This window comes from Lathyrus oleraceus, chromosome 2 (genome assembly GCF_024323335.1).
Source record: "Lathyrus oleraceus cultivar Zhongwan6 chromosome 2, CAAS_Psat_ZW6_1.0, whole genome shotgun sequence".
Lineage (NCBI taxonomy): Eukaryota > Viridiplantae > Streptophyta > Magnoliopsida > Fabales > Fabaceae > Lathyrus > Lathyrus oleraceus.
This window is the reverse complement of record NC_066580.1, coordinates 17,376,405-17,520,583: the sequence shown is the minus strand read 5'-3', so window position 1 is coordinate 17,520,583 and position 144,179 is coordinate 17,376,405.

Here is a 144,179-nt window from a genome sequence, read left to right as displayed (position 1 = left end):
CTTCCAGGTTATGGACATCCACCCATCGTATAGCTGTCTCTTAGGCAGATCATGGATTCACGAAGTAGGCGCCGTGACATCCACCCTACACCAGAAACTGAAATTTGTAAAGAATAAAAAGCTGGTGGTGGTAGGGGGAGAAAAGGCTCTCCTGGTTAGCCATTTGTCTTTCTTCTCATATATATATGCTGAAGATGAAGTTGGAACTCCTTTCCAAGCTTTATCTATTGCTGAGCCTATTGAGAAGAGAACTCCTTCATTTGCTTCCTATAAAGATGCAAAGTTGGCCATTGAGTGAGGTGCAACTGCTGGTTTAGGGAAGATGATTGAGCTAGAAGACAACAAGTCTCGGGCTGGCATAGGTTATTCATCTGGGGTTTTCAACACGCAAGGGCTGTTCAAGAGTGGAGGGTTCATCCACACCAGTCAAGACGAGGAGGCTGCTGCCATTCTAGAAGAGGAAGTAGAGGATTCTGGCAACTTCGTCATCCCTGGGGGAATCTGCAATAATTGGGTCGATGTGGATATTCCAACAGTTATCCATAAGTCGAAGTAATGTTCATTGTGTTTGAAAACCCTCCTCCCATGCCAAAAGGAGGAGTGATGACATTGTTGGCGCATAAATACAATGATATTTTCATTCAATAGATTCATGTTAAATGTTTGTTTTTCCAATTATTTTCCCTTTTTGCTTTTTGCATGAAATTGGTGATCACATAAAACCTAATACATAAAATAAAATCAATCTTTTCATCTGCATAAGGATTTGCCTTGTTTGAATTCTAAAGCTTTTCATATCCAAAATCATTATGCAGGTTGATCAAACCCATTGAACATAATGACCCAACACCATCTCCCAACTTTGAATTCCCTGTATTTGAGGCGGAAGAAGATGATGTTGAAGAGATTCCTGACGAGATCACCCGTCTACTTGAGCATGAAGAGAAGATCATTCAGCCGCATCTTGAGAACCTGGAAACAGTCAACTTGGGAACTGAGGATTGTGTTCGTGAAGTAAAGATTGGGGCACCCCTTGAAGAATCTGTTAAGAAGGGGTTGATTGAATTGCTACGAGAATATGTCGACGTCTTTGCATGGTCGTATGAAGACATGCCATGTCTAGATACTGATATTGTGCAACATTTCTTACCCTTGAAGCCTGAGTGCGTCCCTGTGAAGCAGAAACTCAGAAGAACTCATCCTGATATGGCACTGAAGATCAAAGAGGAGGTTCAGAAGCAAATTGATGCAGGGTTTCTGGTGACTTCTACATATCCTCAATGGGTGGCCAATATTGTGCCCGTGCCTAAGAAAGATGGAAAAGTCCGGATGTGTGTGGACTATAGAGACTTGAATAAAGCTAGTCCGAAAGATGATTTTCCTCTACCACATATTGATATGTTGGTAGACAATACAGCTAAATTCAATGTCTTCTCATTTATGGATGGATTTTCCGGATATAAACAGATCAAGATGGCACCCGAGGATATGGAGAAGACAACATTCATCACACCTTGGGGAACATTCTGTTATCGAGTGATGCCCTTCGGTTTGAAGAACGCCGAAGCCACGTATCAACGAGCTATGACCACCTTGTTTCATGATATGATGCACAAGGAGATCGAGGTTTATGTTGACGATATGATTGCTAAGTCAAGAACGGAAGTTGAACATGTAGAGCACTTGTTGAAGCTTTTTCAGCGTTTGAGGAAGTACAAGCTTCGTCTGAATCCCAATAAGTGTACATTTGGAGTCCGTTCCGGCAAGTTATTGGGCTTTATCGTCAGTGAAAGAGGTATTGAGGTTGATCCTGTAAAGGTTAAAGCAATACAAGAGATGCCTGCGCCCAAAACTGAGAAGCAAGTCCGAGGTTTTCTTGGCCGCTTGAATTACATTTCCAGATTCATATCCCACATGACTGCCACATGTGTGCCAATATTTAAGCTCCTCCGGAAAGACCAGTCCCATGATTGGACCGAGGATTGCCAGAAATCTTTTGACAGTATTAAAGAGTATCTGTCTGAGCCTCCGATTCTGTCTCCGCCCGTGGAAGGAGGACCTTTGATTATGTATCTGACTGTTCTTGAAGACTCAATGGGTTGCGTCCTCGGTCAACAAGAAGAATCAGGGAAGAAAGAGTATGCTATTTACTACTTAAGTAAGAAGTTCACTGATTGTGAGTCTCGATACTCGATGCTTGAGAAGACATGTTATGCTTTGGCTTGGGCTGCTAAGCGCTTACGCCAGTATATGATAAATCATACGACTTGGTTGATATCCAGAATGGATCCAATCAAGTATATCTTTGAGAAGCCTGCTTTAATAAGGAGGATTGCCCGTTGGCAGATGTTGTTATCTGAGTATGATATTGAGTATCGAGCTTAGAAGGCTATTAAAGGTAGTATTTTGGCTGACCACTTGGCACATCAGCCGATTGAGGATTATCAGTCAGTTCAGTATGACTTCCCGGATGAGGAGATTCTGTATTTGAAAATGAAAGATTGCGATGAGCCTACACTCGATGAAGGGCCAGAGCCTGGTTCCAGATGGAGTATGGTGTTTGATGGCGCTGTAAATCAGTATGGAAATGGTATTGGGGCAGTGATTATTACTCCTCAGGGCACACATATCCCTTTTACAGCAAGGCTAACTTTCAAATGCACGAATAATATGGCTAAGTATGAGGCCTGTATTATGGGATTGGAGGAATGTATTGATCTAAGGATCAAGCATCTTGATGTTTATGGTGATTCGGCCCTCGTTGTTAATCAGATTAAGGGTAAATGGGAAACGAATCAGCCTGGTCTCATTCCATATAGGGATTATGCGAGGAGGATTTCGACGTTCTTTACTGAGGTTGACTTCCATCATATTCCTCGAGATGAGAATCGAATGGCAGACGCTCTTGCTACACTTGCTTCAATGATTGTGGTTAAACTTTAGAATGAAGTCCCCAATATCACTATGATGCGCTTGGACAGACCAGCTCATGTGTTTGCGGTAGAAGAGGTGAAAGATGATAAGCCATGGTATTACGACATCAAGTGTTTCCTTCAGAGCCAGGTTTACCCGCCCGGGGCATCTGTGAAAGATAGGAAGACTTTGAGGAGATTATCAAGAAGTTTCTACCTCAATGGCAATGTGCTTTATAAGAGAAATTTTGACATGGTTCTGCTCAGATGCGTGGATAGACACGAAGCAGACCTGTTGATGACTGAGGTCCACGAGGGTTCATTTGGTACTCATTCCAATGGACATGCCATGGCTGGAAAGATGTTGAGAGCAGGCTACTATTGGCTGACAATGGAGTCTGACTGCTGCAAATATGTGAAGAAATGCCATAAGTGTCAGATCTACGCGGATAAAATTCATATTCCTCCGACACTTCTGAATGTGATCTCATCACCTTGGCCTTTCTCCATGTGGGGAATTGACATGATTGGCATGATAGAGCCAAAAGCGTCTAACGGACACAAATTTATTCTCGTAGCAATTGATTACTTCACCAAGTGGGTTGAAGCGGCTTTGTATGCAAATGTAACCAGACAGGTGGTCGTGAAGTTTATCAGGAATCAACTCATATGCCGTTATGGTGTGCCAGATAAGATCATTACTGATAATGGATCTAACTTGAACAACAAAATGATGAAAGAGCTGTGTAGTGAGTTCAAGATCGCGCACCATAATTCTTCTCCTTACAGACCTAAGATGAATGGGGCTGTTGAAGCTGCTAATAAGAATATCAAGAAGATTATCCAGAAGATGGTTGTCACGTATAAGGATTGGCATGAGATGTTGCCATTTGCTTTACATAGATATCACACATCTGTCCGCACTTCAACAGGGGCAACCCCTTTCTCTCTTGTTTATGGCATGAAGGCTGTACTCCCAGTAGAGGTGGAGATCCCATCAATGAGAGTCTTGATGGAAGCCAAGTTGACTGATGCTGAATGGGTTCAAAGTCGTTATGACCAGCTGAATTTGATAGAAGAGAAGAGATTGACCGCCATGTGCCATGGTCAGTTATATCAATAAAGAATGAAGAAAGCCTTTGATAAGAAGGTCAAGCCTCGTGTGTTCCGAGAAGGTGACCTTGTGCTCAAGAAAGTCTTGTCTTTCGCGCCCGATTCCAGGGGCAAGTGGACGCCCAACTATGAAGGTCCATATGTTGTTAAGAGAGCCTTTTCAGGCGGTGCTTTGATACTTACAACTATGGATGGGGAGGATTTCACTCGTCCTGTGAATTCAGATGCAGTCAAGAAATACTTCGCCTAAAAATAAAAACAGAATAGCTCGCTAAGTTGAAAACCGGAAAGGGCGGCTTAGGCAAAAATTAGCGCCTCGGTGGATTGAAAACCCGAAAGGGAGGTCCAGGCAAAAGTTAGAGACATAAAAAATGAATATATGTATCCCGCTAGATTGCGTACCTCGTCTTGGGGCAATCTATGCAAAAATTAGGGATTTGGCAAGTAACTGCATCCTGACAAGACTTTGTTCTACAATTGTCATCCGTCAGAGATTCTTGCTCATTCGTCATCAACCGAAGCTTCAAATACATCGGATTCAGAATTGGTGGAGAAATGGTCATTATGTTCAATGTAGCACTTTTCCAATATATATCACCAATTTCAAACTTGTAAAGATCTATGGAGTCTTGCCATTTGCAGACTACCATTCCATCAAATAAATTTGAGCCTTTTATCCAATTATTTGCACTCTTATTTGATTCTATTCAACGAACGTTTTGCATGCTTTAAATTGAGAAAATATCATTGCTTTGAATAATCGAATTTTTCATAACTTGTTTTTAAACAAAGTGAACATTCACAATGACGAAAGGATACTTAGGAGATCCTCAATGCTCTCCCAAGGATGGTATGATCTCCAACAAGGTAAGACATTCGTTCATATTCCTAGCATGACTGTATCTTCTTCATCCGGAGCCTTTTGTGGTTTTCCCACTAGGAGGAGTGCTTGGTGATATATTCACCACTCTTCCCTTCAGCAGAGTAGCGACCTTTCCTCCTCAGCAGATGCGATCTCTTTGATGAGCACGGTACTTGGTGGTTGATCCCCAGAATCCCTTTACCTCCTCAGATAGATTCCCCAGTAGAGTTGCTTATGTGGCAGATTTTTATCTGTGCAATAGCTCCCGTCCCTAGCTGGAATGACTGATGTTCATCCCCTGCAGGGATCTTGGCTTCCTGGTTTCTCTTGCCCTCATCATATTGGATACTCTCCGATGAACTTGGCTATCTCTCTTGAGATGTAGTGCCGGATGTTTGTGTACTTATTCTTTGGAGCTGTTTGTGTTAGAAATGTTTGTTTGTCAGCATTCATCATACATAAGCCACGCATATGTGCATATAACTTTCAAACATGCAGATATTCATGATTGCATTCTTTGCCATATATCTATGTTTGTTATCTTCTGCTAGTTGGTAATAAATTTCCCAAGCAGATGTCAGTGTCTGATCCCTCAATATAGAGTCAGCCCATTAAGCAGAAAGTGTTTATCTTTCCTTCCGCATTCCCCACTGAGTTATATCCTCGTGGACGACGGTTGTTTTTGCTTCCTCCCAACACATATATTGGGATAGGTTTCCCTATTGAGTTATATCCTCACTAGGACGAGTCTTGTTTCAGTTTGCCTCTTTGGTTTGATCCTAAATTGGCCTCTTGTGACTGTTTCCTGTGTTTCCCCATGGTATAAATGAATAATTGCTCAGCAATCGGTAATCATTCATCTTATCCTCGGCGGAGTCTGTGGTTTTCTACCCTTATACCAGTAGTTGTAAACCCTATTTTCTCCCCTTTGCAGAGTTAACCTTTTGTTCATCCTAATAGATGACGGTTACTCTTCTGTTGTTTTCTACCCAGTATCCAGTAGATGTAATCCCCTCCTTGACGGTTATCATTATCCAATATTCGGTGTTGATATTCCTTTCTTTTTTGGATAATTGCTATGATTAGGCAGTTTATCCCCAATAAGTCATCTTTTATACCGGTTGTCGGTAATGTTTGTTGCTCCCCTTGATTGGTCATCATTATATACCTAGTTTCGGTATCTCGATGCCTTTCTCTCGGTCGATTTATCCTTTATTAACCCAGTAACCGGTTGTGGATAATCTTCCATGCGAGTATATTATCTACGATCTAACGGTAATAGATAATATATCTCATGCACTCTTTGGTCGAAGCCTTTTGTTCTTCCCCAGTTGAGTAAGATTCGTATCCCTGTTTTGGAATCGAATGTCCATCCCATAATCGAGTTTGCTTTTTGCCCTCTTTTCGGATGATGAGTGTTTTGGGAATATTCCCCAATTCACGCTTTGGTTGGCCACCTATTATATGCCCAGTAACCGGCATCCCTGGTGTTTCCCTCCTTCTGCTCCCTATTTTGACTTTTTGTCTCCTGTGGAGTCAGTCTTTCCTGAGTGGAAATATACCTTTTTAGGTCTTCCTCAGATGATTTGGTTGATTGATATCTCTCACCCTTATACCGGTCTTAGATATTCATTCTTCCGGAGCATGTTGTTCTCTCACCCTTATACCGGTGTTCAAATCACACGTCTCTTTGAGCTTATTACCCAGTAACCGGTAATACCTTATCCCGTTGCTTCCCCAGGAGACATCTGTTGGGATCTTCCTCAGTTGAGTCCTTAGTGGACATCCCCACCTGAGTCCGGATTTTTTATCCGAAGTATCCGTTGCGGATAATTTTGATGTATTGGCATATTCCCCAATACATGCATCCTCGAGTCAGCTCGAGTCCTTCCATTGATTTATTTCATGAATTCTCTCCGTGTCTCTCAGCAAGTCTCAAGTCGTGACCTGCTCACGCATTTTTACCCCTTTACTCCCCCAGAGTCTCTGTCTCCCTAGTGAGTGTATTACTCCTTTGGATTTTTAGTTTCTCCGGATTTCTTTTTTTTCTTCTTTTGTGGACGCATATCCCCATAGAGTTTTACCATTTGCATGCATACATCTGCATCATGAGGTCTCTTAGGGATCAAAATTCGTCTCTTTGTTATTATTTAAGCCCATTCTACCCCGTCAAGACGAAGACTTTAACCTTCACTTCTTCGGCTAGAATGACCTTAAATAGGGGCATCTGTAAGACCCTAGTTTTGTCCCTAAGATCCCTCATGGCATCATAACATTGCACTTGCATTGCCTCAAGGATCATTAGCATCTTGGTTCCCTTTGCCTTTGGGTGGGACCTCTTGTTAGTGGTATGAGATCACCAAGCATGCTTGAATTGTATATCATTGCTTTTCTTATTTTGTTTGCTAAACAAAAGCACAAAAATATGTCACTAACATCTTTTGTTTGTAGCTTAAGCAATCACCAGGTCAAGAGCTTCAAGGAGATCCTTGGTACAAAGATATGGCCAAGTGAAGATAATAGCAAGAATGGTAATGGTTCCCAAAGCTTTCATCCCTCAAATATGCCCCCCTAGCATCTCAATTCATCATTTTGATCAAAGCAAGTCAAGGGGTTTGAGGTTGCTTCCCAAAGAAACCCTAATTCATCTGATCATCCATAATGCCTTGCTCTTGAAGCAACCTCAGCCCATGATCAAATACAATCAAGGGAAGTTCTTTAATTCATAATTTCATGCATATTTGAACTTATTTGAGTGGCCTAAATCATCAATTCATCAAGATATGAGTCATGGCCTTGAGAAGTTGATCAGTCAATTCATCTGACTATTTTGAAATGCACTGAGACCTAACTTTTTATGTGTTGGTCAAATGAAGATGGTTCCAAAAGCAAAAATGTTCTTAAGCACAATATTAACAACCTTCATGTTCATCAAAAATTGATTTGAAGCTTGGAAGGTTATCTCCCATTCCAAGACATTATAGGTCATTTTGACTAAAACCCTAATTTTGGGTCAACTTCCCAAGGACATAACTCATTCATTTTTTATGATTTTGAGGTGGGATCAAATGAATTGGAAAGCTTACGATGTCTACTTCAAATGTTATGTTGAACAAAAGTTTAAAATCTCAAAGGAAATACATGTGATAATGCAAGACATTATAGGTCATTTTGGGCCAAATGCATTAAAAGGCAAAAAAGTCCAACTTCAAGTGCCCATAACGTTTTCATCAAAAATCCAAATGATGCAAAATTTAAGTCCATTGTGATTGTCTTGAAACGCTCTACAACTTTGATGTTGGAGGTTTTTCCATATGAGGCTTGAATCATCAAAACATAAGGGCTTGAACATTGGCCAAATTTAAAAACTTTTCCTTTTCATGTTTTGCACCTTGCACTTTAAATTCCAATTTCACCAATTTCCACACTTCAAATGGATTTTTTCCCAACATAACAATTGTTGCTTACATCAAAACCTTTCCAACCATTACTCACATGCCTATGTTTGGATTTTCCAAATGGGACTTTCGAAGAAGGGAACATTTAGGTCCAAATATGGAATTCACATGAAATCTTGATACACAAGCAAATGCCATTCAAATTACACGTCAAATTCAACTTGGTTTGTGTTCAGCGTTCATTTGCATCAGCTTTTGGGCCTCACATGCGCCTGTACAGGCCCATGCATGGAGGACCCCAATTCTCATGCACATGAGTATTGCCTTGCATTGCTTCAAGCTCAGCTATAAATACATGCTCCTCTTCATTCAATTCTCAACCTAATGGCGCCTAAGATGCTGCACAGCTGAATCCATAACCATTACAAAAGAAGCTATTTCACTTTTCTTCAAAATTTTCAGATCCAAAATTCAACTACATCTGGTTGAATCCTTGGATCTAGAGCTTCTAAACCTTCATCCTTCAGCTCATTGATCTTCTGTTTTGGCAAAGCAAGCAAGGAATCGAGCTCAAATCTCCAGAATTCAAGTTTGTTCTCCAATTGGTATTTTCTTCGAAACTCATCATATATTGATCTATTTGCCTGGCCAAAGTGTTTTCTGAAGTCCTCACTTGAGAGGCAAGCTAGTGGTAGCTTCAATTTTGTTTTTCTTTGATCTGCATTTTTCATACCTGAATCTTCCACCTCAGATTTCTTAACCTATAGGAATCTTGAGTGTGATTCAAGGTTACAGGGGTGATGTACATCACCCCAACTTCATTTTGGTATAAGGATCGTGCAAAATGGTGAAGGCTTGAAAACCTGCAAATCTGGCCGGAATTTGGTAGCTCACCGGAGAAGAAGGTGGCTCCGGTGGCCGCCCATTGCCAGTTTGAATCTGGATCGTTGGATCTCATCTCCAGATTCAATCCCAACCTTTAGATGTTATGACTTTTGTTTAATCAGCGTGTGGTTGCATTGACCTAGACTCACCATGAGCGCGCGCTTCAGGACCCTTAGATTGGCCACGTCAATTAATGAACGTGATCCAACGCTTCCTGATTTTCCATTTTTTTTAATTTCTGATTTTATTTTCTTTAATTCCCTTTTATTTCAAAAATTCATAACTCTCTCATTTTTAATCCAAAAATTATGGGACCAATTGCATTAGTCTCCAAATAAATTCTAGTTTCTGATTCTAATTTTTAATATTTTTTATTTTGTCATTTGATATTTTTTGTGAATTTTCTCTTTTCTGGTTATTTTTAATTCATTTTAAATAGTTTTTGATATTCAAAAAATACAAAAATATTTTCCTAACCTATTTGAATGATGATGGATCTATGAAAAATATTCTCATCAATTTTTTAATTGATTTGAGATTTATTTGAGATTTTAGTTCAATTAGGTTATTTTTATTCATTTTTAATTGATTAAAAGTAGTTTTTGACTTTTAAAAATGCTGAAATTTTTTGTCAAACTTTGTTTGACCTTGTTGAACTTGGGATAAATTACTTGGACCTTTCAAGAATGATTTGAAGTAATTTTGAAGTTTGACCTTTCTTTTATTTTTAATTCAAGTTTATTTTAATGCAAAAAAAAATATTATGCTTATTGTTTGATCTCCAATCTTTATCTCACTTCTGATTTCTCATTGTTTGACTTTGACTTTCAATGTCATTTAGTCAATACATATGGATTGGTACATCTTATTTCACTTTATGCATTTTGATCTTTCCATTTTCATTATCCTTTCTTCATCTCCTTCTTACTTCTTCTTCTTTTCTCTTTTTGATCAATGCGTTAAAGGTTGATAAGTTAGCATTGATTAGGGAGACTTAATCTTCTTTGATTCAAATCTAATTCATCTTGATCAAATGATCAAGTGAATGACTTTGCATTAAGGATATGTTGTTTTCTAAATCATGCAAAAGGCTTAAACCAATACAAGATCAATTCTCTTTTCCTTTTTGGCATGGCAAGTTGTTGGAACTTGGTTCACTAATCAAGACTTCTAACTTGTGTTGTTGCCTACATTATTATTGACCGGCCTCAGATAGTTGTGACTTCTACATAAGTCCAATTACGATTGCTTAACATAGCGCTAAATTTGCCTTATGACCTACTAATTACTAACACTAACCATTAACAATTAACATTTACTTTTTGCTCTTTACTTTTATGCAATTTACTATTCTTGCACATTTTATCCATTTGCTTTTCTCTTTGCTCACTTGAGCCCATGTTTATGTTAATGCCATTTGCCTTTTGCTCACTTGAGCATATAATTGTGTATATATTATTGTGCTTGTGCTTTTGTTTTGATTGTTGTGAACCAAATGCAAAGAAATGGACTTAGTTTCTAGGATTTTCCCTATGCAAAGAATGGAGAAATGGACTTAGATCCTAGGACTTTCCTTATGCAAAATTGGAGTAAATGGACCTTAATGAGGAAGATGGATTAGAAGAGCCAAGCCTCTAAACTCACTCTTGTCCATTCTTGATTTGATTCATAAACCCTTTGATGTGTGTGTTCTTGTGTTAGGGGTTCCCCTTTGAGCTTAATTGAAGGACCATTTCCATGTTCATCCAAAGTGAAAGATACAAGACACATTAAGGATCTCTTAAGAGGCTTGTTTGATGATTGCTTACGCTTTTTGTGATTGCTTATTCCAAAGGATGGGAGCTACTTGGATCATCCATATGATCTCAAGTGAGGGACTCCATTGTGGTTTTGTTTATTTATCCCTCACCTTTTTGCTTTACTTAGGACTTTAGCCCTTCTTCTTCTTCCCTCCACTCTAACCCAAGCCAAAACCTTTTGTGCAAACATTTAACCATTGTTTTCAACATTAGAAACCTAAGCCTTATGCTTTTGATTTTCAAACTTTCTTTTCATAACACTTATTTTGAATTGAATCTTTAAGTCAACTTTGACCATTTTGTATATACTTCTAATTGATAAAATATAACCCATTCAAATGTCTTTTTGTGGTTCCAATGGCCACTTCCTTAATCAAATCTTTCATAACCTTTAGCTATTAGGTTTGAGTTATCTTGGTGGTAGATGTAATACTCACCTATATCCTTAGTGATGGACAATGAGTCTTTCATGCTTATTATAGGGTTAACCCCTCACTAGCATGTTGAAGCTATCCTCACATGGTGGATTTGTGGTTTGGTTGAGTTTTCTCCCTTGGATAACAAAAGACCTTAAGGCTTTTGGACCAATCAATTCACCAACTCATTTTGAGATTTTTACCCCGAACTACGAGGTTTTGATCCTAATCTTTTTTTTAAGATGGTACGTAGGCAATGGGTTTATCCATCCAAACACAAAATGTAAATAAACTTGTACATTCTCCTCTCATCTCTTCAATCATGTTTGCACAAAATTTTCACAAAACAACAACCTTTACAACAAGTATGAAAAGGGCTCCCTAGGAGTACCTAGGATGTTTTGGGTGCCTAACACCTTCCCATTACATAACCAACCCCCTTACCCAGATCTTTGTTTCTCTTTTACTAGTTTTTGTTAAAACTTTTAGGTTTTTGTTCGCTTTCTAACCATTCCTTTGGATAAATAGAAGTGCGGTGGCGACTCGACATGTATGATTTACCTTGGATTTAGTCAATATCTCTAATGGTAACGAATACCCCGCTACAGAGTGGGAGAAAATTCAACTTCTTTGCACATGTGATATGAGGCTACATTATAGGTCACTTTTGACCTATACCATTGATCAAGTGATTTTGTCAAACTTCAAAAATGCATAAATTTATAATTTCAAATCGAAATGAAATTAAATTGGTGACCATTTTGAAGGTATTTGATATAGATACAACTTTTATGCAGACACTTTTCTCATTCAAAGCTCCCATAAAAAGTTAAGCAAGGTGGAATATTGAGACATATGGCTTGACACTTAGAAAAATTTCAATATGTCAAATTTTTCCAAACTTCCACCTCAATAATCTTCAAGTTCCAAGCTCCAAATGAAAAAGTGTTCAACATAAAACTTGTTCCTCTTGATCTCACCTTTCCAAAGAGCTAAAATTCATGTATTTTGGATGAGAAATGCATAGGTTGCGCATGGCTTAAACAGGCTGGTATCATGTGTCATGGATCAAACTTCAAACAACAATGCTCAATTGCCTTGTTGTCCAATCTACCTCCAATGAATCTAGACTTCATTATGGACTTTTGAACAATCATTTGATGGGCCTATGCGCGCCCATGCAGCTGCTTACATCACTTTGCCAAAATTGGAAACTTGAAAGGAGTGTGCAATTATCACTTGAATTCTCTATAAATTGAAGCTCAATTACTCAGAATGAACACACACATTACACAAGCTTTGATTCCCCACAGAAAACCCTTCATACTAAGAGGATAAACCTGAGAAATTTTGTTGAATTTGAGCTTGAATCTCCACTGTTTTGGAATTCAATTCTCCAGAAGTCCTTTGATTCTAAGCCATTCCATTACTCTTCTGCAAGCAATTGGAGTGAAGCAAAGCACGATTCAGATCAAGATCTAGCAAGCTCAGATCTCCATTGAAGGTAATTTGCAGAAAATTTGATCTCTTCGATTCTCCTTGTTTCTTGCTCAATTCTCTTAATTATTGTGTTGGTTGAAGTCCTACCAATGTAGGCAAGGTGTTTGAGTTGTTTTAATGTTGAATCGAAGCAACTCATATCATGAACCTCATTTTTCAATTCCACATATCTCTCAATATAGTTGGAATTGGAAGAAATGGAGGTGATATTCGTGCTCAGTGATGTTTTCTCTTTAAAATCATGTCCCTGTTTGAAATTTTGGTGATGGTTGTTGATGACCAGTCCGGCGAAGCTCGCCGGAGAAGACAACCGGAGCTCTGGCTCCGGTGATGATGTGTTTGAGGTCTAGACCGTGTGATCCAACTCCTGTGTTCTAATATTAGCCGTGCATTGTGATTACCAAGTTTACAGCGCAGTGGACTCGTGCATTGATGGAACGTGCACTGTGGATCATCAGATCTGCCACCTCAACTAATGACGGAGGTATGATGGTCCACGTATTTTTGTAATTTCTGATTTTCCCTTTTATTTCATTTTCTTCAATAATTCATATTAAATTCAATATTGATCCAAAAAATATGGGACTTTCACCAAAAAAAATCAAATATTTTTCTCTTTCATATTCTGAATTAAAATTATTTTTTGGATCACTATTAATATTTTTCATGAATTAATTGATTTTTCATTTGTTTTTAATTGTTTAAAAATATTTTTAAGTGTCCAAAAATTATGAAATTTTTTATCCAAGGTCCTTTGATCTTGTTTGACCTATGATAAATCACATGGTCATTTATTTGGTGTTTTGATGTGATTTTAGAATTTGTACAAAACATATTTGAATTTAATGCATTATTTTAATACTTTTAATTGAATAAATGTCATTTTAATTGTGTTGACCATTTGGATTGACTTATTTGAGTTTCTCATTTGTTGTTGGGCCTTGGTCAAGGTTGATTTGACTTTGTCAAGTTAATATTATTGGATTTAGGGGATTGATGGAATGTACATTCCATCTCCCAAAATGAATGAATAATATTAATTTGGTAAAAGTCCTCCTTTGACCAATATGTGATCTCATTCATCCCTTTCCCTCTTCATCTAATTCCTCTTCTTCATCCATTCATTTTCAATTGGCCAATGGCATCTCAAAAGTCCTAATGCTAGTTGATTGAAATATTAACATGAGTATGGATGAGATTAGGCCACACCTTTGCATATTTTTGTGTGTGTGGTATATTTAATGAGCATAGTTCTTAATACTATGTCTCCAACATGCATTAACACCAAAAGTTTATTGCCCGACCTCAAATAGTTGTGACTTCTATATAAGTCCAATTACGATTGCTTAACATAGCGCTAAATTTGTGACATAAAAGGCATAAACATTCTAGTTAGTGAGATTGTAAGTCTCCCCTGTTCCATGGTATTGTGTGGAAACTTGGCCTTCTTTCCTTCCTTTGGAGGATGTTTTGGTTCAAGGATCCATGCTTGTGGTAAGTGGGTTGAGTGTTCTCCAAAGAATGTCTTAACATCAAAAAGCAAAACAAAACTAACTACTAACTTACTAACCATTAACTTTTACTTTCAAGCTTTTACTTTTAATACAATTTATTTTTATTGCTCTATTATCATTTGTCATTGTACATATCATTCCAATTGTTTATTTTTATGTAAGTTTCACTTTGTCCACTTGGACCATATTGTGTGATATGCTTTGTTGCTTTGTTTGTTTGATTGATCTTTGACCATTAATGCACATAATAATAACAAAAGACCTAAAAGACTTTTGAGTGGACTGTTGTTTTGATCTCCCCAATTGGACTTAGAATTTAGGCAACATTCCTTTGCTAATGGACTTGGCCAATGACAATTTGTTGAAGAACCAAGAACTGGCAAGTTTGAATTCATCTGATACATCATTCAAGATCTCTCTAGATTCATCTGCAACATTGATCCTTGTTAAGCTGTTATGTTGAACTTGTGACTTGTGGAATTCATCTACTACATAGGCTATTTTGAAGAAGATCATTGAAGTGGATAAGCTTGGATGAGATCATCTTTATTTGATGCCTTTGCTTTTCAAGATTGATATAATTGTGCATTTGTATGTTGCTTGATTCTAAAAAGTCCAAGGGAATTCTGGGTTTCTATTGACATACTTGTCTATTGGATTGCTCCCATTTGGTCAAATTTTTTCAACTTTAAACTTTTAAATTTCTTGTATCTAGGGTAGTCTCTTCATCTTCTCCCCATTTCTTTAATTTCAAAATCTCTCCCTCCATTTTTAAAATCTTCTTTGTGTGAACTACTTTTGTTCTAAACTTTGACCACTTTTACAAAAAGGTAGAAACTCTGGCCTTATGCCATTGCATTTTCAAAATTATTTTCTTAAATCAAACTTGTAAATAAACTTAACTATACTTGACTTAAACTTTCAAAAAGCCAAAAAGAACTAACTCATCCAAAGCATTTTCAGGCATTTGTGCCTTTCAAACTTAATTTTGTTAAAAAACAACACACTCATTTTGAAATTTATAGCACGAACTACGAGGTTTTGATCCCTCATTTATATGTTGGTACGTAGGCACGAGACCGAAGGTCTTGTCAAACACAAAAAATATAATTAATCAATTCTTTTCTCATCCCCCCATTCTATTTGTTTGTAAACATCACTTTGTACAAAATACATATGCACACAAAAAGGGCTCCCTAGGAGTACCTAGGACACTTTGGGTGCTAACACCTTCTCTCTGTGTAACCAACCCCCTTACCTGTGATCTCTGACTTTTATTAGTTTTTATTTGAAAACTTCTTACTATTTGGGTTTTGTTCGCATTTTTCCCTTTTCCCTTGAAAATAATAAAATCGCGGTGGCGACTCTTGTTAATTGATCCCTTGCTTGTCAATAGCCTGATGATCATGAATTTCCCACTACACCCGTCATGTAGATGAAGATGTAAATGTCATAGTGCCCATTTTCAAGAAGCTATAGAGGTTGGTAATTCAGTACGACAACAGCAACAGTAACAATGTCAGTAATAGATCCGTATCTTCGTTGGTAATACGGTTAGCGAGCCCAGTCCCGCATTCATCTGATAAAGCTGTACCGTATCAGTATAATGCTACAATGATAGAAGGTGGTCAAGAGGTCCCGTTACCTACGACTAGTTCAGTGGTGAGCATTGCTGATGTTACCAAGGTGACCCGTAGTGGTCGTGTGTTTGGGTCGGTATTCCTAAAGGATAAGGAAGAATCAGTTGTTGGAAAGAAGGTGGAAGTGCCTATCGTAGATCCAGTTGGTGCTTCAAGAGGTAAGTATGGTGATCCATCGATTTGAAGGCTAACAATGATGATGAGGTACTTCGGTTAATTAAAAGGAGTGAGTTCAATGTGGTGGAGCAGCTGCTCCAAACCCCCTCAAGAATCTCAGTGTTGTCTCTGCTCATGAATTCTGAAGCGCATAGAGAAGCACTGCCGAGAGTTATGGAACAAGCTTTTGTAGAACATGATGTTACAGTGGATCAATTCGATCATATCATGGCTAACATCACTTCTTGCAATAATCTTAGTTTTTGTGATGAAGAACTCCCTAAGGAGGGAAGAAATTATAATATGGCTTTGCATATTTCTATGAATTGCAAAGAGGATGCTTTGTCAAATGTGCTTGTTGACACCGGGTCGTCATTGAATGTGCTTCCGAATTCAACCCTGTCAAAGCTATCATACCAAGGAACGCCTATGAGGTATAACGGCGTAATCGTCAAAGCTTTTGATGGTTCGCGCAAGACAGTTATTGGTGAAGTGGACCTTCTAGTTAAGATAGGTCCGAGTGATTTTCAAATTAATTTTCAAGTAATGGATATCCACCCGGCCTACAGTTTCTTGTTGGGAAGACCATGGATCCATGAGGCAGGAGTTGTTACCTCCACTTTGTACCAGAAGCTCAAACTTGTGAAGAATGGGAAACTTGTGATTGTCGGTGAAGAGAAGGCGCTGTTGGTTAGCCATTTTCCATCTTTCTCTTACGTTGAAGCTGAGGATGAGGTTGGAACTCCGTTCCAAGCCTTATCTATTGGTGTTGAAAAGAGATTTGGGGCACCTATGTCCTCATTGAAAGATGCCAAGAAGATTGCGGAAGACGACAATGTTGATCAGTGGGGGGCGCATGGTAGAGGTCTCCGACAACAAAGGCAGAGCCGGTTTGGGGTTCCAGAAAGGTTCATCAATTGCAAGGTCTGAAGATATGCAACTTAGCTTCCGTAGCGGAGGGTTCATTCATGGCAATGAACAACACTTAGCTGCTGTGCTAGAGGATGACGAAGAGGAAGACTGCACCAATTTTGTGACGCATGGAAAGGCTTGCAACAATTGGATTGTTGTTGATATTCCTGTTATTTTGCATTGATCTAAGTAATTGCTTTTATATGTTTTTAAAATCCTTCTCCTATGCCTAAGGGAGAAGTGAACATTGTTTGGGCATTTCCAGATTGATCATTAATAAAATTAATCTTATTCATCCACATCTATGATGTTTTATTTTTACTTTTTGCTTTATTCTGAAAATGGTAATCACAAAAACCATAAATAAACAATATAATTGTCCATCTGCATAATATTTGGTCACAAATTCACTTCACTAAAATCAAAATATCAAATTATTATGCAGGTTGGTTCCTAACCCCATTGAATACAATGATCCTTCTCCTTCTCCAAATTTTGAATTCCCCGTGTTTGAGGCCGAGGAGGAAAGTGATGTAGAAGTGAGTAATGAATTATCTCGTCTTCTTGAGCAAGATGAAAAGACCATTCAGCCATTCGAAGAGCAGATTGAGCTAGTCAACTTGGGTTCCGAGGATGATGTGAAGGAAGTCAAGATTGGGTCTCGACTGTGTCCAGATCTCAAGAAGGGGTTGATTGATCTTCTTCGAGAGTATTCAGATGTGTTTGCCTGGTCCTATCAAGACATGCCTAGTTTGGATTCTGAGATTGTGGAGCATAGATTGTCGTTGAAGCCAGAATGCCCGCCAGTCAAGCAGAAGTTGAGAAGAACGCATCATGATATGGCTGTAAAGATCAAAGAGGAAGTGCAGAAACAGATTAATGACGGTTTCCTTGTGACCGCTGAGTATCCGCAATGGGTGGCCAATATTGTGCATGTGCTGAAGAAAGATGGAAAAGTCCGCATGTGTGTTAACTATAGAGATTTGAATAAAGCCAGTCCGAAAGATGATTTCCCTCTGCCACACATTGATATGTTGCTAGACAATACTGCTAAATTCAAAGTCTTTTTGTTTATGGATGGATTTTCCGGATATAATCAGATCAAGATGGCACCCGAAGATATGGAGAAGACCACATTCATTACACCCTAGGGAACATTTTGTTATAGAGTGATTCCTTCCGGTTTAAAGAATGTTGGTGAAACTTACCAAAGAGAAATGACTACTCTTTTTCATGATATGATGCATAAAGAGATTGAAGTATATGTCGATGATATGATTGCTAAATCAATTGATGAAGAGGAATATGTTGAGCATTTGTTGAAGTTATTCCAACGTTTGAGGAAATATAAACTCCGCTTGAATCCCAATAAGTGCACTTTTGGTGTTCGTTCTGGTAAGTTGTTGGGCTTTATTGTCAGTGAGAAGGGTATTGAAGTTGATCCTGCCAAGGTCAAAGCAATACAAGAGATGCCTGCGCCCAAAACTGAGAAGCAAGTCAGAGGTTTTCTCGGTCGCTTGAATCATATTTCCAGATTCATTTCACACATGACTGCCACATGTGCGCCCAAACCTGTTGAAGGAAGACCTTTGATCATGTATTTGACTGTGCTTAAAGATAGTATGGGTTGTGTTCTTGGTCAGCAAGATGAGACTAGAAATAAAGAATTTGCAATATACTACCTCAGTAAGAAGTTCACCGACTGTGAGACTCGGTATTCTATGCTTGAGAAGATTAGTTGCGCATTGGCTTGGGCTGCTAAGCGTCTACGTCAGTATATGTTGAATCATACCACTTGGTTGATATCCAAAATTGATCCGATCAAGTATATATTTGAGAAGCTTGCTTTAACTGGGAGGATTGCTCGTTGGCAGATGTTGTATTTAGAGTATAATATTGAATACCGATCTCAGAAAGCAATCAAAGGTAATATCTTCCCTGACCATTTGGATCACCAACCAATTGAAGATTATCAGTCAGTGCAATATGACTTTCCTGATGAAGAGATTTTGTACTTGAAAATGAAAGATTGTGATGAACCATTGCTTGAAGAAGGGCCAGAACCTGGTTCCCGTTGGGGCATGCTACTTGATGGAGTTGTTAATCAATATGGTAATGGCATTGGGGAAGTGATCATTACTCCTCAAGGCACGTATATACCATTTACAGCTAGATTGACTTTCAAGTGTACAAACAACATGGCAGAATATGAAGCTTGCATTATGGGGCTTGAAGAGACCATGAATCTCATAATCAAGTATCTAGATGTCTTTGGAGATTCAACTTTGGTTGTGAATCCGATCAAAGGTAAATGGGAAACAAATCAACCCGGTTTAATACCATATAGAGATTATGCGAGGAGGATTTCAACTTTCTTTACAAAGGTTGAATTTCATCATATCCCTCGAGATGAAAACCGAATGGCAGATGCTCTCGCAACGTTGGCATCAATGATTATGGTAAAGTATTGGATTGAAGTTCCCAATTTGTCTGTGATGCGTCTTGATAAGCCAACTCATGTGTTTGCTGTTGAAGAGATCAAAGACGAAAAGTCGTGGTATTACGACATCAAGTGTTTCCTCCAAAGTCAGATTTACCCGCCTGGGGCATCTTTGAAAGATAAGAAGACTTTGAGAAGACTAGCCAGTAATTTCTACTTGAATGGTGATATACTGTACAAGAGAAACTTCGACATGGTTTTGCTCAGATGCGTGGATAGACACGAAGCAGACTTGTTGATGACTTAAGTGCATGAAGGTTCCTTTGGTACTCATTCCAATGGACATGCGATGGCAAAGAAGATGTTGCGAGCAGGTTACTATTGGCTGACAATGGAATCTGACTGTTGCAAATTTTTGAAGAAATGCCACAAGTGTCAAATTTATGCTGATAAGATTCATGTTCCCCCAACACTATTGAATGTTATTTCTTCCCCATGGTCCTTCTCCATGTGGGGAATTGATATGATTGAGATGATTGAACCCAAAGCTTCGAATGGACATCATTTCATTTTGGTGGCAATTGACTACTTCACAAAATGGGTTGAAGTGGCATCGTATGCAAATGTAACCAAGCAAGTTGTTGTGAGGTTTATCAAGAACCAGATCATATGTCGTTATGGTGTGCCAAGTAATATCATTACTGATAATGGGTCGAACTTGAATAATAATATGGTGGAAGCTCTTTCCAAAGACTTCAGGATTGCACACCATAATTCTTATCCATGCATACCTAAGATGAATGAGGCTGTTGAAGCTGCGAACAAGAACATTAAGAAGATTATTCAGAAGATGGTTGTCACATACAAGGATTGGCATGAGATGCTCCCATTTGCTTTGCATGGGTATCGTACATCCGTCCGCACTTTAATAGGGGCAACCCCTTTCTCTCTTGTATATGGTATGGAAGCAGTGCTCCCTGTAGAGGTTGAGATTCCTTCATTGCGTGTGCTCATGGAAGCCAAGTTGACTGAGGCTGAATGGTGTCAGACTAGGTTTGACCAGTTGAATTTGATTGAAGAGAATAGATTGACTGCCATATGTCATGGTCAGTTATATCAGTAGAGAATGAAGAAAGCTTTTGATAAGAAGGTCAAATCTCGTGTGTTCAGAGAAGGTGACCTTGTGCTCAAGAAGATTTTATCGTTCAAACCAGATTCTAGGGGAAAATAGACTCCCAATTATGAAGGCCCATATGTTGTTAAAAGAGCCTTTTCAGGCGGTGCTTTGATTCTTACAACTATGGATGGTGAAGAGTTCTCTCATCCTGTGAACGCAGATGCAGTCAAGAAATACTTCGCCTAAAAAAAAGAAAAGAATAACTCGCTAAGTTGAAAACCCGAAAGGGCGGCTTAGACAAAAATGAGCGTCTCGGTGGGTTGAAAACCCAAAAGGGCGATCCAGGCAAATATTAGAGACATAAAAACAGAAGAATTTCCCGATAAGTTGAGTACCCCACCTTGGGGCAACTTATGCAAAAATTAGGGATTATGGCAAGTAACTGTATTCAGCTGATCTTCAAATTTTGGAGAACTTTGAGCACAAGGGTTGATGGCAATTCATCATCCCAGTAGCGGTCAAGAGCACAGTGGATATCAAAGGATTGGTAGAAGGATTAGTGGTCATTTGTATTCAATGTAACCCTTTCCCATGTAAATTACCATTTTCAACTTTGTAAAAATCTATGGAATCTTGTCATTAACAGACTACCATCCCATTAAATAAAGTTGAACTTTTATCCAATTGTTTATACTCTTATTTACTTCAGCCAATAGTTAAAATTTTATTATGATCATTTTGAAAATTTAAATTTTTTTATCAAAAACATTTTTTCTCAAAAAACATATAAAAGCAAGAATTTTTCAAAGCAATTAAAAAAAAGAAGTATCAACAGCACTTCATGAGCAACGAGTCCTTAAGTGCGAAACATCATAGGTTCTCCAAGCAGTTAACCCTTCGGGTATCCCTAGTTGTTTGTCTTGTTCTGGTCCCCCTGCGGAGTGTTAGTTCCCTAGCGGAGTTCCGATCCTTTTTCCCAGCTAAGTTGGTTGATTCAGTACCTTGCGGTGTGTTATTTCCTCGGCAGTGTTTCTGTATCCCCGACGGGGTTGATCTTCAGCAGAGTAAGATCTTTTCCCTAGTGGATCACATTGGTTTCCCCACCAGTCGCCATCCGACTCGCTCCCAGTCAAAATTTCCTCCTGGTTTCTGAGCAGCTATTTGTGTTTATCTTCTGCATGGTTGTCTCCCATTTGATATGGTGTTGGCCTAAAATTCCTTGCAGACTCGATAACTTCTCCTCTCCTTAGTAGGTCTCCTCCCTCGGCTAGATCTGAGCCTCTGGTTTGTGATTTCTCTATTCTCCAGCAGTTGTCTCCCTCTTTTTGTGGATTAACGGGGGATTGTACCGATGATTCAAATTCTTTGCGACACCTTTGTATCCTTTGTGATCGTTTTGTCAGCATAATCATCATATACATATACATTCATATAATTTCATAATTGCATATTGGCACCATCATATTTGTTTGATTTGTCGATTTGAGATTCTCATTCTCTGTACGGCGGTACTTTATCCCCATACAAATTTCAGTGTCTGTCCTCCCTCAATTGTAGAGCGTCAGCCCCTTAGGCAGAAAGACTTTAACCTTTATCCTCTTCCCCACTGATTTGTTTCCTCGTGGATGGTTATTACTTCAGTTTCCTTCCCAGTTGATTATCTGGATGCAATCACTCCCCTTGAGTTATGTCCTCAATGGGTTGAGTCTTGATTGACTGTTTCTTTCTAGCTCTTACCTAGATAGATGCTTTGAGTCTCCTAAGAGCCTATTGCCCAGTAACTGGTAATATTCTTCTTAGTTTGCAGTTTGTTACTTCTTGCCCAATACCCGACAAAAGTACCCCTGTCTTTCTTCTCAATAGAGTCCCTAGTGGATCTATTCCCCAGGAAGTATATCCTTGATATGCTCACCCTAACCAGTGACATATATCTTTCTCTCCCCTGCCTGAGTTTATCCTTGATATGTTCATCCTAACCGATGACGGATATTCTCACCTTTGGTATTCTACCCAGTAAAAGGTAGTTGTAATCCCTATTCTTGTTTCCCAGAGAGTTAATCCTTGATATATTCATCCTAACCGATGACAGGTTTCCTTCTCTTTGCGGTCTTCTACCCAGTAACCAGTAGTTGTAAATCCTACTTTTGACCCTCCGCAAAGTTTATCCTTGATATGTTCACTTTAACCAGTGACAGATTCTCTTTTTTGGTATTCTATCCAATAATTGATAGATGTAATTCCTATTTTCTCCCCTCTTAGAGTCTATCCTTGATATGTTCATCTTAACCGGTGACGGGTGTTCTCTTTGATGGTCTTCTATCTAGCATTCGATAGATGTAATTCCTACTTTTTGTTTAGTTGGTTTATCCTTGATATGTTCATCTTAATCGATGATGGATATCCTCCTTGACATTTTCCAGGCAAGTCTATCCTTGATATGTTCATATTAACCGATGACAGATTTTCTTCCCTGTTGAGTTTATCCTTGATATGTTCATCCTAATCGATGACGAATACTCTCGCCCTTGGTCTTCTGCCCAGTAACTAGTAGTTGTAAATCCTATTTTCTGCAGTTCTCCCTAGCAAGGCTATTTTTCCCCAGTAACCGGTAATGAATATTCCCTTCTGTTGGTTCCCAGCGAGTCATCTTTGTTATGTTCATCCTAACCGGTGGCGGATGTTCTCTCTGTCAGATCTTTATTATCTCCTCACGCAGTAACAGGTAGTAGATAATAGATTTCTGCTCCTCCTGTGTTGAAGTTTATTGCTTCCCCAGTTGAGTTAAGTGTATGTTTTTCCTTAGTGAAATCGCTTTTCCCTACATGATTCAAGTATTTCAGTTTTATCCTGACTTACTCTTGTCCCCTGGAGATGTTGTTGTTTCCCTGGCTGAGTCTTTCCATGTTTGTATGGAATTCCTCAAGTCCACCAGTAGTTTTAAGTCGTATCCTGGCCTGTGCATAACTCCTTTATCCCCCAGAGTCTCTGTCTCCCTAGTGAGTTTTCCTTAGGGAATGCATTATACTCATGCGGACTTTCGGTCTCCCTAATTTCTTTTCCTTTGTGGCCATATTTCCCCATAGAGCATTAACTTTTTCTTTCATATCATTTGCATCATGAGGTCTCTTAGGGACCAAAATTTGTTTCTATATGTTGTTATTTAAGCCCATTCTACTGAGTCGACATGAAGATTTTAATCTGCGCCTCCTCAGTTAGAATATCCTTAAATAGGGGCAGCTGTAAGACCCCAATTTTGACCCTAAGATCCCTCATGCAATTTCATCATAAGCATTAGCATTGAGATCATACATTGGCATCCTCCTTACCCCTCTTTCATTGGGTTTATTTTGGGAGAGATCACCAAGCACTATGTGATTGTATCATACTTGTATATTATCATTTTACTAACCGAAATACAAAAATATGTCTTTGCATTTGCCTAACTCTTTTGTAGGTAGGGCATGATCACCATTGATCTATCAAGTTCATATCTAGGGTTTAGGACCCTCATGAAAAAGATCACAACCATGAATTTATCCAAGAATGGTTATGAGCATCATATAAGAGTTCCATTGATTACTACATGTTATATTGATCAAGCATTCTTCAAGAGTTTGAGGGTGATTTGTCTTGGAAACCCTAGTTTGATTGGGTATCTTGAGTAACGTCTCCAACAAGATATCTTGCCATTTGATCAAATTTCTCAAGGGACACTTCAAAATTCATCATCTTATGCATATATGATCTACCATGAGCCAAGGAAGTCCAAATAATTGAAGGTTAGCAAGTTGGTTGATGGTGGTTGGCCAAATGAATTCATCTAATCAAAACTGGGTCTCCCTAGATCCCATCTCCTACAATTTTCACCATATGAAAATGATTCCAAGAGTAATGTTACTCTAAATGACATTCCAAACAACTTTCATGTTGAGACCTAGAGCTATTTTTGCTTGGAAAATCACTTTCTCTGTTGAAACATTATAGGTCATTTTTTCTAAACCCTAATTTGAAAGTCAACTTCCCAAGGCCATAACTTGCTCAATTTTTATGATATGAAATATTTCCAAGTTGCACAATCAAATTAAATATGTCTACTTAAACTTTGACGTTTGGAGTTAGAGCTAATTCAACTTTTATGAGCATGTGATATGAAGTTACATTATAGGTCACTTTTGACTTATACCATTGACCAAGTGATTTTTTCAAACTTCAAAAATGCATAACTCTATCATCCCAAATCCAAATGACATGAAATTGGTAACCATTTTTAATTTCTTTTAATGATATACAAGTTTTGATGAAGACACTTTTCTCATATGAAGCTCACATAAAAAGTTAAGAAAGGTGGAATATTGAGATATCTGGCTTGACACTTAGAATTTCTTTTGATATGTTGAAATTTCCAAACTTCCACCTCAAAATTCATCATGATACAAGCTTCAAATGGAAAAGTGTTGAACATGAAAGTTGTTCCTCCTGATCTAATCTTTCCAAAAAATCCAATTTCATCCATTTTGGACAAGGTTTGAATGGGCTGCACATGGCTTGAACATTGCATCATCATTTGGCAAAAATCAAACTTCAAGCTTCCATGTACAATTGCCTAGCACTCCAATTTGATTTCAGACTTGTTCAAACTCAATTATGGATCAAATGGAATGATCTCATGGGCCTGTACACGCCCATGTACACATGCATCACGCATTACCAATTTTGGAAACTCATTTGGAAGGCGCAAGTATCACAGGATTCAGCTATAAATAAAGCTCCATATGCTCAGAATTGAGGACCCCTTCGCGCTAGCTTTGATCCCAAACACCAAACCCTTCCATTTGAGAGGATAATCCTAAGAATTTACTTTGGAAATTGAGTTGTAATATCACTTCTTTTGAGATTCAAAACTCCAGGGATCCAAGACCTTTTGTGCATTCTAATCTACTTCTGCAAGCATACTGAGCAATATCAAGCATGAGCCAAAGCAAGAACAATTGAATCCAGACCTGCATTGAAGGTATTTTCCAGAAAATTTCATCTCTTCGATTCTCTCTCAATTTCACTCAATTCTCTTGGATCTTTGGTTGTCTGAAGTTCTACCAATGTAGGCAAGAAGATTGAGTTGCTTCGAGGTCAAATCGAAGCAACTCAGTTGACACACCTCAAAATTCAACTCCTCATATCTTTTTATATATGTGGAGTTAGTTAAAATTGAGGTCAGATTCGTGCTCTACGCCATTTTTTCTTTCAGATCATGTCCTCCTTTTTCATTTTCTTGATGATGATGAGTGAACTAGTCCGGCCAGGGTCACCGGAGAAGATGACCGGCCTTTGGACACCGGTGATGCGTTGGAAGTGTGAAATTCTGGTATAGTCAAAGTTCAGATGTTCTATACGAAGTCATGACATCTGATCCAACATTGTTACTAATACAGCAAGACAGTTCTAACAATTAAAATCCAGTACTGATATGCACTCAGTCACAGATGTCAAGACATCTGATAATATACCATCATGGAAATAAGAACATCCAGTTTTGTCCATCTAGTGCACACCCTCAGTAGAGATCAAACATAGCCCTTATGTTTATTGATCCTGCCCAGTTCTAAGCATGATGTCTCAACATTGTTTTGAACATCATCTGTCACAACATTACAGATGGATAAACTGTAACAGACTAACCAGTCTATCAGTAACAGCAGTCAATAATGAATGTCATAACATTCTGTTTTGCAATCAGACTGCAGACTATGTGTTAGGTCTGTTATTCCCTTCATAAACAGACTAAAACCAGACTGAGTTATAACATACAAAATATAGTGTGCAGAAGGTAAAAACACCAGTAATTGTTAACCCAGTTCGGTACAACATTACCTACTCTGGGGGCATACCAAGCTAGGAAGAAGATCCACTATTAGCAGTATTAATTCAGAGTTAAACTCCCCCGTTTACAACTCCTCACTTAATCCCTACCCAGTGCAATCTATACCTAGGCACTCCTAGATAGAAACCTCCAGTTTCCATTCCTATCATTACAAGTCCCATGTAATGTTTAAACAACTTGAACTTGCTTCACAGCTTCGTTCAAGAACATAATCTCTCTTGCCTACAGGCTTTGAGTTACAAATAATCTCATGCTTTCAAGCACTAAGAAACACCTGGTAACCTTCCCACATGCTGGGAGGTTTACCTCACACACACCTCTAATTTTTACATTGTTTGAGGCTTACAAAACCTAGGTTACAATCTACTATTTATAACCTAATCACCCAACTGGATTTGGGCCTTCATAAATCACAGCAAATCTTCTCCTTTGCTGTTACAGAGTTGGCAGAAATCTTCTGCTCCAATCAAGGTCTTCAATCAATCTTTTATTTCCTAAAATATTACATTATTTAGAAACTGTATATTCAACAAATCTTCTGATTGAATTTCTGCTAGGCATGGACATCTTAAAAACCCTACATCTATTTTCCAATCAAATCTTTTTATAACAGCTGTATAGATCTCCTTGGAAAATAAGTAAATCTGGTTGAAATCCCTGATAGAATGCGCCAGCTAGCCATATCTTCAATCAACCACTGATTGCCATTAATTGTGCAATCACAAAACACCAGACATTCATATTGAATGTTCTGTGTACAGGATGTCATGACATCGGGTCTGACATCTGGAAAAATCCTGCATAATCCAGTTTCCTTTTATAGCAGGTACAGCCATATCAGTTACCATGACAATGAGTATGTCAACTGAAACAATCCTGCAACATATGTCTTCCATATAAGCTCCAGGAGGTACAACCAATATCAGAAGCCTTGTCAATGTATGTGGCATTCTGAAACAATCCTGCTTGCATATGTTCTTCAACTCCAGCAGGTACATCCAATATCAGAAGCCTTGTCAATGTATGTGGCATTCTGAAACAATCCTGCTTGCATATGTTCTTCAACTCCAGCAGGTACATAGGATATCTCATGTTAAGACATCACACAAGACATCTTGTGAACACTCTTTGTTTTACCAAAATTGCTGCCAACTCTTAGAATCAACAAAGTGTTCAGAGCCATTGATCTGGTTCAAATTATTTTAATCTCACGCGTTGGTTCTGATTATCATTCCTATGGCGCATTGATTTAAGTCCACAGTGGAAAGCGCGTTGAGGACCACTTGATATGCCACCTCAATTAATGAGGGAGATCAAGTGGTCCACGTTTTTTTGTTATTTTCTGATTTTCTTTTACTCCTTTTATTTTCATTAATTCATATTAATTTTAATATTGATCCAAAAAATATGAGAGTTTCACCAAAAAAATTCAAATAATTTCCTCTTTCATATTCTAAATTAAAATTATTTTTTGGATCATTATTAATATTTTTCATGATTTAATTGATTTTGCATTTGTTTTTAATTGTTTAAAAATACTTTTAAGTCTTTAAAAATTCTGAATTTTTTTCTCCAAGGTCCTTTGACCTTGTTTGACCTATGATAAATCTCATGGCCATTTCTTTGGTGTTTGATGAGGTTTTAGGAATTTAACAAACCACATTTAATTTAAATGCCTTATTTTAATATTTTTAATTTGAATAAATGCCAAATAATTTTGTTGACCAATTGTGATGACTTGTTGGAGTTTGACTCTTGTTGTTGGGCCTTGGTCAAGGTTGATTTAACTTTGTCAAGTTAATATCATTGGATTTAGGGGATTGATGGAATGTACATTCCATCTTCCAAAATGAATGGATGATATTAATTTGGTAAAAGTCCTCCTTTGATCAATTTGAGTTTTGATCCATTCCCCCCCCCCCCCTTCATCTCATTCCCCTTCTTTATGCATTCATCTCATTTGGCCTATGATATCTCAAAGTCCTAAAGCTAGTTAATTGAAAAATTAACATAAGCATGGATGAGATTAGGTCACTTCTTTTGCATATTTATTTTTGTGTGTGGTATGTTTCATGAGCATAATCCATTATACTATGTCTCTAATATGCATTAACACCAAAATTCTATTGCCCGACCTCAAATAGTTGTGACTTCTACATAAGTCCAATTACGATTGCTTAACATAACGCTAAATTTGTGACACAAAAGGCATAACATTCTAGTTGATGAGATTGTAAGTCTCCCCTCTTTTATGGTATTGTGTGGAAACTTGGCCTTTTTCCTTCCTTTGGAAGATGTCTTGGCTCAAGGATCCATGCTTGTGATAAGTGGGTTGAGTGTTCTCCAAAGAATGTCTTAAAATGAAAAGCAAAAGCAAAACAATACTAACTTCTAACTCATTAACAACTAAATTCTAATTTCAAGCCATTCATTTTAATGTCATTTAATTATTGCCTTTATTCATTTGCCATTGTTCATATCATTCTAATTGTTTATGTTAATGCAATTTTCACTTTGTCCACTTGGACCATATTGTGTGATATATCTTGTTTGTGTACACTTTGTTTGTTTGTGTGGTCTTTGACCATTAATGTACATAATAACAACAAAAACCCTAAAAAAAGTTTTGTGTGGACGGTTGGCTTGATCTTGGAAAAATGGACTTAGAACATAGGCAACATTCCTATGCTAAAGGACTTGGCCAATGCCAACTTATTGAGAAACCAAGTGCTTGCAATTTGAAACTTCATCTGATACATCATTCAAGACCCCTATAAGTTCATTTGCAACATGATCATTGTGAAGCTGTTATTTTGAACCTATGACTTGTGGAATTCATCTGCTACATGGGCTAATCTTGAAGAAGATCATGGAATGGCTAAAGCTTGGATGTGGTTATCTTTATTTGATGCCTTTGCTCTTCAAGATAATATAATTGTACATTTATGTGTTGCTTGATTCTAAATGTCCAAGGGAATTCTGGGTTTTCTATTGACATTCTTGTCTATTGGATTACTACCCATTTGGTCAGATCTTTTCAACTCTTAACTTTTAATTTTGTGCATAGGATTAGTCCCTTAATCTTCTCCCCATTTCTTTAATTTCAAAATATCTCCCTCCGTTTCCAAAATCTTCTTTGATTGAACTTATTTTTGTTCAAAACTTTGACCACTTTGCAAAAAGATAGAAACTTTGGCCTCATGCCATTGCATTTTCAAACTTCTTTTATTAAATCAAATTTATAAATAAACTTAACTATACTCGACTTAAACTTTCAAAAATCCAAAAAGAACTAACTCATTCAAACCATTTTTTGGCCTTTGTGCCTTTCAAACTTAATTTTTGTTAAAAGCAATGCACCAACCTTGAAATTTGTATCACGAACTACGAGGTTTTGATCCCTCATATTTATGTTGGTACGTAGGTACAAGACCGGAGGTCTTGCCAAACACAAAAAATATAATTAATGAATTCTTTTCTCATCCCTCCATTCTATTTGTTTGTAAACATCATTTTGTACCAAATACATATGCACATAAAAATGGCTCCCTAGGAGTACCTAGGACACTTTGGGTGCTAACACCTTTCCTCTGTGTAACCAACCCCCTTACCTGTAATCTCTGACATTTTATTAGTTTTGATTTGAAAACTTCTTTCTTTTGGGTTTTGTTCATACTTTTTCCCTTTTCCCTTGGAAACAATAAAAGCGCGGTGGCGACTCTTGTTATTTGATCTCTAACTTATCCATAACTTGATGATCATGAATTTACCGCTACACTATGCTCATGAAACATACCACACGCAAAAAAGAATATGCAAAAGAAGTGGCCTAATCTCATCCATAATTATGTTGATTTTACAATCAACTAGCCTTAGGTCTTTGAGATATCATAGGCCAAATAAGATGAATGCATAAAGAGTGGAGATGAGATGAAGAGGGAGGGGAATGGATCAAAACTCAAATTGGTCAAAGGAGGACTTTTACCAAATTAATATCATCCATTCATTTTGGGAGATGGAATGTACATTCAATCAATCCCCTAAATCCAATGATATTAACTTGACAAAGCCAAATCAATCTTGACCAAGGCCCAACAACAAGAGTCAAACTTATACAAGTCATCACAATAGGTCAACACAATTAATTGGAATTTATTCAAATTAAAAATACTAAAATAATATATTTAAATTAAATATGGTTTGTCAAATTCCTAAAACCTCATCAAAACACCAAAGAAATGGCCATGAGATTTGTCATAGGTCAAACAAGGTCAAAGGACCTTGGAGAAAAAATTTCAGAATTTTAAAAGACTTAAAAGTATTTTTAAACAATTAAAAACAAACACAAAATCAATTAAGTCATGAAAAATATTAATAATGATCCAAAAAATAATTTTAATTCAAAATATAAAAGAGGAAATTATTTGATTTTTTTTGGTGAAACTGTCATATTTTTTGGATAAATATGAAAATTAATATGAATTAATGAAAATAAGCTAATTAAAATAAAAATCAGAAAATAGCAAAAAACGTGGACCACTTGATCTCCCTCATTAATTGAGGTGGCAGATCAAGTGGATCAGCACGCGCGTTCAATGGTGCACTGCAGTCAATGCAGCATAGGCTTGGTATTTAAAAGCAACGCACGAGATTAAAACATTTCAAACTCATCTAATGGCTCTGAACACTTCCAGCTCATCGCCGGAGCCAAAGGCCGGTCATCTTCTCCGATAACCCCGACCGGACTGGTTCAGTCATCACCACATCATAAAGGACAAAAGAGGACATGATCTGAAAGATAAAATGGTGTAGATCACGAATATCACCTCAATTTTAACTAACTCCAAATATATATATAGAGAGAGAGATATGGAGTTGAATTTTGAGGTGCATCAACTGAGTTGCTTCGATTTGACCTCTAAGCAAATCAATCTTCTTGCCTACATTGGTATGACTTCAGACAACCAAAGATCCAAGAGAATTGGTGAGAATTGAGTGAGAATCAAAGAGATGAAGTTTTCTGAAAATTACCTTCAATGTTGTGCAGAACTTGATGTTGCTTGCTTCAAACACGATCTGATCACACTTGAGAAGCTTGCAGGAAGTGATTAGCAAGGGTGCAAGGCTTTGGATCCTGGAGTTTTTGAATCTCCAACAATTGAAATTCAAACTCAATTTTAAAATTGAAAATTCTCAGGTTTTCCTTTAGAATGAGAGGGTTTGAATTGGGGGGCAAAGTTGGCGCGCAAGGTGTGTTTGAATTATGCTCAGAGGTCATGTATTTATAGCATGAGGGAGTGTTATTTGCACACTTAAAATTTTATCCAAATTTAGCAATGTGAATAGCACAAGTGCATGGGCATGTACAGGCTCATGAGGCAATGCATTAAGGTCCAAAATCAATCATGTTGAAGTCTGAATGAAGCTTGAATGGCAGGGCAAGGTGAAATAAAGTTTGTACATTTGGTTTCCTCCAATGATGCAACTCTTTTAAAGCCATGCACAGCCCTATAAAACCTCATCCAAAATGCATGAACTATGGTTATTTGGAAAGCTTGGATCAAGGGGAATAAGTTTGATGTTCAACACTTTTTCATTTGGAGCTTGGATCATGGTGAATTTTGAGGTGGAAGTTTGGAAATTTCAACATGTTGAAAAAATTTCTAAGTGTCAAGCCATATATCTCAATATTACACCTTACTTAACTTTTTATGTGAGCTTAAAATGAGAAAAGTGTCTTCATCAAAATTGTATCTCTTTCAAAGACCTTCAAAAAGGTCACCAATTTCATGTCATTTGTGAAATTCTGGTATCAGATATGAGATGTCAAAGGTAATGTCACGACACTAATATCTGAATAATACAAACATGATAAAGATAAAGAATAGTAATGCAAGAGAAGCAAGGAATTGTTAACCCAGTTCGGTGCAACTCACCTACGTTTGGGGGCTACCAAGCCAGGAAGGAAATCCACTAAATAGAATTAGTTCAAAGACTCTCAGTAAACTACACAAGTTACAATCTTTTTCACCTAATCTCTACCCGTGTGACTTCTACCTAAGAACTCTTAGATATGAGATCCCACTCACTCCCCCTCAATCACACCAGTGATATTAAACAAGAATTACTTATGAAAAGAAAACACTATTCAAAGACACCCACTTGATCTTACTTAGCAGCTTCAATCAAGTAGACACACACTCATGCTTAAAAGCTTAGAGTGACAAATTACAACTCAAAAATTAGACCAATTCAATCATCTATGGATGAATTGAATGGCTTACAAGTCATACGACCACACAAGACTTAAACCATTATTCTCTCAATATTTCGCTCTGTATTTCTTGTGTATCAAATCAGGTTTCCCATGTCCTTTTTGTAGAAGCTTTCAGCTGGGCTTGAACATCATAAAACCCTAAAACTATTTTCCATTCAAATCTTCTTATGACAGTTGGTTAGATCTCTTTGAAAAATAATTTAAATCACGTTGTAATCATTGCTTGATTGCGTTTGTAATTAACTCATCAATCAAACATAGATTGCCATTAAAAGAGCAATCACATAACACATAACATTCAGACTGACTGTTTTGTGTACAAATGTCATGACATCGGGTCTGACATCCTGGAACAGTCCTGCATAATACCATTTTAAATATCCAGCAGGTACATTATATCAGATGTCATGACATCGTGTATGACATCCTGAAACAATCCTGCATAATTATATTTTAAACCACCAGCAGGTACAAGATATCTTATGTTAAGACATCACATGTAACATCTTGTGAACACTCTTTGTTTTACCAAAATTGCTGCCAGCACTTAGAACCAACAAACTCCCCCTTTGGTAAATTTTGGCTAAAACATATATCAATCCAGTTTGTTCACAAGAAAAACACATCAGCAGTTAAACAACATAACTTCATTTAAGCAGCAGCAGAAGCAAACATAATTACTAACTATAATAGCAACTAGTAAAACACACAAATGCACAAGGGTACTTCTTCTCCCCCTAAGTCTGTACAACACAGACACTACTTTAGCAATAACAACACCTGTAATAACAGCAACAACAACAATCAGAATATCCTTCTGACATCTTCTTTAACATCACCTGTGCACCACAACAGCAGCAACAATCAGAATATCCTTCTGTCATCTCCTTTAACATCACCTGTGCACCACAGAGCATGCACAGAACATCAAACATCTCCTTTAACATCTCAGAACAGAACATCATTCTGTCTCCCATCAAACATCTCCTTCAACATCATCAGTTGTTCATCTGTTTAGCCTAGCTGTCTTCATCAGCACATACATACTAACTGCAGTTCTCCACATACTTCTCCACACAGCTCCAGAGATGTTATAACATATAAAATGTTAAAACATAAATGTTAGGAGATACAAACCATAATTATACACAGCTGCAATAGCTGAGATAATTAGAAATCCATGGAACTCATAAAGAGCCCAAATATTACATCAAGGCATCAGTAAGGACAGCCAAAAATTACAAACATTAACCACAAAATAAACAAATTATCCAGCATCCAAAACAGCCAAACCAACAGGGGGACCAATCTTCATAAAAGCACACAGCACACACAGTCTTCATAACAGGGGGACCATTACAACTCAGTCTGAGGAAGTAGCATCTTCTTCACCTTCAAATTCAGAACTGCCACTAGATTGATCTTGAGAATTGGACCTATCACTCGAGGTATGGGCATCGGACTCCTTGGTTTCACCAACCTTATCCATCTATTCCTTCTCTAATCTACTAATGAGAACCTCTAAAGTCTCTTTCCTTGCCTTGGCAACCCTAATCCCAGTTTCCAGCTCATTACAGGTTTCCTTGCTATTTTTCTCAGAAATATCCTCTGGGATATGAACCCCAAACTCCTTTGATTGCTATAGATTCTCATGAATACAAATCCCCAGTTTCCCTCTTAAACATTCAAACTGATTAGCATCCAAAGCTTTTGTGAATATGTCAGCTAATTGCATTTCAGTAGTAACATGCTCCAATGCTATGATTTTCTCTTCCACAAGTTCTCTAATGAAGTGATGACGGATATCAATATGCTTTGTCCTACTGTGCTTAATAGGATTTTTGGAAATATTTATAGCACTCAGGTTGTCACAGTACAATGTCATGACATCTTGTGTGACATTGTATTCAGTCAACATTTGTTTCATCCAAACCAGTTGAGAACAACTACTCCCAGCTGCTATGTATTCAGCTTCAGTAGTGGATAGGGACACACAATTTTGTTTCTTGCTAAACCATGATATCAGATTGTTCCCCAAGAAGAAGCATCCTCTTGATGTGCTTTTCCTATCATCAACACTTCCAGCCCAGTCAGCATCATAGTAACCAGTTAGCATAGATCCAGATCCATGAGTATATAACATCCCATAGTCACTGGTGCCATTGACATATTTCAGTATTCTCTTCACTTGGTTTATGTGATTGACTTTTGGTTCAACTTGATATCTAGCACAAACACCTACAGCAAATGCAATGTCAGGTCTGCTTGCTATGAGATATAGCAGACTACCTATCATGCTTCTGTATAGACTTTGATCTACACTGACACCATTTTCATCTTTGGAGATTTTCACATGTGTAGGAGCAGGTGTCCTTTTATGACTTGCATTCTCCATGCCAAAATTCTTAACAATGTTCTTGGCATACTTGCTTTGAGATAGAAAGATAGAATCTTCCATCTGTTTGACTTGTAGCAAGAAAGTAGGCCAACTCTCCAACAAGGCTCATCTCAAACTCAGACTGCATTTGTCTAACAAAATGTTCAACCATCTGATCTGACATCCCACCAAACACAATGTCATCTACATATATTTGTGCCACCATGAGCTTCCCTCCTTCATTCTTCACAAATAGGGTTTTGCCAATACCTCCTTTCCTGTATCCATTGTTAGTGAGGAACACTCTGAGTCTCTCATACCAAGCCCTAGGAGCTTGCTTCAACCCATAAAGGGCTTTCTTCAATCTGTACACATGCTTTGGAAGATTTGGATCTGTAAATCCTTTAGATTGTTCAACATATACTTCCTCATTTAAGTAGTCATTCAAGAAGGCACTTTTTACATCCATTTGGAACAGTTTGAATTTCAGAATACATGCCACTCCAAGCAATAATCTAATGGACTCAAGGCGAGCTACAGGAGCAAAAGTTTCATCAAAGTCCACTCCTTCAACTTGATTATATCCTTGTGCTACTAATCTTGATTTGTTTTTAGTAACAACCCCTTGTTCATCAGATTTATTCTTATATACCCACTTTGTACCTATGATATTTACTCCTTCAGGTCTAGGAACCAGTTCCCATACTTCATTCCTCTTGAATTGACCTAACTCCTCCTGCATGGCATTGATCCAGAACTCATCAGTCAAGGCTTCCTTGACATTCCTAGGTTCAATCTTTGACACAAAGCAGCCATGTGAGATCACTTCCCTTGATCTCGTAGTGACCCCTTTATTTGGATCTCCTATAATGAGATCTTTGGGATGATCCTTCTGAACTCTGATGGAGGGTCCCTTGTTGATTTTTTCATCTTCGGGTTCAACTTAAGGATGTTCACTTTCCTTATTTTTGTCTGAGAAGTCAGCTGGGGAATCATTCAGAGATGTCTCGACATCGTCTATGACATCAGTCTGTTGGTCATCAACCACAACATTAATAGATTCCATCATTACATTAGTTCTGGAATTAAAGACTTTGTAAGCTCTGCTGTTTGTTGAGTAGCCCAGAAATATTCCCTCATCACTTTTGGGATCCATCTTCCTTCTTTGTTCACGATCAGTCAAGATATAGCATTTACTACCAAATACATGGAAGTATTTGACTATAGGTCTTCTTCCTTTCCAGACTTCATATAGGGTTGTAGGAGTCCCTTTCTTCAATAGTCATAGTTAGATCCATCCAAAATTGGTGGCCTGTGAACATATCCTCGACCTCTCTCCATGGTACCAGAAAGTATCGTCCCTAGATCTTACCCAGAACCAGAGCAGGATGCCTGCTCTGATACCAATTGAAATTCTGGTATCAGATATGACATGTCGAAGGTAATGTCACAACACTAATATCTGAATAATACAAACAGGATAAAGATAAAGAATAGTAATGCAAGAGACATAAGCAATTGTTAACCCAGTTCGGTGCAACTCACCTACGTCTGGGGGCTACCAAGTGTAGCACCTCGAATTTGCCCCCCCTCATTCATGCATTCATTTTAGGTCATTTAACATTTCATATTGCATTTCAACATGTTCAAATGGGGTCTATTCATCATTCAACACGTTACTCTTGAAGGGACAAAGGTCTAGTGCACAGATTACAAAATTTGGCAAGATGACTTGAACTGTCATGCTCGCTAGGCGAGCAGAGTGGGTCGCCTAGCGAGGCTCAACTGTCATGCTCGCTAGGCGAGCAATCCCTTCGCTAGGCGAAGCCTACGCATTTTTGAAAAAAAATATATCAGAAAAATCTTGGACTTGGACCTCTCATTTGAGCCCACAAAGCCACGAAAATCAGTATAAATTCTAAAAAGATTCAGTAGAAAAAGGATACTAGAAAAAGGGAGAAGAATTGGTGAAAGCTGAAGACACTCTGAAGTTTCCTTGGAACAAAACCCTAGAGAAGAGCTAACAGAATTCAGAGCAACCTCCAGAGACTGAAGGGAACTCATCTGCAAAGAATCAATCCCATCCCATAGAAACCCTAAGATCACTTTGCAAACGGCTTTGGGCAATTCGATTTCATCCGATCTCTCCAATCAGGTTTGCCCTATTCCCATTACTTTACGCCTTCAATTTGAAATTTCTAAATGTATGAGGCATTTGGGCTTAAATGCGCATGAATGTGTAAAATAATGCCTTGAATGTTTAATCACTTCGTTTCTGAGATGGATACCATAGGGTTTGGGATTATGGAAATCGGACTGTTATCAAGGAAGAATCCAAAACCCGCAGGCACTCGCTAGCACCTCGCTAGGCGAGCATGTAGCGAAGCTTCGCTAGCACCTCGCTAAGCGAAGCAGTAGCGAGCGTGACAGTAATTGATTTTTTTCTGTTTGCTCTAATCTGTTTTGCATCTGTCATGGCATGTTTTCTCCCGATTCCATCCTGTTACTCTAACCTGTTTGTTGAGTTTTTGTGAGGGCCCACATGACTCTTGAAGAGATAGTTTGCTTGGTATTCCACTTTATTTGTGGGATACCATTTGGAGATTTATTCTGATTGCTTTGCTGACTTGTTTTCTTTGATGGTGCTAGCCTGAGAGATCTCTGGTTTTCTTATTTCTTTAGTTACTGTTACTTCGGACCTTTGTCCGTGTGGTAGATCTCTTGATCCCTTTTACATCTTTCTAGCAATTTACCGCTTTCTTAGCTGGAAGACCTCGATAGGAGGCAATGTTTTTGTGTGTTTACTTTTGTACCCAAAGACCTCCAAGAAGAGGCACCAATGCTAAAGACCTCCATGAAGAGGCAATTGACGGATAAAAGGGATTAGTAGTCAATCCCCCGTTACTCAGTGTGTCTTTCTTTATGCTCGCACTACGTGTCGATGCTTCAGAACAAAAGCCCAAGATCTTTTATCCAGTCAATCAGTGGCGAGGGTTCCACCTTTCTGAATCCCCGCTTTTTGTCATGAGCTCACCCTGTCCAGGGTTAAGAGCTATGAGGTCTTATCCTCATTACCCTTTTGATCTGCTCACCCTGACGTTCAATGTCAGTGGTTAAGAGCCCATTTGATTACCTTTCCATGGCTTGTTTGTCGAGGTTGATATGACCCCTCTTGACTAAAGCCCTACCCACGGATGTTTGAGCCCCCTTGTTGGCGTGTTTACTTTATGCATGTTTGTTTTGTATGGTGTGATCGTCTCCCCATAGGATTGCTAGGCTTCGTATAGTCTCTCGTTTGCATGTCAATTAAGGTAGCACGGTTCCTTCGTCTAGAACTTCCTTTTTACATAAGCATTCCTAAAACACAAACAAACTCATTGATTTTTCTTCTCCTAAGAACACGTTAACTCCTTCTACTACAGGTGAGTAAGTCTCCAAAGGTCGAGCATCCGGTAGATTGTGTAGTAACGTCATTCATCACAAAAAACAAACACATAGGTTTGCCGAGCTACGGTGCTCTGATTCTCAATCCTTCTTGAGATATGTATGCAGCAGGGTAGGGCTTGTGCGAGCAATAACTCTTTCTTTTCCCTACTTTGATTTTCTCTCTTTTGCATCGCATATAGGACTTTTTATACACACACTTTAGACATAAATAGCAAACGTGGATCCTGTGGAGTACCACAGACGTGAAGGGGTGCGATAACCTTCCCTTCACGTAACCGGCCCCCTTACTCAGTTTTCTTTGGTTCGAGACTTTGTTTTATCCGTTCCCTCTTGGTTATGCAGTACTACCTTTCCCTCCTCTTGGGATAAAAGTACATAGCTGAAGACTCTATTCTTTTTCCGCGCCACTCCTTTTCGCGTTTGTACCTGGATTCGGGAAATCCTGGGGAGCGACAGCTGGCGACTCTGATGGGGACTCATTTTCCCTAGTGGGCCTTTCCTAGCGTTTGTTTGTCTATTGTCTATTGTGTGTTATTTATTTATTGCTTTGCATACTTATCTGCTTGCATTGCATCCTATGTACGCTTTATTGTTTCATGCATACTGTGCTGGCTGTGTATCTGTTTTGCTGTTGGATGGGAGTCACAAGAGGTAAAAGGCCCAATACACAGGCTATGAGTGAACTTTATGACACCTAGGAATAGAGTGATTCATGGGAAGCGGGTCGTATTGCGCCACTTAGCGGAACATGGTATCACGAGCAGTTCAGATTCTGATGGGGTATTATCGTTGCATACACATGGTATGCATATGGTGATATTCTTGAAAGGATTGTTTATCCTGCGTTTCTCTTGACCTTACCCTGGCCTAGATTACACCCGTGAGTGGGGCGGGAATGAATCATTTATAGGTACTGATGGTGACTTGTTCTGATGATGACTTGTTCTGTTGGTGACCGTGTCCTGTTGGTGACTTTTGTTTGGTTCTTGTTGGTGACCGTTGGTTCTGAAGTCTGGGTTCTAAGTTGATGACCATGTTCTATGGTTCCCGGTTCCGAATTCATGCTGAAGTTCTGATCCTGTGCCTTGTGATACACAGCCAACCATCCATTGTTTCATCATTTTGCATCATAGCATGTTTATTTTCAAAAAAAATAATGCATAGAAAAGAAAAAAATTTAAAACGCATATGCATATCATTTTTCAATCAGCCTTTTCAATCATCAGAGCAGGGTTTCCAGGATCAGAAAGGGTCGTGTACTTTCACTAGTGCTGGATTGATGAATCACGGGGATGTCTTTGCAACAGGCAATGAAAACGGTGATAGTGATTGTGATATGGATAATTGGGTGCGCCCGTGTGCTCCAGGGGAGAAGATCAACAACTAGACTGCTGAAGAAATAGTCCAAGTTACTCTTCAGACAGAGTAATTTTCTTTTGTTTTTCATTTTGCATGAAAGCCCTACGCTCTGCCCAAGGCGTAGTGGTTCATTGTAGGGCCACATCATGTTTTGAATTTTCAATGATTATCATCAATAAAGGACGTTTTGCAATCAAATTTGTGCTCACTGTCTTTCTGTTTTTATTACTTTCATTTTCAAAACCATAAAAATGGCAATGTTTTTTTGTTTTTTGTGACTTTCTTGAACTCTTTTCTAAAATAAAGCATGAAACATCATTCGTGCAGAATTGATCTTGCGGATTCCATTAAAAACAGTTCTGTTATGGCTCAGTATGACTTCGATAATCCCATTTACCAAGCCGAAGAGGAGAGTGAAGAAGATTGTGAACTCCCCAAAGAGTTGGCCAGACTATTGAAACAGGAGGAAAGGGTCATTCAACCTCATCAGGAAGAGTCGGAAGTCATTAACCTTGGTACTGAGGACGCAAAGAAGGAGATCAAGATAGGGGCCGCTTTAGAGGAAAAGGTCAAGAGAGGGCTGATTGAAATGCTGCAGGAATATGTGGATGTATTCGCATGGTCGTATCAAGATATGCCTGGTTTGGATACAGATATTGTGGTGCACAGGCTACCTCTCAGAGAAGATTGTCCTTCGGTAAAGTAGAAGCTTCGCAGAACTAGTCCTGATATGGCTGTCAAGATCAAAGAGGAGGTTTAGAAACAGTTGGATGCAGGTTTTCTAGCAGTTACCAATTACCCCCCTTGGGTGGCCAACATCGTACCCGTGCCGAAGAAGGATAGTAAAGTCAGGATGTGTGTCGATTACCGAGATTTAAACAGAGCCAGTCCGAAAGATGACTTCCCATTACCTCACATTGATGTATTGATCAATAACACTGCTCAGTCCTCGGTTTTCTCTTTCATGGATGGATTTTCTGGCTATAATCAGATCAAGATGGCGCCAGAAGACATGGAGAAGACGACATTCATTACACCTTGGGGCACGTTCTGTTATAAGGTAATGCCATTCGGGTTGAAGAACGCCGGTGCTACCTACCAAAGAGCTATGACGACTCTCTTTCATGACATGATGCACAAAGAAATTGAAGTGTACGTGGATGATATGATTGCGAAGTCTCAGACAGAAGAAGAGCACTTGGTAAACTTGCAAAAGTTTGAAAGATTGAGAAAGTTCAAACTGAGGCTGAATCCAAACCAGTGTACATTTAGAGTGAGATCTGGAAAGCTGTTAGGTTTCATTGTCAGTGAGAAAGGGATTGAGGTTGATCCAGCGAAAGTAAAAGCTATTCAAGAAATGCCTGAACCAAGAACGGAAGAGCAGGTTCGTGGGTTTTTAGGGAGGCTGAACTACATTGCACGGTTCATATCTCACCTAACAGCTACCTGCGAACCGATATTTAAATTGCTAAGAAAAGATCAAGCAATCAAGTGGAACAATGATTGTCAAAAAGCTTTTGATAAGATAAAAGAATATTTGCAGAAACCTCCAATTCTTATACCTCCGGTTCTTGGGAGGCCCCTGATAATGTACCTTTCAGTAACAGAGAATTCGATGGGGGTGTGTATTGGGACAGCATGACGAGTCTGGTCGAAAAGAGCATGCAATATACTACCTTAGCAAAAAGTTTACCGACTATGAAACAAGATATTCGCTGCTCGAGAAAACTTGTTGCGCTTTGGCATGGGCTGCTCGCCGACTAAGACAGTATATGTTGAACCATACTACCTTGTTGATTTCTAAGATGGACCCAGTAAAGTATATCTTTGAAAAGCCGGCTCTTACCGGACGAGTGGCTCGTTGGCAGATGATTTTGACAGAGTATGATATCCAGTACACGTCGCAAAAAGCCATCAAGGGTAGTATTCTGTCTGATTACCTTGCTGAGCAACCAATTGATGACTATCAGCCGATGATGTTTGAATTCCCCGATGAAGATATCATGTATTTAAAGATGAAAGATTGTGAAGAGCCTCTTGTCGAGGAAGGACCGGATCCCGATGACAAGTGGACACTGATGTTTGATGGGGCAGTAAATGTGAATGGAAATGGTGTTGGGGCAGTACTCATTAATCCTAAAGGTGCACACATACCTTTTTCCGCCAGATTGACTTTTGAAGTAACCAACAACGAAGCTGAGTACGAGGCCTGTATCATGGGGATTGAGGAAGCCATCGATCTAAGGATTAAAACTATGGACATTTATGGAGATTTTGCTCTAGTGATTAACCAAGTCAATGGAGATTGGAATACTCATCAGTCGCATTTGATTCCTTATAGAGATTACACCAGAAGGATCCTGACTTTCTTTAAGACAGTAAAGTTGTATCATGTACCCCGAGATGAAAATCAAATGGCTGATGCCTTAGCCACATTGTCTTCCATGATTAAAGTCCATTGGAAGAATCATGTGCCACACGTTGCTGTGAATCGACTCGAGAGGCCTGCGTTTGTGTTTGTAGCCGAGTCTGTTATTGATGAGAAGCCGTGGTTTTATGATATTAAGAATGACAAGAAGACACTAAGAAGGCTAGCTGGAAGCTTTTACTTGAACAAGGATGAGGTGTTGTACAAGAGGAACTTTGACATGGTTCTGCTCAGATGCGTGGTTAGACACGGAGCAGACATGTTAATGCAGGAAGTGCACGAGGGATCTTTCGGTACCCATGCTGGTGGTCATGCAATGGCCAAGAAGTTGTTAAGAGCCGGTTATTACCGGATAACCATGGAATCTGATTGTTTCAAATACGCTCGGAAATGCCACAAATGTCAGATCTATGCAGATAAAGTGCATGTACCACCAAACGCTCTGAATATTATGAATTCTCCTTGGCCATTTGCGATGTGGGGCATCGATATGATTGGAAAGATTGAACCTAATGCTTCTAATGGACACCGCTTCATCCTAGTCACGATTGATTACTTTACCAAGTGGGTGGAAGCAGCTTCCTGTGCCAATGTTACCAGACAAGTGGTTGCTCGATTCATTAAGAAAGAAATTATCTGTCGTTATGGGGTTCCTAAGAGAATCATCACTGATAATGGTTTGAATCTCAATAACAAGATGATGAAAGAGCTTTGCAAAGACTTTAAGATCGAATACCACAATTCTTCTCCTTACAGACCAAAGATGAATGGTGCTGTAGAGGCGGCAAACAAGAACATTAAGAAGATTGTGCAAAAGATGGTTGTGACGTACAAGGATTGGCATGAGATGTTGCCTTTCGCTTTGCATGGGTATCGTACCTCAGTGCGTACGTCAACCGGGACAACTCCTTTTTCACTTGGGTATGGCATGGAGGCAATCTTGTCAGTAGAAGTTGAAATCCCTTCTTTGAGGGTGATGATGGATGTAAAACTTGACGAGGCTGAGTAGGTTCAAGCCAGGTTTGATGAGTTAAATTTAATTGAGGAAAAACGATTAGCAGCTGTGTGCCATGGACAACTATATCAGAGAAGGATGAAGAAGGCCTTTGATCAGAAAGTGCGTCCTCGAAGCTATCAGATAGGTGATTTAGTTTTGAAGAGGATCCTTCCTCCCGGTACAGATAACAGGGGCAAGTGGACTCCGAATTGTGAAGGTCCATATGTTGTTAAAAAGGTCTTTTCTGGTGGAGCCTTGATGCTTACAACTATGGATGGTGAAGATTTTCCGTCTCCTTTGAATTCAGATGTAGTCAAAAAATACTTCGCATAAACTGACCCGCTGGACAAAAAAAAAGTCCAGGCAAAAAGGGGCATCCCGGCGAACCAAGAGAAAAAGAAAAGAAAAAGGTTCGGGCAAAAGTTAGGGATAAAGAATAAAAATAATATGTACACCCAGTAAGTCGAAAACCTGCAAAGGCGGCTTAGGCAAAAATGGGTATCCCGGTGGATTGAAAACCTGAAAAGGCGGTCCAGGCAAAAGAGGGATTAAAGCGAAGACTACAGTCTGAGTTATCTGTACTTCATCGCGTTTCAGTGTCTACCATCTTGAAGGATATGATCGGTCCAATCACTCTTCTCAGAAAGCGAAGAATTTGGGGGAAAGTGAAGATCTATGAGTCATAACAGAATTGGAAAATAGTGGAATGCCGTGTTCACATTGCCAATAGGATAGTTTATTTTCTCTTTTGGCGCAATTACCTCTTCCTAGGAATTGCTTCCTGATGTATTTGCCTTTATAGGCCATTTTCAATCAATAAAAGTCGTTATTCAGTCAAATTGCTCTCTCATTTTTTTATTCTACTATTTTGTTTGCAAAAAACGTCCAAATTTTTTATAAACATTGCATCTAAAAAACATGAAGGTTAGACAATGACGTGCGGAAAGATAAAACATCTGAAAATAATTTTGAATGATGAGTACACTTGAGTATATCTTGTCCATACGATCCCCTGGGGCATGTATGTCTTGCCGTTTTGCAGGTTACTATCTTTGATTGATGGCTAAAGCAGATGAGCCAAAGTTTGTTCGAAGGAAGACCCTGTTGTTTCAACACTGTCCAGTCGTGTAAGAAGTTGGGCCGTCTAAGTCGAGTTCAGAATTTGTTTCCCCAGCATGGTCGAGAGGTTGGTGTTTTCCCAACAAGTGAATCCCCAATTGAGTTGGTTTCTCTGTCATTCCGAGAATGTCAGATCAGTAAGTATCCTCAGCAGAATTGTTGTATGTCCCCACAGAGTTGGAAGATCGAATCAGAAATTGTGTGCTCAGTAAAGTGATCATTTGCTTTCCCAATAGGAGTTTTCCTCCCTTTGCATCTTGCATATAGTAATCATCATTTGCATTCGCATTCTCAAATCGCGTAGCATTTCCATTCAGTGTGGAGCATTACGCCATAGAAAACTCAAACATATGCATACATGTACTAAACCAGACTTGATCTTATCCCCAGAAGAGACAGATCATTTTTCAACATCAGTGTAGCACATTTGCAGCAGTTGCTCTTGGCAACATTCAGAATCGATAATCCCAGTGAGATTTATTTTCTCACCAGTCCGTGAAAGGAAAGCTTGATTCTCTTCCGATTTAGTCACCGGCAAGTGTCTGCCTTATTTTGACATATGTAGATGTCATCCTTGCGATACCGGTAAGTGTCGTGTTGATCCCCGTAAATGTCTGTGCTTTTCTTTGATGTCGGTAAACATCATCTTTCGATGTCGGTAAACGTCGAATTCCAATCGTTGGCCATCAGTAAATGGCATGTCCCTCGTGGTGTCTACAAAAATCGTTTTGTCAACACCCGTCTGTGTCCTTTCCCTTTTTGGTGTCGGTAAACATCATTGTTCGATGTCGGTAAACATCAGTTGCTTGTTAACCATCGGTAAATGGTTTTGTCTTTAAGATTCCCCAGCAGATTCGCTATCCGTAAATATCGAGTGTTTCATTTTCGCCATCGGTAAATGGTTTCGTTTCATAAGCGTATTCTTTCTTTGGTGTCGGTAAACATCATTGTTCGGTGTCGGTAAACATCATTGTTTGATGTCGGTAAACATCGAGTTCCTTCCCAGTCATCGGTAAATGTCTGGTCGTGTAGCGCTTTCTTTGACATCGGTAAATGTCTGGTCTTGTTTCACTTATAAACATCCTTGTTCGATGTCGGTAAACATCGAGTTCCGTCCCAGTCATCGGTAAATGTCTGGTCTTGTTTCACTTGCTCCTCCCCAGTGAAGTCGCCATCGGTAAATGGCCTCGCTTTCTTTGATATCGGTAAATATCAAATTTTGTTTTGAAGCCGCCATCGGTAAATGGCCTTGCTTTCCTTGATATCGGTAAATATCAAATTTGTTCTGAAGCCGTCATCGGTAAATGGCCTCGCTTTCCTTGATATCGGTAAATATCAAATCTGTTTTGAAGCCGCCATCGGTAAATGGCCCCGCTTTCCTTGATTAGTCACCTGCAGAGTGCAAATTTCCCGGTTCTTTTGGTATTCAATCCCTATTTACCTTGAAAGTCTGATAGCCGCTGCTTTCATCCGTTCAGGTTCACAGTTGATTGAATAGGGGCAGCTGTAGCACCTCAAATTTGCCCCCCTCATTCATGCATTCATTTTAGGTCATTTAACATTTCATATTGCATTTCAACATGTTCAAATGGGGTCTATTCATCATTCAACACCTTACTCTTGAAGGGACAAAGGTCCAGTGCACAGATTACAAAATTTGGCAAGATGACTTGAACTGTCATGCTCGCTAGGCGAGCAGAGTGGGTCGCCTAGCGAGGCTCAACTGTCATGCTCGCTAGGCGAAGCCTACGCATTTTTGAAAAAAAATATATCAGAAAAATCTTGGACTTGGACCTCTCATTTGAGCCCACAGAGCCACGAAAATCAGTATAAATTCTAAAAAGATTCAGTAGAAAAAGGATACTAGAAAAAGAGAGAAGAATTGGTGAAAGCTGAAGACACTCTGAAGTTTCCTTGGAGCAAAACCCTAGAGAAGAGCTAACAAAATTATAGCAACCTCCAGAGACTGAAGGGAACTCATCTGCAAAGAATCAATCCCATCCCATAGAAACCCTAAGATCACTTTGCAAACGGCTCTGGGCAATTCGATTTCATCCGATCTCTCCAATCAGGTTTGCCATATTCCCATTACTTTACGCCTTCAATTTGAAATTTCTAAATGTATGAGGCATTTGGGCTTAAATGCGCATGAATGTGTAAAATAATGCCTTGAATGTTTAATCACTTCGTTTCTGAGATGGATACCATAGGGTTTGGGATTATGGAAATCGGACTGTTATCAAGGAAGAATCCAAAACCCGCAGGCACTCGCTAGCACCTCGCTAGGCGAGCATGTAGCGAAGCTTCGCTAGCACCTCGCTAAGCGAAGCAGTAGCGAGCGTGACAGTAATTGATTTTTTTCTGTTTGCTCTAATCTGTTTTGCATCTGTCATGGCATGTTTTCTCCCGATTCCATCCTGTTACTCTAACCTGTTTGTTGAGTTTTTGTGAGGGCCCACATGACTCTTGAAGAGATAGCTTGCTTGGTATTCCACTTTGTTTGTGTGATACCATTTGGAGATTTATTCTGATTGCTTTGCTGACTTGTTTTCTTTGATGGTGCTAGCCTGAGAGATCTCTGGGTTTCTTATTTCTTTAGTTACTGTTACTTCGGACCTTTGTCCGTGTGGTAGATCTCTTGATCCCTTTTACATCTATCTAGCATTTTACCGCTTTCTTAGCTGGAAGACCTCGATAGGAGGCAATGTTTTTGTGTGTTTACTTTTGTACCCAAAGACCTCCAAGAAGAGGCACCAATGCTAAAGACCTCCATGAAGAGGCAATTGACGGATAAAAGGGATTAGTAGTCAATCCCCCGTTATTTAGTGTGTCTTTCTTTATGCTCGCACTACGTGTCGATGCTTCAGAACAAAAGCCCAAGATCTTTTGTCCGGTCAGTCAGTGGCTAGGGTTCCACCTTTCTGAATCCCCACTTTTTGTCATGAGCTCACCCTGTCCAGGGTTAAGAGCTATGAGGTCTTATCCTCATTACCCTTTTGATCTGCTCACCCTGACGTTCAATGTCAGTGGTTAAGAGCCCATTTGATTACCTTTCCATGGCTTGTTTGTCGAGGTTGATATGACCCCTCTTGACTAAAGCCCTACCCACGGATGTTAGAGCCCCCTTGTTGGCGTGTTTACTTTATGCATGTTTGTTTTATATGGTGTGATCGTCTCCCCATAGGATTGCTAGGCTTCGTATAGTCTCTCGCTTGCATGTCAATTAAGGTAGCACGGTTCCTTCGTCTAGGACTTCCTTTTTACATAAGCATTCGTAAAACACAAACAAACTCATTGATTTTTCTTCTCCTAAGAACACGTTAACTCCTTATACTACAGGTGAGTAAGTCTCCAAAGGTCGAGCATCCGGTAGATTATGTAGTAACGTCATTCATCACAAAAAACAAACACATAGGTTTGACGAGCTACGGTGCTCTGATTCTCAATCCTTCTTGAGATACGTATGCAGCAGGGTAGGGCCTGTGCGAGCAATAACTCTTTCTTTTCCCTACTTTGATTTTCTCTCTTTCGCATCGCATATAGGACTTTTTATACACACACTTTAGACATAAATAGCAAACGTGGATCCTGTGGAGTACCACAGATGTGAAGGGGTGCGATAACCTTCCCTTCACGTAACCGGCCCCCTTACTCAGTTTTCTTTGGATCGAGACTTTGTTTTATCCGTTCCCTCTTGGTTATGCAGTACTACCTTTCCATCCTCTTGGGATAAAAGTACATAGCTGAAGACTCTATTCTTTTTCCGCGCCACTCCTTTTCGCGTTTGTACCTGGATTCGGGAAATCCTAGGGAGCGACACCAAGCCAGGAAGGAAATCCACTAAATAGAATCAGTTCAAAGACTCTCAGTAAACTACATAAGTTACATTCTTTTTCACCTAATCTCTACCCGTATGACTTTTACCTAAGAACTCTTAGATATGAGATCCCACTCACTCCCCCTCAATCACACCAGTGATATTAAACAAGAATTACTTATGAAAAGAAGACACTCTTCAAAGATACACACTTTATCTTACTTAGCAGCTTCAATCAAGTAGACACACACTCATTCTTAAAAGCTTAGAGTGACAAATTACAACTCAAAAATCAGACAAATTTAATCATCTATGGATGAATTGAATGGCTTACAAGTCATACGACCACACAAGACTTAAACCCTTATTCTGTCAATATTTCGCTCTGTATTTCTTGTGTATCAAATCAGGTTTTCCATATCCTTTTTATAGAAGCTTTCAGCTGGGCTTGGACATCATAAAACGCTAAAACTATTTTCCATTCAAATCTTCTTATGACAGTTGGTTAGATCTCTTTGGAAAATAATTTAAATCACGTTGTAATCATTGATTGATTGCGTTTGCAATTAACTCATCAATCAAACATAGATTGCCATTAAAAGCGCAATCACATAACACATAACATTCAGACTGAATGTTCTGTGTACAGATGTCATGACATCGGGTCTAACATCCTGGAATAATCCTGCATAATTCCATTTTAAATATCCAGAAGGTACATTATATCAGATATCATGACATCGTGTATGACATCCTGAAACTATCCTGCATAATTATATTTTAAACCACCAGCAGGTACAAGATATCTTATGTTAAGACATCACATGTAACATCTTGTGAACACTCTTTGTTTTACCAAAATTGTTGTCATCACTTAGAACCAACAATTTGGATTTGGAATGATAGAGTTATGCATTTTTGAAGTTTGGAAAAATCACTTATTCAATGGTATAGGTCAAAAATGACCTATAATGTATCCTCATATCACATGCTCATAAAAGTTGAATTTTCTTCCACTCCAAACTTCAAAGTTGAAGTAGACATCTTAACTTTGATTTTGCGACTTGGAAATCTTTCATCTCATAAAAATTGAGCAAGTCATGGCCTTGGGAAGTTGACTTTCAAATTAAGGTTTAGACAAAATGACATATAATGTTTCCACATAGAAAATGATTTTCCAAGCAAAACTAGCTCTAGGTATTAACATGAAAGTTGTTTGGAATGTCATTTAGAGTAACTTAGATCTTGGAATAATTTCATATGGTGAAAGTTGTAGGATATAGGGTCTAGGGAGACCCAGTTTTGATTAGATGAATTCATCTGGCCAACCACCATCAACCAACTTGCTAACTTTCAATTATCTTGACTTTCTTGGCTCATGGTAGATCATATATGCATAAGATGATGAATTTTGAATTGTCCCTTGAAAAATTTGATCAATTGGTGAGATAGCTTGTTGGAGAAGTTACTCAAGATACCTAGTCAAACTAGGGTTTCCAAGGCAAATCACCCTCAAACTCTTGAAGAAAACTTGACCAATATGACATGTAGGAATCAATGGAACTCATATATGATGCTCATAATCATTCTTGGATCAATTCATGGTTGTGCTCCTTGTCATGAGGGTCTCAAACCCTAGATATAAACCTGATAGATCAATGGTGATCATGCCCTACCTACACAAGAATTAGGCAAATGCAAAGACATATCTTTGGTATTTTGGTTAGTAAAATGATAATATGCAAGTATGATATAATCACATGGTGCTTGGTGATCTCTCCCAAAATAAACCCAATGAGAGGGGTAAGGAGGATGCCAAGGTATGATCCCAATGCTAATGCATATGATCAAATTGCATGAGGGATCTTAGGGTCAAACCTGGGGTCTTACAGCTGCCCCTATTTAAGGACATTCTAATTGAGGAGGTGAAGGTTAAAATCTTCGGCTTGACTCAGTAGAATGGGCTTAAATAACAACATAGAAACAAATTTTGGTCCCTAAGAGACCTCATGATGCATATGATATGAATGTAAAAGTAGATTCTCTGTAGGGAAATATTGCCACAAAGGAAAGGAAATCAGAGAGACCGAAAGTCTGCAGGAGTATAATGCTTTCCGTAAGGAAAACCCTTTGGGGAGACAGAGACTCTAGGGGAAAAAGAAGTTATGCGTAGGCCAGGCTACGACTTAAACTGCTGGGGGACTAGAGGAATTCCATACAAAATGGAAAGACTCAGCCAGGGAAACAATACATCTGCAAGGAATACGAGTAGGTCATGATGCAACTGAAGTACTTGAATCATGCAGGAAAAGCGATTTCACTAAGGAAATACGCACTCAACTCGACTGGGAAAGATAAACTTCAACGCAGGAGGAGCAAAAATTTATTATCCACTACCTGTTAGTGAGTAAGGAGATAATAAAGATCTGACAGAGAGGACACCCGCCACCGATTAGGATGAACATATCAAGGATGACTCACTGGGAACCACCATGAGGGAGTATTCATTACCGGCTACTGGGTAAGAATAGCCTTCCTGGGGAAAACTGCAAAACAATAGGATTTACAACTACCAGTTACTAGGAAGAAGACCAAAGGTGAGAGTATCCGTCATTGGTTAGGATGAACATATCAAGGATAAACTTGCCTGGGAATGTCAAGGAGGATACCCGTCATCGGTTAGGATGAACATATCAAGGATATACCAACTGAACAAAAAGTAGGAATTACATATATCGAATGCTGGATAGAATACCATCAAAGAGAAAATCTATCACCGGTTAGGATGAACATATCAAGGATAGACTCTATGAGGAGAAAAATAGGAATTACATCTATCAGTTATTGGATAGAATACCAAGAAAGAGTATTCGTCACTGGTTAAAGTGAACATATCAAGGATAAACTCTACGGGAGAAAGTAGGGTTTATAACTACCGGTTACTGGGTAGAATACCACAAGGAGAAGGAAATCTGTCATCGGTTAAGATGAACATATCAAGGATTAACTCTCTGGGGAATAAAATATGGATTACAACTACCTTTTTACTGGATAGAATACCAAAAATGAGAATATCCGTCATCGGTTAGGAGAACATATCAAGGATAAACTCACACAGGGGAAAGAAAGATATTTGTCACCGGTTAGGATGAACATATCAAGGATATACTTCCTGGGGAATCAAGAAAAACGAATCCACCAGGGACTCTACTGATGGAAAAATAGGGATACTTTTGTCGTGTATTGGGCAAGAAGTAACCAACTGCAAACTAAGAAGAATATTACCAGTTACTGAGTAATAAGCTCTTAGCAGACTCAAAGCATTTATCTAGGTAAGAGCTAGAAAGAAACAATCAATCAAGACTTAACCCAATGAGGATATAACTCAAGGGGAGCAATTCCATCCAGATAACCAACTGGGGAGGAAGCTGAAGTAATAATCATCCACGAGGAAATAACTGAGTGGGGAAAAGGAGAAAGGTTAAAGTCTTTTTGCCTAAGGGGTTGACACTCTACAATTGAGGGAGGACAGACACCGAATTTGTATGGGGATAAAGTACCGCCATAACAGAGAATAAGAATCTCAAATAAATAAATCAATTATGATGATGCAATTATGAAATTATGAAATTATATGAGTGTATATGTATATGTGATGACTATACTGACAAAACAATCACAAAGTATACAAAGGTGTCGCAAAGAATTTGAATCATCGATACAATCCTCGGTTAATCCACAAAAAGAGGGAGACAACTGCTGGAAAACAGAGAGAGTGATCAACGACCCAAAGGCTCAACTCTAGCTGAGGAAGGAGGAGATCCGCTGAGGAGAGGAAATTTGTATCAAATCTGCAGGGAATTTTAGGTCAACACCATATCAAAATGGGAGACAACCATACAAAGGATAAACACAAGTAGCTGCTTAGAAACCAGGAGGAAACTCTGATTGGGAGCAACTCGGATGGCGACTGGTGGAGAAAACAACATGATCTACTGGGGAGTCTAATTACTCTGCTGAGGATCAAAACTGCTGAGGAATACACAAATTCAGTCGGGGGAAGCAGAAACTCTGTCGGGGAAATAACACGCCGCAGGGCACTGAATCAATCAACTCAGCTGGAAAAAGAAACGAAGCTCCATTGGGGATCAAACACAACTCCGCAGGGGAGCCGGGTCAACAAACTCGGCTAAGGATACCCGAAGGGTTAACTGTTTTGGGAACCCTTAATGATTCACACTTAAGACTTGCTTCTCTTTGAAATGCTGTTGATACTTCTTTTTAACTGCTTTGAAAAAAATTCTTGCTTTTATATGTTTAAGAAAATGATTTTGATTAAAGATTTTAATTTCAAAAATGATCATAATAAAATTTAAAACTATTGGCTGAAGTAAATAAGAGTAGAAATAATTGGATAAAAGCTCAACTTTATTTAATAGAATGGTAGTCTGTAAATGACAAGACTCCATAGATCTTTACAAAGTTGAAAATGGTAATTTACATGGAAAAGGGTTACATTGAATACAAATGATCCTTAATCCTTCTACCAACTTTTTATGTCCGCTATGCTCTTGACTGATGCTTGGGCCGATGACTCGACGTCAACCCTTGTGCTCAACAAAGTTTTTCCAACACTGGACGATCAACAGACTGTCGTTACTTGCCATAATCCCTAATTTTTGCATAAGTTTCCCCAAGGTGGGGTACTTAACTTATCGGGAAATTCTTTCTATTTTTATGTCTCTAATTTTTGCCTGGATCGCCCTTTCAGGTTTTCAATCCACCGAGACGCTCATTTTTGCCTAAGCCGCCCTTTTGAGTTATCAACTTAGTGAGTTGTTCTTTTCTTTTTAGGCGAAGTATTTATTGACTGCATATGCATTCACAGGATGAGTGAACCATTCACCATCCATAGTTGTAAGAATCAAGGCGCCGCCTGAAAAGGCTCTCTTGACAACATATGGGCCTTCATAATTAGGAGTCCATTTGCCCCTAGAATTTGGTTTGAACGATATAATTTTATTAAGCACAAGGTCACCTTCTCTGAACACACGAGGTTTGACCTTCTTATCAAAAGCTTTCTTCATCCTTTGCTGATATAACTGACCATGACACATGGCAGTTAATCTCTTCTCTTCTATCAAATTCAGCTGATCAAACCTGGTCTGAAACCACTCAGCCTCAGTCAACTTGGCTTCCATGAGCACACGTAAGGAGGGAATCTCAGCTTCTACGGGGAGCACTGCTTCCATGCCATATACAAGAGAAAAAGGGGTTGCCCCTGTTGAAGTGCGGATGGATGTACGATACCCGTGTAAAGCAAATGGGAGCATCTCATGCCAATCTTTATATGTGACAACCATCTTCTGAATAATCTTTTTGATGTTCTTATTCGCAGCTTCAACAACCCCATTCATCTTGGGTCTGTAGGGAGAAGAATTATGATGTGCAATCTTGAAGTCTTTACAAAGAGCTTCCACCATATTGTTATTCAAGTTCGATCCATTATCAGTAATGATCTTACTTGGCACACCATAACGGTATATGATCTGATTCTTGATAAACCTCACAACCACTTGCTTAGTTACATTTGCATACGATGCCACTTCAACCAACTTTATGAAGTAGTCAATTGCCACTAATATGAAACGATGTCCATTTGAAGCTCTAGGCTCAATCATCCCAATCATATCAATCCCCCACATGGAGAAGGGCCATGGGGAAGAAATAACGTTCAATAATGTCGGAGGAACATGAATCTTATCTGCATATATTCGACACTTATGGCATTTCTTCACAAACTTGCAACAGTCAGATTCCATTGTCAGCCAATAATAACCTGCTCACAACATCTTATTCGCCATTGCATGTCCATTGGAATGAGTACCAAAAGAACCTTCATGCACTTCAGTCATCAACAAGTCTGCTTCGTGTCTATCCACGCATCTGAGTAAAACTATGTCGAAGTTTCTCTTGTACAGTACACTACCATTCAAGTAGAAATTGACAGCTAATCTTCTCAAAGTCTTATTATCTTTCAATGATGCCCCGGACGGGTAAATCTGACTTTGGAGGAAACACTTGATGTCGTAATACCACGGCTTCTCATCTCTGACTTCTTCAACAACAAACATATGGGTTGGCCTATCAAGACGCATCACAGACAAATTGGGAACCTCATTCTAATACTTCACTACAATCATTAACGCCAATGTTGCAAGAGCATCTACCATCCGGTTCTCATCGCGAGGGATATGATAAAACTCAACCTTTGTAAATAAAGTTGAAATCCTACTCGCATAATCTCTATACAGTATCAAACTGGGTTGATTCATCTCCCGTTCACCTTTGATTTGATTTACAACCAAAGCGGAATCTCCGAAGACATCTAAATACTTGATTCTAAGATTAATGGCCTCTTCGAGCCCCATAATACAAGCTTCATATTATGCCATATTGTTTGTACACTTGAAAGTCAATCTAGTTGTAAATGGAAAATGCGTGCCTTGAGGAGTAATAATCACCCCCTCCCCCAATACCATTACCATATTGGTTAACAGCTACATCAAATACCATGCCCCAACGGGGACCAGGTTCTGGCCCTTCTTCAAGCAATGTTTCATCACAATCTTTCATTTTCAAGTACAAGATCTCTTCATCAAGAAAATCATACTGCACTGACTGGTAGTCTTCAATCGGTTGGTGAGCCAAATGGTCAGCCAAGATACTACCTTTGATCACTTTCTAAGATCGGTATTCAATATCACTTTCTAAGGTAGTAAATTGAAAATTCTTTCTTTCCAATCTCATCTTGCTGACCAAGAACATAACCCATACTATCTTCAAGCACAGTCAAATACATGATCAACGGTCTTCCTTCAATAGGTGGAGACAAAATCGGAGGTTCAAGCAGATATTCCTTGATACTGTTAAAAGCTTTCTGGCAATCTTCGGTCCAATCATAAGACTGATCTTTCTGAAGAAGCTTGAATATAGGTGCACATGTGGCAGTCATGTGTGAAATAAATCTGGAAATATAATTCAAACGGCCGAGAAAACCTCTGACTTGCTTCTCAGTTTTGGGCGCATGCATTTCTTGTATTGCTTTGACCTTGGCAGGATCAACCTCAATACCCTTCTCGCTGACAATAAAACCCAACAACATACCAGAACGAACACCAAAAGTACATTTATTGGGATTCAAGCGGAGTTTAAACTTCCTCAAACACTGGAATAGTTTCAACAAATGCTCAACATGTTCCTCTTTATCAATTGATTTAGCAATCATGTCATTGACATATACTTTAATCTCTTTGTGCATCATATCATGAAAAAGAGTAGTCATTGCTCTTTGGTAAGTTGCATCAGTATTCTTTAAACCGAAAGGCATCACTCTATAACAGAATGTTCCCCAAGGTGTAATGAATGTGGTATTCTCCATATCTTCGGGTTCCATCTTGATCTAATTATATCCGGAAAATCCATCCATAAACAAAAAGACTTTGAATTTAGCAGTATTGTCTATCAACATTGTTGGTTCTAAGTGTTGGCAGCAATTTTGGTAAAACCTAGAGTGTTCACAAGTTGTCACATGTGATTATTAACATAAGATATCTTGTACCTGCTGGATGTTAAAAATATGATTATGCAGGATTTTACTGAGATGTCAGACCCGATGTCATGACATATGTATACAGAACATTCAGTCTGAATGTTATGTATTATGTGATTGCATTTTTAATGGCAATCTGTGTATGATTGATGAGATGATTGAAAATGCTATCAATCAGTAATTACAACGAGATTAACTTATTTTCCAAAGAGATCTAATCAACTGTCATGAGAAGATATGAATGGAAAATAGTTTTAGGGTTTTATGATGTCCAAGCCCAGCCAAATGCTTCTATAAAAAGGACATGGAAAACCTGATTTGATACACAAGAAATAACGAACGAAATATTGAGAGAGAATAAGGGTTTAAGTCTTGTGTGGTCGTGTGAATTGTAAGTCATTCAATTCATCCATAGATGATTGAATTGGTCTGATTTTTGAGTTGTAATTTGTCACTCTAAGCTTTGAAGCATGAGTGTGTGTCTACTTGATTGAAGCTTTTAAGTAAGATCAAGTGTGTGTCTTCGAAGAGTGTCTTCTTTTCATTGTAATTCTTATTTATATCACTGCTGTGATTGAGGGGGAGTGAGTAGGGTCTCATATCTAAGAGTTCTTAGGTAGAAGTCACACGGGTAGAGATTAGGTGAAAAGACTGTAACTTGAAGTTGTTTACTGAGAGTCTTTGAACTGATTCTATTTTAGTGGATTTCCTTCCTGGCTTGGTAGCCCCCAGACGTAGGTGAGTTTGCACTGAACTGGGTTAACAATTGCTTGTGTCTATTGCATTATTGTTCTCTCTCTTTTATCCTATTTGTGTTGTTCAGATATTAGTGTCGTGACATTACCTTCAACATCTCATATCTGATAGCATAATTTCAATTGGTATCAGAGCAGGCATCGTGCTCTGGTTCTGGGTGAGATCTAGGGACGTTACTTTCTGGTACTATGGAGAGAGATAGAGGATCTGTTCACAGACCACCTATTCTAGATGGATCCAACTATGACTACTGGAAACCTCGAATGGTAGACTTCCTAAAATCTCTGGATAATAAGGCTTGGAAGGTTGTGTTAACAGGCTGGGCACATCCAGTTATCACTAAGGATGGAAAGCTACTACTGATAAGAAGGCTGAAGAACAATGGACCAAGGAGGAGGATGATTTAGCCCTTGGGAACTCTAAAGCACTGAATGCTATATTCAATGGAGTAGATAAGAATATCTTCAGATTGGTAAACAACTGTAAGGTGGCTAAAGATGCTTGGGACATTCTCAAAACCACTCATGAAGGCACCTCTAGAGTGAAGATGTCTAGACTGCAGCTGCTCACTACCAAGTTTGAAAATTTAAGGATGAAAGAAGATGAAAATATTCATGAATTTCATATGAATATCCTTGAAATTGCTAATGCCTCAGGAGCCTTGGGTGAGAAGATGTCGGATGAAAAATTAGTGAGGAAAATACTCAGGTCACTCCCTAAGAGATTTGCCATGAAAGTGACAACCATAGAAGAGTCTCAAGACATTTCCAATATGAGAGTTGATGAGCTAATTGGATCCCTTCAAACATTTAAGATGGGAAAGTGAGATGGATTTGAAAAGAAAGTCAAAAGCATAGCCTTCATGTCAAACACTGAGGAAAAAGAGGAGGAAAGTGGTCAAGATATTGATGAAGATCTGGCTAATGATGTAGCAATGCTGGGAAGACAATTCGACAAACTTCTAAAAAAGATGGATGTAAGATCTAAGGCTAATTTCAAGAACATCTCATCTGACATCAGTAAATCCAACAATGCTGGAAGAAGAACAAGGTCAGATGAAAATCCCAAAGAAGGAAAAGGAGTTCAGTGCCATGAATGTGATGGGTATGGACACATTAGAACTGAATGTGGAACCTACCTCAAGAAATAGAAGAGGAGTCTTGCTGCCACTTGGTCTGTTGAAAGTGAAACAGAAGAGTCTGCAAATCTTGTGATTGCCTTGACTGGAAGATGGGGTTCTGATGAAGACTCAAGTGATGATGAAGTAACCTTTGAAGAGTTGGCCACTACCTACAGAAAGTTGTGTCACAGAAGTGCAGAAGTGTGTCAAAAAGTTGAAAGCCAGAAGAAAGTGATAGCGCAACTGGAGAATGAGAAGGCAGAACATGTGGAAACCATCTCCAAGTTGAAGACTGAAGCTGTATTCTTGAATTCTAAACTGGATGAGATAACCAAGTATGTAAGAATGCTAAACAATGGATCTGACACCTTAGACAAAACTCTCCAGATTGGACAAATAACAGGAGACAAGTCTGGCATTGGGTTCCATGAATCTAAACCTGAGTGCAACCACTCTGGTAGCAAACCAAAGTCCAAACCTAAGTGCAGTCACACTGGGAGCAAACCAGAGATGTCACATCATATGTCACAACATCATAAAGGAAGACATCAGAAAGGGAAACATCAAAGATGGAGATGCCATTACTGTGGAAAATTTGGCCACATAAAACCATTCTGCTATAAGTTGTATGGCTATCCTAGTCCCTCTCATCATCAACCTAAACCTAAACATCACAGACCTGTCAACAAAAAACAATGGGTTCCTAGGACTAATGTTACTAGTCTGATATCTCACACTTTCTTCAGAGTTTCAGCCAAAGAAGATTGGTATTTTGACAGTGGGTGCTCCAGACACATGACTGGAAACAAAAACCTGCTAACTGACCTTCATCCTCATGCCACCAGCTATGTAACCTTTGGTGATAGAGCAAAGGGTGAAATCAAGGGGATTGGTAAGCTTGATTGCCATGGAGTTCCTGACCTTGACAATGTCCTACTTGTTAAGGGATTGACTGCAAATCTAATAAGCATTAGTCAACTGTGTGACCAAGGTCTAATTGTAAACTTCACCAAAATTGAATGTCTGATTACTAACAAATAAAATGAAGTGATCATGAAAGGAGTCAGGTCTAAAGACAACTACTACATGTGGAGTTCTCAAGAAACTGGGTATTCTTCAATGTGTACTTTAGCCAAAGAAGAAGAAGTGAAGATATGGCATCAAAGACTGGGCCATCTACATCTTAAAGGTATGAAGAGGATTATATTTGTTGAAGCTGTTAGAGGAATTCCCAACTTGAAGATTGATGAAGGAAAAGTCTGTGGGGAATGTCAGATTGGAAAACAGACAAGGATGTCACACCAGAAGCTCAGACATGACATCACTTCCAAAGTACTGGAACTCTTCCATATGGATTTGATGGGACCAATGCAGGTGGAAAGCCTTGGTGGGAAGAGGTATGCGTATGTAGTGGTGGATGACTTCTCCAGATACACCTGGATCAATTTTATAAGAGAAAAATCTGATGTTTTTGAAGTCTTCAAAGATCTTTGTCTAAAACTTCAAAGAGAAAAGGAAAGTCAAGTTATCAAAACTAGAAGTGATCATGGGAAGGAATTTGAGAACAATAAATTTGCTGAATTCTGTTCTTCAGAAGGAATTAATCATGAGTTCTCATCTCCCATTACTCCCCAGCAAAATGGTGTGGTGGAAAGGAAAAATGGAACCCTTCAAGAATCAGCCAGAGCTATGATTCATGCTAAGAAATTGCCCTACCACTTTTGGGCAGAAGCTATGAACACAGCCTGCTATGTTCACAACAGAGTAACCTTGAATAAAGGGACTCCTACTACCTTATATGAAGTCTGGAAAGGGAGAAGACCTACAGTCAAATACTTCCATGTGTTTGGTAGTAAATGCTATATCTTGACTGGTTGTGAAGAAAGAAGGAAGATGGATCCCAAAAGTGATGAAGAAATATTTTTGGGCTACTCAACAAATAGCAGAGCATATAGAGTCTTTAATTCCAGAACAAAAGTAGTGATGGAATCTATCAATGTTGTGGTTGATGACCAACAGACTGATGTCACAGACGATGTTGAGACATCTCTGAATGATCCCCCAGCTGATTTCTCAGACAAAAATAAGGAGAGTGAACCTCCTCAAGCTGAACCTGAAGATGACAAAATCAACAAGGGACCCTCCATCAGAATTCAGAAGAATCATCTCAAAGATCTCATTATAGGAGATCCAAATAAAGGGGTCACAACTGGATCAAGGGAAGTGATCTCACATGGCTGCTTTGTATCCAAGATTGAGCCTAGGAATGTCAAGGAAGCCTTGACAGATGAGTTCTGGATCAATGCCATACAGGAGGAGTTAGGTCAATTCAAGAGGAATGAAGTATGGGAACTGGTTCCTAGACCTGAAGGAAAAAATGTCATAGCTGCAAAGTGGGTGTATAAGAATAAATCTGATGAACAAGGGGTGGTTACTAAAAACAAAGCAAGATTAGTAGCACAAGGATATACTCAAGTTGAAGGAGTGGATTTTGATGAAACATTTTCCCTTGTAGCTCGCCTTGAGTCCATTAGACTATTGCTTGGAGTGGCATGTATTCTGAAGTTCAAACTGTTCCAAATGGATGTAAAAAGTGCCTTCTTGAATGGCTACTTAAATGAGGAAGTATATGTTGAACAACCTAAAGGGTTCACAGATCCACATATTTCAAAGCATGTGTACAGATTGAAGAAAGCCCTCTATGGTTTGAAACAAGCTCCTAGGGCTTGGTATGAGAGACTCACAGTGTTCCTCACTAACAATGGATACAGGAAGGGAGGTATTGACAAGACCCTATTTGTTAAGAATGAAGGAGGAAAACTCATGGTGGCTCAAATATATGTGGATGATATTGTGTTTGGTGGAATGTCAAATCAGATGGTCGGACATTTTGTTAGACAAATGCAGTCTGAGTTTGAGATGAGCGTTGTTGGAGAGCTGACCTATTTTCTTGGGCTACAACTCAAGCAAATGGAAGATTCTATCTTTCTATTTCAAAGCAAATATGCCAAAAACATTGTTAAGAAGTTTGGCATGGAGAATGCAAGTCATAAAAGAACACCTGCTCCTACACATTTGAAAGTATCCAAAGATGAAAATGGTGTTAGTGTAGATCAAAGTCTATACAGAAGCATGATAGGAAGTCTGCTATATCTCACAACAAGCATACCTGACATTGCATTTGTTGTAGGTGTTTGTGCTAGATATCAAGCTGAACCAAAGGTCAGTCACATAAGCCAAGTGAAGAGGATACTGAAATATGTCAATGGCACTAGTGACTATGGGATGTTATATACTCATGGATCTGGATCTATGCTGACTGGTTATTATGATGCTGATTGGGCTGGAAGTGTTGATGATAGGAAAAGCACATTAGGAGGATGTTTCTTCTTAGGGAACAATCTGATATCATGGTTTAGTAAGAAACAAAATTGTGTGTCCCTATCCACTGCTGAAGCTGAATACATAGCAGCTGGGAGTAGTTGTTCTCAACTGGTTTGGATGAAAAAATGTTGACTGAATACAATGTCACACAAGATGTCATGACATTATACTGTGACAACCTGAGTGCTATAAATATTTCTAAGAATCCTATTCAGCATAGTAGGACAAAGCACATTGATATTCGTCATCACTTTATTAGAGAACTTGTGGAAGAGAAAATCATAGCACTGGAGCATGTTACTACTGAAATGCAATTAGCTGACATATTTACAAAGGCTTTGGATGCTAATCAGTTTGAATGTTTAAGAGGGAAATTGGGGATTTGTATCCATGAGAATTTATAGCAATTAATTTGGAGTGGAAAAGGTAATAAAAATATTGTCTGCCCACTTAAAAGAAAATGCCCCATTTATGGTAAATCATTACCTAGTATTGGAACTACCATCTATACCATTTTCACACGCAACCTCAGCACAACCACTTCCATCTTCATCAAACTGTATCGACCATCTCTGCTAGGGCAACAAAAATTCTTTCACAAGTTCAACAAAATGTCACAACATCCTTCATCTTCTGGTTCTAAACCTACTCACAAAGCAAGAACACCCTCCATGGATTTTCTGGATGAAGACATTTTGGAAGTTATTTCTCTTTCAGTCATCCCAAGTTGCCCCTGGTCCATCTTCCACTGCAGGAAACAATCAAGAGAAAACCTTGCCCAGTAAGAAACCTGTAGATGTTTCTCAGTCTAAGAAGCATGACTCTGCTGAGAAGGTGATTGATTTGGAAGAAGAGAGCTCAGATGAGGAAGATGACACCTTGCTTCATCACTTGAAGCCAAGTGTTGCAAAGAGAATGAAGACCAGGAAGAGGAGGTCTGTGGCTGAGATGATGACAGCCAGAACTAGTAAGAAGGCTGATACTATAGGTCCTTCAAAGTCATGGACTAAAGTGGAAGTCAAGAAAAGAAAGGTCAGAGAAAGTTCTGATTCTGAGGATGATGTTGAAGATGATGTCCCAGACATCTCTCCTGTCAAAAAGCAAACTGTTAGAAAATCTCCAGCTAAGGTTGTTGTTGTGCATTTGGATAACATTTCCTTCCATCTGGAAGATGGTGCAGCCAAGTGGAAATTTGTGATACAGAGGAGAGTTGCTGTGGAAAGGGAACTAGGAAAGGATGTTGTGGAAGTGAAGGAGGTTATGGAGTTGATCAAGTCTGCAGGTTTCATGAAAACAGTTAGTGCATTACCCCAATGTTTTGAAGGTCTAGTGAAGGAGTTTGTGGTGAACATCCCGGAGGATATTGTTGACAAGAACAACAAAGAGTTTTGCAAAGTGCTTGTTAGAGGAAGGTGTGTAAGGTTTTCCCCAACTGTAATCAATAAGTTCCTAGGAAGAGGAATAGAAGGAGTTGTTGAATTAGAGGCCACAGACAAGAAGTCTGTAGGACAATCACTGCTGGACAAGTAAAGGAATGGCCAAGCAAAAAGCATCTCTCTGCTGGAAAATTAACTGGGAAATATGATATCTTGCATAAGATAGGGTCAGCCAACTGGGTACCAACAAACCACATCTCAACAATCTATAATGCTCTTGGAAGGATAATATGTGATATTGGAACAAAGCTCAACTTTGATTATGGAAGGTTCATGTTTGAACAAATTGTTAGACATGCTTCCACAAATGCAGTGAAGCTGCCAATTGCCTTTCCCTCAATTATTTGTGGAATAATTCTAAGCCAGTAACCTGGTATTTTAAGCACAAGTGATATCCCCAGTAGAAGGAAGCCTCCATTTTCAATTCATTACAAGTTATTTGAAGGCAGTCATGTCAATGACATTGTCATGACATCTGCAATGAAGAAGTCAGCCTCTCAAGGTGGCCTGATTGTTGAATTGAAAGAAACCTGTAAGGAGTTGGAAACTGGGATTAGGGTGGCTAAGGCTAGAAAAGAAGCTCTAGAGGTTCTAATTAATAGCTTGGATCAAGGAGAGATGGATAATGTTGGTGAAGCCAAGGAAACAGATGCCCACACCTCAAGTGAGAGGTGTGACTCTCAAGATCAATCTAGTGGCAGTTCTAGATCTAAAGGTGAAGAAAATGCTACCTCCTCAGACTGAGTTGTGGCGATGATGGTCCCCCTGTTATAATGATGTGTGTTCTCGATGCCTGGATGCTTGGATGCTTTGATGTTTTCTGTTTGATGTTTGTAGTTGTTTTTGGCAATCTTTTTTTATGCCATGATGTAATTTTTGGGCTCTTTATGAGTTCTCTAGATTTCTGATTATCTCAGCTCATGTAGCTGTGTATAATTATGGTTCTGTAACACCTGACATTTTGTTTTAACATTTTATATGTTATAACATTCTATGTGACATTCTCTGTTGGACTAATTGACATTTATTTTGTCTAATTGGTCTCTTTGGTCTATTTTGACTTAAAAGGGGGAGAAGTTAATATATGGAGCTGCAGTTAATAGGTGATGACAGCTAATGATGTTGAACAGAATGATGTTCTGTGATGTTGAAGGAGATGTCTGATGGTGAACATAATGATGTTCTGTGCTGAATAGGTGATGTTGAAGGAGGTGTCAGATGGGGTGATTCTGAATATTACAGGTGTTGTTGAAGGAGATGTCTGTGTTGAACAGACTTAGGGGGAGAAGAAACACATATGTGTTTAATGTGTGTTTATTACTAGTTGCCATTAAAGCTGATAATTGTGTGGTTATTACTTCTGTTGCTACTTAACTGCTGATATGTTTTTGTTCTTGTGAACAAATGGACTCATATATGTTTTAGCCAAAATTTGCCAAAGGGGGAGTTTGTTGGTTCTAAGTGTTGGCAGCAATTTTGGTAAAACCTAGAGTGTTCACAAGTTGTCACATGTGATGTCTTAACATAAGATATCTTGTATCTGCTAGATGTTTAAAATGTGATTATGCAGGATTTTACTGAGATGTCAGACCCGATGTCATGACATCTGTATACAGAACATTCAGTCTGAATGTTATGTATTATGTGATTGTGTTTTTAATGGCAATCTGTGTACGATTGATGAGATGATTGAACACGCTATCAATCAGTAATTACAACGAGATTAACTTATTTTCCAAAGAGATCTAATCAACTGTCATGAGAAGATATGAATGGAAAATAGTTTTAGGGTTTTATGATGTCCAAGCCCAGCCAAATGCTTCTATAAAAAGGACATGGAAAACCTGATTTGATACACAAGAAATAACGAACGAAATATTGAGAGAGAATAAGGGTTTAAGTCTTGTGTGGTCATGTGAATTTTAAGCCATTCAATTCATCCATAGATGATTAAATTGGTCTGATTTTTGAGTTGTAATTTGTCACTCTAAGCTTTGAAGCATGAGTGTGTGTCTACTTGATTGAAGCTTTTAAGTAAGATTAAGTGTGTGTCTTTGAAGAGTATCTTCTTTTCATTGTAATTCTTGTTTATATCACTGTTGTGATTGAGGGGGAGTGAGTAGGGTCTCATATCTAAGAGTTCTTAGATAGAAGTCACACGGGTAGAGATTAGGTGAAAAGACTGTAACTTGAAGTTGTTTACTGAGAGTATTTGAACTGATTCTATTTTAGTGGATTTCCTTCCTGGCTTGGTAGACCCCAGACGTAGGTGAGTTTGCACTGAACTGGGTTAACAATTGCTTGTGTCTATTTCATTATTGTTCTCTATCTTTTATCCATTTTGTATTGTTCAGATATTAGTGTCATGACATTACCTTCGACATCTCATATCTGATACTAGAATTTCAAACATATCAATATGTGGCAGAGGGAAATCATCTTTTGGACTGGCTTTATTCAAATCTCTATAGTTGACACACATGCGAACTTTTCTATCTTTCTTTGGCACAGGCACAATATTGGCCACCCATTGCGGATACTCAGCGGTCACAAGGAAACCGGTGTCACTCTGTTTATGCACTTCTTCTTTGATCTTCACAATCATATCAGGATGCGTTCTTCTCAATTTTTTCTTGACTGGCGGGCATTCTGGCTTCAACGGTAATCTATGCTCCACAATCTCAGAATCCAAACTAGGCATGTCTTGATAGGACCAAGCAAACACATCTGAATACTCTCGAAGAAGATCAATCAACCCCTTCTTGACAACTAGACACAGTCGAGACCCAATCTTGACTTCCTTCGCATCATCCTCGGAACATAAGTTGACTAGCTCAATCTGCTCCTCGAACGACTGAATGGTCTTTTCATCTTGCTCAAGAAGACGAGATAGTTCATCACTCACTTCTTCATCACTTTCCTCCTCGGCCTCAAACATAGGGAATTCGAAATTTGAAGAAGGAGAAGGATCATTGTATTCAATGGGGTTAGAAACCAACCTGCATAATGATTTGATATTTTGATTTCAGAGAAGTGGATTTGTGACCAAATATTATGCAGATGGACAATTATATTGTTTATTTATGTTTTTTGTGATTACCATCTTCAGAATAAAGAAAAAAGTAAAAATAAACATCATAGATGTGGATGAATAGAATTAATTTTATTAATGATCAAATTGAAAATGCCCAAACAATGCTCACTTCTCCCTTAGGCATAGGAGAAGGATTTTGAAAACATATAAAAGCAATTACTTAGATCGATGCAAAATAACAGGAATATCAACAACAATCCAATTGTTGCAAGCCTTTCCATGCGTCACAAAATTGGTGCAGTGTTCCTCTTTGTCATCCTCTAGCACGGCAACTAAGTGTTGTTCATTGCCATGAATGAACCCTCCGCTACGGAAGCTAAGTTGCATATCTTCAGCCCTTGCAGTTGATGAACCTCACTGGAATCCCAAACGGATTCTGCCTTTGTTGTCGGAGACCTCTACCATGCGCCCCCACTGATCAACATTGTCTTCTTTCACAATCTTCTTTGCATCTTTCAATGAGGACAAAGTTTCCCCAACTCTCTTTTCAGCAGCAATAGATAAGGCTTGGAATGGAGTTCCAACCTCATCCTAAACTTCAACATAAGAGAAAGATGACAAGTGGCTAACCAATAGCGCCTTCTCCCCGCCAACGATTACAAGCTTTCCATTCTTCACAAATTTGAGCTTATGATGCAATGTGGAGGTAACAGCTCCCGCCTCATGGATCCATGGCCTTCCCAACAAGCAACTGTAAGTCGGGTGGATATCCATTACTTGAAAAGTAACTTTAAAATCACTCGGACCCATCTTAACTGGAAGGTTCACTTCTCCAATAACGGTTTTGCGCGAACCGTCAAAAGCTTTGACGATTACATCGCTATACCTCATAGGCGCTCCTTGGTACTATAACTTTGACAGAGTTGACTTCGGAAGCACATTCAACGAAGACCCAGTGTCAACTAGCACATTATACAAAGCATCCTCTTTGCATTTCATGGAGATATGCAAAGCCAGGTTATGATTTATGCCCTCCTTAGGGTGTTCTTCATCACAAAAGCTGAGATTGCTGCAAGAAGTGATGTTAGCCACAATATGATTGAATTTATCCACTATAACATCATGTTCTACAAACGCTTGCTCTAGAACTCTCTGCAGTGCTTCTCTGTGCGCTTCAGAACTCATGAGTAGAGACAACACTGAGATCTTCGAGGGGGTTTGGAGCAGCTGCTCCACCATATTAAACTCACTCCTCTTGATCAATCGGAGTACCTCATCATCATCGTTAGCCTTCAAGTCGCTGGATTCACCAGACTTACCCCTTGAAGCACTATCCGGATCTCCAGCAGGCACTTCTACCTTCTTACCAACAATTGACTCTTCTTTATCATTTGGGAACACCGGCCTAAACACACGACCACTGCGGGTCACCTTGGTAACATCAACAATGATCACCACAGAACTAGTCGTAGGCAACGAGACCTCTTGACCATCCTTCATCATTATAGCGTTATACTGATACGGAACAGCTTTATCAGATGAATACGGGACTGGGCCCACTAACCGTATAACCAACAGCGATATTGATCTATTGTTGACATTGTTACTGTTGTTATTGTCGTACTGAATTCCATAATTCCTCCTTTGAAGATTTTTACGAAGATCAAGGAATATTTCACAACTTCTCGGCTCCAAGGACTCCACAACAAAATGGAGTAGTTGAAAGAAAGAATAGGTCATTGGTGGAACTTGCAAGAACAATGCTTAGCGTCTCAAATCTTCCTAAGTATTTTTGGGCAGATGCGGTTAGCACATAACATAAGACATAAAGAAGACTCCATATGAACTCTTCAAAGGAAGGAAACCCAACATCTCTTTCTTTCACATCTTTGGATGCAAGTGATTTGTCCTAAACAATGACAAAGACAATCTTGGTAAGTTTGACGAAAATCCCGATGAAGAGAAGATACTTCAAACAAGGATCAAGAAGCACCGATTCAACAAGAGTCAAATGAAAATGATCTACCTAAGGAATGGAGAACTCATAGAGATCATCCCATTGACAAAGTAATTGGTGACATTAGTCAAGGTGTTGCTACAAGATTGAATCTCAAGGATGCATGCTTAAACATGGCGTTTGTTTCTCAAATTGAACCTTCCAAAGTTGATGAAGCCTTAGGAGACGATCAATGGATAATTGCTATGCAAGAAGAGTTAAACACACGACCACTGCGGGTCACCTTGGTAACATCAACAATGATCACCTCAGAACTAGTCGTAGGCAACGGGACCTCTTGACCATCCTTCATCATTGTAGCGTTATACTGATACGGAACAGCTTTATCAGATGAATACGGGACTGGGCCCGCTAACCGTATAACCAACAACGATATTGATCTATTGTTGACATTGTTCTTGTTGCTGCCGTCGTACTGAATTACCAATCTTTCTGGTTGCTTGAAAATAGGCACTATGACGTTTACATCATCATCTACATGATGAGATTGAACAATCTGAATCATGCCTTCATCCATCAATTGTTGGATCTCCCTTTTCACAACTTTGCAACCCCTTGAATTAACGCTGCAAATAGCACAACCATCGTGGTCATGCTCACAATCACTCACCAAATAAATGTCCTTATGCATCTGCACTAAGGACCTCCGGATAAAACGAACATCAAAAACCTTAAACTCGCCAGGACAACCATCCACCATATTAACAGAAGAACTTGTGAACACATGACTTCTCAAATGTTTTGATGACGACAAACTTCTCTACAAGTCTAGGATTGATTAACAAAAAGGATTGATCAAGATTCTGTATTTTCAAGCTTCTCCAAAATTGCTTAAAGACTTTGTTTTGATGAAGACAACATATTTCAAGAATATCAAAAAGGATGAGCCAAGACAAATTGCATAAGGATCAAAGCTTGCTTACAAATTTCATGAAGATTAAAAACTCAAAGTAATTGATCTTCAACTTATATGGGTACAAGCTAAAACCCTTTGCATTGATATTTGTTAATGCTCAAAACATTTAGTAAAATGCATTACCAAAACATCAAATACATACCAAAAACACTTACCCTTTTACAAAACACTATTTTTGGTCTTTTAAGTTCATGTAACCGGTTACCAATATCATGTAACCGGTTACATCCCTGGCAGTAGCAAAAAACCTTTATATTTGATCATTTTCAATATGATGTAACCGGTTACATCATTTAAGTAACCGGTTACATGCTCGAGTTTTTGATTTTCTGGGCCATAACGTAACCATGTAACCGGTTACATCCTTCAGGTAACCGGTTACACCTGAACCAGTGGCACTTCTTCATTGTTATTCAGTGCCATACAAATTCATATCTCTTGCCCTTGACCATTGCATTGTTCCACTTATATGCAGCCTTTCTAAAGGGTATAGAGTCTCCTATATATACTATACTTTTCAGATTTTATCACTCACCTCTTTCATACAAATTACAAACTTCAAATATACCAACTTTTAACCAAAGTGTTCATATATACATCAACTTTCATTGAGATATTTTTCCAACATTGTTACATACATATTTCAGAAAAATACTCTCATATATTCATACACATTGAGCACTAATATTATCCTTGTGATTTGTTTTACTTGAAAGAGAAGATCAATCAAGTGATTGATATATTTCATCTATTCAAACTCTTATATAAAAATTATACTTGTTGTATCATTGCTTTCTAGGATTGTTAGGAAACAATATTAGTCACATTGAGAGGATTGTTCTCATAGGGTGACTTAGTGAAAATCCAAGAGGATTGTTCTTGGTCCAAGAGGATTGTTCTTGGTTTTTGGTTATTTCTTGTACAAGTTACCAAACATAGTGAAAATCTCTTACTACGTAAGGGGACTGGAGTACTCTCGAATTGTGAGGGGAACCAGGATATATCCTTGTGTCATTTATCTTTCCGCCTTTACATCTTTCATAAATTTCCAAACCAGAAATATTATCAACTTCATATCATAAAAACGGATAAAATTTTAAAGAACCTAATTCACCTCCCCTCTTAGGCGCACTTCGTTCTTACAATTGGCATCAGAGCAGGTTATAGGTAACATGTTCCTAAAAGATCCGCATGGCTTCCGCAAGCACGAATCCGGTTTTTAAAGACGGTGGAAGTAGTAACAAACCACCACTATTCTCTAGAGAATATTTTGATTTTTGGAAGATCCATATGAAGGCACATCTAGAAGCCCAAGGAGAAGGCATATGGGAAGCCGTTGAAAATGGCCCACACAATCCTACGAGTGTGATCAATGGCGTTGGTACTCCAAAGATAAAGAGTTTGTACGAAGAAGATGATAAGAAAAAAATATTAAATGAAAAGAAAGCAATAAACATTCTTCAAAGTGCTTTAAGCATGGATGAGTTCTTCCGCATATCTCAATGCAAGTCGAAAAAAGAAATATGGGACACCTTAGTGGAGACACATGAAGGCACCGCCGAAGTAAAAAGGTCAAGGTTGAATACTTTAAGTCAAGAATATGAGATGTTTAGAATGCTGCCCGGAGAAACCATCGTGGCGCTACAAAAGAGATTTGTTCACTTGACAAACCACTTGATTGCTCTCGGAAAAAGATTTACAAATGACGATCTCAATCTTAAAGTACTAAGATCATTGACTCGAGGATGGCAACCAAAAGTGACGGCTATCTCCGAAAAGAAAAGTCTCTCAACAATGACGTCCGCATCTCTCTTTGGCAAACTTCAAGAACATGAGTTAGAACTTGGTAGGCTTGAGAAACATGAAAGCCAAGAAAAGAAATCTAAAGGGATTGCCTTGAAGGTAGACTCAAAAGAAGATAAAGATGATGACGCATTGGAGGAAGATGAGAATTTCATGCTCCTTGTTAAAAGGCTCGGTAAGTTCTTTAACAAAAATGATAAATCCTTTAACGCTAAAAAGAATAGACATTTCAGGAAGAAGGAGGCCGCCACATCTACGCAAGATGTAACATGCTATGAATATGGAAAACAAGGCCACATAAAGCCGGAATGTCCTAAACTTTCAAAGAAAGGAGGATTCAAGAGCAAGAAGGACTTCAAGAATAAAAAGGCATATCTTGCATGGGAAGACAATGAAATTAGCTCTTCATCTGGATCGGATAGCGAGGAATGTGCAAACTTGGCACTAATGGCTTCACATTATTTCGATGATGAAGAAGAGGTTAGTAATAATTTTTCTCTTTTTGATGATGATGCACAAGATGCAATTAATGAATTGTTAAATGAGTGCAAAATTCTTTATAAGACTAAATCATCTCAAAAGAAACAAATTTCTTCCTTGGAAGAAAAGATTGAAATTTTTGAAAATAAGAAACAAGAGATGATTGGTGAAAAGAAGAGTTTTGTATGTCTAGAGTGTGAGTCTCTCTCGTTCCAAATTGTCCAACTTAAAAGAGTCCTTGAAAGATATGAAAAAGGACAAATTGGTTTGGAAGGGGTTCTTAGCCAACAAAGGTACTCAAATGACAAAAGTGGACTTGGTTACTCCAAATTTTCTAAACCAAGTACAAGTAAAACTATCTTTGTAAGGCCTAAGGATCAACCTCCAAAAGAAAGAGACAACACACCAAAAGTAGTGCATCAACATCCTAAAAAGAAAAAGTTTATCAAGAAAAAGTCTTTCGTTCCTAGATATAAAAGCAATTTTGAACCAACCTGTTCTTATTGTGGTATTATTGGCCATACACCTAATGCTTGCTACATTAGAAATTTTAGTGTAGCAAAAGGGCATTATGTTTCGGTTGAGAAAGGAACTAATTATAAAGGACCCAAAGCAATTTGGGTACCTAACCAAACTTAACTTTGTTTTGTAGGTATGCTTGAAGGCCACAACAAATCTTTGGTATTTGGATAGTGGGTGCTCCAAGCATATGACCGGTGATGTGCACAAATTTTCAGATCTAAAGCTTAAGGCCAAGGGTTATGTTACTTATGGAGATAACAACAAAGGAAGAATTCTTGGCATAGGCAAAGTAGGTGCACCGAATTTCATATCCATCGAAGATGTGCTATATGTCGAAGGACTAAAGCACAATCTCATAAGCATAAGCCAACTTTGTGACAAAGGATTCAAAATAAGGTTCACAAAAGATGAATGCTTAATTGAAGACGAAATCACACAAGAGGTAATGCTTATAGGTAAGAGAATTAATAATATTTTCATGATTTCCCTTGACGATGTTTCTTTGAAGGTTAAGTGTCTTGTGGCAAATAACAACGACTCATGGTTATGGCATAAGAGATTTGCTCACATTCACATGGAGCACTTGAATAAGTTAGTAAAACATGACCTTGTCATTGTATTTCCAAAGATAAAATTCATCAAAGATAGGCTTTGCGATGCATGTCAAAAGGGGAATCAAACCAAGTCAACTTTCACATCCAAAAATGTGGTGTCCACTTCTAGGCCACTACAACTGTTACACATGGACTTATTTGGTCCATCAAGAACAAGAAGTTTCAGAGGTAACTTATATGCGTTAGTTATTGTTGATGATTATTCTAGATATACTTGGACTTTCTTTTTAGTGCAGAAAAGTGATGCATTCAAAGCATTCAAGAAGTATGCAAAACAGATTCAAAATGAGAAATCATTAACAATTGCCTCCATAAGAAGCGATCATGGTGGAGAATTCCAGAATTCCTCCTTTGAAGATTTTTGCGAAGATCAAGGAATATTTCACAACTTCTCGGCTCCAAGGACTCCACAACAAAATGGAGTAGTTGAAAGAAAGAATAGGTCATTGGTGGAACTTGCAAGAAGAATGCTTAGCGACTCAAATCTTCCTAAGTATTTTTGGGCAGATGCAGTTAGCACGACGTGTTTTGTAAGAAATAGAGTTAACATAAGACATATCCTAAAGAAGACTCCATATGAACTCTTCAAAGGAAGGAAACCCAACATCTCTTTCTTTCACATCTTTGGATGCAAGTGATTTGTCCTAAACAATGACAAAGACAATCTTGGTAAGTTTGACGAAAATCCCGATGAAGAGAAGATACTTCAAACAAGGATCAAGAAGCACCGATTCAACAAGAGTCAAATGAAAATGATCTACCTAAGGAATGGAGAACTCATAGAGATCATCCCATTGACAAAGTAATTGGTGACATTAGTCAAGGTGTTGCTACAAGATTGAATCTCAAGGATGCATGCTTAAAAATGGCGTTTGTTTCTCAAATTGAACCTTCCAAAGTTGATGAAGCCTTAGGAGACGATCAATGGATAATTGCTATGCAAGAAGAGTTAAACCAATTCGAAAGGAATCAAGTTTGGGAACTTGTTCCTAGACCAAGTGATAAACACATCATAGGTACAAGATGGGTGTTTAAGAACAAGCTTGATGAGAATGGTATAATTGTTCGAAACAAAGCAAGGTTGGTGGCTGAAGGGTATAATCAAGAGGAAGGAATCGACTTTGAAGAAACTTTCGCTCCCGTTGTAAGGTTAGAAGCTATTCGTCTTTTACTTGCTTATGCTTGCTCTTTAAATTTTCAGCTTTTTCAAATGGATTCAAGAGCGCATTCTTGAATGGCTATATCAATGAAGAAGTCTATGTCAAACAACCCCCGGGCTTTGAAGACTTCAACCATCCCTCACATGTCTACAAGTTGAAAAAGGCACTCTATGGATTAAAGCAAGCACCAAGAGCATGGTATGATCGTCTTAGCAACTTTTTATGCGAACATGGCTTTGAAAAAGGTAAAGTTGACAAGACATTGTTCATAAAGAAAATTAAGAACCATACTCTATTAGTTCAAATATATGTTGACGATATCATCTTCGGATCAACCAACAAAGAATTATGTAAAGAATTCTCATCCATAATGCAAGGAGAATTTGAAATGTCCATGATGGGAAAGATGGACTATTTTCTTGGACTTTAAATCAAGCAACTAAAGGATGGCATTTTCATCAACCAATCAAAGTATTGCAAAGAGTTGTTGAAAAGATTCGACATGGATAGTTGTAAAGCAATGTCTACACCAATGGGATCCGGAACTTATGTTGATCAAGACGAATCCGATGTCTCTATTGATATCACAAAGTATCGAGGTATGATCGGTTCGTTATTATATTTGACGGCAAGCCGTCCTGACATAATGTTTAGTGTTTGTTTGTGTGCTCGCTTTCAAGCAAACCCGAAAGAATCTCATCTCATGGCGTTGAAAAGGATTATGAAATATTTGAAGGGAACAACAAACGTCGGATTATGGTATCCTAAAGGTAGTGTATGTAATTTACTTGGTTATTCTGACACGGACTATGCAGGTTGCAAAACTGACCGCAAAAGTACGAGTGGAACATGTCACATCTTAGGAAATGCTTTAGTTTCATGGTCATGCAAGAAACAAGCTTGTGTAGCACTTAGTACAGCTGAAGCAGAATACATTGCGGCCGGTAGTTGTTGCGCTCAAATCTTAAGGCTAAAACAACAACTTAGTGACTACGGAGTAAATCTTGGTTGCATACCTCTTCGATGCGACAACACAAGTGCGATAAATATCACAAAGAATCCGGTCATGCATTCTCGTACCAAACACATAGACATTCGACGTCATTTTCTTCGCGATCATGTGCTTAAAGGAGATGTTGAAGTCACTTTTGTAGATACACATAATCAGTTAGCAGATATCTTCACAAAACCGCTAGCCAAAGAACCATTCTTCAAGATTCTGAGAGAACTTGGGATTTTGGATGAACATGACGTATGACACGCATATTCATCACTTAAGGTGCATGCTATTTATTCCTCTACCTTAATAAATCTTCACAATTTCATTTGTGAAGGTTCTATTTGTGTTACATGTGCAAAAATATGTTTTTATTGCTTTTAATTCTCATTTTTTGCATCCTGTAACGGTTACATAAGGTAAGTAACCGGTTACATTATTGTGCGTATATGTATTTTTTGCCTCTATTTGGTCATTTTTGCACCATGTAACCGGTTACATGAAGTAAGTAAGTGGTTACATCACTGCAACTTACATTTTATTTGATTCTGTTTTTCTTTTTTTCACACCATGTAATCGGTTACATGAAGTAAGTAACCGGTTACATCACTGCGTTTTTGCCATAAATGTTGTTTTATATATACCTTCTATTTTTATCTTTTACTACTTTAATTATGGTTGAATTCTCTTAAATGCTTGGTCAACATTCATAGTCAAGATTCAACCTATCTTTTACTACCCACTCACATTTCACCATTTACCCACATCACTCTTTATTACCCACTTATATTCTACCACTCTATATTATTTGGTAAAAATTGTTATATCTTCTTTTCCCCATCCTTTTTTATAATTCCAAAGGGGGAGAAGATCTTGGTTGGTATATATATTGCTTGTATGTTGCTTTTTGTCCAACTTTTATGCAGTCCATATATAAGTAAAGAAAGGCTATCAAGATAAGGGGAGATATCAAGATAGGGGGGCATATACTCTTGGACAAAAATAACAAAGCTCAAAGGCTCATTGGTTGTCATTATCAAAAAGGGGGAGAATGTATTTTCAAACTTCTCCAAAATTGCTTAAAGACTTTGTTTTGATGGAGACAACATATTTCAAGAATATCAAAAAGGATGAGCCAAGACAAATTGCATAAGGATCAAAGCTTGCTTACAAATTTCATGAAGATTAAAGACTCAAAGTAATTGATCTTCAACTTATATGGGTACAAGCTAAAACTCATTGCATTGATATTTGTTAGTGCTCAAAACATTTAGTCAAATGCATTACCAAAACATCAAATACATACCATAAACACTTACCCTTTTACAAAACACTATTTTTGGTCTTTTAAGTTCATGTAACCGGTTACCAATATCATGTAACTGGTTACATCCTTGGCAGTAGCAAAAAACCTTTATATTTGATCATTTTCAATATGATGTAACCGGTTACATCATTTAAGTAACCGGTTACATGATTGAGTTTTTGATTTTCTGGGCCATAACGTAACCATGTAACCGGTTACATCCTTCAGGTAACCGGTTACACCTGAACCAGTGGCACTTCTTCATTGTTATTCAGTGCCAAACGAATTCATATCTCTTGCCCTTGACCATTGCATTGTTCCACTTATATGCAGTCTTTCTAAAGGGTATAGAGTCTCCTATATATACTATACTTTTCAGATTTTATCACTCACCTCTTTCATACAAATTACAAACTTCAAATATACCAACTTTTAACCAAAGTGTTCATATATACATCAACTTTCATTGAGATATTTTTCCTACATTGTTACATACATATTTCAGAAAAATACTCTCATATATTCATACACATTGAGCACTAATATTATCCTTGTGATTTGTTTTACTTGAAAGAGAAGATCAATCAAGTGATTGATATATTTCATCTATTCAAACTCTTATATAAAAATTATACTTGTTGTATCATTGCTTTCTAGGATTGTTAGGAAGCAATATTAATCACATTGAGAGGATTGTTCTCATAGGGTGACTTAGTGAAAATTCAAGAGGATTGTTCTTGGCCCAAGAGGATTGTTCTTGGTTTTTGGTTATTTCTTGTACAAGTTACCAAACACAGTGAAAATCTCTTAATGCGTAAGGGGACTGGAGTACTCTCGGATTGTGAGGGGAACCAGGATATATCCTTGTGTCATTTATCTTTCCGCCTTTACATCTTTCATAAATTTCCAAACCAGAAATATTATCAACTTCATATCATAAAACCGGATAAACTTTTAAAGAACCTAATTATCCCCCCCCCCCCTCTTAGGCGCACTTCGTTCTTACAAATTCAAGCTCATGAAGGAAGTTTTCAACTAAATGATCAAGTCTCGATGAAGCTCGTGAAGATTCGTATTTCAAATGAATAGGTATAACACTTGATCTCTAGATGATTATACAAGTGTTCAAAACATGTCTCATTCATGCCATAATCATTGGAAGTAATTTTATGCATCAAAGAAATCATAACACTTCATTTTTTAAGCTATTTTTTAAATCTGGGATGACGTAATCGATTACCCATTTTAAGGTAATCGATTACTCTGTGAAAAATTCAAATATTTTTGCACGTTGGAGGCAAGTAACCGATTACCCATATTAAGGTAATCGATTACCACTGAACCAGAGGCAAAAATCGGTGCATCTCTTCATGGAAACTTTTCTATTTTCTTTACCATGAACCATGGCATCCTTTAGGTAATTGCATCCATTTGAGGAAGTGTTTAGACAACATATATACATCATTTTTTCAGATTTCAAATTCACCTCATTGCAAAAATTTCAAATCAATTACTCATATTCTTTCAAACATTTTTTAAGTGTTCTTCCAAATTTTCTTAAGAGTGAAACCTTGCATAAACCTTCTTTTTAAGCATCATAGTTTTATTCCATACAAAGAACACTTGTATAATTATTGTGACAATTAAGTGTTACAAAGGAGAAGATCAATTGATAAATTGATATACTTCAAATTTTCAACTATTTCATCTATTACAAAAATTCAGAATTGTATCTCTTGATTATAACTTATTTTTAGGATTGTTAAGAATAAGTTTGTAAGGTTTTATCGTTGCTATCCGGTGTGTGGATGCAAGAGGTCCTTTTGTGAGAATTTGAGTCTCGATTGGACTTTAAACATTGTAAATCCAAGAGGATTGTTCTTGGTGTGTTAGAATTAGATAGAAAGGCCTTAAGGTGTCTTGTCTAGGAATCTAACATTATAGTGAATTCTCTTTCGTGTTGAAAGGGGAGTGGAGTACTCTCGATCTGTGAGGGGAACCACTATACATCGTAGTGTTCTTTACTTTCCGCACTTTACCGCTTTTCATCACATAAGCATCTCAAGAAAGTAAAAATCAATAAACCGTAAAAAATCCAGAAATCGTCTAAGTGCCTCATTCACCCCCCTCTAAGGCACTCCTTAAACTTACAATTGGTATCAGAGCAAGTTATAGGTAACCTGTTCCTAAAAGATTCGCATGCTTCCGCAAGCATGAATCCGGTTTTCAAAGACGGTGGAAGTTGTAACAAACCACCACTTTTCTCTGGAGAATATTTTGATTTTTAGAAGATCCGCATGAAGGCACATCTAGAAGCCCAAGGAGAATGCATATGGGAAGCCGTTGAAGATGGTCCGCATAATACTATGAGTGTGGTCAATGGCATTGGTACTCCAAAGATAAAGAGTCTGTATGATGAAGATGATAAGAAAAAAAATCTTAAATGAAAAGAAAGCAATAAACATTCTTCAAAGTGCTTTAAGCATAGACGAGTTCTTACGCTCAATGCAAATCGACAAAACAAATATGGGACACCTTAGTGGAGACACATGAAGGCACCGCCGAAGTAAAGAGATCAAGGTTGAATACATTAAGTCAATAATATGAGATGTTTAGAATGCTGTCTGGAGAATCCATCGTGGCGCTACAAAAGAGATTTGTTCACTTGACTAACCACTTGATTGCTCTCAGAAAAACATTTACAAATGACGATCTCAATCTTAAAGTACTAAGATCATTGACTCGAGAATGGCAACCGAAGGTTACGGCTATCTCCGAAAAGAAAAGTCTTTCAACAATGACGTCTGCATCACTCTTTGAAAAACTTCAAGAACATGAGTTAGAACTTGGTAGGCTTGATAAACATGAAAGTCAAGAAAAGAAATCTAAAGGAATTGCCTTGAAGGTAGACTCAAAAGAAGATAAAGATGATGACGCATTGGAGGAAGATGAGAATTTCATGCTCCTTGTTAAAAGGCTTGGTAAGTTCTTTAACAAAAATGATAAATCCTTTAACGCTAAAAAGAATAGACATTTCAGTAAAAAGGAGACCACCACATCTACGCAAGATATAACATGCTACGAATGTGGAAAACAAGGCCACATAAAGCCGGAATGTCCTAAACTTTCAAAGAAAGGCGGATTCAAGAGCAAGAAGGATTTCAAGAACAAAAAGGCATATGTTGCATGGGAGGATAATGAAATTAGTTCTTCATCCGGATCGAATAGCGAGGAATGTGCAAACTTGGCGCTAATGGCTTCTCATCATTCCGATGATGAAGAAGAGGTTAGTAAAGATTTTTCTCTTTTTGATGATGATGCATAAGGTGAAATTAATGAATTGTTAAATGAATGCAAAATTCTTTATAAAACTATATCATCTCAAAAGAAACAAATTTCTTCCTTGGAAGAAAAGATTGAAATTTTTGAAAATGATTTTGAAAATGAAAAATAAAAGATGATTAGTGAAAAGAAGAATTTTGTATGTCTAAAGTGTGAGTCTCTCCCTTTCCAAATTGTCCAACTTAAAAGAGTCCTTGAAAGGTATGAAAAAGGACAAATTGGTTTGGAAGGGGTTCTTAGCCAACAAAGGTACTCAAATGACAAAAGTGGACTTGGTTACTCCAAATTTTCTAAACCAAGTTCAAATAAAACTATCTTTGTTAGGCCTAAAGATCAATCTCCAAAAGAAAGAGTCAACACACCAAAATTTGTGCATCAACGTCCTAAAAAGAAAAGGTTTACAAAGAAAAAGTCCTATGTTCCTAGATATAAAAGCAATTTTGAACCAACTTATTTTTATTGTGGTATTATTGGTCATACACCTAATGCTTGCTATGTTAGAAACTTTAGTGTAGCAAAGGGGCATTATGTCTGGGTTGAGAAAGGTACTAATTATGAAGGACCCAAAGCAATTTGGGTACCTAACAAAACTTAATTTTGTTTTGTAGGTATGCTTGAAGGCCACATCAAATCTTTGGTATTTGGATAGTGGGTGCTCCAAGCATATGACTGGTGATGTGCACAAATTTTTAGATCTAATGCTTAAGGCAAGGGTTATGTTACTTATGGAGATAACAACAAAGGAAGAATTCTTGGCATAGGCAAAGTAGGTGCACCAAATTTCATATCCATCGAAGATGTGCTATATGTCGAAGGACTAAAGCACAACCTCTTAAGCATAAGCCAACTTTGTGACGAAGGCTTCAAAATAAGGTTCACAAAAGATGAATGTTTAATTGAAGACGAAGTCACACAAGAGGTAATGCTTATAGGTAAGAGAATTAATAATATTTTCATGATTTCCCTTGATGATGTTTCTTTGAAGGTTAAGTGTCTTGTGGAAAATAACAACGACTCATGGTTATGGACTAAGAGATTTGCTCACATTCACATGGAGCACTTGAATAAGTTAGTAAAATATGACCTTGTCATTGGATTGCCAAAGATAAAATTCATCAAAGATAGACTTTGCGATGCTTGTCAAAAGGGGAAGCAAACCAAATCAACTTTCACATCCAAGAATGTGGTGTCCACTTCTAGGCCACTATAATTGTTACATATGGACTTATTTGGTCCATCAATAACAAGAAGCTTCGGAGGTAACTTATATGCTTTAGTTATTGTTGATGATTATTCTATATATACTTGGACATTCTTTTTAGTGCAGAAAAGTGATGCATTCAAAGCATTCAAGAAGTATGCAAAGCAAATTCAAAATGAGAAATCATTAACAATTGCCTCAATAAGAAGCGATCATGATGGAGAATTCCAGAATACTTCTTTTGAAGAATTTTGTGAAGATCAAGGAATATTTCACAACTTCTCGGCTCCATGGACTCCTCAACAAAATGGAGTAGTTGAAAGAAAGAATAGGTCATTGGTGGAACTTGTAAGAACAATGCTTAGCGACTCAAATCTTCCTAAGCATTTTTGGGCGGATGCGGTTAGCACGGCATGTTTTGCAAGTAATAGAGTTAACATAAGACCTATCCTAAAGAAGACTCCATATGAACTCTTGAAAGGAAGGAAACCCAGCATTTCTTTCTTTCATATCTTTGGATGCAAGTGCTTTGTCCTTAACAATGACAAAGACAACCTTGGTAAGTTCGACGAAAAATCGGATGAAGTTATTTTTCTTGGTTATTCTCTTACAATTAAAGCATATAGAATTTATAATAAAAGAACTTTAAATATAGAAGAATCCATGCATGTTAAGTTTGACGAATCTAACCCCTCGAAAGAGGAAATTGTTGTTTGTGATGATGATGATGATTTTGTAGAAATTCCTAAAGAAGATACTTCAAACAAGAATCAAGAAGAACCGATTCAACAAGAGTCAAATGAAAATGATATACCTAAGGAATTGAGGACTCATAAAGATCATCCTATTGACAAAGTAATTGGTGACATTAGTCAAGGTGTTGCTACAAGATTGAATCTCAAGGATGCATGCTTAAACATGGTGTTTGTTTCGCAAATAGAACCCTTTAAAATTGATGAAGCTCTAGGAGGTGATCAATGGATTGTTGCTATGCAAGACGAATTAAACCAATTCGAGAGAAATCAAGTTTGGGAACTTGTTTCTAGACCAAGTGGTAAGCACATCATTGGAACAAGATGGGTGTTTAAAAACAAACTTGATGAGAATGGAATAATTGTTCGAAACAAAGCAAGATTGGTCGCTCAAGGGTATAATCAAGAAGAAGGAATCGACTTTGAAGAAACTTTCGCTCTGGTTGCAAGGTTAGAAGCTATTCGTTTATTACTTGCTTACGCATGTTCAATGAATTTTCAGTTATTTCAAATGGACGTCAAGAGCGCCTTCTTGAACGGCTACATCAACGAAGAAGTCTATGTCAAACAACCCCCGGGCTTTGAAGACTTCAAGCATCCTTCACATGTATACAAATTGAAGAAAGCGCTCTATGGATTAAAACAAGCACCAAGGGCATGGTATGATCTTCTAAGTAATTTTCTATGTGAAAAAGGTTTTGAAAAAGGCAAAGTAGACAAGACTTTATTTATCAAGAAGATAAAAAGGAACACCTTATTTGTTCAAGTCTACGTAGACGACATAATCTTCGGTTCAACCAACAAAGAACTATGTGAAGATTTTGCGTTGATAATGCAAGGTGAATTTGAAATGTCTATGATGGGAAAGATGAACTACTTACTTGGATTGCAAATCAAGCAACTAAAAGACAGAATCTTTATCAACCAATTAAAGTATTGCAAAGAGTTGTTAAAGAGATTTGAAATGGATGGTTGTAAAGCAATGTCAACACCAATGGGCTCCGGAACCTATGTTGATCAAGACGAATCGGGTGTGTCAATTGATATTACGAAGTATCGAGGTATGATTGGTTCTTTATTATATTTGACGGCAAGCCGTCCTGACATAATGTTTAACGTGTGTTTATGTGCTCGTTTCCAAGAAAATCCAAAGGAGTCACATCTCACGGCGGTCAAAAGAATCATGAAGTATCTCAAAGGAACAACCAACGTTGGCTTATGGTATCCTAAAGGTAGTGTTTGTAAGTTAATTGGTTATTCTAACGCGGATTATGCAGGTGTAAAACAGATAGAAAAAGTACTAGTGGAACATGTCACATCTTTGGTAATGCATTAGTCTCATGGTCATGTGAGAAACAAGCGTGTGTTGCTCTTAGTACGGCTGAAGCAGAATACATAGCAGCGGGTAGTTGTTGTGCACAGAATCTTTGGCTAAAGCAACAATTAAGTGACTATGGAATCGATCTTGGATGCATACCACTCCGATGCGACAACACAAGTGCGATTAATATTACAAAGAATCCTGTCATGCACTCAAGGACCAAACACGTAGAAATTCGACACCATTTCCTTCGTGATCATGTGCTTAAAGGAGATGTCGAAGTTACCTTTGTCGATACTCATAATCAACTAGAGGACATTTTCACAAAACCACTCGCAAAAGAACCATTTTATAAGATTCGAAGAGAACTTGGCATTCTGGATGAAGGTGATATATAAATCTTCCATAATTATTCACTATACATTATAATGAGGCCAAGGTACACAAGTTTTTAATTTTTTTTATTTGTGAAATTTCTCTTTAAAATGTGTATATGAAATTTTTGCCTTTTGTTGATTTTATATTAGGTAAATTTAATTTTTTGATAAAAAAGTTTTCACTCAAAATTGCATTAGTATGTATATTACCTTGTCAAACTTAAATTTTTTGAAAATCCTTCATATTTTGGGTTGTGCAAAGCTACTACTTTTTCATTTTTTTTCTTAGAGTAATCAGTTACTCCAAATTGGGTAATCGATTACCCTGCCTGTTTTTGCCTTCCTCGTGCGTTTTTCATCTATGTAACTGATTACCCTTTTTAGAGTAATCGATTACCACTGTTTCTTCCAGAATTTTTTTAAAATCTTTAACACACGTGAGTTTTTGTCATAAAGAGTACTTTTGGTCTTAAGTGTTTTTTTTTTTTGCTTAAGTCAATCACTTCAGCATTGGTACTCTATATCTCTCTCTTTCCATTCCGTACTAAGTTTGGTTTATATTATGTTTGTATTATCTTTTGTTTCATTCTTGTGTTATGTGGTGCTTGGTGTATGTTGTTTGCATATTGTTACTTATTTCACCCTTTTTGTTAATGACAAAGGGGGAGAAGAGATTGTTATTGTGTTATTTCTTTGTTTTCTGTTTCTCTCTAACAAAATGCAGATTTCAAAAGACTCCTTAAATCATAAATTAAGGGGGAGCATCAATTAAGGGGGAGCATTTGCTAGAGAAACATGCTTGGATCGAACTTTCATTTTTTTTGGGTTGTCATCATCAAAAAGGGGGAGATTGTGAAGACATGACTTCTCAAATGTTTTGATGACGACAAACTTCTCTACAAGTCTAAGATTGATTAACAAAAAGGATTGATCAAGATTCAAGCTCATGAAGGAAGTTTTCAACTAAATGATCAAGTCTCAATGAAACTCATGAAGATTCGTATTTCAAATGAATAGGTATAACACTTGACCTCTAGATGACTATACAAGTGTTCAAAACATGTCTCATTCATGCCATAATCATTGGAAGTAATTTTATGCATCAAAGAAATCATAACACTTCATTTTTTAAGCTATTTTTCAAATCTGGGATGAAGTAATCGATTATCCATTTTAAGGTAATCGATTACTCTGTGAAAAATTCAAATATTTTTGCACGTTGGAGGCAAGTAACCGATTACCCATATTAAGGTAATCGATTACCACTAAACTAAAGGCAAAAATCAGTGCATCTCTTCATGGAAACTTTTCTATTTTCTTTACCATGAACCATGGCATCCTTTAGGTAATTGCATCCATTTGAGGAAGTGTTTAGACAACATATATATATATATATATATATATATATATATATATATATATATATATATATATATATATATATATATATATATATATATATATATATATATATATATATATATATATATATATATATATATATATATATATATATATCATTTTTTCAGATTTCAAATTCACCTCCTTGCAAAAATTTCAAATCAATTACTCATATTCTTTCAAACATTTTTTAAGTGTTCTTCCAAATTTTCTTAAGAGTGAAACCTTGCATAAACCTTCTTTTTAAGCATCATAGTTTTATTCCATACAAAGAACACTTGTATAATTATTGTGACAATTAAGTGTTACAAAGGATAAGATCAATTGATAAATTGATATACTTCAAATTTTCAACTATTTCATCTTCTACAAAAATTCATAATTGTATCTCTTGATTACAACTTATTTTTAGGATTGTTAAGAATAAGTTTGTAAGGTTTTATCCTTGCTATCCGGTGTGTGGATGCAAGAGGTCCTTTTGTGAGAATTTGAGTCTCGATTGGACTTTAAACATTGTAAATCCAAGAGGATTGTTCTTGGTGTGTTAGAATTAGATAGAAAGGCCTTAAAGTGTCTTGTCTAGGAATCTAACATTATAGTGAATTCTCTTTCCTGTTGAAAGGGGAGTGGAGTACTCTCGATCTGTGAGGGGAACCACTATACATCATGGTGTTCTTTACTTTCCGCACTTTACCTCTTTTCATCACATAAGCATCTCAAGAAAGTAAAAATCAATAAACCGTAAAAAAATCTCGAAAATCGTCTAAGTGCCTCATTCACCCCCCTTTAAGGCACTCCTTAAACTTACAGAACTTCCATGGGAGGGTATTGGATTTGCTTTCATGTTCGGTGCTCGGTCCTCAAAGGACACCATTCCACTCTTCATCAGCTTTTGAGCCTCATATTTGAGCGGATAGCAGTTCTCAATGTCGTGTCAGGGTGCCCCTTGATGAAAAGCACAACGGAGTTCAGGTTTATACCACCAAGGAAGTGGTTCAGGAATCTGCGGCAGGTTTCTTGGTTGGATTAGGTTCTTGAGAACCAAAGACGGGTACAGTTCTACATATGACATAGGAATCGGGTCGAAAGAGACCTTCTTCCTCTTAAAGTTTTGTTGATGATGATTGTTGTTGGTATTGTTGTTGGTGTAGGTGTTTGTTCGTTGTTACGGTTGTTATTGTAGAACTGGTGTTGATTGATTATTAGAGAATACTGGAATGACTGAAGATACTTAGTGATGATGTTGACGGGGTGGTTGACTTCTCCTGATCTGAGGCCTCCTCTGCCTCCCACTGACTACTGCATTAGTTTCATTGACCTTCTTCTTCCCAAAACTAATGCCATACTTCTTACTTGACGATGCTTCATCTTTTGACAAACGTCCCTCTCAGACTCCTTCCTCAAGCCTCATCCCAATGTTCACCATTTTGGTAAAGTCACTGGGGGCACTAGCAATCATACGTTCATAATAAAATAAACTCAGGGTCTTTAGAAAGATCTTTGTCATTTCTTTTTCCTACAAGGGAGGAGTGATCTGAGTAGCCAATTCCCTCCATCTCTGCGCGTACTCTTTGAATGTCTCCTTATCCTTCTGAGACATAGACCTCAATTGGTCTCTATCAGGCGCCATATCCAAGTTGTACTTATACTGCTTGAAAAAAGCCTCTCCCAAGTCGTTGAAAGTGTGAATACTTGCATTGTCCAACCCCATATACCAACGGAGCGCAGCACCGGTCAAACTGTCTTGGAAGTAGTGAATCAACAGTTGATCGTTATTAGTCTGGGTAGACATCTTGCGAGCATACATCACTAGATGACTGAGCGGACATGTGTTCCCTTTATACTTTTCAAAGTCAGACACTTTGAACTTCACCGGGATCTTCAAATTTGGCACTAAACACAACTCAGTAGCACTTTTCCCAAACAAATCCTTACCCCTTAGTGTCTTCAGTTCCTTGCGCAGCTCAAGAAACTGATCCTTCATTTCATCCATTTTCTCGTAGACATCCGGACCCTCATACGGCTCAGAGTGATAAATGGTGTCCTCTACGCGATGTAAGGTGTGCACAACGGGAGGTGGCACAGACATGATCGGGCAAGATGTCGACAGGGAAGCAAAAGTAGGCGCAAAGCCTTCAGGCATAAAGTTCGGCGGCATTCCCCACGAGAATCCGGCAGACATAGAAGGTGGGAAGTGAGCGGCAGCAGCAGGCATGGTAGAGATAGCCACCTCTTAAATAACTGTCCTCTGAGGAGGAGTTGCGGATGTTGGAGAAAACTGGCTATGAGCAGCTAGTACCGACTCCATCATGGTAGTCAGTCGGGCGATCTCGTCCTTCAGTTTTCTGTTCTCTTGCTCTAAATGTTCCATGATTGTGATATGATTGGCGTGAGTATTGTACCGATAAGTCAGCTTGGCTGAAACACAGAAGAAACACCAATGAGACATCTGACGAAAGAGAAACTTGCTTATGCAAATGATGCATGAAATGCCATGCTTGTTTATTTATTTTTATTTTCAAGGAACTTACTATATCATTTGCAAATATATATATATATATATATATATATATATATATATATATATATATATATATATATATCAACAATTGCAATTATTTTTATATGACCAAAAATCTCTTTTAAGAATTCTTCATCTGAGTCTTCTCGAGGACAAGCTGATCCACAATCTTCTTCCAAGCAAGGGAAGGCTGAGGCATGCTAGAAGATGAAGCCTCCGGCTCTCTCTGTCTCTTTGTCACTCGGTCTTCAAGTAGCTCGATAAGTGCATCTTTGTCCTTAGACACCAACTGCAACTCTTCATGCTTCTTACTCAAAGCACGGAAACGCTCTTCCCACATATCCTTCTCTTGCTTCATCTTGGTGAGTGGGTCTTCCAACTCCTCTACATCCTGGTTAGGGAGAGTTAATGGCTCAACCATAACCATAGATATAAGTCTTTCACAAGGATAAGGCATCTTCAACTCCAAAGCTCTCTTCTTTACCCAAGTAGTGCAAGCTTCCAAAGCTACACAATTGCGCGAACCAAGCTCGGATCTTCCTTTCCTATGCACATTATGCCAAGCATGCACAATCTTCTGCTTCAAATGTTGGGGATCTTTACCCTCTTGATAGAAAAGACCTTCTAACAAAGTGTTATTAGGTTTGTCTCTCAAGGGGAACCCAAGTTGACGACGAGCCAAAGCAGGATTGTAGTTAAGTCCTCCTTTTGTACCAATGAAAGGCACATTAGAGAATTCACCACAACAATCAATAATATCCAAACTGCTCAAAGAGGGATCATACCAAACTATATCATCATTATTGAGAGACATAAGTCTCTGAGGCCACCGTAGACATTGTTTGTTCTACACAAAAGCAGGTGTCTGAGGCAAGTGAGAAATAAACCACTTGTACAGAAGAGGAATGCAACAGATAATCGTTCCACCACCCTTAGAATTCCTTAGATGCAAAGAGAAATACATATCACCCAACAAAGTAGGCACATGATTCCCAATCAAGAAAAGTCTAATGGAGTTAACATCAACAAACCCGTAAATGTTAGGGAACAAAGCTAATCCATAAATGAGCAACACAAAGATAGCTTCAAAAGCATCCACACTATCGGCTTGAGCAAAAGCAATAGCTTCCTTGATGAGGAAATCAGATGGCAACCCAAACAATCCTCCTTTCTTCATCCAACGAGCTTCTATCTCAGACTTCTTCAAGTAAAGAGCTTCAGCAACAAGATTAGATCGGGGAATCTCCTCCAATCCACTAAAAGGTACTCTACTAGAAACAGGTATCCCCAAAAGATGAGAATACTCCTCCAAGGTATGCACAAGCTGAAAATCTGGGAAAGTGAAACAGCGGTAGAGAGCATCATAGAACTGCACCAATACACTCAAAAATCCTTCAACCACATCAGCAGACAAGATAGATAGAAGCTTCCCATGACGTTGTTTGAATTCCAAGGGATCTAATACAAAAGATGCTAGCTTCCTTAACTCTTTCAAGTCGGGACATCTGAAACTGTACTTCTTAGTGTTCCTTCATCCACAATCCATGGTCTGAATTTTTTTGCAAATAATACCTCAGTTCCTTGAAATTTTCGTGTGATGAATGTTATGATGCGCATGAATGCAACAATCACAAATAAGGGATCACACACAAGGAAAACAAACAAAGGTCAAGGGATTAATCAAGTCATTGTCAAGATCAATCATCCATTTTGGTGGATTATGGTTTACACCTTATCAACACCCAAGTTCCATTGATATTGACAAGACTTGATTAGATCAACCGATAATCAAGGGTTTGTTGTGAGTCACGAGCATGGAGTCTGGGTAAGAACCATCCCAAAGGAGTGAACTAAGGATAAAAACCTGTAGATCATGTTCTAAAAAGTTCCCAGAGTCTTAATTCCATCTATCAGATATTACAGGTTAAGATGACTGACTCATCGACCCATAATATTCTCAAGAGAAACTCGTTTGAGTGTAGTATCGCGTAACAACTGTTATTAAGTCTACATTTGAACAATCTCCGCACTACGTCCTAAATAGGCAGAGAGGGGGTAAATGTTCTACGGTCCTCAGCTTCTCGGACCCAAATTAGAGATAGTAATGCCTAACCACAAATACTTGTGTGACATTTCCAAATCCAAAAGAGTCTCCACTGAGCAGATGGGTCTCAAGTCAACTTGTTAAGGGCTACTCCACACAAGTCGAACATGACTATACCATCCTCCTATCTTAATTGCACTCAAGTTAGGGTTAGAACTTATCTCACCACTTGAAGATCACCAAGCACAACAAGCAGATTATATCATACAAATAAATATTCAAACATCACATATATACAATTATATACACACAAAAACGTAGGCTAAACCCACTGGAGACTACTCCCCAGCAGAGTCGCCACTTAATTTCTGTAGCGGTAAATTCATGATCATTTAGCTATGGATAAGCTAGAGATCAATAAAACCAGAGTCGCCACCGCGCTTTTATTATTTCCAAGGGAAAGGGGAAAAAGTACGAACAAAACCCAAAAGTAAGAAGTTTTCAAATCAAAACTAATAAAATTTCAGAGATTACAGGTAAGGGGGTTGGTTACACAGAGGGAAGGTGTTAGCACCCAAACTGTCCTAGGTACTCCTAGGAAGCCTTTTTTTGTGTGCATGTGTATTTTGTAAAAAATGATGTTTATAAACAAATAGAATGGAGAGATGAGTAACGAATTCATTAATTATATTTTTGTGTTTGACAAGACCTTCGGACTTGTGCCTACGCACCAACATAAAAATGAGGGATCAAAACCTCATAGTTCGTGATACAAATTTCAAAGTGGATGTATTGCTTTTAACAAAATTTAAGTTTGAAGGGCACAAAGGCCTAAAATGGTTTGAATGAGTTAGTTCTTTTTGGCTTTTTGAAAGTTTAAGTCAAGTATAATTAAGTCTACTTACAAGTTTGATTCAGAAAAGAAGTTTGAAAATGCAATGGCATAAGGCCAAAGTTTCTAGTTTGCAAAGTGATCAAAGTTTAGAACAAAATAAGTTCAATCAAAGAAATTTTTTAAAAGGGGAAGAGATTTTTGAAATTAAAGAAATGGAGAGAAGATGAAGAGACTAATCCTATGCACAAAATTAAAAGTTAAGGGTTGAAAAGATCTGACCAATGGGTAGCAATCTAATAGACAAGAATGTCAATAGAAACCCAAATTCCCTTGGACGTTTAGAATCAAGCAACACACAAATGTACAATTATATCAATCTTGAAGAGCAAGGCATCAAATAAAGATAGCCACATCCAAGCTTAGCCACTCCATGATCTTCTTCAAATTAGCCCATGTAACAGATGAATTCCACAAGTCACAGGTTCAAAATAACAGCTTCACAATGATCATGTTGTAGATGAACTCAAAGGGATCTTCAAAGATGTATCAGATGAAGTTTCAAATTGCAAGCACTTGGTTTCTCAAAAGTTGGCATTGGCCAAGTCCTTTAGCATAGGATGGTGGCCTAGATTCTAAGTCCAATTGGTCCAAGATCAAGTCAACAGTCCACACAAAAGTCTTTTAGGGTTTTTGTTCTTATTATGTACATTAATGGTCAAAGACCACACAAACAAACAAAATATACACAAACAAGATATATCGCACAATATGGTCCAAGTGGACAAAGTGAAAATTGAATTAACATAAACAATTAGAATGACATGAATAATGGCAAATGAATAGAACTTAAAAATTAAAGTGCATTAAAATAAAGGACTTGAAATTAAATGTTAGTTGTTAGTGAGTTAGAAGTTAGTATTGTTTTGCTTTTGCTTTTTATTTGAAGTCATTCTTTGGAGAACACTCAACCCACTTATCACAAGCATGGATCCTTGAACCAAGACATCTCCCAAAGGAAGGAAAAAAGGCCAAGTTTCCACACAATACCATGAAAGAGGGGAGACTTACAATCTCACTAACTAGAATGCTATGCCTTTTTGTGTCACAAATTTAGCTTTATGTTAAGCAATCATAATTGGACTTATGTAGAAGTCACAACTATTTGAGGTCGGGCAATAGAATTTTGGTGTTAATGCTTGTTAGAGACATAGTATAATGGACTATGCTCATGAAACATACCACACACAAAAATAATATGCAAAAGAAGTGGCCTAATCTCATCCATACTTATGTTGATTTTACAATCAACTAGCCTTAGGACTTTAAGATATCATAGGCCAAATAAGATGAATGCACAAAGAATGGGAATGAGATGAAGAGGGAGGGGAATGGATCAAAACTCAAATTGGTCAAAGGAGGACTTTTACCAAATTAATATCATCCATTCATTTTGGGAGATGGAATGTACATTCCATCAATCCCCTAAATCCAATGATATTAACTTGACAAAGCCAAATCAATCTTGACCAAGGCCCAACAACAAGAGTCAAACTTATACAAGTCATCACAATAGGTCAACACAATTAATTGGCATTTATTCAAATTAAAAATACTAAAATAATACATTTAAATTAAATATGGTTTGTCAAATTCCTAAAACCTCATCAAAACACCAAATAAATGGCCATGAGATTTATCATAGGTCAAACAAGGTCAAAGAACCTTGGAGAAAAAATTTCAGAATTTTTAAAGACTTAAAAGTATTTTTAAACAATTAAAAACAAACACAAAATCAATTAAATCATGAAAAATATTAATAATGATCCAAAAAATAATTTTAATTCAAAATATGAAAGAGGAAATAATTTGAAATTTTTTGGTAAAACTCTCATATTTTTTGGATCAATATTAAAATTAATATGAATTAATAAAAATAAGCTAATTAAAATAAAAATCAGAAAATAGCAAAAAAACGTGGACCACTTGATCTCCCTCATTAAATGAGGTGGCAGATCAAGTGGATCAGCGCACGCGTTCCATGGTGCACTGCAGTCAACGCGGCATAGACTTGGTATTTAAAAGCAATGCATGATATTAAAACATTTCAAACTCTTCTAATGGCTCTGAACACTTCCAGCACATCGTCGGAGCCAAAGGCCGGTCATCTTCTCCGATGACCTTGGCCGGACTGGTTCAGTCATCACCACATCATAAATGACAAAAGAGGACATGATCTGAAAGATAAAATGGTGTAGATCACGAATATTACCTCAATTTTAACTAACTCCAAATATATAGAGAGAGATATATGGATTTGAATTTTGAGGTGCATCAACTGAGTTGCTTCGATTTGACCTCTAAGCAACTCAATCTTCTTGCCTACATTGGTAGGACTTCAGACAACCAAAGATCCAAGAGAATTGAGTGAGAATCGAAGAGATGAAGTTTTCTGAAAATTACCTTCAATGTTGTGCAGAACGTGATGTTGCTTGCTTCAAACACGATCTGATCACACTTGAGAAGCTTGCAGGAAGTGATTAGCAAGGGTGTAAGGCTTTGGATCCTTGAGTTTTTGAATCTCCAACAGTTGAGATTCAAACTCAATTTTCAAATTGAAAATTCTCAGGTTTTCCTTTAGAATGAGAGGGTTTGAATTGGGGGGAAAAGCTAGTGCGCAAGATGTGTTTGAATTGTGCTCAGAGATCATGTATTTATAGCATGAGGGAGTGATATTTACACACTTGAAATTTTGTCCAAATTTAGCAATGTGAATGGCACGAGTGCATGGGCATGTACAGGCCCATGAGGCAATGCATTAAGGTCCAAAATCAATCATGTTGAAGTCTTAATAAAGCTTGAATGGCAAGGCAAGGTGAAATGAAGTTTGTACATTTGGTTTCCTCCAATGATGCAGCTCTGTTAAAGCCATGTGCAGCCCTAGCAAACCTCATCCAAAATGCATGAACTTGGGTTCTTTGGAAAACTTGGATCAAGGGGAACAAGTTTGATGTTTAAAACGTTTTCATTTGGAGCTTGAATCATGGTGAATTTTGAGGTGGAAGTTTGGAATTTTAACATGTTGAAAAATTTTGTCAGTGTCAAACCATATATCTCAATATTCCACCTTACTTAACTTTTTATGTGAGCTTCAAATGAGAAACGTGTCTTCATAAAAGTTGTAGATCTTTAAAAGACCTTCAAAATGGTCACTAATTTTATGTCATTTGGATTTGGAATGATAGCGTTATGCATTTTTGAAGTTTGGAAAAAGCACTTGTTCAATGGTATAGGTCAAAAATGACCTATAATGTATCCTCATATCACATGCTCATAAAAGTTGAATTTTCTTCCACACCAAACATAAAAACTTGAATTAGACTTCTTGAATTTGATTATGAAACTTGTAAATCTTTCATCTCATAAAAATTGAGCAAGTTATGGCCTTGGGAAGTTGACTTTCAAATTAGGGTTTAGACAAAATGACCTATAATGTTTCCATATAGAAAATGATTTTCCAAGAAAAAATAGCTCTAGGTACCAACATGAAAGTTGTTTTTAATGTCATTTAGAGTAACTTTTATCTTGGAATAATTTTCATATGGTGAACATTGTAGGAGATAGGGTCTAGGGAGACCTAGTTTTGATCAGATGAATTCATCTGGCCAACCACCATCAACCAACTTGCTAACTTTCAATTCTCTTGACTTCCTTGGCTCATGTTAGATCATATATGCATAATATGATGAATTTTGAAGTGCCCCTTGAAAAATTTGATCAATTGGTGAGATAGCTTGTTGGAGAAGTTACTCAAGATACCCAGTCAAACTAGGGTTTCCGAGGCAACTCACCCTCAAACTCTTGAAGAAAACTTGATCAATATGACATGTAGGAATCAATGGAACTCATATATGATGCTCATAACCATTATTGGATCAATTCATGGTTGTGCTCCTTGTCATGAGGGTCTTAAACCCTAGATATGAACTTGATAGATCAATGGTGATCATGCCCTACCTACAAAAGAATTAGGCAAATGCAAAGACATATTTTTGGTATTTTGGTTAGTAAAATGATAATATACAAGTATAATACAATCACATGGTGCTTGGTGATCTCTCCCAAAACAAACCCAATGAGAGGGGTAAGGAGGATGCCAAGGTATGATCCCAATGCTAATGCATATGATGAAATTGCATGAGGGATCTTAGGGTCAAAATTGGGGTCTTACAAGTACTACAAATGCTTGCACAGTGTCTCAAAATCCTCGGTTTCTTGTCGGATCAGTAACGAAAACTTAATGTAAATGGTGACTGATCAGTCCTCAATAGCATGGTCAAATTTCAAGGTGAACCATGACTTGTACAAGCCAATCAGGGTCAAGAACTAGGGCTGAGATCCTTGGGTGACCAAATGAATCTTAAATGGGGACTCACTATCCAATTAGGGTTTTGACAGTGAGTGATATATCTTGGATGATCCTCTATGCTTGTGGGATGCTTGAGGGTTGGAGATTATGGTCAAGGTGGCTTGGGCACACCTCAGCATGATCAATGAGTTTGAGGGCTCCATAGATGAACCTCATGCCTTATGTTTGAGTGCTTCATATATACATGTCCTCAAATGCAAGGTGTTACATTTACATAAGCTAACCAAGAAGGAACGTAAAATAAAAGGAGAAGAAGGGCATGGTTAATCTCTAGGCAACACAACTTTTCCATCTTTATTCATTTGATATGATCGCACTTGCTCGCTTAAAATGCGCAAAAGAGAGTAAACATGATCTACTTGCAATTAAACTTTCTCAAAAGAGTCTGAGACAACCACAAGATCGTTCATCTAGTTTTTAGGCCAAAAAGACATTCTCAAGGAGCAAATTCTTGAGATCATGTTGAGTGGTTGAGAGAGATGCCTTGTTGTAGTAGATAATGAAGGCTGAGCATAAGCCTAAGCTTTTATGTTTCGTTGCCACTTATATCACTTGTAAATTTAACTGGTCAGCTAACGAGCCAAGGAGATTGAAAGCTCTTAAGGCGTCATGTATCTCAATAAGAGAAACGAAAGCCTTTTGTACTTCTAACAAGTATGTATCATGCTGAAGCATCATATCATAAAAACTATTCAACAACATTTTTATCTTACAATTCTGATCACCTAAAAGAACATCTCTGACTGGCCCCACCAATAGCCATAACGGTTGAAGCCCATCGAGTGTAATATGCCAGGGTCAACAACTCTTCCTCGAGATCTTCACCAGTCCAACTGGTGAAGTAAGGGCAATCCTCTTATGAAGCACACACCATGTGCTCTTTTGGAATAAGAGGTATCGGTCGAGCTAAGAAGGCAGTGTTGGTGTAAGCCCTAGAGGCCAATACTTTTGGTACTTGTATCGAATTATTTATTAATAATAAAAGGCTTTTTCTTTATTATGTTTGTCTAATAAAGTCCCTGGAATAGATAGTTCGTTTAATGTATCAAGTGTGACTTAATCATGAGATCACATTAAACATAAAGACACTATTCTTAAAGTATCCATAGTCGAGCTTTATTGTGAAGTGGGATAACATTAAAGTATTAAGACTATTATGTATATATACTAATGATCACATCTCATGGATCATGGATAAGGAGTTATCAAGTCTTAAACATTGGTATGAATATTAAGAGTAATATTTATACTGGATTGACCCGCTATGAGAATACTATATAGAATGTTATGCAAAGTGTCATAAGTTATTCTCATGGTGATAATTGTGTATACCACCCTTCGACCTGAAACCACTATGAACCCTGGATGTATAGTCGAGTTCCTTATTGCTGATCAAACATTGTCCATAACTGGATGACCATAAAGATAATTGATGGGTACTCCACGAAGCATGCTAAGGGACATGAGTAACCTAGATGGAATTTGCCCATCCTGCGTAACAGGATAAATGTCTATGGGCCCAATATTGAACTGGACAAGGATGATACGGTCCATGCCTTGTGTTTAATATAGACATAAGGGCAAAAGGGTAATTGTACACATAAGTATTATCACAAAAGGATTTGTCATATCACATGACATTTTCGTGTCTTGGGTAGCAGTGATGTGTTGGTAGATACCGCTCATTGTTTATTATGTTAAATACGAGATTTAATGTAATTGCCATTGCCGCGAAAACCTACAGGGTCACACACAAAAGGACGGATTGATGAGAGATAGAGTAACTAAGGAATACCGTAATGTACGGTGCACTTAAGTGAATTGTAGAACATCGTAAGGTACGGTGTACTTAAATAGAAAACAAAATATGGTAAGGTACCACGCGCCTAAGTGATTTTGGCATATTATAAGATATGGGCCACATACACTTGAGTGGGCTTTTTTTAGCTTGTAGCCCACACAAATGTTTCTATAAATAGAACTCTTGTGTAAAAGCATTTGTGAAGTTGCAATTTCATTTCTCTCTCTCTCTCTCTCTCTCTCTCTCTCTCTCTCTCTCTCTCTCTCTCTCACTCACTCAAAGCCTTCATTCATAGCAGCTAGCACTGAGATTGAAGGAATTCGTTCGTGTGGACTGAGTAGAGGCGTTGTCATCGTTCAACGTTCGTGATCGCTCCGTTGATCTGCATCAAAGGTTACAATCGCCACAAGAGGTAACGATTATATCACTGATCATGCCCATTCGTAAGGATCACTAAAGGAGAAATTTTAAATTTCGCTGTGTTTTGGATCGCTCTTCTCCTTCAGTGGTATCAGAGCCACTTACGAAACCATGCATCTGATAGCTGTTTATTTTCTGTATTTTCTGTATTAATACGATTTGGATGATTGATGTTGACTATGCTTCGGAATCCGACATTAGTATGGTGAAGCAGCGATACATCGGTCGTCCATAGGTTATGCAATTGAGATCGATCAAGTTATATATATGATATAAGTAATCCTGATGCAAAATACGGTATATATGATATACTATTTTTGTTTCGTTCATTCAAACACTTAATGGTTGTTTTCCTTTGAGCGATCAATGGTCGTTTGCTTCTTGATCCGACATTAGTATGGTGAAGCAATGACGTGTTGATCAATCATACTGAATCAACAATCGAGGTGTGTTTGACGATCTGAAATTGGTGTATTAGGGTTAATGACGGCATAAGGGTTGTGTTGTGAAAGAGTTATGCGATTAGGGTTGTGACTGCGCAAGAGTTGTGCTTTAAAGTATCAAGTGTTGATGCGAAAAACGACGTCGATTTCAAATGAATTGTTCATTAAAAATTTCGGCCAGGGGTGCTGCCCCCTTGACCCCTGTCCGCTGGTCGGTCAGCGGAACCACCGTCCGCTGACCGGGTAGTGGAACCCTCGTCCCGCTGACCGGGCAGCGGACCCCCAGCTAACTCTGCGTAGTGTGATCGATCGCCGAAATTTAATTTGGTTTTAATTAATTAAAAGAATTAAAATTAATAATAATAATAATGTGTTTATTATTATTGTCTTGTGGTGATCGGTTATGACCTTAGTTTTCCTTTATTTTGTTTTGGGTTTTTAAAATACGACCTGCGTGTCATACCTCTCTTTTAATCTCTTAATGTAACTTCTTTTCTCATCTCACTCCCTCGTATGTAAAACGAGTTTATTTTATGTAATGTAATGTTATGAAGAAAGAGAAGAATTCAATATCAAAGGAGGACAACCTTGAAGATCTTGCTTGGAGAAGCTTAGATCGTTATTAGGTTAGCTTAGGTTCTCTCATTGGCTTGGGAGAACAATTGCGCTAGGGGCCATAATTGTTTCACTATATATGTTGATGCATGTGAATGTATGTTGATGCATGTGAGAGACGATTTATATGATAAATAAGCCGGTGAGATCAGAATAACTGCAAATTCCCTCAAATTAAATATTAAGTTTAAGCTTTCCAAGTTTTAGCACTCATCAAGACTAGTATCGGATAATGTAGGTTTCGCCTACGCGAGGTGCATGTTATATATTAGTAAGGTGCGATGGGATATTGTAATATCCAATTGCTAAAACAATGGGTCAAACTTAACTAAACAAATTATAATAAGATTATATATGTTTAGAAGCAAGAGTTGGAAATGATCCATGTGATGGGTTGGAATAAGGAGTTATTCACCCAACTAAAATATTCGAGAGTTGTATTAGATACAATTGGAAGGAGTTCCTACCTAAATAACCTAGTTTTGTGTAATCTGCCTACGCGGACTTAAAACAAAGTGAAATGTGGATCTCGACCCACTAGAAAATCTTCCAACGGGATTTTCCGAATCAAATGATGATGGTCATTTGTTTTGAGTAAAATAGTGGGAGCATATTTAATTAAAGGCCTAGTTAAATATGTTATTGATACTTATATTTTCATTATTTTCATGTAGATTACCATGACAACAAACACCTCTAAAAACATTTTGCGAATCAATCCTTGACAAGGAAAAATTGTCTGGGACAAATTTTCTGGATTGACACCGAAATCTGAGGATTATCCTCAAACATGATAGAAAGTTGTATGTCTTGGAGAAACCTGTTCCTGAAGAGGAACCTCCTAGTTCTGCACCTAAGGCCGAAAGATTTGCTTATAAGAAACATGTCGATGATGCCAATGAAACTGTTTGTCTCATGCTAGCTACCATGAACTCAGAGTTGCAAAAGCAACATGAGAACATGGCAGAGTTCGATATGATTGAACACCTGAAGATGCTCTATCAAGAGCAAGCAAGGCATGAAAGATTTGAAGTTTCAAAAGCCCTTTTTCAAGGAAAGTTAGCTGAGGGAGCCCCTGTAGGTCCCCATGTGCTCAAGATGATTGGGTATGTGGAAAACCTTGAGAGGTTGGGTTTTCCCCTCGGAAAGTAACTTGCGACTTATTTGATCTTGCAATCGTTTCCAGATAGATTCAGTCAATTTGTCCTAAATTTCAATATGAATGATATGGACAAATCTCTTCCTGAACTGCTAGTCATGTTAAGAACTGCTGAGCATAATCTGAAGTCAAAAGGGAAGTCCATTCTGATGATCGGAAATGGAAAGAGACAGAACAAAAGACCCACCAAGCAGGGTGATAAAGGGAAAGGCAAGGAAGTTGCCAAACCCAAACCCAATGTTGCTGCTTTGAAGCCTAGTGGAGGCATATCAAAGGAAGGAAACTGCTTCCATTACGGTAAGACCGGACACTGGAAGAGAAACTGCCCAAAGTACCTGGAAGATAAGAAGAATGGAGTAAAGACTTCAACTTCAGGTATTTTTGTTATTGAAATTAATTTATCTACTTCTGCATCATGGGTATTAGATATTGGATGCGGTTCTCACATTTGTACCAATGTGCAGGGGCTAAAAAGGAGTAGAGATTTGGCAAAAGGTGAAGTTGACCTACGAGTTGGCAATGGAGCAAAGGTTGTTGCTTTAGCCGTAGGAACTTATGTATTGACTTTACCTAGTGGTTTAATAATTCAGTTAGAGAACTATTATTATGTTCCTGCAATTAGCAGGAATATTATTTTCGTTTCTTGTTTGGACAAGTTTGGTTTTTCATTTATAATAAAGAACAATTGTTGCTCAATTTATTTGAATGATATATTCTATGCTACTGCACAAATGAACAATGGCCTATATGTCCTTGATCTTGAAATGCCTATTTATAACATTAATACTAAAAGGATGAAACCTAATGAGTTAAATCCAACCTACCTTTGGCATTGTCGATTAGGCCACATAAATGAGAAACGCATTTCCAAACTCCATAAAGATGGACTTTTGGACTCTTTTGATTATGAATCATATGAGACATGCAGATCTTGTTTAATTGGAAAGATGACAAAGTCTCCATTCATAGGAAAAGGTGAAAGAGCTAATGATCTTTTGGCCCTCATACATACTGATGTATGTGGACCACTGAACATACCAGCCAGAGGAGGTTTTCAGTACTTCATCACATTTACTGATGATTTCAGTAGATATGGTTATGTGTATTTAATGAAACACAAATCAGAGTCCTTTGAAAAGTTCAAGGAATTCAAGAATGAAGTACAAAACCAACTAGGTAAGAATATTAAAACTCTTCAATCAGATCGAGGTGGTGAGTATTTAAGCCTAGAGTTTGATGACCATCTGAAAGAGTGTGGGATCATATCCCAACTTACTTCTCCTGGAACACCCTAATGGAATGGTGTATCTGAGAGAAGAAATCGAACCCTGTTAGACATGGTCTGATCCATGATGAGTCACGCCGATCTTTCAAACTCCTTTTGGGGACATGCACTATTGACAGCAGTTTACACACTTAACCGTGTTCCATCCAAAAAGGTTGAGAAGACACCATATGAGATATGGAGTGGTAAGAAACCACATATGTCTTACATGAAGATTTGGGGTTGCGAAGTTTAGGTGAAACGACAAATTTCAACTAAGCTTGAGCCCAAATTTGACAAATGCTTATTTGTGGGGTATCCTAAAGAAATAAGAGGGTATTACTTCTACAATCCTTCTGAGGGCAAAGTGTTTCTCGCTCGAACTGGAGTTTTCCTAGAAAAGGATTTTATTTCCAAAGGAATCAGTGGGAGGAAAGTAGAGCTTGAAGAAATTCAAGAATCACAAAGCAATGATACACCTATGGAGGAATTAGAGCAGGAAACACAAGTAGTTGTGGAAGAGCAACCTGCTCAAGTAGAACAAGACCAACGTAGGTCAAGCAGGATACGTCACCTACCTGAGAGATATGGATATCTCATAATTGATCAAGGTGATGTATTACTCATGGATCAAGATGAGCCTGTGACCTACCAAGAGGCCATAACTGGTCCCGAGTCTGAGAAGTGGCTAGAAGCCATGAAATCTGAAATGGATTCCATGTACACAAACCAAGTTTGGACCTTGGTAGAGCCTCCTGTAGGAGTTAACCCTATAGGATGCAAGTGGGTCTTCAAAAAGAAGACTGACATGGATGGTAAGGTACATACCTATAAGGCAAGACTGGTTGCAAAAGGATATAAACAAATTCATGGGGTTGACTATGATGAAACCCTTTCACCAGTTGCAATGCTTAATTCTGTTCGGATTTTACTTGCTATCGCTGCATATCGTGATTATGAAATATGGCAGATGGATGTCAAAACTGCTTTCCTTAATGGGAATCTTCTTGAGGATGTGTACATGACACAACCTGAAGGATTTGACATACCAGAAGAAGCCCAAAAGATATGTAAGTTACAAAGAGAAATCTATGGATTGAAGCAAGCTTCCAGAAGCTGGAATCTTCATTTTGATGAAACTATAAAACAATATGGATTCATCAAGAACGAAGATGAGCCTTGTGTCTACAAGAAGGTTAGTGGGAGCATGATCGTATTTCTGGTATTGTATGTAGATGACATATTACTCATTGGAAACGATGTCCCTACCCTGTAACAAGTAAAGTCTTGGTTGGGGAAATGCTTTTCTATGAAGGACCTAGGTGAAGCAGCCTATATATTAGGAATCAGAATCTATAGAGATAGATCACAAAAACTTCTTGGCCTAAGTCAGAGTACGTACATAGACAAAGTGTTGAGACGCTTTAATATGCATGATTCCAAGAAAGGATTCATACCTAAGCAACATGGCCTGTGTCTATCAAAAACACAATCCCCTTCAACTAAGGAAGAAAGGGATCACATGAATAAGATTCCATATGCATCTGCAATAGGATCTATCATGTATGCCATGTTATGTACTCGACCAGATGTCTCGTATGCTTTAAGTGCAACGAGTAAGTACCAATTTGATCCTGGTGATGCTCATTGGGTAGTTGTCAAGAATATCCTTAAGTATTTGAGAAGGACCAAGGACTCATTCTTGATATATGGAGGTCGGGAAGAGCTGGCAGTAATTGGATACACCGATGCTAGCTTCCAGACAGATAAGGATGACTTTAGATCGTAATCTGGTTATGTCTTTTGCTTAAACGGTGACGTTGTGAGCTGGAAAAGTTCAAAGCAAGATACAGTTGCTGATTCTACAACCGAGGTCGAGTATATTGCTGCCTCAAGTGCAACAAAGGAAGTTGTTTGGATCAAAAAGTTCATTAGTGAACTTGGCATAGTTCCTAGCATTGTGGATCCCATTGGTCTCTATTGTGATAACAATGGTGCTATCGCACAAGCTAAGGAACCTAGATCTCACCAACGATCCAAACACATACTTAGGTGTTATCACCTCATTCGAGAGATAATAGATAAAGGAGATGTGAAAATATGCAGAGTACCTACACTTAACAATATTGTTGACCCACTGACAGAGCCTCTTGCGCAGCAGAAGCATGACGGCCATAGTAGATCTATGGGCATTAGGGGTATGCCTGATTGGCTCTAGTGCTAGTGGGAGATTGTTGGTGTAAGCCCTAGAGCCTAATACTTTTGGTACTTGTATCGAGTTATTTATTAATAATAAAAGGCTTTTTCTTTATTATGTTTGTCTAATAATGTCCATAGAATAGATAGTCTGTTTAATGTATCAAGTGTGACTTAATCATGAGATCACATTAAACATAAGAACACTATTCTTAAAGTATCCATAGTCGAGCTTTATTGTGAAGTGGGATAACATTAAAGCATTAAGATTATTATGTATATAGACTGATGATCACATCTCATGGATCATGGATAAGGAGTTATCAAGTCTTAAACATTGGTATGAATATTAAGAGTAATATTTATACTGGATTGACCAGCTATGAGAATACTATATAGAATGTTATGCAAAGTGTCATAAGTTATTCTCATGGTGATAATGGTGTATACCACCCTTCGACCTGAAACCACCATGGATCCTGGATGTAGACTCGAGTGCCTTATTGTTGATCAAACGTTGTCTGTAACTAGATGACCATAAAGACAGTTGATGGGTACTCCACGAAGCATGCTAAGGGACATGAGTAACCTAGATGGAATTTTCCCATCTTGCGTAACAGGATAAATGTCTATGGGCCAATATTGAACTGGACAAGGATGACACGGTCTATGCCTTGTGTTCAATATAGACATAAGGGCAAAAGGGTAATTGTACACATAAGTATTATCACAAAAGGATCTGTCAGATCACATGACATTTTTGTGTCTTGGGTAGCAGTGATGTGTTGCTAGATACCGCTCACTGTTTATCATGTTAAATACGTGATTTAATATAATTGCCAATGCCGCGAAAACCTACAGGGTCCCACACAAAAGGACGGATTGATGAGAGATAGAGTAACTAAGGAATACTGTAATGTATGATGCACTTAAGTGAATTGTAGAATATTGTAAGGTACGGTGTACTTAAATAGAATACGAAATATGGTAAGGTACCACGCGCTTAAGTGATTTTGGCATATTATAAGATATGGGCCATATACACTTGAGTGGGTTTTTTTTTAGCTTGCAGCCCACACAAGTGGTTCTATAAATAGAACTCTTGTGTAGAAGCATTTGTGAAGTTGCAATTTCGTTTCTCTCTCTCTCTCTCACTCAAAGCCTTCATTTGTAGTAGCAAGCACTGAGATTGAAGGAATCCGTTCATGTGGACTGAGTAGAGGCGTTGTCATCGTTCAACGTTCGTGATCGCTCCGTAGATCTGCATCAAAGGTTACAATCGCCACAAGAGGTAACGATTATATCACTGATCATGCCCATTCGTAAGGATCACTAAAGGAGAAATTTTAAATTCCGTTGCATTTTGGATCGCTCTTCTCCTTCAGGCAGAGGCTGAAATTCCCGAATTATGCAACACCCTTCGAGTTTCACCCAAAATCTCAACATCAAGGGCGGACCCCATAGAAATTCCCCTTCATTTCGAGTGTTTCTTTGAGGCTTCATCCTAAGAGACAACGCCTCTAGCATAACCTAACTCTTTGAAGAGAATGATTAACTGTTTCTTCAAATAAAGTTTCTCTTGTGACATGTCAATTTCCTTGAAGACATATTATCCATTCTTCATCAAAAGTGGCATTGGTTCCAAAACATACGAAACAAACCCATACATTGGTTTTTCGCTCCAGTCTTTACGACACAAACCTTTGCATGAGCCTATTTTTTGAAGGGAGTAACCAAATGAATTGATCTTCTAAATGTTTCACGTCGTCAGAATACACTTCGAAGTAACAGGTAACTTGTGCTAGTGTAATTAGGCCTTGGCCCTACGCACGATTCGTTAGGCTACGTTGTACCTTGTAAAGATAGAAGAAAGTGACAAAGATGGTTTTTCTCCCCGATAGTCACACCAGTACTGGAAGACTTTGGTATAGGCCTAACTCATAAAGTTTAGTTGTGAGGAGGTAATCATCAGATGGTTCATAACTTCCACTTCGAAACTATTAAAGGGTAACTAGAGACCTAGAATCGAAAAGGTGTACTCGTAAAAGGGATAACGCATTCGTCATATTCACTACAACTCATTTTATCTTCCTCATGGATCAATATGCCCCATTCAAAATAAGGACCCCTTCAAGAAAAACATTTCCAAAACTACCTTTGCGAGCAAAGATAGAAACAGTTGCCGAAATTGCAAGGTCTACCCAAAAGACAAAATTATCCTTTTTTGATTATATGCCCCATTCAGAATAAGGACCCACTTTAAGAAAAGATCTTTCAAGAGTACCTTTGCAAGCAAATGGAGAAATCGTTTCCGAAATTGCAAGGTTTATCCAAAAGACACAAGCATCCTCTTTTGATTTTTTACATATGGTGGGTACCACTTCCATCCATTAGGAAAAATGGTATGTTGCAATAATGCAAATGACGAAAGGACAAAGGTAATGAACAAGGGAACTGTATAAATGTTCCAAGAAGATTGTTCAGTGTCTTACAGAAAGGAAGGAAATTGGCATTGTCAATGGTCTAGGTTTCCTTAGAAAAACACTCAAGTACTTTAGCTCCTTAAGGTCATCATGACAAAGCATATGAAAAGACATCTAAAACATATGGCACATTTAAGGCGCAAGTTCTCATGACAATGACGCCACATCTTGACTTTTCACTAAAGCTAGACTATGACTGGCAGAAGAAGTCAAACGTAACGAAGTCCTCACCCTACACAGTAGAGGCAATGATTTGGGGATAACTGTTAGGGGTCGGTCATAAGGCTCAAAAGCTACAACCTAGAGAGTACATTGATCCACCGCGTCACTCGCAGAGCAAGAAAACAATCCTAGTCTATAATGCAGGTGATCTGAGCCAAATATCCATCAGACGAATCCCCGCGTTTTGCGCATAAAGATTAGAAAGTTGTTATAAGTTCCCTTCTATAAAAGAGTGAGGTACGTCATTTCTCAAGTGCGATTTGAATTCAAACTTCATTCATTCATCTTACTCTCATACAAACTTGGACGTTGGAATGCTACCTTGTAGGTCAGCTTCTCTTCCACCGCATTGGAAGCTCAAGTCCACCGTTGCAATTCACATCCTTTATTCACCAATCCATTATAGTTCCCTCGCAAAATAATACTATGCATGAAAGGCAGTACAACCCATCCCTCATTATGTCTTTTGCATTACATTCTGTCTCATATGTGACATTTTTTTAATGTTTTGTGAATCTAATAATATTTTAAAATTTAGTATTTATTTTATAAAAATTAAAATGTTAAATTCTAAAATCTAAAGAGTATCTTAATTTTAGAATTTAGATTATATAAGTTTTAAAATTTTATATATTTGAATTATTAAATTTAAGATATATACTTATTTAAAATTTAAAAAAAAAAATAGTAGTAGTAGTCTAAAACACGTTCTGAATTTTAAAATTCTAGTAAGAATATTTTTGAAATTTCAAGGAGCGTGGGGAAAAGAAATTAACCAATATGGCATTTCTCTTTGTTAGAGTAGCGTTTTTATTTGGATTGGGCTGGTCCTCTAGTGTTGCTCGGTTTGAAGGAATTTCTACCTACATACACCTCTCCCCTTACTTTTTTTCTTATTCATTTGTGATTACTGATTATTTAAATATATATTAGTATTTTGTTTCTGATATATATAGACTTATTTGACATTATAAATGTTAAGGATATTATTTTTTAACATTTTAAAACTAAAATTGATATATTTACATAAACAAGTTACATGTAAACAAACAAAATCAATATATATATATATATATATATATATATATATATATATATATATATATATATATATATATATATATATATATATATATATATATATATATATATATATATATATATATATATAATTTTGAATGACCAATGTATATAAAAAGTGTTCGAAATATAAGAGAGTTTTTTTTTTAAATTTTAGTTCTCTTAGCAAAATAATTTTAATAAATTAGCATAATTAAATTATTAATTATAAATTATAAATTATAAATCAAAATAATTTAAAAAAAAAAATAATTTTTGAAGAGTGTCTTAACCATGTGAGCAAAAATATTTAACTTAATTCTATCTATTTTATGAGCTACTAATACTTTTATTTTGAGTTTTGTTTTTCAAAATAAATCTAATATTATTTATATTTTAATAAACTCTTTTAATTAAATACAAAATATTTATTAAAGCAACTCATAGTTAATTTAATTAATTATTAACTCGAACTTATTTCATAAAATTATATCTAATCAAATAAATTTTCTACATGTTAATGTATTAAATATTATTAACATCTAACTAAATTAACTTTTATTTCATTTAATCATTCAATTCATTGTCGATATAACTATGTAGGTTACATAACATTGATAATAATATTAAATATTCTATTAATATTATAAATAATGAACTATATCTAACAACACATGATTGATACTTAAATCATAAAAATATCAATCATTTGATGTGATCTTTCTATAATAATAATCATGTTTGTAATTGTATTTTTTTCTCTTACATTTTTATTCAATGCAAATTATAATACATGTTACCTTTATAGAGTCAAACATTATATTCCATACATTTTAGTATTCTTGATAACAACAAATAAGCTCAATATTAATAATATCAATGTAATAATATCAATGTAATGACAAATAAGCTCAATATTAATAATAACAGATAAGCTCAAACATTATATTCCATAACACTTTAGTATTATGGATAATAACAAATAAACTCAATATTAATAATATCATGACAAAACATATTTCATAACACTTTAGTATTCTTAATAATATCAATGTCTCGTATTGATTTATTTAAACATTATATATCACTAGTGCATTTTAAAGTCATATTTGATAATGAGATCCATAATTATCAATATGGAAGAAGGGAAAGTAATGTATAGGTGACTTGTGTCCCTATAGTGAGATACTTTATAATCGTCTTATTACATATGATGTTTGACGCCACTAAAATAATCAATTAATCTGATAGAAATTATAGTAATTTTAAATTGAAGGGTGACATATATCACTATATATATATATATATATATATATATATATATATATATATATATATATATATATATATATATATATATATATATATATATATATATATATATATATATATATATATATATATATATATATATATATATATATATATATATATATATATATATATATATATTTAGAGATAATGTCATTGAAATATAAATATTTTTCTTAATATTTATACTTATATAAAAAATTTGATATCCTATATCCATGACTTTAAAGATAATGTCATTGTTCTATCCATATAATTCTCTTAATGAATTATTGTTTTTATACTACAAATTTCATAAAAACATTATCATTATATTTAATGAGGATTAGGTTACCCTTAATATACTATTAAAAAGACTAACTATTATAAGAACTTTCTTATGTTATATACAAATGATCCAGTTTTAGGTTTTAATGAGGATTAGGTTTTTTTACAAAAATAACACAGTTTTTCAAGAAAATTTCTAAAATACCCCTGGTTTCAAAAAAAAATCCAAAATACCCCACTTTTAGGAGGAGTCTCCAATTGAATTGGCGACTCCTCTTAAAACTTGAATGGAGGCGCCAATTGGATTGGCTAGGGCAGGTGCCCTAGCCAATCCAATTGGCGCCTATGTGTAGGTTTTAAGAGGAGTCGCCAATTCAATTGGAGACTCCTCCTAAAATGCATTTTTTGTCTTATAAATAGATGCGTTGTGTGACCAATTGTTCCACATCTCATATAATCATTTGGCTATCATGTTTGGTATTCGTCGCCGATACGGAAAGGTGATTTATGCGAGAGACAAACCTCAAATGCTGATGCTGTTTTGGAACATCACCACGTTCGATCAACTGAAGAGGGAGCTGGTTTGATGGTTAGATGGGAAAATACCAGAAGGGGAAAAAATCAGAAGTATTGAGAGACTTGACAGTATCTTTGGTTGGGTACGAATGAAGACTGATAAGGATGCTAGGGAAATGATGTTCGGTCGAGACGACATCAATTTGATTGTTGTAATCAGTTAGAAATATTTATGTTTTCAGATGTTTTGTACTGATGTTTGTTGTGAAACTCGTTGTAACAAGAACTTAATGATATATAATGATTGAATGTTACAGAAATACAATGTTACAAAAAGCCTAAGACCTAGATGATGCTCCTCGATTGGGACAGTTGTTCTTGTTGTGTCCTGGTTGTTGACAGATACTACATAATCTTATCATTTTATCTGTGGAATCCATCTCTGTTCTGATACGTGTGCTGTTTGGCCTTCCCTTCTTCTTTCTACGCATCTCGTCATTGTGCCAAACAATATCTCCTTCATATGGAGGCCAATAATCCTTCATTGGTAGTACTGAGAAGCTTTGAGTATATACATTCATGATGGTGTTGGCCTTGTACACATCAGATAAATGGTTGTAAGCGTCTTGACGAGTATAAGCACATGCTTCAATGACATGGGAGCAAGGTATGCGGAAGGCCTGGAATTTTCCACAATCGCACCAACTTCTGTTTAGTCTAACAGCGTAGGCTAAATTTGGTCTCCCCTCGTTGTTGCCCATTGTTTCCTGGACGCTGAAATTTTGTCTATGACGGTCAAAGACTGTTACAGCGTGTGTGGTAGCTTTGATGCTCTCCTCTTTCATGACCTTCATGCAACACTCACTGAATACTTGCCCGGACATTAACACTGCACTCCATCTTTCATCTCTAGTTGCGAACATAGAAGCCAACCTATAATAGGTTGATCTTACCAAGGCGGTTATCGGCAGATTTTGAAAACCTTGTTCATGCATTCCACAATGTTTGTTGTCATGTGGCCCCATCGACAACCACCGTCAAATGCCCTTGTCCACTGCTCTACTGGTATGTTATTTATCCATCTCCCTGCGTCTTCATTAGACAGTCTAATTTCATCACGATAATATTGAAATGACGGTTGAGTTAAAGCATACCCAACATTCACCACCTTCTTGCAAAGATTCTTATCTTTTATAGCACGCATGAAGTTTTGTGCAATGTGTCTGATACAGTAGACATGTGTAGAAGGAGGATCATGTCATCCGTTGTCATGGTTGTTGTAGGCACTCTCAATGGCAGCATGTCTATCAGAAATCAAACAGAGATTGGCTTGTGGAGTCACATGCGTTCTGAGATGTCGAAGAAAGAAACCCCATCCACCAGCCGTTTCACCTTCAACAAGAGCAAAGGCAATGGGAAAGACATTGTTGTTGCCGTCTTGTGCAACCGCCATGAGCAAAGTACCCTTGTATTTTCCGTATAACTAAGTGCCATCAATTTGAATAATAGGTTTACAGAATGCGAAACCTTTGATGCACGGGTCAAATGCCCAAAAGAGACGGTGAAATATTCTATTACCTGTAGCACAGGTTCCGTCTGGCATCATTGCTGGCACTGTCTCCATAATTGCCACAGTTCCTGGGACATATGTTTTTAGTGCCCATAAAAACCGTGGCAATTCCTTGAATGAATCCTCCCAGTTGCCGAAAACCTGTTCAACAGCCTTTTTCCTCGCAATCCAGGCTTTCTTGTAAGATGGAGTATAATTATATGTTGTTCTGATATGGGATATAGTTATACTTGTCGCATTACACGAAAAACCGGCGGGAAAAGAAACAGAGCCACCACCGTGCGTTATTTATCCCTAAGGAGGGAAAGGAAACACTCGAAGTAAACCTGGAAAGGACATGGTCTCACGACCAGAGATGCAAGGATCGGGAGTCGGTTATGCGAAGGGAAGGTATTAGCACCCCTACGCATCCGTCGTACTCGACGGGATCCACGCTCAGAAAGAATAGAAGAAAGGTTGCTAAAGACTGCTCAAACACTGCACACACACACTGGAAACACAGATGAAAGACGGAAGAAGGTAACTCGGCAGGATATCGCATCCTGGTCCTACGTAGTCTGTCAGACACAGACATCAGAGTCGACGTAGTTCGGGGAATAGGGGAAATGTGCTCGCTAGGATGTCGCATCCTATGCATATGTATCTTCTCTAACCAGAGAAAGAATCAGAGCACTCGTAGCTCGGCTAACACACGCTAAACAAAACACAAACAGGAAACTGACTGCCAATCGCTGGACTTACGTCAGACTCCACACAAACAGGCAAACATGGAAACCGAATGCCAATCGCTGGACTTATATCAGACTCCAACAAACAAACAAGACACAGGAAACCGACTGCCAATCGCTGGACTTACGTCAGACTCCAAACACACAACCACACACAGGAAACCGACTGCCAATCGCTGGACTTATGTCAGCCTCCAACAAGCAAACAAAAGGGTTGAAAAAGAAAAAGGGCGCCCGGAGAGATCTGTTCATCTCCTGCCTACGTACCTCATCTGGTATGAGGATCAGGGCGACGTAGTTCCCCTTAACAGGGAAAAAACTTCTATCCTAACCAGAGACTAGGGAGATAACAAGCTACTAGGGAGACTACGACTCGAGCCTAGAAGTTGTCATGCATACGATCCCTATGCTGAAGTCTCTAATCCTAACCTGCACAGGAAGCAAGCTAGCCTAAACATCAAGTAAGCAAACACAAGCACAAGAGAGCAAGCACACACACTATATGCAAACAAATGACTCATACAAGGCTGGGCTTTAGTCAATGAGTCATATCAACCTCGACAAACATGCCAACTGGAAAGGGGGTTTTGAGCTCTTAACCCTAACATTGAGAGTTAGGGTGAAGCAGATGAAATGGGAAATGAGGGTAAGACCTCACAGCTCTTATCCCTGGCCTGGGAGAGCTTGAATCAAATAGAAAGTGTGGGAGTTCAGAATGAAGGAACTCTTCTCCACATGACTGACACAACAAGATCTTGGGTTCTTATTCAAAGTGCATCAACACATGGTGTGAGCAAAGTGAATGACACAACTGAATAGCAGGGGATGGATTGCACATCCCTTCTATCTGCCAATTGCCTCTTAAGAGGACTTAACCCGCTTGGCACAAAATTAAACAAGCACAAACATTGCCTCTTAAGGAGGGCTTCAGACAGGTGCCTGCCAAAGTAACATGACAGGTCTTCCAGACTACATGAAGATCAAGGAATTATACCTAAGTGGTATGCCAACCACAAGAAAAGCAAAGCAAAGTTCAAATGAACTTAAAGCAACTTAGGTACCTGTGTAAACAACTAAACAAATCAGTACAATACTCAGACAAACAGACAACAGTCAACAACAAACAATCCCAATGTACAACACATAAGCCATAAGGCAAACTCAAGTGACTTATCATCAACCTACAAAACAGCAAATGTTAGCAATCAAAAGCAAATATTAACATTCAAATGATGAAGCAACATTAACCATGGAATTTGGATGCTTGAACCTGAAATTCAAAGCTCACATGTAAGTACAAACCACTAGGTCAAAGCCTAGGGTCAAAGGTGAAGAAAAAATTCAAAACAGGAGCTTAAATTCAACACAATGCAACTTCAAACACATATTAACATGTCCTAAAAAGGATCACATCAAAATCATCAAGCAAAGGCATTTCATGTGCAAAGGAAGTCAAAGGCAATTTCAAAGCTCACATTTGATCATTATGAATGAAAATTCCAAATCAAAACAGAAATGATTCAAATAATTCTGGAAAAATTCATGAACATTCAACACATCTAACATGATCATCATACAAAAAATCAGAAGCATCAAAGATCAATTGGCATGGAAATGAAATTGTACAAGTTAATCAACCAAATGTGTGACACAAATTGTCACACCATGCAAACATGTGTATAAAACAGAAATGGTAAATGGGAAAAATACCAAACCAAGCCTAAAACATCCATCAATGTGTCTAGAATCATCATGTAAAATTTCATGTCCATTGGATTAAAATCAAGCATTTCACAATAGAAAGAGCAAGGCAAGGTCACACATGCACATATGATCAAAACGTCTAGCACAATCCAAAATCCAGCCATGCACAACTTCAAAACTTAACATCATTAAATTCTAGACATCCTAAGGATCAAGTAGCAAAAAACCAGGCATTTTTTGGATCATTTTTCAATTTGTTATGCACTTTCTAAGTTGATGAAAAAAATAAAAATCAAGATGAGCACATAGCATGGAAAATGGAATAAGGAGGGAAAATGGTAATTGATGAATGGATTTGAAATATTGGAACCAGCAGGATTCGAACCCGGTAGCCATTTGAATGAGACGCGTGCTTCACAATGAAACGCACCGTTTCATTAATGCGCTGGCATGGTCAGCGCTTACTTGGCCCGGTCAAACAACTATGAGCCTATCAATCTGCTAGCGAGGCGCATGCATGGACCAATGGAATAGAAGCCCTAGGCCAGCGTGGAAATAACCAGAGTGGACGCTAAACCGGTAGCGACGGACTGGTATGAAGATCTTCATCTTCTTCATGAAGATGAAGATGAACACTATGGATGTTCATGAGCAAATTTCCAGATTTTCCCAGAAATTTCCAGAATCATGAAATGAATATACCAAACGAATCCTCATGCAACGTAGATCATAGACCAAGCATTAATTCAGTCTAAATCAACACCAATAACAAGAATCGATCAAAAGAAGTTTGGTGCACAAAAATTGAATCACACATATCTCATTCAATAATGCACTATTTCATGTGATTTTTAGCTCAGAATCATCAGTGTGAAGAGATCTACAAGAATATACACATGAATTGGAGAATTGTGAAGGTCGAAAAACCTACCTCTTGAAGAGCAGATTCTGGTTTTGCACGATCCAAAGCTCCAAATGATCCAAATCTTCTTCTGAATACTTGTAGTGATGATTGATGAAGAATTTGAGGCTTAGAAACGTGTAGATCCAGCTTAATTTGAAATTGCCATTAACACCTTCAAGCTTCAAGCATGCATGAATCTGGCACGAAATCTTCAAACAAATGATGGATTCACCCTCAATTACACTCACTGATCACGAATCTTCAACAAAAACAAGGTGTTATGTTGAAAATTTTTGAAATTTGATTATGAGAAATTTTTGGAGGGAGAAAAGATTGTGAGATCTAGATCCAGAATTTTCTTCAAATCTGTTATGATTAGGAATATATATGCTCCACTAATTCACTCTTAATCCAAATTAGGCATGGATTAGTTCAAATTAAACAAGATAAGGTGTTATGACCAAAACTTGAAAATTGGAGGGTGCATGGCTATTTCCACGTGAACAGTACCATGTAGCTGATAATTTTCACTCAAAATCAATTTTCAAACACAATGGCAATGGTGGAAAGCTCTCATGATGCATCAAATTTAAATTTCCAAGTTTCCCTCCAAAATTGACTTGAATGCATAAATGATCATGTGATAACATTTTATGCAATGTAATGATTGATTTGGAAACTTCATGACATGAGAAACATAATGCAAAAAGAACCACCAAATTTGGAGTCTTGGTTCAAAAGATATGGCCATTTGAAGTTTCAAGCGCACTTTGCAATGATTTGATCATAACTCTTTGACCATTCATCAGATGCTCATGATCTTGGACTTTTTGGAAATGGGAGAGAAATATCTTCAACTATCATGTTGGACAAAATTTCATTTGAAGCTTCTTTGATGTTGGAAATTTGAGTTGAAGTTGGTCCAAAAACTTGCCATTTTTGGAAACTTGAAATTACAGGTCACTTTCCATTTTGGGAAACTTTTGATCTGGCTTCAAAATCTTCAAGGTAGATGTTTGACATGTTGAATGAACCTCTTTGGGACATGAATGAGGTGTCTCAAACCATTTCTCCATCTCCTAGCCCTCAGTTGACTTGCAGTTGACTTTTATGGGCTTCAGATGACTTGAAACTGCACTGTGGACTTTGAGCTTTCAACACTTGGCCAAATTGCATCAAAATGAACCTTGGGTTCACATAAGCTCTCTAGAACAACCATAGGGCCTTTATCTCATGGAAAACCTTTGCTCTTTTGCACAGATGACTTCTCCTGGTGCCAGTCTTGACTGATGCAATGTAAGGTACTATGCAATGTTAATGACCTAAAAATGAAATGGATGTACAAATGGGGGGTGCAAATTTGAGGTGCTACAATACTCACCTTCACTGATGGGTCTTTATTAACCAACGGCAGAATGTCTTGACATATCAAAGCTGCGTTTAGTTTACGGTGATCTTGTTCAACGTTAGTTGCAATGCAACTGTGCGGTGGGTCTATTGAAGCGATCTCCCAAGAGTCGTTTTTCTTCTTGTAAGACGCAGCCAAATAAAACTTACAAAGCATGCTACGACATTCGATAACATACCTTCTAGAATCAGTGCGTTTCACTGTAAAGTCAGCAGAGTTGTTCATGTGGAATTTTTTGATTGCCAGAACACATTCTTCTTTGGTACGAAACATGTCTCCCACCTTTAATTCGCCTTCTGATCTCGGATACGGATTATAGAAAACACTGTTGGATGTTTCATCGTCGTGAAGATCCATATTTGTCATCTGTTGAGGCGGATTGTAGACATGACTAGGAGGTATTGGTGGTGGTTGATCATCATATTCATCGTCGTTGTTCAGCATGTGATCAACCTGTATCTCGGTCTCCTCTTCGTCTTCATCAACAACGTGGACTTCTGCTTCTGCTTCTGGGTTGAGTTCATCTGACCATTGTGCATCATCTTCACCAGCTTCATCCTGATCGGTTAGTTGAGACTGTTGAGATGGTATACATGGTTGAAGAGTAATGTACAACTCGATACAGTTGCAGACTGAATGTTCATGACTAACAAACATGTATTCAACATCTTCATCGTCTCGTACCTTAAGGGGGAAATACTTGCAGTGACCATTCTCAAAAAATATTGGATTTTGATATGTGATCTTTGACACAATACCCGATCCTATAAAGGATTGTATTCTTTTTTTCAAATGCAAGAAGGTTGCATTTCTCTTGATCGTGATTCTAATGGTATCAATGTTTCGAAAACAAAAACCATGTAGCTCAGACTCGAATGTTTCACCGTTGCAGTGAACGTTGACACTGTATAATGATGAAAATGACATTGTGCAGATGAAAACTATTTTCTTACTGCAAATGAATGTGAGTGAAGTGTCTTGGATGTTGATAGTAAGACACTTAAATAGATGGTATCAGTGTCTCACATGCTAGCTAGTTCGGAGTGACGTGTCGTACATGCAAGATAGTCTGAGATGACGTGTCGGACATGCAAGCTAGTCTGAGATGACGTGTCAGACATGCAAGATAGTCTGAGATGATGTGTCAACCATACAAACTATCAAGAAGTGATTGTTCAGCATGCAGGAGACAAGACAGCCACGTGCCAGACATGTAAGATACTCTGAGATGATGTGTCAACCATGAAATCCATCAAGAAGTGACTTGTTCAGCATGCAGGAGACAAGACAGCCATGTGTCAGACATGCAGACACACACTCCAAATGGATTGGCGCCTCCACTTATTCCTTGTACATGGTCGCCAATTCAAGTGGAGACATCATGCATTCAGACCTCGAAACCAAGCATTCAGACCTAGATCTTGCATGCATGTCCCTATGGAGGCGTCAATTCGAATGGCGACCCCTCTTAAAGGTGTACATGGTCGCCAATTCATGTGGAGACACCATGCAAGCACAACTTTTCATGTTCCCATCCATTTGCCTATAAATACATCCACTCCATCAACACTTCTTCCACACCATCACTCTCACTACTTCCTCTACAATACTTCTTTTACAATTTCATCTTCAACAACATCTTCTAGTTTCATATACACCAACCCCCTAACAAAATGTCTTTACTCACAATGGGCGAAGCACATAGAGGAACGGTTGCAAACATCGCAACATATGTAAGTTTTTTCTTTTGTTAACTTTTTATCTTTCATCTTCACCAACCCCATTTTATTTTGACATACCAACTTAGTCAAGTGTTTTATTCTTTCTTTTATAGGATGTATCAAGGTTTCGAACTCGGGTCCAGGAATATGTCCATATGGACCCGATGATTCAACCTTATGTTGAACTCACCGGTTTTGGTCATATTAGCAAGATTATGTCTTGGTCTATAGGTAACAAATTCATTCTAGCCTTATGCGAAAGATGGAGACCAGAGACACACACATTTTGGTTCCCAACCGGTGAGTGTACCGTGACGTTAGAAGACGTCTACATGCTTTTAGGACTACCAATTGAAGGCAAGGCTGTTAATGGTAAGACCAACAATGCAAATTCAATTTGCATGGAGCTCTTAGACACTGATTTGTTAGATGATAATGCTAGAGGTCAAGGTATACTACTCTCACGCCTAAAGTCATATTATAATAATTTATACTTAGATGAGCATTCTACCGAAGATGCTCGAATAATAAAAACTAGGTGTTACATTATAGTGTTAATAGGATCCTTTTTATTTCCCGAAGGTAGTGGTTCTAGCATGCATATTATGTACTTACCTCTACTTAGACATGTAGATAGAATAGGAAGTTACAGTTGGGGATCTGCTTGTCTAGCCTATCTCTATAGCTCGTTGTGCAAAAACTCCCACAAAGACACATCTACATTTTCTGGATGTGCTGTTTTGCTACAAGCATGGGGTTGGTCAAGACTACCGTCTCTAGCACCGGTCAATAACAACCCTTTCACTTTTCCATATGCACAAAAGTAAGTTGTTTAAATTGCTATATCTTTACTTACTTCTTTAAAGTTTATTACCTCAAACTATTTTTTTTTAACTTTTTGGTGTAGATGGTAGGAACGTGGTATGAGTTACACCAGATGTCCGAGACACTATATTACTCAGTATCGCAACTTGTTGGATCACCTTCGACCGACAGACGTAAGCAAAATAACTTAATTATTTCGTTATATTTTGTTAACTTTTTCTACATTCATTATAATCCTATCTTCTTTAACATTTCAGTTCATTTGGCTTCCATACCTTAATTTGGATCATGACCATGAGGTCAACGCTGAAGACGCAGCCGTATGGACAACATGCACACCGATAATACGGTTCACAACTGTGGAGATGCACAACACCGATCGTGTGAAGCTGCAGTTCGGTATGGTCTAGAATATCCCAGATCCCCCAGCTAGCCTAGGAGAATGGCATCTGCGTAAAGTGAACGACCAATGGAACTTCAATCCATGGCAAAACTTCACAAGATCGGAGTGTCGCAAATGGAAGCACCGTCATGACCATGTCTTAACTGACGCAGTCATGCCAAATGAGGTAAAACCAAGTCGTACTTATATGGCTTGGTACAGATCGGTTGGTTTTCAATTCATCGCCGAAGATATGTACCTATACGACCCACGCCAGGCAAGTTACACACAAGAAGGATCAACATCTAACCCCCAACAACATTCTTAGCCCGGTTACTCACAACCCCCTATCCGTCAAACTTTCCGTTCCACAAACACACAAACATACAACCAAAACATTCCATTCACCCAACCCCAATACCAAGAGCATACCCCATACCACCACCAACAAATTGACCATCAACCTGAGACCCAACATCGCTTCGCACCCACCCCATCATCCTACCAAAGTCGCCTTAGCCAAAACACCAACCGGTCCCCCTCCTACCGTAGCCAAGAAGCCCAAACATCACAAAACCAAAACATCCAACAACCCTATCTCTACCAAACACCCCAACAACCTTTCCTAGATGCATCATTCACACCCATGTCTCCCTTCAACCGTCCCGGTCGCCCATCCATGAGTCAACCACATCCCAACTTCTCTGGCATGGGTCATGAGCTCAGCTACGGCGGTACACCATCAATGCATACTGAAGACTATGCTGACTTGTCTGAATACCTCAACGGACCTTCTCCTGTAGTTGGTAGTGACGCTCCTGGCCCCTCAGATGATCAAACACCGGTGCAGAATCGTCAACGTGGGTTAGGGCCAAGGGTTAGGGTAGCTAGAGGATGTGGGACCGGAGGTCGGTTAGGTGATCCCGGTCATCACCATTACGTTTCTTTGTGTAAACTCCAAACTTTATTAATATCAAGTCGTATTATATCAAATTTATCTTTCACTTATACCATAAAACACAAAAAAATGAATTTTAGGAGGAGTCTCCAATTGAATTGGCGACTCCTCTTAAAACCTGCACATAGGCGCCAATTGGATTGGCTAGGGCACCTGCCCTAGCCAATCCAATTGGCGCCTCCATTCAAGTTTTAAGAGGAGTCTCCAATTCAATTGGCGACTCCTCCTAAAAGTGGGGTATTTTGGGAATTTTTTTGAAACTTGGGGTATTTTGGGAATTTTCTTGAAAAAGTGGGTTATTTGGGTAAAAAAACCGATATAAGTATATGAGTTTTCGGGCTTTGGCCCCACAAAGCAATTTTTTTTAATGTAAAAATAAAAGTTATTTCCATTATAAATTAATATTCCAATTGATATTGACATTAACTTAAATAATATATAATTTTGGTTTTTTTGTCACTTCTTTAACTTTATAAGCACATAAATTTATATAACTAAAATAAGTTGTATTTTGATAATGAAATATCATCTTAAATATTATAGACTATTAAGGAAAATTTGTTTATAAAACAATATATTTTATAAAAATTTAAGTTATTTATTTAAAGAATATGTTAAACTATTTTTTTTTGTCTCATTCATATATATATATATATATATATATATATATATATATATATATATATATATATATATATATATATATATATATATATATATATAGAGAGAGAGAGAGAGAGAGAGAGAGAGAGAGAGAGAGAGAGAGAGAGAGAGAGAGAGAGAGAGAGAGAGAGAGAGAGAGAGAGAGAGAGAGAGAGAGAGAGAGAGAGAGAGAGAGAGAGAGAGAGAGAGAGAGAGAGAGAGAGAGAGAGAGGAACATTATAATTATTCCGTACAAGGAACTAGAAAGGATGGATCTGAGAGTGAGAAATCAACTAGTGAAGTGATGATTGATATTTGATACGACATAATGTATGGAGGGATTGGTGAGAAATCTGCAAGGTTAACACTCTAGTGTTTATGCCAGTGAATGAGTGAAAGTGATGTAGCAACTTATGGTTAGACCATACAGGTAGATCTCGTTCAAGGTACGTTATATATAATGGAGGATTAAATACACCATGTACTTCTCGACGTTGAAGTGGGGATTCGTTAGATCTTATCTAAATATGGGTGATCACCTGTGACATGGATCAATTATGGGTCTTAGGGTCACGGGTTCATTAAAATTTCAATAGTTTGGCGGGAATTCTATTAGACTGATGATTGGTCCTATTCGTCATTGGGCCAATGTTCGACAGGAAGCGTTTCCCCTAAGGCTTGCTATATTGTGGTAATAGGAAGTATTTTGGAATATCAAGTTTTCATCACGCTAGACGATGGTCTTCATGACATATTCTCTACTCGTATACGTGGAAAAGATTTGGAGAGTCTGAGTGAATGACCTTAGGAATGAATGCAATAAATGTTAGTTTAGTCACTCAAGATACTTGTTGGATTTACTTATACGTGGCCATAAGTTCATGGGGTAGATTGTGGAGCTCCCATTTAAGGTGCCTAAAAGCACTTGAGTGTCGTTGTGATTTCGAGATAAATCCAACTATTGATTTTCTTCTACATGTCTTACTTTTTCTAAGTCTTCAATTCATCTACCTTGCTCCACTATATAAAGGTTATTCCTCCTTTCATATGACATGTCCATTCTTTGGGAACTATGTGTCTTTCCTCCCACTTTTCCTAACTCTGGTCATTGATCCACGGGGTCCAGTGATATCTTTTTCAATTTATTTGTTTCTCCCTTTGGATTTTGCAACTCCGGTCATACTTCCTATTTTCTTCAGGTACCATTTTCCTCCTTCTCGTTAATTGATGTTGATTCATATTCTTTCTTTTAGAAAAAAACCAATGTAGAAAATGAACGTGCAAACAATATAGAGATACCTAGTGACGATAGTATAAGAGACACCTCATCCCGAACTAGGATAAAATATTGAATGTCTTTCCTTTGGAAGTATCCCACCCTCTTGCAAATCTTGTTGTTCTTAGTGATAACTCTTAATTTAAGAGGTTCCATATAATATGATAGTGAGGTCACCTTCTATCTTAAGTCCTTTAGGTAGGAGGTAGATTTGATTGGGACACTTTCTATCTGCAATAATGTTTAATGTTTGGAGAGAGCCTATCTAAACATATGGCTGTCTTCTGATTGTTTTGTTTCTCATATCGAACTGGCAAGAGGATATGCAACTCTTTTAATGGTTGTTTCATGTCCTTTAGTGAATGCCTATTTTTAATATTGAGATCTTGGTTTCCCTTCAATGAATTTAAAGTGGAAGTATTGAATCACTTAAGAATCACATCCTCCCAACTACACATGATATCTTTGGATTTCGTGAAGTTGTTCCAATACTTGTGTCAATATTAGAGTGGAGTGCTACTTTGAGATTATTTTTCAATATCTTCAATGCAACACTTACTTTTTCTAGAGAAAATGGTGGGTAAGGGTTGCTCTCGCTTTTGTGAGTGCATTATACTTTTAGATGTGTTTTGAATGATGTTTAAACTAGGAAGCTTAGTACTTTGTGTATACTAGACCTTACCACATTTGTCTATATGTGAATCATCATTACAGGACATGTAGAATTAGATTCAATAGGCCATATCATGCAAAAAAATATGACTTTTCATGAAAAAATAGTCAATGAGTCGATACATTCCAAGATGAGTCGATACATACTGAGTGTATTTTCAAAGGAAATGGTATTGCCTTGTATGTATCGATCCAAAACATGAATCAGTCGATACGAGATGTGATTGAGTCGTCTCATCCATGAATGGAGTCGACTCAAACTAAAATCATTTTCCAACTAAACAACTTTGCCCTCTATGAGTCGATACATAACGCGATTGAGCTGATACATAGCGTGAATGAGTCGACTCATCTTGTCTTGGAGTCGACTCATACTGAATCAATTTTTTTTTGCATATTTTTCTACCTTTGGTGTATTGATTCATTGGGGCTTCATATTGAATAATTAGTATTATGTATTTACTCATTCAAATTTAGAGTCAATACGTCTTGTTTTGAGAAAATACATGTATTGACTCAATATTTTCAAAACTTGCAAATTTGGCAAAAAATAATCTATTTTGTTTGTTATTTCCTTTACACACATACACATACATATAAATATGCATTCATGCATCTTTTCAAAATACTGAAACTTGAAAGATACAAACAATTCTCATCGTCTTCAATATTTCTTTACATGCATTCAACAACTACACATAATAATTTTTGTTATTTAAGGTCCAATTTAGGTTGGTGTAATCAAATTGGGTTGAGTTTTTCATTGGGGGATTTATTGATAAAACCGTTAGGGTTTTTACTCAAAGTTCAAGAGTTGATTTGGAGGTTTTTGCGAAAGTCTTTGCAATTTGGATTCAAATGAGTGAAAGCTTTGAGGAACGGGGGTTCTTGCAAAGGAGTAGCCATAACCAAAGGATCAATTGAAAGGCTTGGGGCAATATTTCACAATTTGGATTCACCCGAGTGAAAGCTTTGAATAATGGAGGTTCAGTCAAAGGAGTAGCGGTAAATAGAGGATCAAATTGGGGATCTTTGTGTAAGATCAAGGGAAGATAGGAGACTAGGATCAACATCAAAACACAGGGTTTATGGGTTTGAAATTTTACTATTTCTCTTGTAAACTGATATTGCAAAGGTTAATTATAATATTTCAATTCAATTTCGAATTGAGGGAAGACTTACCCATAGTAAGGACAATTGGGAAACTTCCTAAACAAACTTGGTGTTCTCTCTCTCTCTCTCTCTCCCTCTCTCTCTCTTAATCTCTTTTTATATTTTGATAACCCTTAGTGTGTAATTCGATTTGTTGAAAATTCTGATTGTGTTGAGGTGTCTTAAACTGTATTTGTGAAACCATTGCAATCTAAATAATTACAATTGATTTGTCACACCTTCAATATATAGAGAATTAAGTTTGGTGTATTTCACACTAAGTGTTCGATAATTTGACTGCACACTAAGTGTTCGATAAAATTCCTTAGTCAAGTTTATTTTTACGTTTCATTAGAAATCATTTATCTTAGTATGGTTTATATTCAAACAAATTATATTAAAATTGTTGGTTTTCCTTTCTCATCTTAAACATACTTTATACTACGGTTTTTACGCATATCCGATTCGACCACAAACAGTTTAGATAGACGAGAGTTGATTCAGATTTACTTTCGCTAGCCATAGAAAAATATTTTTCAAAGCAGAATTGTTTTAATAAGAAAATTTTATTTGGCGATCTATTCAACCGCCCCTTCTAGATCATTGTCCTCGTATAACAAGTGGTATTAGAGAACCAGCTTATCTTGTGCTTCAATTTCGCTTATTAGATTATGGCTTCCGAACCAAAAGAGGTGTATAATTAAGCGTCGATTTTCAACGGTGAGAAATATGGTTATTGGAAGGATTGTATGCATATCCATATCAATTTTATTGATAAAAAAGTATGGATCACCATAAAAAATGGTCCATTTGAAATTACTATGACCAATGAAGATGGTGTTGTTGTACCTAAACCAGAAGCACAATGGGATGCAGAAGATGAGAAAAAATGGTCTAGTGATTGGAAAGCAAGGACTATTCTAATTTCCTCTTTAGGAGTTGATGAATATTACCGTGTTTCTCATTGCGAAATCGCTAAAGCTATGTGGGATGCATTACAAGTTACCCATGAGGATACAAATGAAGTCAAAAAAGTAAGAATCAATACTTTGAATCAAGAGTTTAAATTCTTTCATATGAAGCATAGTGAAACCATTGCCGACATGCAAAAGAGATTCACTCATCTTGTAAACCGTTTGAAAGCACTTGGTAAGTCAGTTTCCAATGATATTTCTACTAACAAAAGTTTGAGATGTCTTAATAGGTAATAACAACCTAAGGTCACCTCCATCAAGGAAGCTAACAACCTATTGACTTTGGACACTACAACTTTGTTTGATAAGCTTGAAGAACATGAGCAAGAGATCATTATCTTAGAGAAGCATGAGAAGAAAGTTAAGAAAGAAAAGAAATAGGAAAAAGAGGTGGAAAAGAAGTAAGTTTCTCTTGTGGCTTCTTGTTCCAGGTTCTCAACAAAACAACATGATGAAAGTGGATCTAGTGATAATGAGAAGTCGGATGATGAGGAAATAGGGTTGTTTGTTAAACGATATCATAACTACATTAAGAGAAGTGGAGTAAAGCACTCAGACAATAATCTCATCAACTTTAGAAGACAAGTTAACTCCTCAAAACATGATGAGAATAAGAAAGTAAAGTCCAAGGGTTCATATTTTAATTATGGTAAAGCCTGACACTACAAGTTGGTGTAAGTTATAAATAAGCCTAAGAGGGGGGGGGGGGTGAATTAGGACTTTTAAAACTTTATCCTGTTTTTGTGAATATTGGTTTTATCTTTTCTTATTAGGTTAGACGATAAAAGCGGTAAAGACTAGAAAATAAAGAAAACCTGGAATTATCCTGGTTCTCCTCACAATCCGAGAGTACTCCAGTCCCCTTACAACATGTAGGAAATATTATTATAGTTAGATCTTCCTAAATAAGACTCTAACCAAGTTATCAAGAACAATCCTCTTGAAACTTGTTTCACAAGAAAATAAAGCATTCCTCTCTTTTCTTGAACCTTATCTCCAACAATCCTGGATGATAAGTAACCACATCCAATATCAAATAATCCTTGATACTTAGGAATTTACAATAATAATTTGTATAAGAAGTAAGTTTTTATAATGGACAAGATTTAATCAACTGATTAAAATCTTCTTCTCTTACAAAATATGAAGATTAAAGAATAAATGCTCTCTAAGTGCTCAAAATTACTTTGTTGAATATGATATGAAAATGTATTTCAAAAAGTATCTTAGTATAAAAGTTTTGTTGAAAATTATGAAGAGAGATTTTATGATTAGTTTTGAAAGAGGTGAATGTAAAATGAGATTTTGAAATGTATTTATAGTGATGAAAACATCCTTTCAAAAAACATGGCAATGGTTAGATAAATTATGAAGAATTGTTAGTAAAAAGATGTGAAGGTTTCCATGAAGAGATATGATGAAATGGTGTAAAGAATGAATGAATTCGTTTCAAATTTTTCAAAAAATAAACAGGATCAATCGATTGATTGGAAGGACCAATTGATTGACATAAGGCAAAACTTGAAAAAAATTAACTTAGATCAATCGATTTCTCCAAAACACCAATTGATTGGTGTAGCACCTCAAATTTGCACCTATCATTGTACATACATTTTCATATTAGGTCATAGCATATCATGGTCTATTGCATAGCATTTGCATTGCCCCTTTTGCCTCAAGTGCAAGCCAATCAAGAAATTAGGTCAAACTGATCAGGAGATCAGTCAGTCAAGCAAGCAAGCACAACTCTCAAGGAGTAAAGGCCCTAGGTTTTGTCCAACAAGTTCACATGACTTGGAGGTCTATTTGAAGTGTTCAAGTCAAGGGTTGAAGGCTCAGAGGTCATCAGTTCATGCACAGACAGTCAAAAACCCTAGATAGTCAACAGTCAGTCAAAGCAGTGGATGATGGCCATTCTTGTGGAATTTGGGCACCATGATCAATAATCAAGAGTTCATACAACTTGGGACACCATTTGGAGTCAAGGTCTCAAGGAATTAGGGTTTGGAAGTCATCAATCAATGCACAATCAGTCAGAAACCCTAAAAGTCAACTGTTGGTCAACTGTCCATTTAATCAGTGATTTGTTGATGGAAAATGGTTTGAGAGAGCTTATTCATGTCCAAATAGTCCTCATATATCATGTTAAACACCATCATGGAAGAATTTGAAGCCAGATCAGAAATTTCCAAAAATGGAAACTGGACCTGTAACTAAAACTTACTAAAAATGGAAAGTCTTGATCCTCAAACTTACATCATGATACAAGCTTCAAATGAATTTTTGCCCAACATGAAAGTTGAAGATCTTGTTCTCCCATTTCCAAAAAGTCCAAGAACTCTCAATTCCCATGTGTGGTTGGCAAGTTATGATCGAATCGATTTCAGAAATTCTTGAACTTCAAAAGGCCATATCTCTCAAACCGTTTGGCCAATTTGGGTGGGGTTTTTTCCTACAAGTCACATTTGATCTCCTCTTTCCAAAAATATAAATTTCACGAGCCAAAACCTTGCCAATCAAAATGGCATTTTTTGACTTGTCTCATTTAAATTCAAGTTTGACCAAGGGTTGACTTTTTGATATAATCATTTTTTTACCACTTGGCCATTGGAATATGTTCAGAAATGTTATTTAAAATGTGTTTGCAAGGTCATTTTATGCAGTACATACAGCCCATGCTAGGTTGCTTGAATTTTGGAAAGAAAGTACCATTTCACCAAACCATATCCCACATATCCATGAGCCATGCCTTGTACCACAAAGGCAGCAGAATTGTCCATGATTTTCTGTCATGAGAAGTCAGTAATAGCAGCCATTTGACAGCAGAAGAAGCATGGTCCACTCTCTCAAAAAACTCACCTTGCTGTTACATTTCAAAGAGCTGTCAAAAGAATTTAAAAAGAACAAAAAAAACTGGCCATGCTTGGTACTGCACATAGCAGTCTTGTTCATTTTCTGTCATACTACAAACTCTTGGCAAGACATGACAAACATATAGAATTTCATTCATGCTGAAAAAACCACTTTGGCCATATTCTTCTAAAACCTGTCAAACTCCAAACCAAGAGACATTCAACAGCAGGAGAACAAAAGCTGGCTTGGCTTGAGGCAATATGTCCCAGCATTTTCTGTCATAGCAGACACACAAACCAACATAACAAACACAAAGTCATGGCTCATTCATCCTAGAAAAAAACTGTATTGACTTTGCTTTGGCACTTTTAGAATTTTCTGTCTAAACTTCCAACAAAACCTAATCTTTTGCATTGTGAGAAGTCTGTCCAAAAACCTCAGCAGAACTAAGCTTGGCCATGGATTTGCTTCACTCAAGGCAGCAGATATCATAATCTATTTTCTGTCATGTAAACACACTACTAGTAGCCACCAGCCAAACCAGTAGAGCTTGATTGATTCACACTCACCCTAAAAATCCCTCTCACTTGCATTTTCCAAAGCTCAGTCCAAACACCACAAACCAAGCCTTGCATTTGGACCATCCATTCATCATCACAAACCCTGCCATGCCAAGAGCAATATCCAACAGCAAACCAAACTTCATTTTCTGTCACTAACAAACTCTGCAGCCAACCTAACCAACAAACACCAACCATTTTTCAATCATTCTCCAAAACCTCATCCTTTGCATTTTATCAAGATCTGTCCAAAAATTTCCAAAGGGACATAACCTTGCTTTGACTGGCACAATATCCATTGACCATTTTCTGTCACCTAGCATCCATATAACATAGAACAAACCTTGGTTCTTTCATTTGGCTCATGAACTCACTCATTAACATTTGTTCCAAAACAGTCAAGAGCTCTCAATGACCTTGCCTTGCCTAAACATCATTCCAACAGCATCTTGAGTTAATCCCAATCACTTTCTTCCACCAGTAAGTACCTTTCCTAGCACTGCTTTGAAGAGGTGGCAGCCATGGCAGAAATTGTTTGAGTTCACTCCAAGCCATTGCAATCCAAACAACCTTCACCATTCATCATCAGGAGGGCTCTAGGACAACTGTTTCACTTCAAAACCATCAAAAAGCATCTGTACACAACTGTCCTTCAATTTTTGGTAAAAATTCGACCTCCCTCTTTTGTCAAATTGATACATGCTTAGTGTAGGTCCATCCATGCTGGTTGTCATGATGCTTTTACTTTTTGAAATGGTTGCTTATTCATGAAGATATATCATTTTGAAGTTTGGTGTTAAGATATGTTTATGCTCGATTCATGAATGTGTTTTTGTTTTAATAAAAACCAATGATAGATTCTTGTTTGCCATTGCTTGATGATCATGTTGGTGTCCTCAATTGAGATTTCTGGGCAAGTTTGTGAAATTCGATTTAGGGAAGGGATGAGACATTGCTGCTACAGTGAAACCCTAGCCTTCAAAATATTTTCCCAGAAATTTCCTCCATTTTCACGTGCATGGCCTGGTTTGTTTCCAACAGCCAATCAAAACATTTCAATTCTTGCCCAAAACGACTGTGTTTGGTTAAGTGAATCAGGGAATTACAAAAATGCCATTCTTTCAATATTAATTCAATTAATTTCTTCATTTTATTTCACTTTGATTACCAATCTTGCAAAATTCATAACTTGCCCAATTTTGATCCAACTTGAATGGGATTTTTTGCATCATGATCATCATGACCTCTAGTATTTTATCATTATTTTTCCAGAATTTTTGGATGAGTGATTTTTAAATGGCCTTAGGGTTTGTGACATGTGACCAATTTTTGTACACTTTGCCAAAACATTTGTGAAATGATGAGAATGTATCCAATGGCTCCCACATTTTTTGTGTTTAAACTAGACACACTCATGGTGATTTTGGTGTAGAGTTTGTGAATTTATCATTTGTGGTTTGTGAGTTATGAATTTTTGAATTAGGGTGTGACAATTTGTGTCACACCATTGATGTCCAACTTCATGATTTTCATTACCATGCTTCTTGACCTCCAATTGATCTGATTTTTTGCATGAACCTACTCTTGTATGTCTAGTTTACATGTGAATTTTCTTGGAATTATTTGTGGCATTTCCTAATTGTTTGGGATTTTCTCCCCTGCTTAGTCAAATGTTGACTTTTTGTGACACATGTTCCCATTTCATTTGTGAAATTCTCATACTTTATTGGATGGACATGAAATTTGATATGTGATAACTAGACATCCTCATCTTTGCCATGGTTCTGATCCCATTCATTTATCATACACCATTCTTGACTTATGATTTTTCTAAGTTGATGCATGTTTGGTTGACTTCTTTGAGCATGTTCAAAATTGCTTTGACTTTCTGATTTTCATTGACTGCCTTCCACTTGTCCAAATGGGATGAAATTTGACATGCTTACCATGCTATGTGTTAGGTTTGATCATGATTTATTTGGTGATTTTTGGAGATGTCTAAGTTTGCTTTTGATACAAGTCTTGCTGTTGACTTCTATGAGCTTCTGTTTGCCATGTTTTGACCTAAATGGTTCATGAAATGATGATAGTGATTGATATGAATGTGAACCCAATTGGTTTTGTTTCCTAATGGTTTGAACATGATTTTGGATACTTAACCCTTGCTGTTTTGACTTTCTCATTCATCTTTGACCCTAGGCTTGACCTAGTGGTCCTGTTACTCACCTTTGAGTTTGTGTTTTCAGGTTAATCAACAAATGACCAATGAGACCAATTCTTTTTTGATTGAGCTTGCTCAAATATCATTGTCTAACTTTGTTTGTTTTGTAGGTGGCTTGGCTCACATGCCTTAAGCTTTGTGCCTTGCACATTCACTTGCTTGTGTTGACTGGTTGATGTCTGTTTCATTTTGATTTAACTCTGACTTGTATACTAACTGTGCTTGACTGATTTCAGGTACTTTAGTTGCTTTTAGTTCCTTGTGAACTTTTGCTTTGCTTTGCTTGTATAAGCAATTTGCATTGAGGTATGTCTCTTCTTCTTCATGTAGTCTGGAAGACCTGGCCTGTTACTTGGCCAGGCAACTGTCTGAAGCCCTCCTTAAGAGGCAATGTTTGTGGATGTTTAATTTTGTCCTTGCATAGAGTCAAAGTCCTCCTAAGTGAAGAGGCAATTGGTGGAAGGTAGGGATATGCAATCTATCCCCCACTATTCAGTGTGTCATCTGCTTTGCTCACACCACTGTGTTGATGCATTGCAGATACAAACCCAAGATCTTGTACAATTGTACAGTTGAGTCGGTTTTAAATGTGTAGAAGGGTTCCCACTTTCTGAACCCACACATTCTTGTCTTGAGCTCTCCCAGGCCAGGGATAAGAGCTGTGAGGTCTCATCCTCACTTCATCCTTTCATCTGCTTCACCTTAGCCCCTCAATGGCAAGGTTAAGAGCAACATTCACCCAGTTCCAGAGGTTTGTTTGTCGAGGTTGATATGACCCCTTGACTAAAACCTAACCCTTGTTTGAGCCACTTGTTTGTGTATAGCGCGTGCTATCTGTGCTTGTAGGATTGTTTGACTTGCTTCCTGTGCAAGTTAGGATTGTTTGACTTGCTTCCTGTGCAAGTTAGGATTAGTTTAGACTTGCTTCCTGTGCAAGTTAGGTTTTGCTTGGCTTGCTTCCTGTGCAAGTTAAGTGTGTGTGTGGCTTGCTTCCTGTGCAAGTCATGTCTAGGATAGGCTGGCTCTCTGTGCCAGTTAGCTAGAAACCTTAACTTAGGGATGATTTTGCATGATAACATCTAGGCTCGAGTCGTAGTCTCCCTAGTTGTGTCTCCCTCTGTTATCTGGTTAGGCTAGTCCTTTATCCCTGCGTAGGGGAACTACATCGCCCTGATCTTCATACCAGATGAAGTATGTAGGCAGGAGATTGAGCTGATCTCTCCGGGCGCCCTTTTTTTCTTTTTGTGTGTGTTGTTTGACATTTGCTAGGCTCGAGTGCCTGACTCCTTAGCAATTTGTTGTTTGTTTGTTTGAGTGTGTGCTTGACAGTTATAGGCTCGAGTCCCCGACTCCCTATCAACTTGCTGTGTTGTTGTGTGCTTGGAAGCTGATGTAAGTCCATCGAGTGGCATTTGGGTTCCAGTGTGCGTGTGCTTGGTTCGGATGCTGATGTAAGCCCAGTGATTGGCATTCAGGCTCCATGTTTGCCTCCTTGTGTGTGTTTTGGTTCGGATGCTGATGTAAGTCCAGTGATTGGCATTCGGGCTCCACATTTGCCTTTGCCTGTGTTGGTTTGTGTGCGTGTCAGCCGAGCTACGAATGCTCTGATTCTTCTCTCGTCCGAGAAGATACGTATGCATAGGATGCGATATCCTAGCGAGCATGTGTCGTTTCCCCAGTCCGAACTACTTCGACTCTGATGTCTATGCCTGATAGACTAAGTAGGCCCAGGATGCGACATCCTGCCGAGTCAGTTTCAGTCAGTTCCTTTGTCTCTTTCAGCCAGTGTGTGTGAGTATTTGAGCAGTGTTTAGCAACCAATTTTCCTTCCTTTTGTGCGTGGATCCCGTAGAGTACTACGGATGCGTAGGGGTGCTAATACCTTCCCTTCGCATAACCGACTCCCGAACCCATCCTCTTTGGTCGCGAGACCATGTTCTTTCCAGGTTTACTCTGAGCGTTTCCTTTCCCTCTTTTGGGATAAATAACGCACGGTGGCGGCTCTGTTGTTCTTTCTTTTCCCGCCGGTTTTTTCGCGTGATGCGACAGCTGGCGACTCTGCTGGGGAAATAGAGAAGTTGACCTGTGCTGGTCCATCTTCCCTGAGCGAGTCCCTCCTAGCGCTCTCTAGGTTAGGGTTTTGGTTGCTTTGTGCTGTGTTTATTTATTGCATTCATTATTTACTGTTTGCATTCATTGTTTATTGTTTGCATTTATGTTTGCATTAATGTTTGCATTTATTCATCTGTTCACCTGGCTGGCTGTCTGTTTTTCTCTGTGTGGGGGGGGAGTCAGTTGAGGTAAAAGGTCCAATACCCAGACCATGAGTGAAAATCTAGGATGATTAGGAATAGAGTGATTCATGGGAAGCGGGTGGTATGGCGCCACTTAGCGGAACATTGATATCACGAGCAGTTCAGACCCTGGTGGGATACTGTCGTTACATACTTCGGGTGTGTATATGATAGTATTTCTGCGAAAGGTTATTTATGCTGCGTTTCTCTCAGCTTTACCCTGGCCTAGACTACACCCGTGAGTGGGGAAGGGTTATTTCATTACAGGTACCGTTGGTGACTCGGTTCTGTTGGTGACTTGATTCTGATGGTGACTTTGTGTTCAGACAGTGTTCAGTTAACCTTAAGTGGGATTTATGTTCCAATTTTGACTGAAGCTTCGACCTAGTATCAGAGTTTGCACAACCAGCCAGTCCAGTCTGCATCATTTGCATCATAGCATATTTATTTTTCAAAAGAAACGCAATAAAAAAAAGATACAAAAAAAAAAAGAAAAAAAAAAAGGGGAAAAAAAAGAAGAAAAGAAAAAAACTAATCCCTGCATGCATATCATTTCTCAGGTACATTCCGGAGCTTGTTCACTGATAGAGATGGCAACAGTCCCAGAGTTGAAGCGGAAGACTTGTTCCTACAGCTTTCACCGTGAGCCTTTGACGTCTCTGATTGAGTTGAGTAACCTTATGACCAGTGGTAACCAGAAGGGGTTTGTTGACCAGTATGGAGATATTCTGACACTGTTGAAGATGGTAGTCGATCCGGTGCCGTTGCAGACTCTTCTACAGTTCTACGACCCAGAGCTTCATTGTTTCACTTTCCAGGATTATCAGTTGGCGCCTACTCTCGAGGAGTACTCTATTCTGTTGGGTGTTCCTATCCAGCATCAGGTTCCTTTCTTGGATGTGCCCAAGGAGGTTGATTTCAGAGTTGTTGCCAGAGCTCTCCACTTGGGTATCAAGGAAGTCAGTGATAGTTGGAAGTCCAGTGGGGATGTTGTAGGATTGCCTTTGAAGTTTCTGTTGAGGGTAGCTAGAGAAGAAGCAGAGAAGGGGAGTTGGGAAGCCTTTCATGCTCAGTTGGCCGTCATGATATATGGGATCGTCTTGTTTCCGAGTATGCCCAATTTTGTTGACTATGCTGCAGTCAGTATTTTCATTGGAAGAAATCCAGTTCCTACTCTATTAGCTGACACTTACTATGCTATTCACAGTAGGCATGGTAAGGGTGGGGCTATCAGGTGTTGTCTCCCCCTTTTGCTCAGATGGTTCTTGTCTCTTCTGCCAGTCAGTGGACCTTTTGTGGATGCTCAGAGCACGCATAAGTGGACTCAGAGGGTTATGTCTCTTACCTCCTATGATATCAGGTGGCAATCTTACCGGATGGATGTGCGTAACGTCATTATGAGCTGTGGAGTATTCCGTAATGTGCCACTCGTAGGGACCAGAGGTTGCATCAATTACAACCCGGTTCTTTCTCTTCGCCAGTTGGGGTTTGTGATGAAGGGAAGACCACTTGAGGCTGAGGTAGCTGAAAGTGTGTATTTTGAGAAGCAGAGTGACCCTGTTAGATTGGAGCAGATAGGGAGAGCTTGGAAGTCTATTGGTGTGAAGGATGGATCTGTCTTAGGGAAGAAGTTTGCCGTTGCTATGCCCGATTACACTGAGTGGGTCAAGGAGAGAGTGGAAACTTTGCTGCTACCCTACGATAGGATGGAGCCGTTGCAAGAGCAACCACCCTTGATCCTTGCTGATAGTGTACCTGCTGAGCACTATAAGCAAGCCCTGATGGAGAATCGTCGTTTGAGAGAGAAGGAGCAAGACACCCATATGGAGCTGTACAAAGCCAAAGCTGATAAGCTGCACTTGGCCCATCAACTCAGGGAAGTGCAAGGAGAAGATGCTAGCAGACTGAGAAGCAAGAAGAGATCCTACGAGGAGATGGAGAGTATGTTAGATGCAGAACACCGGGAGCGCTTGAGGCTGCAGAGGGTTGAGGCCAGTTATCAGAAGAAGATCAGAGACTTGGAGAAGCAACTCAGAGATAAAGACATCCAGTTGAAAAAGGAAGTAGACTTGAGACAGGCATCGTAGAACCACCTTGGAGGAGAAGTCTTGGAGCTGAGAAGACAGTTGAAAGAGAAGATCACTCCTTTACCAGATTGTTCAGAATGCTCGCTGTTGATAGACCAGTGCCATTACCTGAAGACCCTCATTCCTGAAGACCGCCTGTCTTAGTTGTATCTCTGTTGACTATTTTATTGAATCACCTCCAGGCTTGTTGGATGGGATTCATTTGCGTGTAAGCCATCTCTTGGATCTTTTGTTAAAAGTCACCTCCAGGCTTGTTGGATGGGATTCTTTTTCTTTGTACGTTGTTTATTCAGATATTCTGTTGACATTGGTTGTATGCCTTTTTACCCTTATGTATGTATAAGGATGTCAGCATTTCCCTGTATCTGTTTGTCCTCTTGTTGCTGCAGGTTGCCATCTTTTCAGGATGGGTCAGGCTCTTTGAATGCCTGAGAAATGAGCATATCATGTGCATCATACGCATCATTAGCGTCATACTCATATCATTTTGCATAACAGGTGTTCTTGGTCGTGACTTCTCACTCTTGGTTCCTGTTCAGGCAGGATAGCTGATCAACGTCCGCACCGCTACTCAACAAGACTGAATCAACAGAGAAGTATGGATCAATTTCAAGCTGAGTTGGCTGAGATGAAGGCAAGCATGGCCCAGTTTATGAATATGATGCAAGGGGTTGCGCAAGGTCAAGAAGAACTTCGAGCTATGGTTCAACGACAAGAGGCTGCAAATCCACCGATCAACCATGCTCCGCCAGAGGGAGGCCCGGTCAATGATAACAATGTTGCTGCTGCTGTACCCAACAACAACTATGCTGTAGGTGATGAGTTGGGGGGTATTCGAATCAACGGTCAACCTATTGTTCCAGATGCCGCTAATGCCAGAGTAGTCCGTGCTCCGGCCCGTAATCCTGTTCCGATTGTTGACAGACAAGAGGATATGTTCTCTCTGCTCAGTGAAGACGAAGACGTTCTGGGAAGGGTTAATGAGAGAGACCGCAAAGTTGAGGCTCTTGCTGAGAAGATCCGTGCTATGGAAAGTCAGAATTCTCTCGGTTTTGACGTTACTAATATGGGATTGGTTGAAGGTTTGAGAATCCCTCACAAGTTCAAAGCACCGTCCTTCGACAAATACAACGGTACTTCTTGCCCTCGCACCCATGTGCAGGCTTATTATCGAAAGATCTCTGCGTATACCGATGATGAAAAGATGTGGATGTATTTTTTCCAAGATAGTCTATCTGGGGCTTCTTTGGACTGGTACATGGAATTGAAGAGAGATTCTATCCGCTGTTGGAGGGATCTGGGTGAGGCCTTTTTGAGGCAATACAAACACAACATGGACATGGCGCCTAGCCGGACTCAGCTGCAGAGTCTTTGTCAGAAGTCCAATGAAAGCTTCAAGGAGTATGCCCAGAGGTGGCGTGAACTGGCTGCTAGAGTTCAACCCCCTATGCTGGAGAGGGAGTTGACAGATATGTTTATTGGTACTCTTCAAGGTGTGTTTATGGACCGGATGGGGAGCTGCCCATTCGGTAGTTTTTCTGATGTTGTCATTTGTGGAGAGAGGACTGAGAGTTTGATTAAAACTGGGAAGATCCAAGATGCTGGTTCCTCTTCTTCTAGGAAGCCGTTTGTTGGGGCACCTCGTCGAAGAGAGGGTGAAACTAATGCTGTTCAACACCGCAGAGATCAGAACAAAATTGAATATCGTCAAGCTGCTGCAGTGACCATTCCGGCACCTCAACCTCGTCAGCAACAACAACAAAGAGTTCAACAACCGCAACAACAACAACAACAACAGCAACGTCCTTTCCAGCCTAGGCAGAAATTGCAGGCTGATAGAAGATTTGATCCTCTTCCCATGTCCTACGCAGAGTTACTACCCGAACTACTCCGGTTAGGGTTTGTAGAGCTGCGTACGATGGCTACTCCGACAGTGCTGCCGCCCGGCTATGATGCTAATGTTAGATGTGACTTTCATTCTGGGGCACCAGGCCACCATACTGAGAAGTGTCGAGCTCTCCAGCACAAGGTTCAAGATTTGATCGATGCCAAGGCAATCAACTTCGCTCCAGTGCCTAATGTCGTAAACAACCCTATGCCTCAGCACGGTGGGCATAGAGTGAACAATATTGAAGGGAAAGAAGCTGAAGATCTGGTTGTTAATGTTGATGATGTTCAGACTTCTCTGCTAGTCGTGAAGGGTCGTCTGCTGAATGGGGGTGTCTACCCGGGCTGTGATGAAGATTGTTTGGGCTGTGCAGAATCTGAGAATGGTTGTGACCAGTTAAGGGCCGATATCCAGGGTATGATGGATGAAGGTTGTTTGCAATTCAGTAGGACTGTAAAAGATCGTGGAACAGCGTCAACTATCACCATTTACTTTAAACCGTCTGAAGAACGTGGACCAAGGGTCGTCAGTGCGCCTGCAACGAATGGTACCCCAGTTACCATTCCCGTGCCTGTAACCATCAGTGTTCCAACTACTACTGCCGCGTCTGGAAGAAGGGCTGTTGAGAATAGTAGAGCCGTGCCATGGAAGTATGATAATGCTCACCGCAGTTACAGAAGGGCTGAAAGTCAGACAAGACCAGTAAATCAAACTCCAGTGACAATTGGTTTACCGAATAGAGTTCCTGCAACTGTTGGTCCGGCTGTGGATAATGTAGGAGGTCCAGGAGGTTTTACCAGAAGCGGTCGTCTGTTCGCACCGCAGCTTTTGAGGGACAATAATGCCGAGGCTCTCGCCAGAGCAAAGGGTAAGCAAGCTGTGGTTGAGGAAGAACCTGTCCAGAAGGAAGCGCCCGAGGGCTCATTTGAGAAGGACGTGGAGGAGTTTATGAAGATAATCAAGAAAAGTGACTACAAGATTGTAGATCAGTTGAATCAAACTCCGTCCAAGATTTCTATACTTTCACTGTTAATGTGCTCTGAAGCACACCGTAATGCCTTGCTGAAGATGCTGAATCTGGCTTACGTGCCTCAGGAGATTTCTGTCAATCAACTGGAGGGTGTGATGGCCAATGTGAGCACCAGGCATGGTGTAGGGTTCACCAACTTGGACTTACCACCTGAAGGGAGAAACCATAACAAAGCCTTGCACATCACCATGGAGTGCAAGGGGGCAGTGTTGTCTCACGTATTGGTAGACACCGGGTCGTCGCTGAATGTGTTGCCTAAGCAGATTCTGAGGAAGATTGATGCAGAAGGGTTTGTGCTTAATCCCAGTGACCTGATCGTTCGTGCTTTCGACGGATCCAAACGTTCTGTGTGTGGGGAAGTTACCTTGCCTGTGAAGATAGGTCCTGAGATATTTGATATCATCTTCTATGTTATGGACATCCAGCCTGCCTATAGTTGTTTGTTGGGGCGTCCATGGATTCATGCAGCAGGGGCAGTCTCGTCGACTCTCCATCAAAAGCTCAAGTATGTCTGGAACGGTCAGATTGTGACTGTGTGCGGTGAAGAAGAGATCCTGGTGAGTCATCTATCCTCGTTCAAGTATGTTGAGGTGGATGGCGAGATCCACGAAACCTTATGCCAGGCGTTTGAGACTGTGGCTCTTGAGAAAGTGGCGTACGCTGAGCAGAGGAAGCCAGGTGCTTCAATTACTTCTTACAAGCAGGCTAAGGAGGTTGTTGATTCTGGCAAAACTGAAGGCTGGGGCAAGATGGTGGACTTGCCTGTTAAAGAAGACAAATTTGGCGTTGGTTATGAGCCTCTCCAAGCAGAGCAGAATGGTCAAGCGGGTCCGAGTACCTTTACCAGCGCTGGGCTGATGAATCATGGCGACGTCTCTGCAACCGGTAGTGAAGACTGTGACAGTGATTGTGATTTGGACAACTGGGTTCGCCCGTGTGCACCAGGGGGGTCTATCAACAATTGGACGGCTGAAGAAGTGGTTCAAGTTACTCTTCTGACAGAGTAATTTTCTGTTGTTTTGTCATTTTGCATGAAAATCCTACGTTCTGCCCAAGGCGTAGTGATTCATTTTGTAGGGCCTCATCATGTTTTAATGATTATCATTAATGAAGGACATTTTTTGAAATCAAACTTTGTGATCCCTGTCTTTCTATTTTTTTGTTTTCACTTTTTTCAAAACAATAAAAATGGCAATGTTTTTGTTTTTTGTGACTTTTTTGAACTCTTTTTCTAAAACAAAGCATTAAACATGCAGAAGCGATCTTATGGCATTCACTATGAACAGTTCTGTTATGGCTCAGTATGATTTCGACAATCCCATTTACCAAGATGAAGAGGAGAGTGAGGAAGACTGTGAACTCCCTGCAGAATTGGTCAGACTGCTGAAGCAGGAGGAAAGGGTCATCCAACCTCATCAGGAGGAGTTGGAAGTTGTTAATTTGGGTACTGAGGACGCCAAAAGAGAAATCAAGATTGGGGCTGCTTTAGAGGACTCTGTCAAGAGGAGGCTGATTGAGATGCTGAGAGAATATGTGGAGGTATTCGCCTGGTCATATCAAGATATGCCTGGTTTAGATACAGACATTGTGGTGCATCGATTACCTCTTAGAGAAGGATGTCCTTCGGTCAAGCAGAAGCTGCGTAGAACGAGTCCTGACATGGCGACTAAGATCAAGGAAGAGGTTCAGAAGCAGTGGGATGCAGGTTTTTTGGCTGTTACAAGTTATCCCGCATGGGTGGCCAACATCGTTCCTGTGCCGAAGAAGGATGGCAAAGTCAGAATGTGTGTCGATTACCGGGATTTGAATAGAGCGAGTCCGAAAGATGATTTCCCATTACCTCACATTGATGTATTGGTTGATAATACGGCTCAATCCTCGGTATTCTCTTTCATGGATGGTTTCTCCGGATATAATCAGATCAAGATGGCGCCAGAGGACATGGAAAAGACGACATTCATTACACCTTGGGGCACGTTCTGCTATAAGGTGATGCCATTTGGGCTAAAAAATGCTGGTGCTACCTATCAGAGGGCAATGACGACTCTTTTTCATGACATGATGCACAAAGAAATTGAAGTGTACGTAGATGATATGATTGCGAAGTCGCAGACAGAAGAGGAACACCTGGTTAATTTGCAAAAGCTGTTTGACCGGTTGAGAAAGTTCAAGCTGAGTTTGAATCCGAACAAGTGTACGTTTGGGGTGAGATCAGGGAAGCTGTTGGGCTTCATTGTCAGTGAGAAAGGGATTGAGGTTGATCCAGCGAAAGTCAAAGCTATTCAAGAGATGCCTGAACCGAAAACGGAGAAGCAAGTCCGTGGGTTTTTAGGGAGATTGAACTACATTGCAAGGTTCATATCTCATCTAACAGCCACGTGCGAACCAATTTTCAAACTGCTTAGAAAGAATCAGGCGATCAAGTGGAATGATGATTGTCAGAAAGCTTTTGACAAGATTAGGGAGTATTTACAGAAACCTCCAATCCTTATACCTCCAGTTCCAGGGAGGCCTCTGATAATGTACCTGTCAGTGACTGAGAACTCGATGGGGTGTGTATTGGGACAGCATGACGAGTCTGGTCGAAAAGAGCATGCCATATACTACCTTAGCAAAAAGTTTACCGACTGTGAAACAAGATATTCACTGCTCGAGAAAACTTGCTGTGCTTTGGCCTGGGCTGCTCGCCGACTAAGACAGTATATGTTGAACCATACTACCTTATTGATTTCTAAGATGGATCCAGTGAAGTACATCTTTGAGAAACCAGCTCTCACCGGACGCGTTGCTCGTTGGCAGATGATTCTAACAGAGTATGACATTCAGTACACATCACAGAAGGCCATCAAAGGTAGTATTCTGTCAGACTACCTCGCCGAGCAACCGATTGAAGATTATCAGCCTATGATGTTTGAATTCCCTGATGAAGACATCATGTATCTTAAAATGAAAGATTGCGAAGAGCCTCTTGTCGACGAAGGGCCGGACCCAGATGACAAATGGACACTGATGTTTGATGGGGCTGTGAATATGAACGGTAACGGTGTTGGTGCAGTGCTGATCAATCCCAAAGGTGCTCATATACCTTTTTCTGCCAGATTGACGTTTGATGTCACCAACAACGAAGCTGAGTATGAGGCTTGTATCATGGGGATAGAAGAAGCCATTGATCTAAGGATCAAAACACTTGACATATTTGGAGATTCCGCTCTAGTGGTCAATCAAGTCAATGGAGATTGGAATACGAATCAGCCGCATTTGATTCCGTATAGAGATTACACCAGAAGAATACTGACGTTCTTCAAGAAGGTGAAGTTGTATCATGTCCCCCGGGATGAGAATCAAATGGCTGATGCCTTGGCTACTTTGTCGTCTATGATCAAAGTTCATTGGTGGAATCACGTGCCACATGTTGCGGTGAATCGACTTGAGAGACCTGCGTATGTGTTTGCAGCCGAGTCTGTTGTGATTGATGAGAAGCCGTGGTATTATGACATCAAGAATTTCCTCAAGACTCAGGAGTATCCTGAAGGTGCGTCTAAGAATGACAAGAAAACCCTGAGAAGGCTAGCTGGAAGCTTCTATTTGAATCAGGATGATGTGTTGTATAAGAGAAACTTTGACATGGTCTTGCTCAGATGCGTGGACAGACCCGAGGCAGACATGTTAATGCAGGAAGTTCATGAAGGTTCCTTCGGTACTCATGCCGGCGGACATGCAATGGCTAAGAAATTGTTGAGAGCGGGTTATTACTGGATGACTATGGAATCCGATTGTTTCAAGTATGCTCGGAAGTGCCATAAGTGTCAAATCTATGCTGATAAGGTGCATGTACCACCAAGCCCTCTGAATGTCATGAATTCGCCTTGGCCGTTTGCCATGTGGGGCATTGATATGATTGGGAAGATTGAGCCTACTGCTTCTAATGGACATCGCTTCATCTTGGTTGCGATCGATTACTTTACCAAGTGGGTGGAAGCAGCTTCCTATGCTAACGTTACCAAACAAGTGGTTACCCGGTTCATCAAGAAAGAAATCATCTGTCGTTATGGAGTTCCTGAAAGAATCATCACCGACAATGGTTCGAATCTCAACAACAAGATGATGAAAGAGCTGTGTAAAGATTTCAAGATTGAACATCACAATTCTTCTCCTTACAGACCGAAGATGAATGGTGCTGTAGAAGCGGCGAACAAGAATATCAAGAAGATTGTGCAGAAGATGGTCGTTACGTACAAGGATTGGCATGAGATGCTGCCTTTCGCTTTGCATGGGTACCGTACCTCAGTACGTACGTCGACCGGGGCAACCCCTTACTCCCTTGTGTATGGTATGGAAGCGGTCCTACCTGTTGAAGTGGAGATTCCTTCTCTGAGAGTTTTATTGGATGTCAAGCTGGACGAAGCCGAGTGGATTCGAACAAGGTTTAACGAGTTGAGCCTTATCGAGGAGAGACGGCTAGCAGCTGTATGCCATGGACAGTTGTATCAGCGAAGGATGAAGCGAGCCTTTGATTAGAAAGTGCGTCCTCGAAGCTATCAGATCGGTGATCTAGTTTTGAAGAGGATCCTCCCTCCCGGTACAGATAACAGGGGCAAGTGGACTCCTAACTATGAAGGTCCGTATGTTGTGAAGAAGGTCTTCTCCGGCGGAGCCTTGATGCTTACAACTATGGATGGTGAAGATTTTCCGTCTCCTGTTAACTCAGACGTAGTCAAAAAATACTTCGCATAAATTGACCCGCTGGACAAGAAGAATAAAAGAGTCCAGGCAAAAAATGGGCATCCCGGCGAACCAAAAAACAGAAAGAAAAGGTTCGGGCAAAAATTAGGGATAAAATGAAAAAATTCGTACACCCGGTAAGTCGAAAACCCGCAAGGGCGGCTTAGGCAAAAATGGGTATCCCGGTGGATTGAAAACCCGAAAGGGCGATCCAGGCAAAAGTTAGGGATTAAAGCGAAGACTACAGTCTGAGTTATCTGTACTTCATCAAGCTTTGTCGTCTGCCATCTCGAAAGATGTGATCCGTCCAGTCATTCTTCTCAGAAAGCAAGGAGTTGGGAGGAAAACTGATGATCTGTGAGTTATAACAGAATTGGGAAATAGTGGATGTCGTGTTCACATTGCCATTAGGATAGATTTTTCCTTTTGTGCGCAATTACCTCTTTCTAGGAATTGCTTCCCAATGTATTTGCCTCTTCAGGCACATTTTCAATCAATAAAAGTCGTTATTCAGATAAATGGCTCTTTTGTTTTTATTTTTACTGTTTTGTTTGCAAAAATGTCCGAGTTTTTGATAAGCATTGCATATAAGAACATGGAGGCCACACAATAGCTTGCAGAATGACAAAACATTTGAAAATCATTTTGAATGTTGAGGACACTGGAGCGTATCTTGTCCATGTATTCCCTGGGGGCATTTTGTTGTGCTGTTTTTCAGGTTGGCATCTGTGAGGACGTTTCCTCAGCAGATATTTTCCCCAAGCAAGGTTGGAAGCTATCAGAGCTATGTTCCCCTGCGGAGACGTCTGTGGATAGTGCCTTCTATTCCCCAACAGATCTAAGGATTGCCTATCCCCAGCAGGCCTGTATTTGCTGATTTCCTCCCCGAGCGAGGCAGGTTCATTGAAATTTATCTCCAACATTTATCTGTGGACTGAAGGATATCCCCAGCGGAGTTTACCATTCCCCAAGCAGAGTTCCCCGCAGAGTATTTCCCCAAGAGGAGTCTCCCCACAGAGTTAGAGTATCTGATCGTTTCGGCTCCCCAGCCGGAGTTTTTTCATCATTTTGCATTTTGCATGTAGTAATCATTGCATCCTCAAAAATCGCGTAGCATTTCCATTCAATATGGAGCATTACGCCATAGAAAAATTCAAACATATGCATTCATGTGTTAACTTCACCAGACCATATCCCCGGCAGAGGCGGATCATTTCATTAGCACAACAAGTCTGCTACAGTTGCTTCGACAGCATTCAGAATTGATTATCCCCACAGAGGTTTATTTCCTCACCCGATGGTGACAGGGGTTTATTTCCTCACCCGATGGTGACAGAAGTTTGTTTCTCCCCAGTGAGACCCTCCAGCAAGTGATCAGCCTCGCCTTGACATATCTCAGATGTCGTTCTTGTGATACCAGTAAGTGTCATGTCAACACCCGCGCGTGTTTATCATTTTTGGTGTCGGTAAACGCCATTCTTTCGATGTCTGTAAACGTCGAGTATACCCAGACATCAGTAAATGTCTGGTCATTTTTTTTGGTGTCGGTAAACACCATTGCTTCGGTGTCTGTAAACATCGAGTCTCACTCCAGTCATCAGTAAATGTCTGGTCATCATTTTTGGTGTCGGTAAACACCATTGTTTCGGTGTCTGTAAACATCGGTATTATCTCCAGTCATCAGTAAATGTCTGGTTATTATTGTTGGTGTCTGTAAACACCATTGCTTCGGTGTCTGTAAACATCGAGTCTCACCCCAGTCATCGGTAAATGTCTGGTCATTTTTTGATGTCGGTAAACATCATCCTTCGATGTCTGTAAACATCGAGTCTTTTCTGCGGTCATCAGTAAATGTCTGATAAGCCCCAGCTAGAAATCCCCAGAAGCCGTCGGTAAATGTCTTGTCTGATTACACCACAAAGATTTTGTTCCTCCCCAAGTAGAGATGCCATCGGTAAATGGCCCCGTTTCTTCGATATCGGTAAATATCAGGTTCCCAGTTGCAGTAGCCATCGGTAAATGGCCGAGTTGAAGTCGATATCGGTAAATGTCAGGTTTCTTTGAAGCCACCATCGGTAAATGGTCTTGCTTCCTTTCACATCAGATTTGTTTCCCAGCAGCCATCGGTAAATGGTCTTGCTGAAGTTGATATCGGTAAATATCAAGTTTCCAGTTTCTAATCATCGGTAAATGGTTTCGCCTTTCTGAAGTTGTCAATTGCAGGCGTCATCGGTAAATGACATGGTTCCTTTTGTATCATATCCATTGTGCAAATTCTACGGTTCTTGGTATTCAATCCCTGTTTACCCTGAAGGTCTGACAGCCGTTGCTCTCATCCATTCGGGTTCCCAGCTGATTGAATAGGGGCAGCTGTAGCACCTCAAATTTGCACCTATCATTGTACATACATTTTCATATTAGGTCATAGCATATCATGGTCTATTGCATAGCATTTGCATTGCCCCTTTTGCCTCAAGTGCAAGCCAATCAAGAAATTAGGTCAAACTGATCAGGAGATCAGTCAGTCAAGCAAGCAAGCACAACTCTCAAGGAGTAAAGGCCCTAGGTTTTGTCCAACAAGTTCACATGACTTGGAGGTCTATTTGAAGTGTTCAAGTCAAGGGTTGAAGGCTCAGAGGTCATCAGTTCATGCACAGACAGTCAAAAACCCTAGATAGTCAACAGTCAGTCAAAGCAGTGGATGATGGCCATTCTTGTGGAATTTGGGCACCATGATCAATAATCAAGAGTTCATACAACTTGGGACACCATTTGGAGTCAAGGTCTCAAGGAATTAGGGTTTGGAAGTCATCAGTCAATGCACAATCAGTCAGAAACCCTAAAAGTCAACTGTTGGTCAACTGTCCATTTAATCAGTGATTTGTTGATGGAAAATGGTTTGAGAGAGCTTATTCATGTCCAAATAGTCCTCATATATCATGTTAAACACCATCATGGAAGAATTTGAAGCCAGATCAGAAATTTCCAAAAATGGAAACTGGACCTGTAACTAAAACTTACTAAAAATGGAAAGTCTTGATCCTCAAACTTACATCATGATACAAGCTTCAAATGAATTTTTGCCCAACATGAAAGTTGAAGATCTTGTTCTCCCATTTCCAAAAAGTCCAAGAACTCTCAATTCCCATGTGTGGTTGGCAAGTTATGATCGAATCGATTTCAGAAATTCTTGAACTTCAAAAGGCCATATCTCTCAAACCGTTTGGCCAATTTGGGTGGGGTTTTTTCCTACAAGTCACATTTGATCTCCTCTTTCCAAAAATATAAATTTCACGAGCCAAAACCTTGCCAATCAAAATGGCATTTTTTGACTTGTCTCATTTAAATTCAAGTTTGACCAAGGGTTGACTTTTTGATATAATCATTTTTTTACCACTTGGCCATTGGAATATGTTCAGAAATGTTATTTAAAATGTGTTTGCAAGGTCATTTTATGCAGTACATACAGCCCATGCTAGGTTGCTTGAATTTTGGAAAGAAAGTACCATTTCACCAAACCATATCCCACATATCCATGAGCCATGCCTTGTACCACAAAGGCAGCAGAATTGTCCATGATTTTCTGTCATGAGAAGTCAGTAATAGCAGCCATTTGACAGCAGAAGAAGCATGGTCCACTCTCTCAAAAAACTCACCTTGCTGTTACATTTCAAAGAGCTGTCAAAAGAATTTAAAAAGAACAAAAAAAACTGGCCATGCTTGGTACTGCACATAGCAGTCTTGTTCATTTTCTGTCATACTACAAACTCTTGGCAAGACATGACAAACATATAGAATTTCATTCATGCTGAAAAAACCACTTTGGCCATATTCTTCTAAAACCTGTCAAACTCCAAACCAAGAGACATTCAACAGCAGGAGAACAAAAGCTGGCTTGGCTTGAGGCAATATGTCCCAGCATTTTCTGTCATAGCAGACACACAAACCAACATAACAAACACAAAGTCATGGCTCATTCATCCTAGAAAAAAACTGTATTGACTTTGCTTTGGCACTTTTAGAATTTTCTGTCTAAACTTCCAACAAAACCTGATCTTTTGCATTGTGAGAAGTCTGTCCAAAAACCTCAGCAGAACTAAGCTTGGCCATGG